This window comes from Mauremys mutica, chromosome 12 (assembly GCF_020497125.1).
Source record: "Mauremys mutica isolate MM-2020 ecotype Southern chromosome 12, ASM2049712v1, whole genome shotgun sequence".
In the NCBI taxonomy this organism is placed as follows: Eukaryota; Metazoa; Chordata; order Testudines; family Geoemydidae; genus Mauremys; species Mauremys mutica.
The window spans coordinates 64389896-64504388 of NC_059083.1; the positions used below are offsets into that span (position 1 = coordinate 64389896).

At 42.2% G+C, this 114493-nt stretch overlaps 3 protein-coding genes across 12 annotated transcripts in view; 2 read left to right on the plus strand and 1 right to left on the minus strand.

The window, feature by feature from the left end:
- LOC123345402 (cytochrome b-245 chaperone 1) overlaps positions 1-8575 on the plus strand; it is a 10151-nt gene extending 1576 nt beyond the window's left edge. For all 4 annotated transcript variants that reach the window (XM_044982233.1, XM_044982235.1, XM_044982232.1 and 1 more), the window contains exons 3-7: positions 1379-1420; positions 2810-2883; positions 4504-4600; positions 5658-5802; positions 7176-8575. In XM_044982233.1, the coding sequence (XP_044838168.1) occupies positions 1379-1420; positions 2810-2883; positions 4504-4600; positions 5658-5802; positions 7176-7305 (488 nt within the window). In that variant the 3' untranslated portion in view covers positions 7306-8575. The remainder of the gene's footprint in view (positions 1-1378; positions 1421-2809; positions 2884-4503; positions 4601-5657; positions 5803-7175) is intronic.
- A 4351-nt stretch (positions 8576-12926) lies between these two features.
- On the minus strand, positions 12927-31788 carry HEXD (hexosaminidase D). 4 transcript variants are annotated; one of them, XM_044981785.1, is made up of 13 exons: positions 31687-31788; positions 28463-28605; positions 27673-27782; positions 25769-25856; positions 24772-24936; positions 22764-22947; positions 21037-21108; positions 19192-19387; positions 17518-17600; positions 16327-16405; positions 16143-16244; positions 15427-15516; positions 12927-14353 (listed from the first exon to the last, which is right to left on the minus strand). In XM_044981785.1, the coding sequence occupies exons 1-13, from the start codon at positions 31733-31735 to the stop codon at positions 14185-14187; spliced, it is 1530 nt and encodes a 509-aa protein (XP_044837720.1). In that variant the 5' UTR covers positions 31736-31788; the 3' UTR covers positions 12927-14184. The 4 variants fall into 4 exon arrangements, with proteins under 4 accessions (XP_044837720.1, XP_044837721.1, XP_044837724.1 ...); XM_044981786.1 differs by lacking the exon at positions 31687-31788 and adding an exon at positions 31433-31626; XM_044981789.1 differs by lacking the exon at positions 31687-31788 and adding an exon at positions 31309-31403.
- Positions 31789-31833: 45 nt separating this feature from the next.
- Positions 31834-113436, plus strand: OGFOD3 (2-oxoglutarate and iron dependent oxygenase domain containing 3). Of its 4 annotated transcripts, XM_044981792.1 has the most exons (10): positions 32431-32648; positions 33593-33617; positions 35218-35435; positions 44936-45011; positions 46450-46492; positions 58854-58918; positions 59540-59596; positions 69052-69205; positions 85579-85702; positions 110890-113436. In XM_044981792.1, exons 1-10 carry the CDS (start codon positions 32600-32602, stop codon positions 111024-111026), a joined length of 948 nt encoding a protein of 315 aa, XP_044837727.1. In that variant the 5' UTR covers positions 32431-32599; the 3' UTR covers positions 111027-113436. The 4 variants fall into 4 exon arrangements, with proteins under 4 accessions (XP_044837728.1, XP_044837725.1, XP_044837727.1 ...); XM_044981793.1 differs by lacking the exons at positions 32431-32648; positions 33593-33617 and adding an exon at positions 31834-31913 and having other exon boundaries at positions 35230-35435; XM_044981790.1 differs by lacking the exons at positions 32431-32648; positions 33593-33617 and adding an exon at positions 31896-32048.
- Positions 113437-114493: the final 1057 nt, after the last annotated feature.

The window sequence follows — 114493 nt, forward strand, 5'->3', positions numbered from 1 at the left end:
AACTTGGACCTGCTTTTCCCAGGCTTGTATTTTTATGCCAGCCACAAATAGTGTATATAGGACTAAATCCATTTAAATGCATGTTTTAAAGGAAGCAGGTTACAAATGTTTCCTGAGAGAAACCTCATTAAGATGACTTGTAAGATTTCTGGGAAGTATCATTTGGGAAGGTGAAATCACTTCAACTTTAGTCTCCACTGACCCTTATGGATAGCATGAAGACACAGCTGACTATCCATAAACCCTTGGGGAGAAATCCTGGGTGCGCTGAAGTCAGTAGCAAAACTCCCATTTACTTAAATGGGCCCAGGATTTCACCTCTGGCATTTAGATAGCATTTCCTGTCTTAAGGGGACTGTGTAGACGTAAAGTATGAAGCCTTACAGCACCTCCTGCAAGTTAGGTATGGTGTTTCTATCCCTCTTTTACATATGGGGAAACAAAATCAAAGAGTGGGTAAGTTTTTTGCCCAAGACTACACTGAGAGTTGGTGGTAGAACTCAGGAGATCCTAGTTCCCAATCCTATTTCCCAGTCTACTAGACCATACTGCCTTTTAATACTGTAAACACATTTTATTAAACGGATAGCCCGGGTCCTCATTATAATTGAAGTAAGGTATTCCAGTGCATGAGCGAGGGGGGAGGGATAGCTCAGTGGTTTGAGCATTGGCCTGCTAAACCCAGGGTTGTGAGTTCAATCCTTGAGGAGGCCACTTAGGGATCTGGGGCAAAAATTGGTCCTGCTAGTGAAGGCAGGGGGCTGGACTCAATGACCTTTCAAGGTCCCTTCCAGTTCTAAGAGATTGGTATATCTCCAATTATTACCTATTACCTAATTTTCTTGGATATGTGACAGCACTTGGCAACCCTTATGACACAGGTGTACCCCAATAGTGCATGCACAGGTTTCTGTTGGTCCCACAGAGCACGGTAGGCTATCTTGCAGCTAAGAATAGCCTTTTTAATATGCATGTCCTCAGTACTCAAAGTAGTGCTGTCCTTGGGTGGAAGCAAGGTTTAGTGGTTAGACTTGCTGGGAGTTGGAGCACCTGATTCTGTTCCTGATTTGGTCACTGTCTTGCTGCCTGACCTTAGGCAAGCCACTTTTTCCTATCTGTGCCTCAGTTTCCCCATTTTAAACATAGGATATAATTATATGAAAGAGAGAGAATTATATTTTATTTAATAAGAAATGCTTTATTTGCTCTCTACATTGAGTGATGGTAACAATCAGAAGGGACAGCAAAACTGCAATCAAAGCTCGCTCTTCTTTCAGTGAGAATTAATGGACATAACTTGGGTGTGTGTATTAAATAAAGGAATTTTTAGATATCTTCAGTTGCATGTTTAAATCATACCTGTCCCCTCTCTTTCCAGGAATATCTTCCATAGGTCTGGCTGCTGCTTACTATAGTGAAGGTAATTGTCAGTTACACTATGGAGAGTTTTATTCTTTCCTGTTTTTTAATTTTCTTTCACCTGATGATTTTCTCCCCTGGCTTCCACCTGATCCTCCTTAATAGCTTGTACTTTTTTTTAACTAATAAAGTGCCTACTGTAAACTCTAGGAGCTGGTACAAATCTTAAAACTTAGCAGCATCCCATTGCCTTCACCAGACTTTACCCCATGCTCTTCTATTTTTCTCCCTCTTTAGTTATTTCCGCAGCTCCTTTCCAGCTTTGCTTTCCCACATCCCCCGAGTATTTATAACAGTGATACTTAGCACTCTGTAATGCTTTATGTTTCAATGCATTTTACAAAGCTTAGCTAGTAGATTCTTTTAACTCCACTGGGAGGGTAGGTATTGTTAAAATTCTGCCAGCAAACTGAAGTGTGTCCCATGCCTCTGATGGAAGTACTCCTCTCTGGATACTACTAAGTCACTCCTGCCAGAGAGAACTAATCCTAGGGGCTCATCAAAAATTGCTCTTTAGAAGTATTTTCATCTGTTCTTTTGGGAATGGATCAGATTGCACCAAATGCCCCCCCTCCCTCATCATAAATAAAAAGCTGCACAGCATCCTGTAAGCATCCCTCTTTGTTTCAAATGATACAATTGGACCAGTGCATTATATTACCAATATAATCAGTATATTTTTCCAGGACAAAATACAGTGAAACCTATATGAGGCACCACCTGTAAAAGACAATATCCTTTCTTAAGAGACTGCCCTGGAGTCTCCCCAAACACACTGAGCCCAGTTCTGCTCCATCTTTAGTAAAATACCTTTGTTAAGCAATTGATTGTTTGTCCCTGGAGCAGTCACTTAAGACAGATTGAACTGTGTAAACACTTCCAGCATATGACATTTTATATATGTGTTTGGCAAGGTGTGCTGACTGCTTCCTTTGTTGGTCTGAAGAAAACATGTTTGTTTCAGTAAATTAATATCCCCAGTCTCTCACCCTTGTTCTCTGGGTTATCACAGGCTAAGGAGGAACGTGTTTATAGGAGCTCCTGGTTAAAGTATTTCAATATCTCAAGTTCTCAGGAAAAAAAATCATATCCACAACAGAACTATGTACAATCCTGCCAGCAACAAATATGTTGTTAATTCTGTATAGCACTGATTCCAGTATTTTTAAAACAACAACAAAAAACTTTCTATAATGGAATAACTTCTGCTTTTCTTGATCCTGGAAAAACACTATTAAAATACTATATATTACTGTTGAAGAAGAAAACATCTGTCATGAAACGCACATTTCTTTCTTAATTTGCTCCCAGAGGGGGTGTGTGAGCTTTTTTACTATCTTTTGCTTGCTATTCAAACAGTATTTAATACTGTGTATCTTGTATTGATCAGACAGCTTGGGATGGAAACTCTTTTATATAGCTGGATGTCTCTTTGTGGCTGCACAGAATCTGGAGGAGTGGGAGGTAAGACGCATGCTGTGAACTCAGAAGACAGGAAGTGGGTTGTGCTAGCTTAAAGTATTTGTTGGCTGTCGATTTCAGCAGCCAGATGATCATTAATATTGTGTAATCTAAGTAAACAAGTTGCACTGTCAGACACTGTTGAGAAATGTAGCTATATTGGTAACTTATAGTAAATGTTAACTGGGAGGATAATTTTTATACTGATAGTACAGGAAAAATTGTTAAAGATGAATTGGTGTTTAAAGACAAGACTTGGCCAAACATATCTGTTGTATTATTAATGTTTTGTGTAGAATATTTTTACAATTATAAGCTGAAATATTTGCAACATGTGATTTTTCAGCTAAGAGAACAGGAGTAGCACATAAAGTTACTATTGTAAGCTTCCCACACATGCTGTCCCTACTAGTGACATGGGGGGCCTACCAACTATAGGACAGATCTACCTCCAGTCCCACTCAACATTTCCCCACTCTCAGGAAAGTGCTATTTGTGATGTTTTTAAATTATGTTGACAAGTGTCCATCAGAAATTGGACTGAGGTTACCAACACATTTCACAAGCAGTTGGAAGACTGTCATTATACTAACCCATGCTGTACTAGAATAAATGACCCAGATGCGAAAGATGCCCTGTTCTGTTACCAGTCCCTGGAGCCATCTAATCCTGGGGATGTTTTCTTTTTAATGTAAATGTCACCATATCGTGTAAGTCAAAAACTTTGCCCAGTTGGTAGCTGTCACTGTTATTAATGAAAGGTGTAGGTAGATTTTATGTTCACTGTAGCCTGGGGGGTTGTGGGACAACCACATACACACACACTTAAAGAGCATGTTTCAGGTTCTGCAAGGTGTGACATCTTGTCTTAAGGCCAGGGATAGCTTACAGTTAAAGGAAAATAAAACCACTTAAATCCTGTCCTGGAAAGAGTGTGTGAGGTTCAGACAAGTCTGGGTTTGAGGGGAAATCAAGAACAAAACTTTGACTTCATAATCCAGTAATGGGACAGGAGTGAGTATAAGGGTACGTCTATACTACCCGCCATATCGGCGGGTAGTGTTCAATGTATTGGGGATCGATTTATCGTGTCTCGTCTGGACGCGATAAATCGATCCGCTAATCGACACCCGTACTCCACCTCGTCAGGAGGAGTAAGTGGAGTCGACGGGGGAGCCGCGGCAGTCGACTTGCCGCCGTGAAGACAGCCAGGTAAGTCTAGACGCGATAGTTCGAACTCCGAACGCGCTCCTGTCGACTCCAGAACTCCACCACCGCGAACGGCGGTGGCGGAGTTGACGGGGGAGCCGCGGACTTCGATCCCGCGGCGTCTGGATGGGTGAGTACTTCGAACTAAGGTAGTTCGAGTTCAGCTATGCTATTCGCGTAGCTGAACTTGCGTACCTTAGTTCGATCCCACCCCCCCTTAGTGTAGATCAGGCCTTAGTTTGAACCTCCCTGCTAGCCCAGGTCTAAGTAAAACTATTAAGTTCATATTACTATGATAACAGAAACTAACTGCTACAGATGAGTGTTGGGCTGTTTATTTTTTTGGAGGTTGTAAATGCCACCTTCCTGCTTAAAAGAAACGGATACAATTGATGCTGTGTTGCAATTTTACAGGAAGCTGTATTTGACAAGGACAAGGGAAAAGTCTTCCTTAAAACATTCAACCTTTACAAAAAAATACTGACCCTCTCAAGAGCAGGCCAGGAACAAGGTAAGAAAGTAGGTGTTTCTGTAGGTACCAAGTGTTACTCCTGGGGGAATTCTGCACCAAAACATTAAAAATTCTGTGCACAATATTTTAAAATTCTGCAAAATTCTGCATATTTTATTTGTCAAAATAACACAATATAATGTGAACTTATCCAGGAAGGCTCAGTTTAAATGCTGCATCTGGTTTCCACTGAGCTTCCTGCATCTGATTCAATTGCATAGCTGCAGTGACAGTAGTCAAACCCAGGTTAAGTATCTTGCTTGAGGTCACAGTGAGCCTTGGCTAAATTGGAACTAGAACCCAGGATGTTCTTGACTTCCAAACATGTGCTCTTCTTGCTTGACTAAATCAAACTGCTTCCTAATATGTTTAAATAGTTGGGAGCTTTTAGTGGCTTGAAAGCATTTAGAACCTCCTTAAATATTATGATGAAATTTCAAACAGATTTTGGGGGAGGGGGAAGGAAGGAGTGAGTGTTAATGTTCATGAACTTCCCCTTTTTTTGTGTCCTGAACAATAGGCAAATGTTTTCTTGAGCGTAGGCATTTGTACCAGAAACAGAGAGCAAATGCTAATTAACATGGGGACGCAGAAGCCAGGAGATGCTCTGAAAGTGACTGATCTGAATGGTGAATTTTTCAACACCTGCTCAGTCTCAATACATTTAACAGCTGTTAACTACCTGATACAGAAAACAGTTCAAACTGTCTTTAAGAGGGAAAAACAGCAGGAAAGCATAAGTAATAAATGGATGATTTTCAATCTTTGGGCAGCTGTACCAGTTCATTAGAGCAAACTATACCAGTTGGTGCATTCTGCTTTGCATCCAGATCCTGGTTTGTTTGCCCTCACCACAGTTGGTGGTGTTTGGGAGCCCAGAACTGATGCATAGAGCACACCCAGCTGAGTGAGAGGAGGACAGCAGTACTGAAGCCTCGCTCAGAGGCTCATATTATTAAAGCAGAGAGAGGGAGCTTAGAGTCCCAGTCATATAAGTCAGAAGTGGCAGTGTTGGGAATGGTTGTAATTGATGTTCTTCCCCTGCTTTTGCTAACAGTGGCGGCTTCACTGAATGAGATTCGAGATGTGAACGTGGAAGAGGAGAAAGTGCGTTACTTTGGGAAGGGTTACCTGGTGGTGCTACGATTTGTCACTGGATTTTCCCACCCTCTGACCCAGAGCGCAGTGCTGGGCTGTAGAAGGTATGAGCTATTCTTTTCGATTAGGAGTGTGTATATAAGAAGAGTAGGTGTTAACTATAGGGCCAGTGGCTGGATTATAGGAGGCTGTTGGGAGAATTGTCCAAGCTCTGTTGGGAGTCTTATTTAATCTATTTTTAGGATTATTCAAGTTATGATTGTCAAACCCTTACTGATTTGAGTCACAGGCATTTGAGAATAAGAGCAACTGTGTAATGAGATCTACAATATTAGACATTCTAGGCCTCTAATAGTTGTTTTTATTACTTATAGTTCAATCAAAAGGAAAAAAGCCCCTTGATTATTACTGTTTATACTGATGACCCATTGTGATGGGCACTGTACAGACACATCATGAAAAGACAGTCCCTGTCCCAAATTGCTCACAGTCTTAGTATAATCAAGATACAACAAAAAGACGAGAACACAAGTTGGCAATGATATTTGTAAGTGTAACAAGCAGCTGTCACAGCCATTGTTGAGTGTTTTGTAGGCCTCGCAGCAGAGGGGTATTTTAAGGAGAGAATAGATGGCTTCCATCTTGCTGTCTCTGTGACATTATTTTTATAGCTGTTTTTTTCTCTCTCTCCAGAAGGAAACATGTGTAGAGGTCACCCTACAGCTTTGCTTGTCAGAAGCATGTGGTGTCTTGAGATAGGTTAAGAGTGATAATGAACGTTACAAAATGTTTAAGGGCTTTAGATAAACCATTTAAGAGTAATTGACTTAATGGGAGATATTAAAATCTTGCATCATATCTCAGTAACAATAGCTTTACCTGTATCAGATATTTCTGTGTGGCAGGAAGCATGCTGAAAGCTAAATAGACCACCCAATTTCAAGTGCATTTATACTCCCTAAAAGTGCTGCTCCCTGTGAGTCTTCAAGTTAGAACTGTATTTTTGCTTACCTCATTCTTTCTCCTTCTGTTAGCACTGCTGAATGAGAGTGAGGCAGATTATTTTCTGCCTTGTGCATAATAAGTACAATTATTAACTAACTGAGGAATCTTTATTACTAGTGATAAGAAGCAGAAAGAATTCTACAGGTTCTTTAGCTTGCAAGGGAATGTAAAGCAGGGGCTGTTAGAAAATATTCTGACCTGTGACTGGAAACCTCCTCTTGTCTGAAAGTCATTGGGAGAATGGCACTCATGAAGTTCCACTTTGGTCACTTTTCTGATTATAATCGCAGCTTGGAAAAGTCGCACACAGTTTATGAATCTGGACAGGCCCTCTGCGAGTTGCTAATCATAGTCTTATTCCACATATTGACTGGGCCTTCAGATAGATATGTATTCAGCATTAAGTGCTTTTGCTCTGGCTCATCAGCCCCACACCTCCATTAATTCGGACATCGTTCGTTCCTTTCCATAGTGATGTGGAAGCAGTTGCCAAGCTCATTACCGGGTTTCTGGAACTGAACAAAGTAGAGAACCATCAAGATCTGTCGCAGAGCAGTGAAACGGAGGCCAGTGATGCAGACGAATCCAAGGACGAGTATTAACAGTAATAATGAAATAAAAAAAGCTGAGCTCTCTGAATGCTTGGAAGCTGTATTGGCTGCATTGCATCTAAGAAGTCCCCTCATGATTTGGTGGCGTGGTGTCTTCCCTACATGTGTGAATTCCTCTGCTGCGACAGCTGCAAAAGTCTGAGTTGGAGTGCCTGCTGATGCCGAATTGCTTTAAATTCCTGCACCCCCATAAACTGTTCTTCAACTGGAAGCTTCAGTATGGATTTGTTCATACGTGGCTTGCATAGAATCCAAAGCAAATGCTATTTTACTTTGCCTTATAGTTTGTAGGTGTTGATAATGCTGGCTTTGGAACTTTGTCAGCACCTCATAATTATCTAGGAAAAATGATGTACTAATGTATTGGTTTGAACTAGTGGATTGCATTCTACAGTTATCAACGTGATAGTCGCACATTTAAACTTCTGGTTGCTGTAAATATCCATTGCAGGTACAGTGTATCTGGACTTAGGAAGACTGAATTAAGTGACTTTATATTATAATGTCAGATTCTGTTACTCTTTTTTAAAGGAAAACTCCAATGTGGTACATATATTTAAATCCTGTCATTCAATTCAAAGAGTTAATCACGGAAAAAAATTAGTTTTAAGCATCTTAAAATAGTAAATAATCAAAAAGCCACTATCTTGGCAGTTTTGATGATGCCAAGTACAGTAGGACTGAAAAAGTTACTTACATTTAGAAACCAATAGAAATAAAAAAAAGTTTGAAAGTGGTGGTCCAGAATTTCAGATATAAAATTGGTCCATTTCATATGTGGATTAATTCTTCCTAGATTAGCCAAAGGGGGGTGATTCTTTTTAAATAAAATATTATAGCACTTGCCTTGCAATAGCTTTGAAATGGTTCAATTTCCTTTGCTGCTTTTTTGGTGGTGGGAATTGTCTTCTCCAAATAAAACAGTAGTAGACGTGGGAGCCTCAAGTCAGGCTGTTCTACATATTTATTTAAAAAAAAATCTGCTATTGCAGGGCAAGTCCACCATGTGTGTAGTTTTTTTTCCCTTCAAGTGCCAACTGCTAAAATGAAGCTTCAGCCTAGCTCTATCAATGTTCCCTATTTTAAAAGTCTTTGGCATATTAGATAAGATCTTTGTAGCATTGGATACTCTTTGTTAAGAAGGACGGGACAGCTAGACGCGTCAGTGCTTCGTGACCAAATCTTACCTCCAAATATGTTGTGATTGTGTCCTCTTTTCTAAGATCTGTTTCCCATGTGGTAAAATATATATTTTTTGATACATGGTTCTTGCTTTTTATTTTTAAGAGTAGATTTTAGACAAGCTACAGCTGCCTTGATCAGAATGTTAAATCTAGAGCTCAAACTCCATGAATTGTGTCTATACCAAGCTGTCATTAGTGAGAAGGAAACAAAGTTGAATATATTGGGCCAAAGTAACTTCAACATGATAAAATTGCTTGTTTCATAATCTGCCCCTTTTTGTTTAGGAGATGCACCAAAGCATCAAGCCCTGAATATCCCAGCACTCAAACTAGGAGGTGCACTAAACAGGGGGGAGGCGGAATAAGATTAAAAATGCTAGCTTTAAACCAAGTTGACATGATATGTTCAGTATAAAGGATAAGCGTTAGTAAGTTAAAATCAAATAGTTAACCCAAGGTAAAAAGGGAATGTATTCAAGTGGTATTACTTGGTATAGATTATTTAGGAAACATGTCTTTAGCAGTTCGATATTATAGTTACTGGAGTTTAACTTTTTAATTAGGATTACAGCCCGTTACATGTTACCTATTAGTATTTTACAGACTGGTATTTGGGTTGATGGTGGTTTGAGTCAGCAGGAGGAGATCTGAAAGGCACACTAGGAATAAAGTCAGACTAGATGCTGACTTTCTTGGTAGTAAGTGTTATGGCAGCAATCTCTGAGGGAGTTGCATATATGTGCCTGCATTTCTGTTTTGAGGTTTCTTCCCAATTTTAGGAAATAGAGGCAGGCGGGGTGGGTGGGCTGGTGGGGCAAGCCAAGGAGAGGTTATTTATCTTACAGGAACTTGAGTTCTTTGAGATATTTTTGTCCCTATGGGTGATCAACTATAGGATCCATGTGCACCTGAGCACTCTTGACCACAGAATGCAAAGCAGTTTCCACAGGCCCATGCCTGTGCTGAGCAGCACCTTGTGGTCCAAACAAGGGCTTATAAAGGGCGCGGACCCGCTGCCTTTCAGTTCCTTCTTAATCTCAAAGCAGAGCCTCCACAACTGAGGGGAGGGAGGGTGGGAGGTGGGGCACCCTTAGGGACAAAACATCTTGAAGAACTCAAGTTACTGTAAGGTAAGTAACCGCTCCTCCTTTTGAGTACACGTTCCTATGAGTGCTCTGCCATAGGAGATTCCCAAATAGTACCTCAATGAGGAGGTGGGTGCTGAGGAAGCAAGTCCAAGATGGTTTGGGGGGACTGCATCACCACAGGTGGTATCATCCCAAGCAGGTAGGATGGCGTAATGCTTGGCAAAGGTGTGAATGGAAGACCAAGGTGCAGTCCTACAGATTTCTGTTACGGGAACGACTTTCAGTGGAACTAGAAATGTGGATCGAGCTCTGGTGGAGAATGCTGTAATTCTGAGGGCAGCAGGTTCATAACTGGTTAAAATGCAACCCGAAACCCACTTCAGCAGTCTTTGAGTGGAAGTAGGTTGTCCTTTCATCCTTTCAGCAAATGATACAATCAATCTGGGAAGAGGCCTGGAAGGTCTTAGTAGGCTGCTTTCCTCTCTGGAGGCATGAGGCTTTGGGTAGAACACTGGTAGATTGACCTTTTAATTAATGTGGTATTCCGAAGAAACTTTAGGGAGGAATGGAGGATGGGGATGCAGTGTAACTGTATAGATAGAAGGTAGTAAATAGTTGGCCTGCCAGAAGACTGAGTTTTCCCATTCATCTAACTGAAGTGATGGCTATCAGGAATGAGGTTTCAAGGGAGAGGTGGAGGAGAGAACAGCTAGCCCTCGGTTCAAAGGGTGGTTTCTTCAGGGCTTTGAGAATCAAAATAAGTCCCATGGTGGGTTAGGGAGGCTGGGTTCCATATGGGGGAAAACAAGTTGTATAAGCCCTTAAGGAATCTGAATGTAGTAGGGTGGGCAAAGACTGAGAACTAAGAATGTCACAAACAGAACGTATCCAGAGCCATGGATTGACTGAAGTTTTGTCATGCTGCTGCAGTAGGATGCGAACTGGAATACTGCCTCTGAGCAAGAATCAGATGGCCATAACGGAAGGAGATAAAGTGATGGGTGAATGGAAGGCTGCTGTGATGGGTTGGACCCCTTGGGAAGTCACCTGATGTGCTGGGATGCCACTGAGGCAGACTGTTCTGCCAGCCTGGGCCCCCTTTTACCTGGTCTTGCTGGGCTAGACTCCCCAGCCTTTTCCAGGCACACAGGCAGGGCCACACCCAGCTGGACAGAGAGACAGATCCGCTCTGAGAAGGTTCAGCTCAAGGGGCTTTCCACAACACCCAGATGTCCACCCCCCCTTGGAGTACAAGGGTGAATTAAACCAGTGGTTCTCAACCAGGGGTATACGTATCCCTGGAGGTACACAGAATTCTTCCAGGGGGTACATCAACTCATCTAGATATTTGCCTAATTTAACAACAGGCTACATAAAAAGCACTAGTGAAGTCAGTACAAACTAAAATTTCATACAGGCAAATGACTTGTTTATACTGCTCTGTGTAATATACACTGATAAATACAATATTTATATTCTAATTGATTTATTTTATAATTATATGGTAAAAAGAGAGATCAATTTTTCAATAATAGTGTGCTGGGACACTTTTGTATTTTTATGTTTGAGTTTGTAAGCAAGTTGTTTAAGAGAGGTGAAACTTGAGAGTATGCAGGACAAATCAGACTCCTGAAAGGGGTACAGTAGTCTGGAAAGGTTGAGAGCCACTGAATGAAACCAAAATGGCATATGCACATGCTGCTGGTCAGATAACAGAGAATGGAGCACCTGTCTGCAGGACAGAAAGAAGAGGCCTACTCTTATTGGTAAACAGGAAGGGACTGTGTGGCTACAAGTTTTGAGAATTAAAGCAGGCATCTGCCAGTCTAGGTGCTAGTGAAGCTCCTTCAGCCAGTAAGGTGACTCCTAGTCCAGGGGTGCTGGAACAATTTTTATAGTGGGGGTGCTAAGGTTGGAAACCACATATTTGGTGTTTGTTATTACTACTTCAAGCCGGGGGGGTGGCAGCACTGTCCCAGACAACTGGGGTTGGGAAGCTGCATGGACCAATGAAGATAAATGAATTTGAAGTGTGTTAAAGTCTAATTTGGGCTTTATTTATAAGGCACATCTGTAAAGGGATGGGGGAACTAGCATTCTATAGTGGGATGGTAACGTTTTAAACAATCAGGCCTTTCTTTAAATCCCTTCCACTTCCCACCATGAATAACGTTGCTTCTGATTAGAGCACTGGATGGGGACTCAGGAGCCCTGATTTCTATTCCCAGCTAGCTACTGGCCTGCTGGGTGACCTTGGACAACCCACTTCACCTTTCTGTGGTTCAGTTTCCCCACCTGTAAAATGGGGATAATGATACTGACCTCCTTTGTAAAGTGCTTTGAGATCTACTGATGAAAAGAACTACAAAAGGGCTTATCTGAACTGAGCCAAATGTGCTGAGGCTAACCCATCTTTGTTTATTCCCCAGAAGTCCAAAGCAAGGCATATCATATACAGTGAACCAAAGACCCACCTCTTTGAGGCAAGGACATTTAGGGCACGTCCAGACTACCCGCCGGATTGGTGGGTAGCAATCGATCTATCGGGGATCGATATATCGTGTCTCGTCTAGATGCGATATATCGATCCCTGAACACGCTCCCGTCGACTCCGGAACTCCACCAGGGCGAGCGGCGGAAGCGGAGTCGACGGGGGAGCCGCGGCCGTTGATCCTGTGCCGTGAGGACGGGAGGTAAGTCGAAATAAGATACGTCGACTTCAGCTACGCTATTCCCGTAGCTGAAGTTGCGTATCTTACATCAAGCCCCCCCCCCCCCCCAGTGTAGACCAGGCCTTAGAGTAGTGTAGGAAGTAGCAGTATTTATCCACAGTGGACAGCTTGCACAGGAGATACTGAAATAGACATCAGAATAGCTCACTGGTTAGAGCACTCACCTCAGGTGGCAGAGGGGACTTGAACCAGGGCTCTCCTGCATCCCAGGTGAGTACCTTAACCACTGGGCTAAAAGCTGAAGGAAGGCCTCTCTCTTGCCCAGCTTCTTGCAAAAATAGCACAGGTGCCTATATAGAGGGTTCACAGCTGAGAATCCCAAGTAGAGGGATGCATGTCCCTGCACCCAGCACTTAAGCACCTATCTCCAAGAGGGATGGGCTTAGCATGCCCCGCTCAGGTTGGTATCTCCCACTGCCTACCTTAGGCAAGGAGCTGCCTAGTGAGATAGCTTTTGTGAATCCCATTCTACCCTGCCTCTCTCCATTTACTGTATCTGTCTGCATTTCTCAGTAGTTCAGATATATGCTAATTTCAAAGTACACATTAGAAGTTGGCTCCATACTCATTCTTTAAACTCTGTATTTAGATGTTTCAAGAAAGCAATGAACGAAGCAAACATTTTAAAAGGTATTTTGAATGTTTATTGTAAATTCACACTTGGAGTATCTGGTTTTCACTGACTTATTTTGTGCCCAGTAGTTACAATATGCTTGTTAACCAGTTTACAAGAGCTATGAAACATAAACTTGTGTATAAACCATTAAGAGCCCTCACCTCAAGCACCAAAAGCCTGTGGGTGTCTTTCTATTGACTTCAGACTAGTTTCTAACTTTGCAAGTAGATGCAACAAAAATCAGATTTATAGTTATGAAGCTAACAACTGAAGGGTGTCTGAAGTGATTTGGGTACTTTTCTGTTATGTTGAGAGGCTTTAAGAAACTTCCTCAAATAACCAGACTGCAGTGTTCAGCATGTTACCAAAAATTCATTTCCCACCTCTCATTCCAAGTCCTGTAAGTCCACTGAAGCCAGCTGACTCCTGCTTTGATGCCCCGTCATACACCATGCTGTGATGTCACAGCCCTCAAGGAATCTTTCTCCTGTTTTCCTAAAAAGCCAGTTAAGACCTGTATTTGAATTATTTTTTTTTTTAAAAGGTCAAATTGTGACCTTCAGTTCCAGATCTGAACCTGCTCAAAGCTGGATGTAGGCTTTTTGTTTTTTAAAATTCCTTTCTATACTTTAGAATGTCACAAGCAGAACGTATCCAGAGCCATGGATTGACTGAAGTTTTGTCATGATGCTGCAGTAGGATGTGTACTGGAACAGTGCCTCTGAGCAAGAATCAGATGGCCATAATGGAAGGAGATAAAGACCTACAACAAGGCAGAAGTATGCAGAATCTTGGGGGGCATTCAGCTCATACTGGTGAGCGACTGGAATTTGCCACATTACTTTTTCAGGTCACTTTTACCTAAAAGAGAGAGATTTTTGAAATTCAAGATCTGTCTTGATGCACTTTCTCCTTTCCTTATACTCTGACTACTAAGGACACAGCCAAGCTTGGCCTCATTCTTGCTTTCATTGTTATACACAGGAGTAAGTCTGGTCAAGTACGCACATTGCTGTAGCTGATTTCAGAGGCTGAGTTTCGGCATTGGTTGGAGGTAAAGATAGAACCCCACATCTTCATACTTCATCATTCTAGCTTCAAATTCCTTGCTGTGGATATGGTCCAACTCAACTTCAGTGAAGTTGCATCCACTTTATTCCATGGGTGGTTTAAGCTCTGGCTATACAGTTACTCATGAATTTGCACCAGCCAGGGTCTCAGATCAGACATTTGGCAGTTTCTGAGGGCAGCTAGGATTGTGCTTGTATTGCTTTATCTAGGTCATCCACTACTTCCTGCAGTTTGTGTAAGCTGGGATGGACATTCTCCTCCATCCACTCTTCTAGGGTACACATGTAGAAAACTCTCTCAAGGGCTGCTTGAAGCTCTTGCATCACAGCATTCCACTTGGCTAGAAGACTAAACAGAAACCAAAGGAAGAAGTGAACAGAGCATGCTACAGTTCATGTTCTTCACCAGAATTATTAGCCAACTGCACCAACTACATTTGCAATTAAGTCATGACAAAAGAGATGAGATGAGATCACCAGGTGACCCTTTGCAGAGAGAAGAAATGGAATTCTAGCATACTGTGCTGGAGCTTTAAAGTTTCACTTCTCCTGCAGGAAAGGACGTATCTTTTACAGGACTGCAATGGATTTAAAGCTGCAGGACTGTACCTTACATTTTGGGGGCAGTTAACTTCTGCATCTCACTCATTCAGTGGTTTTAAAAAATGGTGCAAAGGTGTATAAGTTAATGAGGAACTGTCCTTTTTTTTTTTGTTCTTGAAACCTGACCTTGAATTAGTAGAGATTTAAGTCACTAAAGCAGTTTTTGAAACTTAAACTCCCCCTGCCATAGTAACTCTTAAAAAATCAGCATATCATATGAATTGACAAAATAGGCTTTAACTTTGGAAGGATTAGATTTTTATTGGTAAATGTTGATTTCACCATACATACACACACAAACCACCCAAAAAGAATTTCCATTGATGATAGGAATGCTGGTTGAAAACCTTACTTTGTGTGAGTCCCACCTTAATGAGTATAAAATGTGTTGTAATGAATGCTGCTTAAAAACATGTATTTACAGCTCTGCTAAAACAGCTGGCTTATAAAGCTTTAATTATTTGAATCTCAAAGTCTGTCAAATAATTATTGTCTGACCTCCTCCACCCTCCTGATTTCCCACAACTGTGAAAATTTAAATAGATAAAAATATACACTGATATACTAAACAAGACCATGAATTGCATTGGCAGTGGACTGGGAGTCAGAGGATCGGCTTCTATTCCAGATCCTACCACTGCATAGTCATTTCCTTTCTGAGTAGCTGTCTCCCCAAAACCTATATGCTTCATGTTCGATTGTTTTATAACAACTAGGTTGCTTAATGTTGACTTATTCCAAACAGTGGTGCTCAAGCTTGAAATCACAGAATGATGTTTTAAACACAAGCTTTATTTGCAAAGTGGACTGTTGAGTTACCTTAGTGCATCCGGCTGAAAATGATGCATCATTATAGGATGAACAATCCTCCTCTTTCTGTGGTAGGGGCTGAACCAGCCTGTGACAAACCTGAAAATACATCTCAGCCTGAATATTCCTTGAAACAGCAGTGACTGATGGGGACAGATGGCTGCAGGCCAGACTGAGGTGATTTAAGAAGTGGTTTAAGTTGGAATCTCCCTCACACTGAGGTAGACACCCTTGCACAGTTGTAGAATGGATCTAATGCGGTCTAAATTAGTGTAAGGGAGTCTAATTTATGCCATTTTACACATCACCTTTGAATTTGGTTGAGAATTATAGTTTGTGTCCTAAGGCACAATATTTTGCCTTTATAACTTGAACACTAATCTTTTTCTCACTAGAACTTTCAGAAATTACATTTTGTCTTCAATGGCAGTAAAACTCTGATTCAGCAAAGAATTTAAGCACATGCTGTGATAAAAAGGGATGGACTTAAGCAAGTGTTTGGGCAATTTGCTGAATCCAGGTCTAAATGTGTTATCCTCTGCTAGTATCACTCTATTTCAGAGCAGAGGGTCATGTAACGCCTTAGCCACCAACTAAGCTTCACAACTAAGAACATTAGTCACCACAGAGAAGTCAATTTAAGTTTTCTTGTACCATTTATGTACATTATGGGCCAATCACTTATGAGGAGACAGCAAAAATACCAAGTTGATTTTTTTTCTTACCTGTTTCTTTCAAGAAGTTCATCTACGGAGGGCTTCAAATAGAAGCAGACCTGAGTCACAAGTGTGAAGATGTCACTCCCTGGAAAGGTCCCTGAACTTTCACTGTCCAAAGAGAATATGTCAGTCTCCAGAATTACATCACAACACAACAGGAAGCATCTGAATCCAGCAAGTGGGGCTTTACCTCATGAAAGTGTCAATTTCCAGACCTGAGAGCCCCAGCTGTTTCTCCACATTTTCTTTAACCTTTTCAGAATAGCCACCTGGGCAAAGGACAGTCAAAGTAAGAGGGGAGCAGAGGAAAAGTGAAGCCTCTAATGGTAAAATGGGGATACAAATAGCTATAATACGAGTAAGGAGGGATTTTAACTCTGCTTCCACTGAAGTCAATGGTAAAACTCCCATTCACTTAAACAGAAGCAGGGTTAGGCCAAAACTGAGTACTTATGAAAATCCTCCCTACAGACTTCAGTACAGCGTGTTAATTCTCCATTGAGAAATTACTACTGCCACCCCAGGCCTGTCTGCCTAGTTTTCTTTACATTGCATTTCCCTCTTAATATTTTTAGATGTCTTAGTTTTTTAAAAAAAGTTTCAGGAGGCTTTCCTAGCCCCTAAAAGAAGACATGCAGAAGACAGAACTGACCCTTGCAGAATTCTACAGGTTAAGGCCTAGTCTACCAGTATAACTATTTAGGTTAAGGGTCTTTTTTTTCTGAAATGGTTATACCGATTCAGTTGCTAGTGTGGATGCATTATACAGGTATAAATACCTTCTACTGGTATAGCTTATGCCCCTTCCCATATGGGAATAAGCTATACTGCTACAAGCACCTTTATGCTGGTATAGCTGCATCCATTTTAGGGGGGCTGTCCTCCTTTATCCACATTGGTATAGTTTAAGCAGAACAATTCGTGGGTGTAGACAAGACCTTAGACTGAAATGTGGTCTATGTGTAACTAGTCTCATTTCTGTATGAGCAATGAGTCAAAAATCAGTTTAAGCAGATTTGTTTCAAAAGCAATTCATAGCTTCTAATGCTAAAAAAGATTACACTTGAGAAAGGAAATCAATGTCAATTTATGCACTACTCAAAAACACAAGAGGATTAGTATAATAAGGTTCTTTATTAAATTAATGGACCCACACAATGGGTGGAAACCACAGCAGCTGCTATTACCATAGTCATGCCTGTGTGCCTATAAAGAGTATGAAATTAGATCAGAAACACATTGTTTATAATCTAACAATGTTCATGATCACAGACATGCCTGTTACATTTAAGAGGTGGTTTGATCTTGCAGAATTTTAGTCACAGTTAACTTTCCTTTGGAATAGGTATTAGCTCTGATAGAAGATATAGGCAGTGTGTACCATTCTGTAGTGCCTGTAGACACACAGCTAGTGATGGGATTCCCACTGGAAGAAGCTCACATAAGACAGAGAAATGGTCATACCTGAAATAAATAAATGTCCATTCAGTGAATGCTTTGCTGTAAATGGGTGTTATAACTGTGCTAAATGTTAGCATTTCATCCAACAGTCTTGAAGTGTTTTACAAACATTAGTCCATCTCAGGATAAAGCACATCCTAACTCCCCCTCCGAGATACAAAGGGATAATTATACCTCTGTTACTGATGAGGAAACTGAGAAACAGATTAAGTAATTTGCCCAAGGAAAATCAGGGTCAAAGCCTGAATTAGAACTCAGGATTTCTGGCCTTATCTTAGATCAGGGGTAGGCAACCTTTCAGAAATGGTGTGCTGAGTCTTCATTTATTCACTCTAATTTAAGGTTTCGCGTGCCAGTAATACATTTTAACATTTTTAGAAGGTCTCTTTCTATAAGTCTATAATATATAACTAAACTATTGTTGTATGTAAAGTAAATAAGGTTTTTAAAATGTTTAAGAAGCTTCATTTAAAATTAAATTAAAATGCAGAGCCCCCTGGACCAGTGGCCAGGACCCAGGCAGTGTGAGTGCTACTTAAAATCAGCTTGCGTGCCACCTTCGGCATGTGTGCCATAGGTTGCCTACCCCTGTCTTAGATTATACCTCTGTCCCATGAAACGCTTTTCTCCTTCTAATACTTACAATTATTTCCTCACGCAGCTTTGTGGTATTTGAAACCATCATTACAATAGTTTATTCTTTTAACTACTCCATCTCTGGACTTGGGTATTAACTAGAGCAGCGTTGGAAGGAGAAACTAAGTGTCTGGCCACATTTCTATGGGGTAGCCCCCATTTTCAAGGGTTTAACTGGACTGGGAGATCAAGCTACATTCATATTTTCATCCCATGAAGGATAAAAATAACTTGTGCTATCTGAGTTAGAGTGCAAACAATTTCAAGGGCATCCTGTGGTATGGTTTGTTTAAATAATCATTGTCTTCAGACAAGTTAGTTGGTATATGGATTAGTCCTATCAATGTTAAATATTAGCATAGGATGAGTAAAGTGGTCTCCATGCACCTGCAGAAAATAATCTGTAATAAATGTGTATTCAATACGTCCCCCCCCACCTCTCACCCAAAAGAAGAGTGAAATAAAACCCAATTCAAGGTGGCACAAAGCAGCATTTAAAAAGGCTGAAATTCCAATCTTCATTTTGCCTTAAGACTTAACTATTGGATGTGTCTCCAACAAGAGTCATTTCTACTGATTAACTCAGTGTGCTACAAAACACAAGCTCCCTCATTAAGAATGTAGTTGAGTTAACGGAGTTTTTTATTCCCAGGAAGAGCAAATATTAATCGTTGTCGGATTTAGACCTGAAGAGCCTTCAGTTTTCCCCTCCACGCTGCATGGCCTTAATGCTCCTGGGCCAGAGGACTGGAAGGAACCTTTTGAGACCCATCAACAATACTCAGTTACTTGGGGAGGGGCTATAAGTGAGCAACAGGAGGCACTGCAGTATTCCCGAGTTCCCTGCAGCACTCTCTGGTCCCTGTGGATCCTGGGCCCCTTTATGCCTATCTTGATATTGTTTGGTGGGAATTTGTTTGCATACATTCCATGGAACTGCTTAAAGAACAGCCCTTACCTTTGCCAGCCAGTCAGGGCGATGCCTTGGAGCATATCAGCAGGGGTGCTGTTTGCCACTTTCAGCCACTGGAGATGGTTTTTTAGGTGGTGTCCAATCAGAGTTAGAGACTGATTTGCCCCAGTGGCTCCTTTAAAGGCACTAGCAAACCACAGCTTGGGGAAGCCACACTTGCGGTACTTTTCAATGAGAAGCACTGAAATATAAGACCAAAGGGACATGTACAGCACAAGGCACTCAGTTTTAGCTGCATTACTCCTGTTCAGAGGAATTCTGGATCCTGAACTCTTCTGCAAAAGATACACAGCTCTGGGTTTGAGCTGGAAGGGGCCATAAGCGTGTCACACTTTCACTCATTGAGACACACAGTCCATTTGTTCACCAAAGGCTATTCTGGATGCAGGCTCTGAAGCCAAAGTCCATTTGCAGGCAAATGTCCCCTACCGGCTTTTAGTGAGAGTCTTGCTGTCTACAAGATCAGGCCCATATTCTCAAGGTACTTCATTCAGGATCTGATTCTGAAAACCTCGCTCATGTGAGGACTCCTCGCATGGCCAATTGTTACTCACTTGAGTAAGGACTGCAGAATTGGGCATCTGGAATACCCTGCTGTTACAGCAGAGTCCACACAGGGCCAATTTCTTCTTTCACTCTGGGGTAAATCAGAAGTTACTGCCCCCAAAGATTTACACTGGTGCAGATCAGAAGAAAATCAGACCCAATGAATTCAAACACTTGGGAGATTTAAGTTTCATCTCTAGAGTGCTAAGAAAGCTGGGTGTATACCTGAATCTATGGAACACCAAACAACTGTTAGTTACTGTAGCACCTAAGTCCTGGTCTACACCTAAAACAGAGATCGATCAAGCTACATTTCTCTGGGCTGTAAAAACATAGACGCAGCCAGGTCAATGGAAGAATTCTTCCATCAACCTAGCTCTTGAGGTGGTGGATTTACTACAGCAATGGAAACATTTCTTCCATCACTGTAGAAAGTGTCTACACTACAATGGCAGCTCTTGCAGTATAGACATACCCTAAGCATTTGAATACAAAATCTTTAAGGCTTGATCCAACTCCCATGGGAATCAAATACGAGCCTTTTCTCTGACTTCCAGGGAACTTGTATGAGGCCTTTAGGGTGGGATTTTCAGAAGTGCTCACTATTGGCCTAACTGGACTCACTGAAGAATGCTCATTAACCTTCAACAGAAGCAGAGTTAAGCCAACGCTAAGGACGTTTTCAAATGAAACCCCTTATTGACTATGCTGAGTGCCCAGGCCAATAAAAACAAGATGACAGGTAGGTGTGAAAATCTTGATCTTAACAGATGAAAATCCTTCACAACAGGAGTGGAGAGAGAAAAATAAAGTTAGATGGAACAGGTACAATGCCATGAAGTCAGAGCAAAGGGGTTTGCTTACAACTTCATTTTGACAGTGTAAAATGGTGCGAGATTCTTGATGACAAATATAAGGTGTCTTTTAAAGAAGTGACATGCCTAAAGTCTATATTCAGTTTAACAGAAGGGGAGGGTAGGATCGTCTTTCCATATATTCTGCTAGAAAGAAAGGGGCCATACTCCCCTTGAAAACCTTCCCAGGAGCAATAAATCAGCGTGCACAGATTCTAGCAAGATCTGCATAGTTGTCTCCATCACTTACAGAGATTGTTATAATTAATATAAGTTAATATTAATATTAGTTAGTAGGAGAAGGTTTATTTAATATAGCAAAAGCTTCTGGTGTCTGGGGACCATGTGACGTAAGAATTAGAAACTGGCCATTTTTAAGTTAACTGAGCACTTTGCATGCTCTGAGTAGTTCAGAACCAACAGTACAAACCTTTGTCATCCTCGTCAAGATCCGCTGCATAGTCCCAAATCATTGGCTCCATTAGCTGAGCTACCCCGGACTCTAAAAGGAGCAGAATTTATTTTAAATGATGCAAAACGGTCAGTTAAAGCTGCTTGTGTGTTAATGCTGCAGTAATCAGCCCTGCATCAAACCCCACGGGATGGGTTTGTCAGCCTTGGATGTAGATGTTCTCTACCTACAGAACAGACAAGAACACAGGCAGCTCCAGAGCGCAAGTCTCTCCTGGCCTCTCCCTGCAAACTCTGGTTTAGAGAGGACTCTTCCAAGGTGAGAGGCAGTTCAGGCTCCACTCAGTCCTTAGATTCTTTCCTGAGACTGTCAACAAAGAGACCAATTAGTGACCATCCATAGGATGGACACCTGTCTATTGGCCAGACTAAGGCCATATCAATTGAAGTATTGGTACAGCTGCACCGCTGCAGCACGTCTGGTGAAGACACTCTACTCCGACAGGAGAGAGCCAACTCCACAAGTGGCATAAGCTTTGTCGGCAGGAAAAGCTCTCCCATCGACAAATGCTTCTGTTGGTGTAATTCATGTCGCTCAGGGGGGTGGAATATTCACACCCCAGAGTGACATAAGTTTTGCTGAGATAGGTGGTAGAGTAGACATAGCCTAAGAGTCCTTCATCTCTAGCCAGTCTCATTATCAGTCTCCTGGGCTTACCAGTGCATGTGGTTACAGGAACAAAGGATCCTGCAAAGGGTTGATCCTGTATTCTTTGCACATGTCAAACTTCCTCCAACTTCAGTGCAAATTCTGTATGTACAAAGGTGCAGGTTTGGTCCCAAGTTACTTTGTAATTCACTTGGATTTAAACACTGAAGAATACCTGGCCATGCAGAAGCTGCTGCCAAGCAAAAATTCAGTGTTTAACCCAAACCCCATTTTAAACTGTTCAGAGCAGGTCTTCATGCTAGCGTGGTGACAATGCTGCTGGCTGGCTGGCTGGCTCTCTATTTGTACCAGGGCTGCACCAAGTTTGGCAATAGTTGGAAAAAGGCTAATGTGAACGAGGCCACTGAGCAATCCCACAGTTCAGTTCTGGACATCGCTGTCATATCCACAGCGATAAACCGCAATGTCAAAGACACCCGGTCATGGCTTCTCTCCGTTAGTCTGCACCATGGGCATGCAGGCACTTCTGTGGAGAGCAACTACTAACTGGTGCACAAAACACTGCCCAGGCGTGTGTGGAAGTTGAGGCTAAGGACACTGATTCAAACCTCTGTCTTTACGTAAAGCTCCATGAGATTTTTTTTAAATGGTCAGAGAGAGAAGATAAAGACCCACACATGGCATCTTGATCTATGTTAGGTACTTATATGGCCCTTGTTACCACAGTATCTGAGCACCTCACTATTTGTAATGTATTTATCCTCAGGACTGGCCTGTGAGGTAGGGCAGTGCTATTATCCCCATTTTATAGAGGGGAAACTGAGTCACAGGCTATGTGACTTGCCCAAAGTCACTTAGGAAATCTGCAGCAAAGCAGGGAATTGACACCAGGGCTCCTGAGTCCTAGGCTAGGGCTCTAACTACTGGGCAATCCCTCTCCTCTCCTTAGCTCTTTGTGAAATCACTTCTTACCTCTTCCTAATTGTCACAACTGAATGACGAGTTGCCCAGTAGAGTCTGTTTCAAAAGTGGGTATATAGAGTTGTTATGAGAGGTGTCCTGCCCAGCTCACATACCTGTCAGTGTTTCCTCACTCACTCCCCTGAGCATATCATCCCACACAATGGGCTTCACCTCCGGATGAGACGAGACCATGCAACTTGCAACAGCTTTCATGTGGGACAGACACAGCTTCTCTATGCTGTTCTCTTCTTTCTGCAGCCATTGCTTTGACTCCTCCCCTTCACCGAGATAGTAGACCTGGGGGCACCAACCAAAAGACACTGCTTTATCATAGAGGCTCTTTTAATATGTCTCCTCCTTCATCCCTGTCTCCTCTTATTCTCCCTTTGGCTGATCAAAGAGAAGAGAAAAGGGTAGGGAAGGATGGATTCCCCATCTATTCAAAAGGAAGACACAAGCTCAGAGTTTCCCAAGAAATCTCCCTGTCGAAGCCTCCCTGAGCCTGTAGCAGGCAGCAAGCACAGAGCATCCACACGTTGGTAAGATGTTGACCTATAATTCTGTTTAAATCCCATCCCACAGCTCGTAAGCACTCCAGTCTCAGTAGCTTTCGTGTGGGGCTCCAACAGCCCAGGGAGGCCTCTACAGGCTTCTGAAGACCCGTGTGCTGTGATGGCTGAAAGTCTGCACAGAAACGAAGGGGTTAAATATCCTAATGAATTCAACTACTTAAAGAAAACATTTTCAGTGACTCTGGAAGTTAGAATAACCACCTCCTGGAAAGAGTGGGCAGAACCTTGAGGTATAACTCCTCCAGGAGCCTGAACAATCCTGTCAGCTTCCCTAAGAGCCATCACACCTGTTTTCAAATCACACAGTGACAGGCATGTTGGAATGTGGCTCTGCACCCTAGGGTTAGAGTTCCTGTGGTAAGGGTACTTGGAGCTAGGGTTAGGGTTCTTATGGATAAGACTCCTCTCTCTAGGGTTAGAGTTCCTATGGGTGGGGTACTTGGGGCAAGGGTTAAGGTTCCTATGGGTTGGGCTCCCTGCCTTAGGGTGACTCTGTACATCTGCCATCCATTTGCCTGTAGAATTACCTGGGTGCTCTCCATCAAACTCATCACAGCTAGAAACAAGGTTAAGGCACTGAAAATCATGTGTAGATATCAATGGGCTTGGAGAGGGGTGAGGGAGAGATTATGATCCCGGAAAACTAGGTCGGCGTTTCCAAGATGGTTAATGAACAAAAGTGCCTCAGCCTAATGCTCTTTATATATCCATTCATGTGACTGTGGATGTTCTCATTATGAGAATCCCTAATCCTAACCAATGTACCTGGCACTACTTCTACAAAGTGGTATAGTGAGGGGATATGGCTTTGATTTTTGGGACTTTAATATGACCTTATCATACCAAACCACTTTGCAGACAGAAATCACTTAGCACACCAGTGAAGTGCAGCTACCTCTGGGATAGCTGGTGCCAGTTGCGTAACAGCCCATATCAGCAGGAAGAGAGGACTATGTCACCCAACAGAAACTGCAGGAGCATTTTTGTCAGCAGAACCTATGTTGCATTATTTATTATTTGTATTGCAGAAGCAGATAGGAGTCGTGGCCCAGGACCCCATAGCGCTAGGTGCTGTAAAAACACAGAAAAAAATATGGTCCCTGCCCCAAAGAGCCTAACTAAGAAGAAGGAATTTGGCCAGGACAATGGGGCTAATATATAGTTGAACATAACCAATCAGGACCTCAGGTTTGAAATCTGATCCCAAGTGAAGCCCTTTAAGCCAAGGTTACTCAAGCCAAGTGCTGAGCTAGAAGCACTTTTCTGGAGCTAATACTTTACTTTTGATCAACCTATTAAAGAAAATAAACTGCTTCTGTTGCAATCAGAGATATTAAGAATTAAAAATGACTTTTAGATTTAGCTTCTTAGACCTGGAATCTTGCTGGTTCCCTTGCCTGAAAAGGGAATTCCACTCAGATATGTTCTCAGCATCCATCACTAAATTCACGGGGTCCCTGGTCCACCCAGACACAAAAAGATTTCTGCGTGAACCCTTGCTTTGTCCCTCAGCACTTTAGAGAAACTGTGTCGTTAAGGAGAATCATACCTCATCAGAGCCTATGTGAAACCATCGTAAGCCATCGTGCAGCGCCACCACCTGATCAATCATTGCACTGACCAGCATCAGGGATTCCTCTTTGTGTGGATTGAGGGCGTTTGGAAACATCTCCACCTCCCGGAGGTGAGAAAACTCTTGGTGTTTTAGGACAAACTACAAAAAAAAAAAGAGATGAGATGTACGGATGAACCACAAAATGACTGCAAGATTGACACATCTATGGTACTGTCTCATTGGGGTCCAATGGATGCTACTGTTACAATTTTGGAAACTTTGCTGTGCTCAGGAAAATGACAGAGGCAGAGGACAAGCCAGAGCCAGGCACAGCAGAGGCAGGACACATTCTGCTGCTCCCATCCTTCCATAGAGCATCTTAGCCCAGACACCGCTGAGCAGTGGCTGCTCTCCCAGATCAGAGGGAGCCGCGCACCCCATCACACTCATCTCACTGCTATAACCAACATATGTATACGGGGGTAACATGGATAACTCAGGAGGTTACAACTGCATTGTCTGTGGTGCCTAAAACCTACAGCAGGGAGGGAAGTGCTGACTGGAGTGGCAAGGCAGGTGGTGTGGAAGGCTGATTGGGCTGGGGGGTGGAATTCTACAACAGAAAAATTCTGTCAGTTTATCTACTGGGGAGGAAAAAATCATCTTGTTGTTAAAGCCTGGGAATGGGAGATCTGGGTTCTATTCTTGGCGCTGCCACTTATGTCTGCTGTGAAGTCACATCCCCCCTCTGTGCCTCAGCTTTCCCACATAAAAACTGCGATAAGAGAACTCCCTGTCTCACTGGAGAGGTTGAAAGAATGAATTCACTAGTGTCATTGGGGTGCTCTGGATTGCTGGATGGAAGGTGCTGTTAAAAGTGCAGAGTAATATTATCCCCCAAATGCTAAACACTAGAAACGTCAATGACCCACGGCCTACTCCCTGCTTTCCAGAACTCTCTAACCTACACAACATCCAGACATGCACTTACTTCCATGTGTCCAAAGGTCTGCACCAGAGGGATAACTTCTAACTCATGCAATTTTGCCAAATATAAAATCTCTTTAATCTCTGAGGCACTAGGAAAAGAGAGAGAAAGAAAGCAAGAGAGAGTGAGAGTACACGCACTTGGGTTATTTACACCAGGATCCTGGGACAGGATTTTTAGAGTTAACCAAAGCCAGGACCATGTCAATTTCAGAAGGATGATGTTCTAATATGTATAAGGCACCTTTTATCCCAAAGCTCTTCACAGGCTTTACTGACAGTACAGACTGCAATTCACTGTATAGACAGAAATCACAGGTAAAGGCTTCATAGAGTTAACATTGGACAGTAACACTAACACAACTGGAAGGGAAGCATTTACCTTATGCAACTGGAATGCAGGGGTATTTATGGAGCAGAACAGAAACACCTCCGTTGGCATTTGGTCTGGATACTAGGGCTAATATTACCTATATCTGTGAAAATTATCCTGGGATCCTTAGTGACCATGTGTGGTGTGGTCAGAATCCTGCTTTTATTTCTAGTCTAAAAGCTGGCATCTTTGGCAGCTGCTTCATACCATGCTGTGCTGTCAGTCCAGTACAAGTACTTGGCACTCAGATATAGCTCTGTATGCTTTTCAGAGTGTTGTACAGCCATTACAGTAACTAATCTCACAACACCCCAGAAGGCAGATAGGTAAGTATCATTATTCCCTTGGGGACACTCAACACAGAGGTTAAGTGATTTTCCCAGGGCCACAGAGGGAGGTAATGGTAAAGGTAGGATTGAACCTCAAGAGTTCCCGACTCCCAGCTCCGTGTTCAGTACATTAGACTACACCTCAGCTCAGCTCTGTATTGGACAGAACTGTCTCATCTACTGAATCGCCTGCACTACTTCCTTGAGTTTTCCCGACAGCAGTCCCAGCCAAATCCTGACTTGGCCCAACAGAGAAGATCCCAAGACTGTGGACCAGATTTAAGGTGAAGGGCTGATTTTACATGCAGAAAAATTTAACAAGGAAAATGCCAAAGCTGTGTTCCTGACAGACACAAATGGGAAACAGCAAATACACCTCTACCCCAATATAACGCGACCTGATATAACACGGGTTTGCACATAGCGCGGTAACCTCAGGGCTCCAGCAGCGGGGCTCGGGCGGCACTTTAAAGGGCCCGGGGCTCCGGCTGCTGTGGGGAGCCCTGGGCCCTTTAAATCACCCCTGGAGCCCTGCCGCTGCTATCCCAGGGTTGTGGCAGCAGAGCTTGGCTGGCGATTTAAAGGGCACAGGGCTCCGGCTGCTGCGGGGAGCCCCGGGCCCTTTAAATCACCGCTGGAGCCCTGCTGCCGCTACCCTGGAGCTTTGGCAGCAGGAATCAGCTGGCGATTTAAAGGGCCTTGGCTTCCCGCAGCGGCCGGAGCCTGGGGTTCTTTAAATCACCACTGGAGTCCTGCCACCGCTACCCTGATATAACGGGGTTTCACCTATAACGCGGTAGGGATTTTTGGCTCCCGAGGACCGTGTTAGAGGTGTACACAGTCACCAGCAGCACATGTTCTGCTCCATTCCCCCCTGACCCCAGGACTGAGGGGAGGCTTGCTGTTGCATCTTCAGCCCATTCATAATGCACTTTCACTTTCCTTATGCCCCCTATTGCAGCTACCATCCTTCCATGCATGGACTGTATGACACTCCCTTTGGAAACCATCAGTAGCAGCTTCACCAATGATTCCTCTGGACTCTTAAGAATGGCATGTGATACTCCTCTCCCACCCCAAGGAGCTTCTACAGCTGCTCCAGATGGTCAGTCCAAGAGTCAGAGACCAGGACTCAGCCTGTAGCCTCCTCCCTAGCAGTATGAAGGCCACCTGACGACCCTTGCAAGATTCATTTGACTGCAATACCTGTAAGCATGCTCTGCTCTGAGTGGCTTCAGCTCTCCCTCATAAGGAAACATGTCCTCATACTCAATGAGAAGGCCATTGGCACCAAGGGTACGAAATAAAGGAAAGATCTGCAAGAGAAAGAAACCACTGCAGATCTGTGTCTGGCTTGTAATAACGATATCCATGTTCACAACGAACAAGCTTAACAAGCTCATGTCTTACAGGTCCCGGCCTGCATAATTCCCAAGGTAACAAAGGCATCAGGATGTGAAGAGGAATCTTAACTTTTCTTTGGCAGTCTCTCTGGCACCAATGTGGAGTATTTCATTCACAGTGAAATCAGGATCCAAGATATCAAGAAGCCCAGAGCTGGTTGGCTCAAATGTGAACAGATACAACCACAATCAGATGCTTCACTTGGACAGAGGACTCTGCTTAAGGTTTTCCTTAACTAGAATCTGAATTCCTTATGCAGCTGCAAAGCATTACAGTTATTGTGTGTGGTGGATTGAGTGCTGGTGAAGGAGGCTGGAATGAAAGCTTAATCTGCAACAAGTGGAAATCCTAAATCATTATTTCCTTCTAGGAAAGGACTAAGGTTACTGCAGTTTACAGTAAGCACCCTAAATAAGTTCTAATGAGACATTCTGGCCTCTGGATAAACCAAATTTTTTGCTCTCCCCAATCAAAGCCATATGGGCCACTACATGCTCTCTTGCATTATATTCCCAGTGTGACCTCTAGCTGAGGACTGGAATCATTTCAGAGATGATTCAACAACCCCACTTGCATGCAATAAGTGTGTTACCTCAGCCAGGTAGGAGACCTTTGGTGGAGCACCTTTGAGATCCAAGTGCACTAAGTGCAGCCCAAATGGTGAGGAGTCCGTCATTTTGTTTTCTTCCATCTTCTTAGCATGGCAACAGTCTTCAGCAAAACCCAATATTTGACCTTGAAGAGAGCAGCAAAACTTATTACTCGGAGCATTTCCCCCCACAATTAAATATGGGTCTTAAGTACAGAAGTCTCATGTATGCAAGATTTAGCCCAATTTTCTTAACCGGGGGAAGAGCTGCATTTATAAGAAGGTACTGTACTAAAAACACAAGCTAAACCATTGGTGCTGAAACACAGATCGCAGGCCCAGTTCTATTCCCAGCTACATCATATCCACGAGACTGGCACATGCGAGGGCAGAACCGGACAAGGGATTCCTGGCTTGTAATTCCACAATGGAGAGAGTTGTGAATTTCACACATCTGTGGCACCTTTTACTCAAAGATCCAAATGTGATTTACAGGCAGCCACTTAACCTCTCTACCCCTTTGTGAGGAAGCAGAAAAGGGTTATTATCCCTGTGCTACAGATGGAGAAATTTGGAAAGGGTGACACTGAGAGTTAAAAGTCAGAGAGGATGTCCGTGGGAAGAGGGCTGATTCCATGTTGTAAGTGGACAGAAGATGCAGCTAAAACACTTGGTGTTCCAGGCTACCCATCTATCTCAAGCGAGAGTCTGGACATTGGTATGAGGCCACAGGGTATTAGATTAACAATATCAAACACCACCTTCTTATGCCACACACGGGCTCCCAGGGCCTGTTCATAATCACATCTGCTGATTTAGTGACAGAACAGTTTGACGACTCTTTGCTCCTCAGAGAAAGCCCAATGCTGGGAAAGTGAAAGACTTCCCCCATCTCCTGCAGCACTGACAGATTTGTGATTAGACTCATAGAATATCAGGGTTGGAAGGGACCTCAAGAGGTCATCTAGTCCAACCCCCTGCTCAAAGCAGGACCGATCCCCAGACAGATTTTTGCCCCAGATCCCTAAATGGCCCCCTCAAGGATTGAACTCACAATACTGGGTTTAGCAGGGCAATGCTCAAACCACTGAGCTATCCCTCCCCCCTAAGACCACACCTGTGTCCCTGCCACAGAGAGCAGTGAGCTGACTGAGGGTAATGAAGCGGGGCCCTGAGGCTGTGCGGGCCTTGCTGAGGGCGACTGAGGAAAAACTTGTCCTACAAAGCCACCATCCCTGGCAATGATGCACTGGCCAGGCAGCGCCCGCTGGAATCTCAGACCCAGTACCATCAGCTCTGGTGAGCCAGGGAGTGCGTCTGGCCTGGCTACAAGCTCTAGCCCTCTGGTAAATTTCAGTCCTGCTTATGTGGGGGCAGGGCAATCCCTCTCTGATTGGTAGCCTGTCCCACTCACCCACCTCCTCAAGAACAGCAGCCAATCAGAGTGTCTGTAGGAAGTCCCAGGTGCTGACACTGTTTCTTACAGGAGGAGAGGAACAGGAAAAGCTGAGCAGATCAGGGCTCTGCTCCCCCAACCCTCCTGTGAGCAGCAGGGATAGAACAACACCTTTGCTCCCCCTGGATGCAGCACCCAGCCTTGGAAGGGGAGGGGAAGAACCCTTAGAGATCAGGGGAGAATGGATTGTGCTGTCTCCCACCTTGGCCTGGTGGGGTGGTGGTGGGGGTGAAGATCCCAGGAGCTGCAGGAGGAGCAGAGATGGGGTAGGGGGAGACATGATGGGGAGCTGGGGGGAAAGAACTGGTTGCAGGGCAAGGGATGGGCAGATGTAGGTGGTCCCACCCATGGAGCTGGGCATGGCTGTTGCTGCCTCCCTCCACCACACACTAGGGGGGCCAGGGCAGTTGGAGCCCCCTTCCCCACCCCATACACACACTGGGGGTGGCTGGGACAGTTGCAACTCCTTCCCCACCTCCAGGGCCGCCCAGAGGATTCAGGGGGCCTGAGGCAAAGCAATATTGGGGGCCCCTTCCATAAAAAAAAGTTGCAATACTACAGAATGCTATATTCTCATGGGGGCCCCTGCAGGGCCTGGGGCAAATTGCCCCACTTGCCCACCCCTGTGGGGGGCCCTGCCCACCTCATACACACTGGGGGTGGTCGTGGCAGTTGCAGCCCCTCACCACACACACATACTGGGGGTGGCCAGGGCAGTTGCAGCTCCTCCACCCCCCCACGCACTAAGGTGGCCATGGTAATTGCAGGCTCCCCCCCACACTGGGGTGGCTGGGGCAATTGCAGCCCCCCACCACACACACACACACACACACACACTGGGGGTAGTCGGGGCAGTTGCAGATCCACCCCCCCAATGGGGTTGCCAGAGCGGTTGCAACCCCCAGCACACACACACTGGGGGTGGCCGGGGCAGTTGTAGACCCACACACACACTGGGGGTGGCAGAGGCAGTTGCAGACCCACACACACACTGGGGGTGGCCGGGGCAGTTGCAGACCCCCACCACCACACACACACACTGGGGGTGGTCGGGGCAGTTGCAGCCCCTCACCACAAACACACACTGGGGGTGGTCGGGGCAGTTGCAGCTCCTCCAACCCCCAACGCACTAAGGTGGCCATGGCAATTGCAGGCTCCCCCCCACACTGGGGTGGCTGGGATAGTTGCAGCCCCCCCCCCCCCACTGGGGGTAGTCGGGGCAGTTGCAGACCCCCCCCCAATGGGGTTGCCGGAGCGGTTGCAACCCCCAGCGCACACACACTGGGGGTAGTCGGGGCAGTTGCAGACCTCGCCCCCCCCACACACTGGGGTGGCCGGGGCAGCCCCACTCCCCCGCGCCAGAGCAAGTCTGGCGGGTTTGGATCCAACTCACGATTCGTGGGCGCTGGGGTTGGCCGTGGTTTCGCGCCCGCCCCTAGTCCAGAGCCCGCCCGGCCAGCGGCACCCCCCTGCCCCGGCACCGCGAGGGTTAACGCCCTTCCCGACCCCACTCATACCCAGCAGCAGCCAGACAGTTCCAGGGCTCCGGTCTCTGGCATGGATTGCTCTTGTCTGTCCTGCCACCCATTTCCCTGCCGGCCGTCATTTCTTTGGCCTTTCTCCTGGCTGCTTTCCAAGCGTCTCTGACATGGATTAGTCTGGCCTGCCCCTTCACAGGCTATTATTCTGGGATGGCCTGCTTCTAACCGTGCCTATGCTCTTTCACTCTGATATAGATTGCATTGGCCTGTCTCTTAATCAATTTTCATACCTCCTGCTCTGTCATTCTGGTATAGATCGCTTAGGCCTGTTTCGCTCATCGCTCTGGCATGGACGGCTCCTATCTACTTGCCTTTTCTTGCCTGCCCGATCACTCCGGCGTGGATTGCTCTAGCCTGAACTGCTTCCTGTCTCTGGTATGGATTGCTCTGCCCTGTCCGCCAGCCTCAGCAGTGGCTGCTTGAGCGCATCGCTCCGGTCTCCCCGTGCCGGCCGTTAGTGCGGGGCTCCGGGTAGCGACAGCGTCCGCAGCGCGATGGCTCCGCAGCGGCGGGCGGGGCCCAAGGCTGCCGAGAGCGGCGGGGGCAGCGCGGGGACCTGGGCGGACAGGGGGGAGCGGAGGCGCCTCAGCAGGTATCTGCCGGCGAGGGGGCGTGGGGTCCCGGCTGCTTCCCGGCAGAGGGGGCGGGTCCCGCCGGGCCGGGCCGGGCCGGGCGCCGTCCCCTCAGCCCGGGGATGCGCCCCTGGTGCCCGGTAGCGCCGCTCGCTGGGTGGCTGGGGCTCCGCGCCCTGCCCCCACCTGCCCCGGGCGGGATGCGGGAGCCCGATCGTGGGAAGGGCCCGGGCAGGAGGGAGCCGCGAGGGACGCAGGTTCCTGGGACTCGCCGCCTGGCTGCGCCGCGAGCAGGGCCCAGGCCGCGGCTCTGCAGGGGGCTGCTGTGCGTGGCCGGCTACCGCAGGGCGCCGCGGCCCCGGCGGCAGAGATGGGGCATTAAAACAGCCTCACCCCGCCGCTTGTCCCCGAGGGCCCCCGCAGGGAGCTGGTGCCATTGCGAAGGGAGCTGCCCATCCTGGCACCTTGGGGGCCCCCATCAGCAGAGTGCCCGAGCGCCACGCAGACTCCCAGTGCCTTGCTCCTCAGCACGCTCCGGGGAGCTGGGGGGGCTGCTGTCCCCATTGTAGGGATGGGAACTGACGCACAGAGAGACCAAGTGACTTCCCACGATTACACAGGTAGAGCAGGGATTTGAAGCTGCGTCCCAGGCTTGCATCCTGCAGACCTGATCACTCTGCCTCGTGGGTGAAAGTCCACGAGGCAGATTTTCTTTTAAGAGCCCCAGCTGGGGAAAGATTGAGCAGCTCAGATCTAAGCCCTGCTGTGTACATGAAGGCTGTACAGGTGTTCACAATAGCGATAATACTACCCCTGAGTCTTCATGATAGATGAAATTTATTCCTGTATCCAAAATTCTTAACAAAACCAAAATCTGATTGTATGAAACTTTACCTTTGTGAAGGGTTTGGATGGTTCCTTGAGACTTTACCTAATATTTGTTACCTGTAGCAAGTTTTGCAAGAGAAGCACTGTTCCCCAAATAACAGGTCAGGAAGGAGCTGCACCCAATCTATTGGTTACCTGTACCTGTTCTTATTAGGGTTGGCTTTCAGTGTTATGTATAGACGATGTTAGGCACATGCTTTTCCATTAAAAACACTGTTGCATAGTTAAATGTGCAAATCAGCAAATGCAAAGAAAGGCCCCAGTCCTGCAAAGACTTGTGTCACGATGGAGAGGCTTTGGGCCAGACCTGAGTGGTGCTGTGACCCTGTTCAAGTACGGGTGTAGCAGTGCCACTCACTCACATTTATAGGGGGTGGGTGTAGGGATTCATAGGCCAGGAGGGTCAGGCTGCTGGTGGGGAAGGGGGGATGCCTGAGAGGGAAAGAGAAGGTTCAAATGTGGGGGGATATCAATGCCCCCTACTTTAAATGGCATTCTGCAGTTCCTACTTGGTTAGCAATAAAAACTCAGTTTCTAGGTAAAATGGGGGTGGGGCAGATGCGACAGGAGGGAGCTGCTCCATTTTTTTCTCCTCCATCTTAAATATGTATGTATGGGGAAAAATACATTAAAGGGACTTATTTTCTTCTGGTTTTTTTGTCTTCCTCTTGGCAAGATCCCTGTTGGAAAGCCAAGTTCTGGTAAGAGTAAGGTAAATTAATTGCCATTTTTAGAGCTTCATTGTGATTTAGAGAGGAGCCAAATGTTTCTGAAAACGCACTGTAGAATGATTTGGAATCCTAAACCATTGGAATGCAGAGAGGATTAAAAACCAGTCAGAACGGTACAGGGTCTTACAGCTGAGCTCCATTATTCTGGCTCTGTATTTCATCAGGGCCGCCTGATGCCCTTGACGGCAAAGCCTGGTGCATGCTTGGGCAGTATTGCAGGGGAAAGAGAACAAGTGATGCACCTGTTCTTTGGAAGCCAGAAAAGGAATAAGAAGGAGACTTTTATTCGTTTGTGCTGAGTTTCCTCCTTTAGCAGGGCTGAATCATGCAGCCCTTACGTGTGAGTAACTCCTATCAAAGCAAGTGAGAATTTTGCCTCTGTGAGGACTGCAGAATTGGGCCCTAACTGCTGCTGGAACACTGCTGCTGGAATAAACGACATTTATATTATATTTGCAGGCCACTTTTAAGTCCTTCCCACCTCTAAAGCTAACATACAACAGACTTCAGGGGAGTGTTAGATCCTAAAGTCTTAAGGATCAGGGATGATAAAGCTCCATGTGCAGCTCTGAGCATCTACAATTTACAAGAGTTCTGCTAACTCCTACTGGTTCCTCTGGAAACAGACCCTGATTGATGGAAATGGGGCAGGAGGGAAGCTTTAAACTGAGCATTAAAAAAAAAATCAGGATTGATTTAAAACAAATAGGAAAAATTAATAATTCTTCCAAGTCTGGCATGAGCCTAGATACTCACATGCACTTCTGTTAAGCATCTGCAGCCTTATCACTATGGCCCTACCAAATTCACGGTTCATTTTGGTCAATTTAAGAGTCATAGGGCTTTGAAAAATCATAAATTTCATGATTTCAACTATTTAAATCTGAAATGTCACAGAGCTGCAATTGTAGGGGTCCTGACCCAAAAAGGAGTCGTGGTGGGTGTGTGTTACAGGGTTGCTGTGTGTGTGTGTGTGTGGGGGGGGGGGGGGTTGCAGTACTGCTACCCATACTTTTGTGCTCCTGCAGGCGGTGGCAGTGCTGCCTTCAGATCTGGGCAGCTGGAGAGCTGCAGCTGCTGGCTGGGACACAGAAGTAAGGATGGCATGGTATGATATTGCCACCCTTACTTCTGCGCTGCTGCTGCGGGAGGCGCTGCCTTCAGAGCTGGGTGCCCGGCCAACAGCTGCTGCTCTCTGGCTGCCTAGCTCTGAGGGCAGCAAAGAAGTGAGGGTGGCAATACTGTGACCACCCTAAAATAATTTTGTGACACTCCCTGCAGCTCCCTTTTGGGTCAGGACCCCCAATTTGAGAAACACTGTTCTCCCCTGTGGAATCAGTATAGTATAGGGTAAAAGCACACAAAAGACCAGATTTCACGGTCCATGTTGCGTTTTTCGTTGGTGTGAATTTGGTAGGGACCTACTTATTACAGTTTGTTGATACAGGGCTGGGAATGTTCATCCAGCTGATGAGCTAGCTCCCAAGGTGATTCCTAATCTCTGCAATGCAGTACAGTATATAAGATTGTTACTTGTTTACACAGGGATTTATCTGTGTTCTGTTCTTAGTGTGAGAAAAAGCAGAGCCCACCAAGAGTCACGGAGGAAGTGGCTGAAAGTCGCATTCCTAGTCTCCTCTGCTGTCCTCGTTAGCCTCTTGAGCTGGAGCTACTTGGTCAGCGAAGATGGGGTTGCCGAGGTTCTGGCTCATTACAGCGAAAGTCTGCAGGACAGATTCATTGAGGTGCCCTGCTCCGAGGACTATGACAGCCATAAAAGATTTGAAGGTATTTGTACATGAGTGTCATGGAGTAGGGCAGCCCTCTCGTGCCACAGCAGGCTTGTCTCATTTCCACTAGAGTCCCTAATACTCACCTCTTCTTTCTATAGCATGTACCTCATCATAACTCACACATTCCTTGACTTCCCAAATGCTCAGGTCTCTTATATCACTCCAGGATCTGCTGGTTCCAAAAGCACTTTGCTGTCTTTCTGTGCACCTTCCCCACCCCAAACTGCTTCATTAGGGCAGTGTGAAATTAAACTCCCTGCTAAGTCAATCTCATTCCTTTTCATGCTATGCTGACACCTCTAGTGGGAGTTTGTAAATAAAATTCAGGATGTATAATGGAACTAATTCTGGGTACCATCTGCACTGTGAGCACACAGTAATCACACAGGCGCCAGCTTCTGGTACAGGTTGTTTCCAGAATCATGTGCTTTAAGTACCGTAGTTAAGAGCCAGTTTCCCCTGCAAAGTGGTCACTGATAATGAAAACACAGCTTTGCTATTGTCACTCCCAAATGCAGTAGGCATGTGGATTCTGTCTCTGTTTACACATCCCCTTCCAAGTAACAGATCCAGCTCCGGAGACTGCTTTCTCTCAACTAGCTACCTATCTCCCCATCCACTTATGATTACTTTGGGTTCCTGATGATGGAGCTTCTAGAGATAGTGAGATTTGCCTCTCCTCTGGGGTATATGATATAGCACAATGACTTATGAGTTCTGGGATTCCTTGGGAAATGGGGAAAGTTCATGCTGGAATCTCCCAGAGGGTGGGCTGTCTTCTGCTCAGGTTCTGAGTGACACTCCCAGGGATGTGTGAATAAGCTTTTTATCTCCCCTTGGTGTTAAATACCTTGGTGCCAACCTGGGCACTGTTGGTCTGAAACGTAACCACTGTGGCAAGGTTAGATGATTCCTGTGACTCTCAGACTAAACATGACGCCCACTCGGGGGCCATGTAGTTCCCACATCTGTTGCAGTGGAATTTGGGCATAGTTGGTGTGGCCAATGACACCTGCAGGTGCTGCTCTTTTGGGATTTATTCCATCTCCCCGGGCTCAAAGAAAACGCTATATTGTAGATCCCTGCTGGAGAGCTTGCTGGATTGATAATCTTCTTGGCTCTGGATATGTGAAAATATTTTCCTAATTCATAGATCTCATCACCAAAAGGGACCATTATGATCATTTAGTCTGGCCTCCTGCATAATGCAGGGTAGAGAATTTCATGCAGTCATCTTTGCCTCAAGCCCAATAACTGTGAGTGAGCTGGACTCAAATTATTTTTATTCATCTGATTATTTTTTGCTGGCCAGCAATCCCTCCCCCCCAGGGTTCTGCTTCCCCTCGCAGCACTGACCAGGCTACTCCCTACATACTCCTGCACTATGGACTAGTTCTGTACACCTTTAGCTTTGTATTATGATTGAATTATTTAGCCCAGATGATGTCTTTATAGGTGCAGAGCCAATCACATAAAGGGAGAGTAGCTTTGGAGCTACATTAGAGCCATTCTAAAGCTGGGTAGAGGAAACCTTTCACTTTGTTTCTGAGCTATTAGATGCTATATCTCTCTTCACTTATGATACTTTATTTTTTTTAACCGCAAGTGGTTACTTTTTAAAAACCTGGCCCTATATGCTATGTTTTCAAGAATTCACCTGAGGTATTTGATGCTTTTCCAAACCTGCTTTATTAACAAGATAATTCAATTTATATTGTGATGTGTATTGAATTTTGTGGTTGGTCAGCTCTTGTCTTTCGCTTGGTCTCCACAAGGGGGTGATGTTGAGATGATTAAAGAAATATATTCCATGCTATACTGTGACAAGGCCAGAAAGCTGCTGCTGCTCCAAAGGTAGTTTGCAGGTGGCTTAGTGACTCAGAAAAGGGATGATTACATTTAGCCTGGTGTGCTGCCAAATTGGATTCAGCTCCAGAGCTTTGAGTAGTCTGCAGGAAACTGTACTTTATACCTTAACTGTTTCATTCTGCTTCAGCCTAACATCTGCTCCTTTTGGCCATTTGCCAGAAGTTAGCTCCTCCCTGCATCACTGTTTGATGCCTCAACAGCAGTGTTTACGATGTTCCAATGGCTTTTATCTTTACGCTCCTGTCCCCCAGTCTCAGCAGTCACCATCCTTCCAGATCAGGAAAACTGGATGAGTTCCCTCTTGCAGCTCATCAGCATCATTTGTCTTAAGAGTTTAAGTGATGCGAGGGCATTTCCATCCATGTCCCTCCCCCTCTTCTCTAGGTTGAGATTCTTGTTTCCAAAATGCTCCCAGCCCTTGCTGTTAAAAAGGACACAGACTAGGTCAGGGGTATCTTCTGGGTCCTGATTTTTTAAAATAATTTATTTTTAAGAGGGTAATTAGGTAGCAAAATAGAACTACAAGTACATCCAGAGCCAGCAGTAGCAGCATGCAAAATCTGTTCCCTTTATACAGCTGAGCACAGAGCTGTGAATTGTCATCATTTCTGAAGTGCGGATTCAGGGAAGAGTTAAGAAGATGACGATTATTGCCCTCTGGTGTTGAGTCCAGTTGCAGCCCTCTTGGGATTCTCAGCCTGGCAGCATCCTGTGGAGGTTTGGCACAGTTTCTTGTAGAAGAACCCGAAGGTTCTTTTAATCCAATGTTGAGATATAGCAGAAGAATCATCAATAAAATTCCTCATTTGTTAGTGATCATTTTTTTATACAGTCTGAACTCTGATCATAGCCTAGCAGCAATTGCAAACACTCAGCCTCCACCCAGAAGCCCAGACATGAAGAAAACCACTATCGCTAGCTCTTTATTTACATTAAAACTAGACTTTTCCACCCTTGTTTTGTTTCATTATGGAACAAAATCTGACTGGTTCTGTTGTTCATTACTTGTATCAGTCATTCACTTATTTGCCATTGCTTATCCAAAGCGCTCAGACAAACATCCAATGACCATTAAAAGTATATGGATAGCGACCAGCAAGCCACTAGATGTTTTCTTAGATCTATTTAGAGCTAGCGTTTCTTATGGGCTTAGCCAGTTAGGAGTTCCTTTGCATCAGATCCAAAAAAGAGGCTCATAATGCATAATAGTGAATTTGTCTTTGACATGAGTTAACTTTTCCAGGGTTGTAACCTCCCAAATTGTTTCAAACCAGTCAGTTACAGATAGGGGACAACACTTCCTCTTTCTGGCCATAATGAGTGGAGAACACAAAGATATAATCAGCTATATTTGAGGGAGTAACCTATATAGGTAACTACATCCTGGCTGTTTTTTGAACTCCACTGCCCACAAGGGCTGCTTGACACACAGTCCAGAAGAGTGTATATTTTTCCTGTGGGCTGTATACAGTGCCTCTGCATTGCTCCTTGGCTATTTGAAAGAGAGACAGTAAAGTAAGTGCTGGTCTTGATGGGATTTTGGAGAAAATGGCACAGGGAAAGCTGGAGGTATATGGAACTAAACATGGAGAGTCTGGAGTTGCTGTCCATAAATCAGAAGTGCTGGTTTTGAAAAATGAAGCTACTGTGTTTTTTCACTCGGTCTTAAAATGCAAAAGCAGAGTGGTGGCTATAAGTTCACTCCTTAGCTTTTGCTTTAAATTATGTTTTTATTTATTATTGGGGCCAAAGCTTAAGAAACTGTTGCTATTAAATATTTGAGGCTGTATTTCATGAAGTATATACAAATAATGTAATGGTCTATCATCTGCTGTCGTCAGTAGCTACAAATGTGCTGAATATCCCTGCCTTTAAATGTTTTAGGCCGACTTTCCAAAGTTCACCTAAAATCCATGTAAAGATTCAAATACAGTTGAACATTCAGATGCTGGCCTAGGTTTCTGTTAATGTGGTTTCTGCATCCAGTCTAGTACACCATAGCTTGGAGTTTTCAGCACTTGAAGTGGTAATTCCTGCATCCAATGTGACAACAATAGGAGACTTAAAGAAGGCCTCCGGGACTGGATTTTGAGCCATTATAATTGGTTTTAAAGCACTGTGCTTCCAGCCTGCTTCAATTGATATTGTAATTGGTGTCACACAGCTGAAAGTTTATTCCTGACCATTGCATGGTAGTGAGCATTCCTCATATGGAAATTCAGAGCATTGCTTGTCAGAGGCTGAGCTCCTGGCTTTATGTATTTAGGGAATAAGATGTGGTGCATCATGATCATAGGAATTGTGGTCTGCATTCTAAATCATGTGTGCAAACCTTTCTTATGCTGCCTCCTCAAAGTGTGCTTTTCACTCTAAAGTTATGGTGGTGGTCATGGTTCTACTGATAAACCTTCTATGTGGATTGCTTTCTGTGCTGTAATGGTACTTCTCCCTGTCAGTGATGAAGCAGGTCCAGGTGGTAACTTCAGTGTGACATCATCTAGAGGTTAGAGGAGTGGATACAGAAAGGCAGATGGGAAGTGTGTGACAAGTAGGATCAGAAGATCCAGCAACTAGGCTGCAAGTATTGTTACAAGAATGTCATCCTAGCCATCTTTCCCTCTTGCTATGTTGCTCTGAGATGGGTTGCATCAGTTGAACTTTGTGACGAACGAACTTCTTGCTCCTGGGAGCATTCCCCAGTTACCACTGCCTCTTCATTGTATGGTGCCTAGGCATGTAGCTTTTCAGATAAAAAGTAAGGCCTAGGTCTGGCCAGCTGTATGGTGTTGGGTACATTCTTTCTTCCTCCATCATACCGAATAGGTTGTGTGATTGCCCTGTGTCTCTGACTTGTTGAGTATCTTGATACGTTCTTCTTGATCCTTGTCAGAGAAGACATGCAGCTTTAAAGCTGTGATGCTGATAGTATATCACTGAGTGTCTTTGTATCAACTGGACGCAGTATCCCTACTGACACATGAAACCCTGTGAAACTACCCCCCCATTTCTAATTTCATTGTGAAGGTGAAACCAGCCTAGGTTTCTATGAAAATTTTCTCTAGGAAAACTAACAGAAGTAAAGGAATTTGGTTAGAATAAAGAACAGAGTCTGGAGTTGGGGAGGGCGAAGGTAGAAGCTAAAAATATCAGTATATTTTTAAATCTGTCTTTAAGTGTTACCATTTAAAGTGCATCTTTATCTGAAAGTGGGACCTTTCTAATCGATAATTGATAAAATAATCTTCAAACAAACCAGCTCCACCTTCTGCTTCTGCCTAGACTCACATTTTGTGTTCATCTCTTACTGTCAGGGCCTAGCTGATTTGACTAACTCCTGAAATATCTTTATATTGCTTATATCTAGGCTTGTAAATCTTTGTTACCTTCAGAATACCTTTGTCAAAGCTCTTATTCATGTCATCATCTCCTGTTCTGTGCTTTTGCTTAATCCTGATTCACCAGCTTCAGTCTTTCTGTTTCTTGAATCTCAGCTCCTCTTACCTACAGATTGTTTTCGTTGGTCCTCCAGTATGAGACTAATTCTCTCCACGATAGGTCGAAGGTCTCCCCGCCTCCCCCTGCCCTCAGGCTGTCTTTGCCATCTGGAAAAGCCTCCCAGCTCTTCTGTGCTCAGTTGTCCTTCAGACTCTCTTTAAAATCTCATCTCAAGATCCATCTTTTCCCCTTGGCCTATGGCTTTCAATCCTGTTCTCTAGTGAAACAATCAAATTCTACTCCCTGAATTATCAGGCTTAATGCTCAGTCATTCTTCCTGTGGCTTCTATTTCCTTCACCACTGGTGTATTGGAGTTACAGATACCACTAGGAGCATATATTATACAAGGTATTATTGGTGGTAATTGTTGCAAAAAGATTCAGTGATGGTTGTGTGGTTCAGGCTGTTAAAAATAAAGTGCCTGGTAGTTTACACCAACAGTTCTGGGAACCAGAATTCAGTCCCTCTTTAGCTGCCTCTTAAAAACACAGCAACATAGAATTCTTGTGTCTTTTGGGGCTGGGCAGGCAAAAATCTTGTCAAAAGGGTTTTGGTTTACGGGTTTGTTACAAATTGAGGCTGCGGGGCATCTACTCAGACCTGGTGTGATAAAATCATGAGAGTTGGAAATACAACAAGTCTCACAATATTTGGTGTTCTGACAGTCCTCAGCTCCTGGAGTCAAGTGATTGTGTGAAAATTTCAGCATTCATTTAAGAAAAAAGGTGAGTTCGTAGCCTTCCTAATTGCAGGGAAAATCTTGAAAACTTGCCTCAATGTATTTCTTTTAAAAAACAGGAACAAAACCTTGTGATTATTTGGGGCCTGAGTTATGATTTTTAAATACTTGTGATTGGCATTACTACTGAGTGCTCTCTATGGCCTGGTCGGTCCTAGTAGTTCATATTGAACTTTCTCTTCTGATGCAAAACACTGTAATTTCCGCTTAGTGATGGTCCTGGATCCTGTTTTTCTCCCTATTAACCTAGGGGGGGCAATGGGGGAAAACTGATGCAGACAGTTCCTTTGGTGTAGTAGCTAAGCACAGTCTTTGCTACATTCCTGCTGCAGTGCAAGGTTCTTTGCTGGCATTGCATTATATAGTCTAATTCCCCTGACGCTTCCCAAATAATTGATTGTTGTTTGCTTCTTGGAGTATGAATCTTTCAGCACACTTCGGTGATTTATTGTTGAATACTCATGGAGCACACCATTAATCATTCTGTATGTAATCCGGTTAGATGGTCTTTCCCAGGGATTTGTTACTGGCCCTGTCTACTTAATTTTTACCCTTTTTGATTTAGAGGAAAAAAATCTCTTTTTGGACAATGCAGAGAGAGATGATTGACAGGGGTAAGCAGGAAGTACTGAGCCATGAGGATCATGTTTGTTTGGGAAAAACAGATCTGTGATTGATAATTGGAGAGAGCAGACAAAGTAAGTGTGTGTGTGTGTGTTGGGAGGGGAAAGAAACTGTGTGTATACATGCAATCTACTATTCAGGGCTCTAAGTGCCTCTGACAGATATTTGAAACAAATCATAAAACTATCAGCCTCCTCTTATACCCAAACAAGAAAATAGTAATCAAAAATTAACAATTGAAGGAAAACAGTAGCCCACTCTACCCACCAATTGCATCCCTCCTTGCTTCTTTCCCTTCCCTAAGCCTTGGAGAAATGGCTGGACTTTGGAACAGGTCCAGAAGGCTGACAGATGTAGCTATTTCTCACCAAGGTGGGGAGAGGAGTTTTGTAATGCCTTTCGCCCATGCCAATTGCTTCTCGTTCCCATTGCCCTGTTCTTGCTCTTGTTTACAGTTTGCCTGATGATGTTGGATTGCGTAGATGCATTCACTGATTTTTTAGAAGTGCTTTCCTTCCCCCCGGCACCTTTATGTGCTCTGATAAGCAGATAGTCGTCTGAGAAAACTCAGTTCACAAGCAGTAAGTGTACTGGCAGATGTCAGCAAATATGTGGATCTAGGCTTTTCTATTGCTTTATAATTACCCCCCCCCTTCCTCTGCAAAAAATAAAAATAAAAATCTATAAAATGCCAAGTCTCAAGGACTCTGTGGTTTACAGTACATTTTAGTTGTTATTCCTGCCCTGAAGCTACGCTGGATTGGACATCTGTGATTCCTCAAGGACTACTAGATAAAGAGTGTACGAGATTTGTAGTGCTGGCTTCTCTTTTTAACTTTTATATTATTGCTGTGTTCGCAGAAGTGGATTTTAAAGGTTATTTGCCATGTAATTTGAAGCTGTATCCCCATGGTCTCCTCTCTTCTCTGTCTCACCTTGTAGCCCTTTGCTCTCACATAGCAGCAAAGGGAAATTACTTGAATAATTGGTTTACACACACACACTACAAAATTGCAGAGCTGATGGAGGTGACAGTCTTCAATGTCCCAGTTATACCCTTTCTGGTGCTTTGTCAGGCAACGGAGATGCCCTCTTGGACAGTTACTCTTATAAATGCAATCAGGGCACCTCAGGCCTGGGAATTATGGGTCCTGCCTCTTCTCCATGGTTATATTCTTGAGTCTGTCTTTCTCTCCCTGCCCTTCATTGCTTGCCTGCTGACTTCATGGCACACTTCTATGCAGCTGGGAGGGAAGGGATGATTAGTATCATCTCAGGTCATCATTTCATGAGCTGGCTTCTCAGGCCACAGAAGAGTATTTAGAACTCTTTACCACCAAGATCTTAGCATGGGGCTGATTGCAGAGATGCTTAAGGTCAGTCCTGAAGCTGGATCTCTTAAATGGTGTTGCAAGATTCAGCTGATATGCACTCCTGTGCTCCTAGTATATTTCACTTCCATAGCCCTGTGTGGCAATCCTCATTCTTCCAGTAGAGGTGGACTGGTGGGCCTTCCCTTTACTTGCACGGAGCTCATTTGCTCCCCATGGCAATCCAATCCCTGGCCTTTCTGCTGAGACTGCAAACTACTTAGATTGTAAGCTCCTTGGGGCAGGGACCCTCTTTTTGTTCTGTGTTTGTACAGTGGGGTCCTGGACCATCCTCATAGGCATAGGATAATACAAATAATAATTTCTAGGGCGCTAATTGTGGTGGTACACCTCTACCCCATTATAACGCCACCCGATATAACACGAATTCGGATATAATGCGGTAAAGCAGCGCTCCGGGGGGGGGGGGCTGCACGCTCCGGCAGATCAAATCAAGTTCGATATAACGTGTTTTCACCTATAATGTGTTAAGATTTTTTTGGCTCCCGAGGACAGCGTTATATTGAGGTAGAGATGTGTGTCGTGATTTGGGATGGTCATCCACTAGAAAATGCACAGAAATGACAAACCCATTGCACCTAGGTCATTGGATAGTAAATCGTTTCAGACCAAGGCTGGATTTGAACTGTTGACATGAGCTGAAAAGCTTTGTGTAGAACTGCCAGACCCTGAACCATCTCGTATTCTTTGCCCCTGCTTGCCTGTGGGCTGAAATGCTGCATGTGGGGCCAGGCCAGCCAATATCTTTCTGCATTCCAAGGACCATTATACAAGCAGGAATCTTTGCCTTCTTTAATTCTGCCCTTGGGAAGAAGTGAGAGGTCATTATGTTTCCCACTTCCTATTTCATACGTACAGGAATGAAGTACAGTGTCTCTGATATAGTCATACCTGACACATGATACCATTCTAAACAAAGGCTAACTTCTCTGGCATTAATCTCAGGCTGCACTGAGTCTCTTTATTTTGATAGATTATCAAAGGGACATAGGTTAGCATGTAAGCCTTTATTTTTATTTTTAACAAGCTTATTTTTACAGAAACCTAGGAGCAAAATAAATGTTTCCAGGAATTGTTTTCATGTTAATTGTAATAGTTTATTTTTAAAAGCATGGCATTCCATTGCATTGTGTTTAACCCAAATATCTTGCTCATGTATGAGAACTGGGACTCAAAATGAAATGTAAATTTGGATTCGTTTTAGTTTTAACGATCTAAGGTGGTAGTAATCAGGTCAAGAAATCCAAAATATCATTTTTAACCTGTCAATTTTCCTTTCAAGGAGAACAAAACTTGGGAAACTGGGAGGTGGGATATTGAGATTCAGTGTGTGCTTCTTTGTAATGTAGTCTTTGCTTTTTATCGTCCATCTCCAGGGTGCACTCCTAGAAAGTGTGGAAGAGGCATAACAGACGCAGTAATCACCAGGGAGGAAGCTGAAAGAATCCGTAGGTAATTTTTCTTTTAGCCTTAAAAAAATCACCTTAGTAGCATTGGACTAGAGGCAAGTGGGATTACATTGAAAGTGTTTACACCATGTCATTGGTGCAAAGGTCATTAGCTGAGGACTAAGGCTAACAGTTCAGAGTGTTAAAATCTTTCCCAAAGTCTTTTTCTATTTTGCAACTGACTGCTCTAGTCATCTGGGACACTCTGTCTTATTCACTGGCGGTTGGGGAGGAAGACTCATGCCCCAATAGAAGGAAATATGGTATTGTCCTGGATTGAATTAGGGATTTTCATTTGCTCCATTGTTCCCGGTCAGACTTTCCCCCATTTTTTGTAACCCTATCTCCTTTCTGTGCATAGTACAGTAGTAGCTATGAGCTGCTGTGAGCTATGAGCTAGAGCTAACAAAATGCAGTAAGGCAGATGGCTTCCTCTGTGACTCCAGTGTGTGGTGCTGTGGTCAAGTGCTAAGAGATGCTTGAACTTGACACAGCTGGGCAGATGAACAGTCTAATTGAATACCAGTTGTTTTCAGTAACCAAACACTAGGGGCTGCCTGAGTGATGTGGTCTGTATTGTAAACTGTGGGTTGACTGAGAACACTGCTTCTGAGGCTATGTCTACACTAGCACTTTTGTCAGTAAAACTTTTGTTGCTCGGGGTGTGAAAAAAACACCCCCGCATCTGACGTAAGTTTCACCGACAGAAGTGCCAATGCGGACAGCGCTATGTTGGCGGGAGATGCTTTCCTGCTGACATAGCTACTGCTGCTTGTTGCGGGTGGTTTAACTATGCCGGCAATGAGATCTCTCTCCCGCAAGCATAGAGTGGCTACATGCGAGACTTTACAGCGGCACAGCTGTAGCAGTACAGCTGTACCACTCTCAGGTCTGTAGTGTAGACATAGCCTTAAGTCTCCTAGCCCCCTGCTGATGCACGACTGGTATAGATCCCAGTCCTCACAGATGTTGTAATGGCTTGTTCACCAGCTAACTCAAGAGTCCATCCCTTTCAAATTCTGGTCTTTTTTTTGATACTCCAGTATAATGTAGAGATTTTCTATTATTGCCCTTAGAATCGAAAAGTAGGCCTCTTCACATTAGTCCTGTTTGGCAGGATATCTTTGGAAGCCAGGGATTTTTTTTTTTTTTAAAGCGCCTTTGGGATTCCCACAAGAGGACTGAGAATGCCCCACATTGCAGCCGCTTTCTTGCAAGCAAATGCTCTACCCTTCTTGGTATCATGGGTTTATTTGCCTGCTTGTGACTCGTAACGGCAAGATCATAAGGATTTCAAGCCAATGACAACTCTCTTCACTAATGCTCATTACGTGTGTTGTGTTGGCTAATATTTACCCGACAGCTGTACATTGTAAATTGTGTTGTTAAGGACAAAGAGGTCTGGCTGTAGTTCTGATGTGAGACTGTTATTTCACCTGCAGAATAGCGGAGAGGGGACTGTCCTTGGGAGGATCTGATGGAGGGGTGAGCAGCGTCCTGTTACCTTTTACATTCTTCTGTTGTCAAGGCAAGATTTTCAGGTTTTAAATGCATTTTTGGGAGGGGGCAAGGGGAGGAAGTAGGATGGATAATTCCTCTGGCAACCCTGATTTGGCAAGATCTCCTTATGGAGATGTTGATCTTCCTCAGTAGTAGAGATCATGGCATTTGCATTAGAACTTACTCATTCCCTGTTGTTCAGTTTGTACATATAACACCCGTGCTGTACTCTGCAGTCTGGTGCATGATATTGTGCTATGGACATGGATGCTATTAACTACAGCAATGGTGCATTGACCTCTGACTCCTGGTTCTTCAAAACTGTGCCTCTAAAATAAACTGTGGAAACCCCTTAGAGATCAGTTTTGGGGTAACATGAAACATATTTGGTGCCTCAAGAAGACCTTTGAAAAACATTCTGTTTAAAAACAATTATCTTCCTTTGATGTACCTTCCCTCACTCTTTATTCCCAGCATATTTGTGTGAGGAATAGAGTCTTTAGTTCTGAAGAGTTGGCTGCTTATTCCCCACCTATATTGGTAATCTGTGACATCCCAGTTTGTGGTAGAAGATGACGTGATTGTTAAAGCCTGGTATGACTACTTGCATACTTAAAGTTAAGCACCTGCTTTAATCTTCTGCTGAATTAGGACTAGAAAGGAAATGAACAAGGAGTTGATAGAAATTTGAGAATTTTTTTTCTCATTTTCATGCACATATCCTTGTCAGTAAGGAATGAGGGAAATGAGACACAGAAACAAAAGATGTTTATAAATCAAGGGTTCAAGTCTCTTCCAAGGAGGCCTCAGTATAGTAGCTCTTTAATGAGCACTGCCCCAAAACCCCATGGAGAACAACCACTCATCTGGGAAGAGTTCTCTGTCCCCCAGGTTTGGAGAAAGTAGATTGTGACTTGCCTCTGCAGAAATGGACGAAGGCTGATGTTTTTTGGCAATACACATTGGAAGGGTAGAAGAGAAGTTAGGAGGGGAAGGAGTTAAATGTTAAATTTTAAATAAAGCCTTCATTTACTCAGACTAATAATACCATTTGCTTTTTCCTGCAGTTGATGCTACTTTTTGATGTTGTAGCCTTTATTTTTCCTGACTTTTTTTCAGCTGTTTGTAATCCCAGTTTACGTTCCCGTTATTTTCTCTCACTAACCAAGTGCCACAACTCTCCAGCTGCAATCCTTGCACAGGTGGAGTGACATATAAAACCTGTGGAAATGCAAGACATGTTTACCATAGCTATATTCCTTTATTTTCAGGCAGACTTTAAGTGTAATGCCGACAGACTCTGATCGTCGGCGGGCAGGATCAAACTGGGGACCTCTGGAGCTTAGTGCATGAGCCTCTACTGCATGAGCTAAAAACCAACTGACTCTTAGTTAAAGCTGTAGAACAGACTTGTTTAACTCTCTCTCTAAGTGGTCTCGGTGCCACTAGATGGGGCAAAACACCACACCCAAGGAGGTGTGTGTGTATGTGGGTGAGTTACATAAGCACTCAGATCACCATGTCGGTCTCAAATCTATGGATTTGTCCATTGCAGTGTAGAAATATAGCTGCAGCTACAAAATTAATAGTTTGATTAACTACTGAATAAGTGACTTCATTTTGTCTTGTTTTAGTCAAAGCAAGGAAAAGTTTGGTGTAATATTTGTTTTCCTCCTGAATCCCATTTCTGTCCGCCCGCTTTATGAGTAGGTGCACTGTTGGATGTCTGTTTCTATGTAATGTGATTCAATCATACAGTTCCAATCTACTAACCTTTGCCACACAAATTTTATTTTTCTCTAATGGCAAAAACCCCAGTAGTCCTTACTTTAGCAAAGTCCCCATTGAAATTATTGGGAGTTTTGCTTGAGTAAAGATGGAATGATTTGGTCACGAGAGACCAGGTTCTTGCTTTAAAGCCAATTTCCCCAAGTGTCAGTGTAACCCTGTGGGTGGAGTGCAAAGAACTGTCTAAGGGAATGTGAACAGGCCTCTCACTTGTCCTCTAAAGTCTCAGCTTTCATTTTTAACCCTCCTCCATAAGTCTCCAGTTTATGGTTGCGAAGAAAACCTTGAAAACACAAGCTGAGTGTAACCAATTCAGAGATGCCTTCCCAACTTTTCAGAGACCTGAAAAAAAACTCTCAGGTGTGAACTGCTCCATTTCAATGGGTTCTAACTCCGATAGCAGCAATGCTAATTTAAAAGACAACATCCTTAATTATTTCACTGCTTACCAAAGCATGTAACAAAGGATAGGAAACATCTTATTCAGGGTCCTGTGTATCCCACAATTTAGCAGTTGTGGAATTCACCCCATTGCTGCAGAATTGTGCTCTAGAATCTCAGCTTTCATTAAAATATGAAATCATTTCTAGACCTTGTGGTTGCAGAAAGAACCTCAAATATGAACCAAAACATATGCTATAGCTGTCTCCCTGCCCTGCTGGGAACTGAATGTAGCTGTCTCTTGTTCTGCAGATTTAATTGGATTTACAGTCCATGTGTCTGATGCTGTTTTGTGAAGCCAGGTAGCAAAGTATTGGGGGTGTGGGAGAGAGATGGAATCCAGCTTGTTGCTAGGGAATGGGGTAGACAGAAATGTGGGCTGATGAGCTAGGCAGCCTGGAAAAGAGTGCAGTAGCTGAGGCTTGGGGAAATAAGATGGCCACAAACTTCCTTATTCCATGGTGCACTTGGGAGGGAAGGAGGTTCTGCGCTGGGAGCCAAAGCCTGGGGAGTGGAGCTGGGCCATTTGGAGAGCATAATGAAAAACCTGTTGTCCAAATCAAGATAAAAAATAATGATCAACAAATGTTTCCCAATGAGTATTTTCAAATTTGATCCATAGCTGGCTGTTTTGGGGATGGAGGGCATGGAAAGGAAGATGGGTTTTGTGGCAGTAGAATAAATTAATGCAACTGTGGAATTGAATGTAATGTCCTGGGGGGGTTTCTCAGTTCCAATCTATTCCAACCTCTCCATCACATCTTGGAACATACACTAACCTTGTTCTGTATTTAAATACAGTATGTACACTAGTTTATGGCAGAGGATGTAAAAGTATCTGGCATCACCTACAGTAACACATTGATGTCTCATAGAATGTGTCTGAACGTTAAATAAAGATGCTAAAACAAGGAAGTCAGGGACTCCTTGTAGGTATGAGCTATCATCCTAAATTTTTCTAGATTATATTTGAACCAGATTGAGATATATTGTGGAGTCAGTAGCTGCTTTGTTTTGTCATCATCCCACAAAATATGTTGCTTTCTTTGGTACTAAGTTTAGGTAGAAATAGAAATGGTATTTGGATTGTCTTTCGGAAGAAGGCAGCCTTCACGTCAGCTGTAGATCTAGCTTTATATTGTGCCCAGGATCCCACACGTGGAATTATTTCCTAGTTCCTCCTTTGTCCCTTTTTGTAAAAAAAAAAAAAATAATAATTAGGTGAAAGGAAGGATCTGAGGGCTTTGAAAATAATTCACAGAACAGTAGATGATGGGGCATCCCACTGAACCTCTTGCATTTTACATAAATATTCCCACTTATGCTATAGTAACAACACTTAGCATTTATATAGCATATTACATGTTCCAAGCACTGTACAATCATCCTCACAGCACCGCATTTTGAGGAAGTATTTTATTATTGACTCTGCAGGGAACAGAACATTGAGTTCATTATCAATGAATGCCAACTCTGCTCGTTTAAAGCTAGTCATTCTTTCATTACTGTATCAGCTATCATTGTGTTGTGGATCTGTATTTTATGTTGATGTAACAATTGAATTGGGCACAGTTTTAAATAGCGTTAGGTACATATATTCCCTTTGAATTGGCTAAGGGAGCATTAATTGGATTACTGATTTATCTGAGGACAAGGGACTCTTCTCAGCATAAAGGATAATTGCAGTATGTGAAATCATGTCTTGATTGGCAGCCATTAGAGAAACTGTTTGGCTGTGGGCTGCTTCAGACGTTGAATGCTGGGGCGGCTCTTGCTTTCCAGCAAATTGGTAACAGATTGCTTCACTTGAAAGAAGCAAGGGTAAATGTCCCTTATCCAAGTGCTGCTAGCTTTAGTGAATGGTTTGCAAAGAATTGCATTAAGTTGGTGCCCTCATTGTCCTGCCATAGAGTGATTTTATTCCTAACCTCTGGGGTTCTCAGAGTCCTCAGCCCCCATCTTCCTTTGGGTTTGGGTTTTCTGGTCTCCTGACTGCAGGCCTGATCCTAGGACACATGATCCTCACACTGGTCCCTTAACCCAGAGAGCTCCACTGAAATGCAGTCTTATTTATTTTCACCACAGACTTATTTTTTTCCCCAGTGGACTGAGATTTTGGGTCATCTGCCTTCATGATGCTTGCTGAAGCTTTACTCCATCCTCTTTCATGTCAGTAGAGGGGAGGCCTTTGGACACAAGTTCTTTAACTCTCACTTTCTCTTATGCATTTTTTCCTCTACTGTTGCCTTGTCTTTTTTTGCTCCATCTCATTTAATGCTTGTGCTTGCATTTCCCACACCATTAGTCAAAAAGCTCTCAGCTGTTAGGCCAGATTATGATGTGTTGTGTCTGATGTTGGTGATGTCGAGACAAAAGTGTCTTATCTCATTAGAGCCTTTCATCCTCCGCTCTTTTCCTGATGGTTTAGAGACTTCTTTACATTTTATTTCATCTAGCTGTTCTTTCCGCCTACCAAAAAAACTGCACACATGTTGAACTGGATTTGAATTAGCCTGCTTCTTAAATTTTCTTAGGGCTTATAAAGTGTGTTGGATGACTCTCTGTCCAGTTGCACATATTTTTCTTTGGATAGTTGTTAACTTTTAAATCTTTCAAATCTTTCATATAAATCCTTTTCCTCCCTTTTAATTTTGTAGACCTCTTTTTAGCCAAACTGATCTCTCCACAGTTTGCAATTGTCCTCCTGATTTGAGTTGCTTCCTATTAAGATGTAGACTCTATTCCAGCTCTCTTAACTTTCTATACCCTTTCATTGTTTTTTCACAGCTAGACACACCGGATCTTGCCTGCCATGTCTTTTAGTTTAGGAGTCACTGAGGTTCAGGGTATTTTTTTGGCTGGACACGATATCATGACTTAATGTACTAAACTCAAAGAACTGGTGTTCTCTGGCCTGTCAGTTTCTCCTCCCTTTATGTCTGTTATTCTTTTCCCCTCTGTTGACAAATTTTAAGCGTAAGACACTATTTTCTCCTTGACTTTTCCACTCTCACACGTTAGGAAATTCCCAGCAAACTTCTGAATTGCTGAAGTCACCAAGTTAAGGTGCTAAGCTTTTTCTCCTGTCTCCTTCAGTAATGATTCATGGATAAATATTCATAGATTTTAAGGCTGGCAGGGACAATTACGATAATTTTGCCTGACCTCCTGCACGACACAGACCAGAGAACCTCACCCACTTATGTGCTGCTTCTGAACCATGATTAATCTCTCTACAGACTGATGCTCAAATAGCTATACTCATCATTCTTTTATTTTATTGTCATTCTCGTTGGTATGATTGCCACTTGCCTTCATTTAGTTTTTAGTTGCTTCTCTACAAAGACAGTGACCTTTGCTTTTCTATGCTTCCCTTACACTGTGTTCCTACTTGTGTTTAATGTTCCAGTTGTGATTCATTCCTTCATGGCCCTGTAATTACTGTTCTCATGACTTCTCTCCAATGTAAATTGAACTCATCCCGTTGATTACTGGTGCTATTGGCATTTGTGTAGAAACGCCAGAGAGCAGTCTCTTTTCCTCCTCCCATAGTCGCCTCTCTGTTACTCCTTGTTTAGCACAAAACCCACAGGGTCAGCTGTTCAGATCCCCTTTTTGCAGGGAAAACTGTACCTCTTGGTCACAGAAAGAGGTAACAAGCGCCCACACATTCCTCAGCTCAGGGTTTCTTGCCTGGGCGAATAACAGCTTTCTCCCATGCAGTATCTCCCATCCTGTTCCTGGTTCATGGCCCTGGAGTATCTGTATAACCCCTGAATTGCTGTTACCTCTTTATTTCCCAGGGATGGGGCAGGTCCTCTGCACCCTATAACACTACTTTTCCCCATTTCTTGTCCCTTACGTTGCCTGCAGGTCACAAATTGGTTCTTCCCGTATATTAAGCATCTTACTACCCCTTTGTAAGTAGCTGCCACATCTCTTTTGGCAATGTGCATCTTCCACGTCGCTTGATGTCCCGCCCAGCTATTTCCTGCTGTTGCCTGGACTATTCCTTCCCCTTGTTGATCAGAGAGAATTGGATTCTTTCACTGCTGGCTCACTGTTGTTTCCCTGGCTTGTCTGCTCAAGCAGACTCTACCAGCCCTTTTTCTAGCTCTGAAAGCTGAACTGATCACCTGTGAGGTGCTTCTTAATTCTCTGCCTTGCATGGTGACAGATTTCAGAGTGGTAGCCGTGCTAGTCTGTATCAGCAAAAACAACGAGGAGTCCTTGTGGCACCTTAGAGACTAACAAATTTGTTCGGGCATAAGCTTTCGTGGGCTAAAACCCAAGTGCTTTTCACTTAATGCATCTGATGAAGTGAGTTTTAACCCACAAAAGCTTATGCCCAGATAAATTTGTTAGTCTCTAAGGTGCCACAAGGACTCCTCATTTTTCCTTAATTCTCTGTAAGCGCTAAAATCGGCTCTTCTTGATACCTGTCTGCCTACACCTTTCACAACCCATCTTGGCCTTTCTGCTACCTTGCGTCCCTGACCAAAGGTGTCTCACAACAAAGTGCTGTTAGTACAGTTTCTAAGATTCCTCCAAGGAACCATTTGAACCTTATTTCTTTCCTTTGGCAGGAATTAAAGCCCAGCCATAGCAGTTAGGGTATGAGTCATCTTATAAAGCTTGCAGAATTGTAGCAGGATTAAAGGAACAAAGCAAGATTTTCATGACATGAAGATTTGACCCTGTCTAATCAGCAAGAAGCATTAAATCTGTATCCGATGCAAAGGTGCATCGATACCATGGCAAAATATTAGTTTAACTATGGTAACCTGTGTTCTCTGGAATCTGACTGGGAACTTCCACATGAGTTAGACTTCGTGTGCATTGTACCTGATTAACCTAATCTGCAAAAGGCCTAGGCAGCACAGTGGATGAACACTTCATCTCTTGCACCTCTTCTTTCAAGATTCAAATTGAGGTGGAGGTTGAAATGTGGAATTTGTTTTGAGAACTGAGCACGACTACATACAGTTGGGCCTGGTAATGTCTGGTTCTGCTGAGAAAGAGTTGGCGGTTGTAGAACTGATATTACTTTTCACACACAAGCACAGGAGTGTTGATGTGGAAGAGATATGGAAAATCAGGCAGGTTCTGAGCAATACCAACCTTTCCACCTAAAATCAGGAGTCTGTTTTGTTTTATTTTTCCTCTTGGGCAGCTTGTGTCCATGCAGCTTCCCTTCAGATAACCACTTTTAAATAACCATTTGTCAAAGGGGGATAAAAGGTTTGTGTGTGTGGGGAGAAAGCTGAGTTGCTGAGGCAGAGGACAGATATTTATTTGTTGACATCTGTTTAGCAGACAGTGTTCAAAGCAAGGGTCAGATGTCCCTTTTGTCACTGCTTTAAAGTGAGGAGTGAGTTTCTTTTGTCATCAGTGTTGCTGAGCACCTGCAAATCCCAGTTCAGTGTTGTCTCCCCAATATGAGGATGATAGACAAAGAAACCACTAACAAGGCTTGGGGATGTGACGATGTTTATATTTGTGCTTCATTCTTTTAAGGGAAGTCCAGAATCTTCCTAGCAGGAATTCTGTGCAATGGCATGAGGGAAATTGTTCTATTATAATCACTCTTAAAAGGTGGATGGAAAGTGTTAGCAGTCGTCCTGCCATCTCTGTACAAGCTTTATCAAGGCATTCATGCTGGGTGTGTTGAGCTGAAGTGAGGTGTGACGTATCTGGATCAGAGCGCTGAGATTTGTTTGGGTGTAGTGTTGCCACAGTCTTCCTCCAAGCTAACTTCCCAAGTGTAGAAAATGGTACTGAAAGGCCAATAAGCGCCTAATGTTCTCAGATGGCTTTATGCGAAAATAGCTGTGATTCAGCTTCTTTTCAGGACAACAACTGAACAAATAGAAGCCCTGTGTATATGTATAATTGAGCCCTTATATACCTCTGGCATTCAGTCTCCTTTCCCTCTCTAAGGCAGTGCTGAGGGCTATTCATTCCCTTCCCTGCTTCTTTTCAGTCTCCTCCATCTGCCTTTCCAGGCTTCATATTGCAGCCATTATCTTCCCAGCTATGGATATCTTTCATTTTTTGGGAACCCATCCGCTGCCTTTTCATTAGTGGGACTGATCGTTTTGGATCCCCTGCATTGCTGCAAGCCCATGCTGCTTCAGGAAGCAAGAAGAAAATTGATATTTTGAATGAATGCTTAAGGTAAATTGAAGTTGAGAAGCAAAGGAGATTTTAAAATTAAACCTACTTATTCAGCTGTGTGTCCTGCCATTCCTGGTTATAAAATTTCCTGGTTTTGTCTATAAAAATGCTTACAACCATTACAGAGCTTCTGTAGCAACTCCACAATTATGGCTGTACCTTAGATTGTTGCACAGAAGTTGAGGTCTTAAATAAGACTTTTACACTGAAGTTTGAATAAAGCTTATTGCAGGAGCTTTCCTTGGCTGACTTTTGATGTAAGATGCAGGGCCGGCTCCAGACCCCAGCGCGACAAGCACGTGCGTGGGGCGGCAGTTGTCGTCAGGGGCGGCAGATTGGGCCGGTGGACCTGCCGCAGTCATGCCTGCGGGAGGTCCACCGGAGCCCCGGGACGACCGGACCTGCCGCAGGCATGACTGCGGACGGTTCGCTGGTCGCGCGGCTCGGCTGGACCTCCCGCAGGCATGACTGCGGCAGCTCAACCGGCGCCGCCGGCCCAGCCAACTGTCCGCAGCTGCGGGAGGTCCAGCCGAGCCGCGCGACTAGCGGACCTGCACCAGTCAAGCCAGCGGGAGGTCTGCTGCTCCCGGGGCTCCGGGGCGTCTCCCGCGCATGACTGCTTGGGGCGGCCGAATATGTAGAGCCGGCCCTGGTAGGATGACTTGTCTACATTAGTCTTCTAAATGCTTTTGGGGGGGCTACAAGGTTGGAGGGATCTGCGCACTCCAGGCCGTGTCCATTTTAATAACTTGATAATGTATGCACTTTAAAAGACTGATTAAAACACATGGATGGATGGGGGAAGAGGGATATTTCCTCATTGTGGGGGCTGAAGCAGAATCCATTGAGATTCCCCTATTTCAACCCCGAGCATTCAAAGCCTCCTGGTTGCAGCAACACTTTCTGGCTAAGAGGCTGCATGTGGCTACTTGCGATGTCCTTGCCAAGCATGGTCTTAGAGGAATGGTGAGTGAAAAACCTTGCCATGAGGCTGGAGGTGAGCCTGCAGCTGCATTGTTAGCTTAGACTGGTCAGCAGTCTTGTGTATCCATATCCTGTGCTGCCACTAGATAGCCCAGTCATCTATGTATGGCATCTTTGTACTTCAAATAACATGTAAAGATAAAAATGTGGACTCTTGCCTAATGAAGATGGGCCATGAGAGCACTAGAACACATCCTGCTGGAAAGATGGAGTTTGCATTGTGTATGGACAGATCACCTAGTGGTATGATCATAGAATATTAGGGTTGGAAGGGACCTTAGGAGGTCATCTAGTCCAATCCCCTGCTCAAAGCAGGACCAATCCCCAAACAGATTTTTACCCCAGTTCCCTATAGGGCCCCCTCAAGGATTGAACTCACAACCCTGGGTTTAGCAGGCCGGTGCTCAAACCACTGAGCTATCCCTCTCCCAAAAACTATCATTGCCTGTGACCTATCCAAACAACTTGAGTGATCACAGGTCCTGTCAAACAGGTAGCAAAGAGGCTATGTATGTATCACTTTGAGAAGGGCAGGATTCCATGGTGAGAATATTTAAGAATGTACACCTCAAAGGATGTCATCTCATTTAACTGTCTCTTGCCAGTTGGACCCCTGCCTACACTGAAAATTACATTAGTTGAGTCAGTTTTTAAATCAGGTTCAGCTAAATGTATTCTGATTTAGACGTAAATCTTGATTTTAAAATTGCCAGTGGAGAATCCACAATGATCCTTGATAAGTTGTTCCAATGGTTAATTATCCTCACTGTTAAAAATTTAAATCTTATTTCAGGTTCGATTTTTGTCTAGCTTTAGCTCCCAGCCATTGGATAGTATAATATCTTTCTCTGCTAGACTGAAGAGTCCATTATCAGATATTTTATTCCTCATATACCTATAGACTGTTCAAGTCATCCTTTACATTTCTCTTTAAGCTTAAATAGATCAAGCTCTTTGAGCCTAGCATTATGAGGCATCTTTTTTAATCCTTTAATCATTCTCATGGCTCTTTGCTGAACTCTCTCCAATTTATTAACATCCTTCTTGAATTGTGGGCACCAGAACTGGACACACTATTCCAGCACTGGTTACACCAGTATCAAATATAGAGGTAAAATAACCTCTCTACTGCTACTCGAGATTTCTTGGTTTATGAATCCTAGGATTACATTAGTCCTCTTGGCCACAGCATCACACTGGTAACTTGTGTTCAGCTGATTATCCACCATGACTTGCAAATCTTTTTTCAGTCACTGCTTCCCAGGATAGAGTCCCCCATCTAGTAAGTGTGTCCTACATTCTTCGTTCTTAGACGTGTACATTTATATTTAGCCATATTAAAACGCACATTGTTTACTTGTGCCTGTTTTAACAAGTGACCTAGATCAAGCTGCATCAGTGACCTGTCCTCTTCAGTATTTACCACTCCCCCAATTTTTATGTCATCTGCAACTGTTATCAGTGATGAATTTTTCTTCCAGGTCATTGATAAAAATACTAAATAGTGTAAGGCCAAGAACCGATCCCTGCCAGGACCCTACTAGAAATATAGCCATTAAATGGTGATTCCTTGTTTATAATTACATTTTGCGACTTACCAGTTAGTCATCTTTTAATCCATTTAATGTGTGCCATGTTAATTTTATATCATTCTGTTTTTTAATCAAAATGTCATGTGGTTCCAAGTCAGGTACCTTTCAGAAGTCTGAATAAATGACATCACCATTAATATTTATCAACCAAACTTGTAGTCTCAAACAAAAAAATAGATCCTGTCAAACTAACTTGATACTATTTTCTATAAACCCATGTTGAATGGCATTAATTATGTTACTCTTTTTTAATTCTTTATTAATCGAGAACCATGTCAGCTGCCCCATTACTTTGTCTGGGATTGATGTCAGACTGACAGGCTTGTAATTATCTGGGTCATCCCATTTACCCTTTTTAAATATTGGCACAACATTGGCTTCTTTCAGTCTTCTAGAACTTCCCCGGTTCTCCAAGACTTCTTGAAAATCAACATTAATGGTCTGTGAGTGCCTCAGCTACCTCTTTTAAAACTCTTGGGTGCAAATTATCTGGACCTGCTGATTTAAAAATGTCTAACTTTAGAAGCTGCTGTTTAAAATTTTCCTGAGATACTAGTGGAATGGCAACAGTTGATGAGACTGCATCATCTGTTTTGAGTTTCTGATGGCTTAACTCAGACTGAGGAAATAGATTGAATTTTCAGGATTGGGGAGAAAAATTGTAGTTACCTTCTAGATCTTCATTTTTAATAACTAAAATGTTAGAAATGCAATAGTTACCATTGGCTCTAGGAGGATTTAGCTTTTTGGTGTCACATCAATAACTGCTGTCTTAAACATACTTTCTTTGTTTAATTTTACAATATTATCAATGTGAGTAAGGCACAGGATAGGCTCCTGGGAAATAAAATTTGCTGCTGTTTTGGGGGGAGGGAAAAGAAAAGGTTTAACTGAAGAAAAGGTATGGAGAGGATAGGTACCAATGCTTCTCTATCTAGGTACTTATGGCCCATATCACTGATATCTGAGTGCCTCACAAACATTAATGAATTCATATTCTCAATGCCACTGTGAGTAAGAGGAGGGTTTGAGGCACAGAGAGACTTGGGCAAATCGCCCAAGATCATGCAAGACGTCTGTGGCAAGACCAGGTTTGAACTCAAATCTCTAGAGTCCCAATCCAGTGCCTTCTTTTTCATTTAGATACCAAAGTGATAGGAGCCTTAGAAAGACCTACAAGAGAATAGCTGTTAACATTGTGTATCAATCTGACTGTTGAGGAACAAATAATTCTGTTTGAAGAGTGAGGGAAACAGCATTCAATTAGAGTAGTTTGTTAGAAAGAAGATTTAAAATAATGACAAGCTTTTCCATGCTTATCAGTTTGTTTTTTTCCACCCTTTTACTTCTGTCTCCTTTCCCAGGCTTCAATATTGGATTTGCATTCTGGAGCGCTTTCAGTGGGGAAACATTTTGTTAATCTGTACAGGTAAAGTGGGACAATGATTTACTCTCTCTCCTTTAGCCTCCTACAGCTTGAGTGTTCTACCTTCTCACAGTGCATAAGGACTCATGTATTAGGGATTTGATAGATTGTCAGTAGTTTCTTGAACCCCGTGAAAGCTTGTGTGGCACCAAATCTGACATAATTGTTATTGAACTGGGCTCTTAGGAAGCTATTAGTAATTTCAGTTGTAAGATTTACCTTTGTGTAATACTGGATAACAAATGACTTTTGTGCAGTTCAAAGTCCATAGCTATATCAATAGTAGAAGAAACACAGGGTTTTGCACCAACCTTTTAAAAGGGGGAAATCCATATTCTTATTTTAAAGGATATTTTCTTTGCCTGGTAAATCCTATCAATATTTATTGAGTTTGGGTCTCTTATTATTTTAGTAACATCTTAGAACAACACTTTGGGAGCTGTGCATCTCTTTAATCATTACATTCAAACAGTGGGAAGGTTTGGGGGGTTTTGTATCAAGTTTAAGTTATTGATTATTTGTGGAAAAGATGAAGCATGGAAGGGAGGTGAGAAAATGCAGACTGGTAATGTCAAACAATCGGGTTTCTAATCCCTCTTCTTAGACTCTCTCTTGTTTTTGTAGATACTTTGGGGATAAAATCCAAGAAGTCTTTACAGAAGAGGATTTCCAGTTATACCGGTAAAGTCATTCAGTAATTGGAGAATGAACCAAAAACATAACTTCATTTTTTTTTCTGAGTTGCCCCTTTGAGATGCCATGTTAACAGAATGTTCTCAATTCCACAAGATTTCCTACCTCTCCCACACTAACACTGAAAAACTCCTGTCCCAGATAGGCCCATCCAGCTGATCCACTAATGCAACCAGAAAGGAAGGTGCTTTACCTGAATCCAGAGGCTGGAGAGACAGCACTAAGGCACATTGATGGAGGTCTAAGGCATTTTAGCTCTAGGCCCTGTTTCATGAGTGTTTTAGGATATATATTGTAATAAAAATTGAAGGGAGTCCTGTCGTGTTGCATTGTTTGGGACAGAGCTTCAAATAATGATGAGGGGGTAGGTCAAGACACTGAAATAGTTAAGGGGCAAAAGGCTCTTCTGGAGTGTTCTGGTTGTCTGGCTAGAAAAGTAATACTCTTTTTTACAGGGCCAGAATATGGAATATTGCTGTAAAGGAACATGCCTTGTGGTGGTGATGTTTAATCTTTTATACAGATTGACTCACTGACATGACGTGCACAGCATGTTTTAATAAGTTTCCTATCTCTGAAGATATGTATAGCCAACGTTTAAGAACAAGCCTTATTACTTCTTTGCTGAATGGACATAGTAAATAAATTCTGATTTTCATGGAATTTTGTGTAACTGTAGATCTTGACATGAACTGCAGAGCAGACTTGGTTTGAAAATTTTGTATTCCAAGTTTATTTAATTTTATCTTGTAACTCTCAGTATATTTCTGTTGCCGTTATGGAGGAATATGAGCTCCCTCTAGTGGCTAAAGTATTATTGTTAAGTAGAGCTGGATTAATATTTTTTTTTTCAGGTGAAACTTTTTTGCAGAAAAATGCAGATTTGGGTCGACTGTAGCACTTTGCAAATTTGTTGTGGATTCACCAAATTGTTACATCAAATAAATGAAAAATTGCCCCAAAAATTTAAACATTTAGTTTTGACATTTTTGAAATGAAACATTTTCAGTTTTTGAATTTGCAATGACTTTGTTTAAAAATTTCATTGTTTTATTTAAAAAAAAATCACCTAAAAAAATACTTGAAATGGAAACTAAATGTTTTATTTCGGGTTGAACAAAACATTGTGTTTGACTCAAGACAAACTTTAAAAAAAATATATATTTCACTGTCTGTATGGGAAAAAAAATCAATTCTTTGTACAGCTCTGTCATTAAGTTCCTACGGATGCTGATCAAAGTTTGTTTTGCCTTGTGAATGAACTGTCTGTTGGAGTTGGATTGGAGTTGTATTACTCTGGTAGTTTTGCCTGATTTAACTTGACCACTTTAAATGGCTAATCTTTGTCTAACTTGGCCTTTCTAGATACCATCATCTTATAGATGAGCTATGATGCTTTTATATATGAAAACTATTTTAGATTTTCTCTAATCCTATCTATGTATATACCTCCCAACCCCTGTCACCATATTAGTAGAATTTAGAAATAACCATAATTCTCTCTTTTTCCTTCCCAGCCTGTAGAAATAATCTGATTAATTTATGGGGTTTCTTTTTATGTATTTCCCTATTCGAATCAAACCGGAATTTATAAGAATTGTATAAGTACTTCACATTTCTGCCCCTCCCACTTGGGGATTAAAGCAGCAGCTAGTGATTATGGACTCCTTAGTCAGTATAGAGAATGTTTCAACCTCCCAGAGACAAGTCACAAACAAAATTTAGTATTAAATGCTTTTGTTCCTCTTTAACCATGACTCCAGTAGCAAATATCTTTAATGGATTGTTGTATGCTATCTTGAGGAGCATTTAACTTTATTACTTCCATTTACCTGTCCAGGCCTGTTTAAAAATACACTCTGGAGAGCACTAACTAAATAAAATGCACATCTGAGTGTTCCTGATGACAACAATAACAAACAAGAGCAGACATTCTGAGCCAGAAGGCTGGTTTCTAAACTGTCTGTGTCAAAATAGCTGCTGCTTCAGAATGAATTATAATTTCTGTGCCTTCATGCTTTATCCTCTAGCTCCCAAGATAGTAATTCTTCTTGTTTGACCCTTTCTGTCTGTATCTTTATCCAGAATGGAGACCTTGGAATATGCATCCTTGGTTTAAAAGCTGCTCCCCGTCCATGGCATTAGAAGAAAATTACACCATCAGGGCTTGTGTGTTTGAAAAACTTGTCAGAGTGTAGATGTGCAAAGAATTGAGTGAAAGCCAAAGAGTATTTATTACCTTGCCCATTGTCATGCTGTCGGGAGTGGCTAACGACGGAGAGTGCCAACCTCAGGGCAGACTGTCAAAAGCAGGGCAGACACCCCCAGCTGGTGGTATGTTCTATAATTGGATTTCACCAACCCATAACAAATGTGAACTTCTAGATCATTGTAACAGTCTTACCATGAAGTCACAGACCGTGACCTTGGGCTCTCCAGTCTATCTTGCCACCCAGGCAAGCTGGACTTAGTGATAAATGGTCACATATACCATAAATCACAGAATATTCAGGTGCCTTCCAGTCCCAAGAGACCAGCCACTTATCCCAGATCAATTTGTACCTTAGATCTTACACCAAAGACTACGCTTGTAGCCAATCCTGTAATAAATTAACTAAAGTTTTTTTAACTAGGATATAGAAATGAGTTATTTTACAGATTCAAGGAAGCAAGCATACATGCACACATGAATTTCAGTCTGTGATTCAGAATGTGACAGAGATGTGGTAATCTGTCCGCATTGAATGTCTTTTTAGGGCATAACCCAGGTCGACCCTGGGGAATCTCTGCTTTTTATTTCTTAGCTCCAGCCCTTGTGAGAGTCCAAACAACAAAGAGATGAAAAATCTTCATGTCAACTATTTTTATTTCCCTCTTCCAGCATTCAGTTCGATGGGAAGAGGCCTTCTGCACATACTTCTCCATGATGCCAGTGCTGTAGGCTCCAAACTTACAAAAGGGGTTAATTTGAAATCTTTTTATTCTTAGACTCTAGCCTCACTATTGGTTTTTCCCATCTCTTCTGACAAAGTATTATGCCCCATTGTTCCTCTAATTTAGTACAGAGTAAATTTCACTACCGCCTTTCCTGTAACTGTGCCACAACGCTTTTCTTCCCTAAGTTTGTCCTGTTCTTCCCTAAATTTGTCATATGTATTTCCGCATCATCCATGACTTGTTATGTGAAAATACACAGGGTTGCTGTCAACAGAAATTATGGGGAGCTTTCTACTTTTCTTTCTGCTCTTCACTTGGTTTCACGCTCATCAGATGTCATCTGTGCTAGCAAAGCTATTTCCATTGTGTCCGATCAAAGTGGGAATACATCCTGAGCAATTGCAATGATGAAGTAGAGGCAAGATACAATGATTTTCATTTTGGACAATTCAAGGATTTGTTTGCACGGACAAGAGTTTTTTAAATAGAGCTGCAATATAGTATGGTTGTAGATAGAAAAGGCTCTTTAGTGTCTTAATATATATCTAGAGAAGTGGCATTTGTATGACTCTAGAGAACATCTGCACCTGTAAAAGGGGATATCTCAGATTCATGGCACTTGGGTAGACAATTGATTCCAGCACACACAAAGTTAATTTACTATCACAAAGTGAGAGAGTGAATAGAAGATTGTTTTTGTGGGAAGAAGATCAGAATGTTGCTGTCTTGTAACTGTATATTTACCAATCTGCTGTGGATAGATGATGGAGGCTTCCTGAGTGTAGTGTATATGTAGGGGAGGAGGGGAGACATGGGGGTGTTTAAAGCACTCAGCAAAACATGCTGCCTGCTCTGCATAAATGTCCTGTCCTAGAATATCAGCCCCATAGATGAATTCTTTTGTCCACCAGTATTACATACAAAGTGAGATCTCCATCATATTTACTTGTCTTTAATATAGTAATGCAGGGCATTCAAATCATATAAAATAAACATGCAGCCTGTTGCCTTTTTTTTTCTGGGAGCACAAAGTAGGCTTCTTATGTTTCCCAATATGTATCATAACTTATTCTGGATTGCAACAGTTTGACAAGCTTAGAAATCCTGACCTATTAATTAAATGTTATGAGGATTCACATCTTTGCAGATTTTTGGACTGGTCCCATGTTTATGGGAAGTACATATTAAACACAAACTAAGTTTCAAATTAACTTTTGTAGTCTGACTTAACTCTGAATTTCCTGTTTGTAGGTTTAGGGATACTTTTGTCCTCATCTAGCACATATCATAACTTGCAAAGTACCTTCTCAGACCCCCGCAAAGTACACATGGGTAGAAGGAGACATAAGGACTTGCTCTTTGAAATATGTTTCCAGAATCTCTCTGCCTTATCAGCTCTCCATCTCATTTTACTTACCACAAGGAAACATATTTTATTCCCCTTGGCCTACCTTTTAATTTTCTCCTGGTGCTGCTTTGTAACTTGGTTACTTGTTGCTTTGTATTATATAATTGTTTCTCTGGATGTATGTACTGTATATATAATTTCTTTTATTCAGTAGCTCTCGGTAATCTAAAATATATTGGACTACGTTATTGAGAAAGAAACTATATCGGATGAAGATTGTTATTGCAATTTTATCGCTCTGGCAACACACACTGTTTAAAAACAACACTAGGGAGTGCAAAGTTACAGAGTTGGCCTGTCACTCTGTGTGTCGCCATACAATATCCAGGTATTGGGGTGCTCGAACAATTTTTATTATGGGCTTGCTGATGGAGATCATGTATTTGGTGTATGTTATTACTATTTCAAGCCAGGGGGTGTGGCACCACCCCTAACTCCAGCACCATTGCCAGGTATTTTAGGATTCTTGAAACAGTGCATAATCCACTGTTATATGTAATCTGTGTGCTGCTGCTGCAGCATAGGCATAACCAAAGGCCCTCTCTGTGAAGAGCTTCTACTGAAGTCCAGGTGAGTGAGGCTTAGTCCCTAATATGTGACCTTAGCTCTGAACTTTGGGGATAGTGCTTTAAAATTTTTTCCTGGTGTGTGTATGAGTGTGTGTATTTAGAAGTTTCTTCAGTCTCTAATATTTCCTTTCCATTTAGGGCCCATCCCTACCACCCTTGCTCAGGGGGGTCATCCCTGTATCAGTTAGAAGGATTCTCACATGAGCAAGGACTGCTGGATGGGGCCCTGTGTTCGCACTGAACTGTTTGAGAAATACTTGTTCATTGTCATGTTTGCTTGTGGTTTTAAAGGCTTGATCCAAAGCTCACCAAAGTCAATGGAAAGATCCTTGTTAATTTCAATGGGTGTTGGATCAGACCCTAAAAATAACTTGTACTTCACACTGTCCATACAGCGGAATCTGAGAGGGAGGCTAGAACAGACTGGGAGATGGTATCCTGTTCCCACTGTGAGACTTATTTACTACACCTCTACCCCGTTATAACGCCACCCGATATAACACGAATTTGGATATAATGCGGTAAAGCAGCGCTCCGGCGGATCAAATCAAGTTCGATGTAACGCGGTTTCACCTATAACGCTCCCGAGGACAGCGTTATATCGAAGTAGAGGTGTATTTTGTTCATGACTTTGCAGCCCGCCCATGTTTTTCAACTTTTATTATAATAAATGTAACCCTTCTGTTCATTCTGCTATGCCTGTAACTTAAATGATGAGTGTCCTTTACCTGTAATACTGGTCTTGTGTATGTGTGTGGTGGTGGGGAAATGAGGTGGCGTTATAGACCCATTCTCTGACGCACCACTATATCTCTTTGAAGTCAGATGTGTGAAGCAATAATATAAACAAAATAAATGGCAATTTAAGCAGCAACATGTGGTTCATCTTGATGCAAAGCATGAGTGAGACTTCCTTTAGGTAGAAATACATTGATTTCCTGTACTAGGAGCTTTAATAGGCTTGTTTATTAACTGATAGTTCTATGTAACTCTCGGTGTTAATAAGCAACCGAACAACTGTGAAATCAGTTAATATAATTCTGGTAATTTAGTTCATTTTCTTTGTTAAATTTCATTTTTCTATCCGTATCATGGGAAATCAGCTGCTAGATGCTGTTTATAACCCTCTGCAGATTTAAAAAAAAAAGTGTCTTTTTTTCTGACCACATTTACTTTTCTTCATATAAAGCTTTTTATTATAACACTCCTTCTGAGATCTGTTTAGCAGATTTATATCCCTTAAGCATTTTAAATTAAATTTTCCAGATTTGAGGATAATTGCTAGACAATTATTAAAACACAGATCATCTTCTGTTGGACCAGTTTTTTGTCTTTCTCGGAGAAATCTAAGCCTATGTATCCTTGGACCTGATGTCCACTCAACGGGGGAGTTAGTGTTTCATGCACATTTAATAAATCTGTATAAAGACTGTCTTCACATATTCAATGAAAATAGTCACTGCAGATGGTCCTGATTCTTTTTTTAAAAAGAATGAGTTGATTGCTTTAATTTCTTTTCAGAATAACACAAACTACTATAGCCAGATGATGGCTCACAAAGATATGAAACTAGTGATGCAAATTCTGCATTAACTTGAACTCCAGAATTGGGCCCTATTTGTTATCTTTGGGAGGGAAGGGGAAGAAGACTTGTTCAAGATGAGCTAGAAAATTTGGGATGGTTTTGATAAACAGGAAGCAGATTTCTGTTTCTTGAAGGATGTGCTATTTTTTACTCAGCAGCAAATTAAGCGTAGGAAGAGGAAATAAACTTTTATAGTAACCTTTGACAGACCTGAGCCGGTTACTTTTTCTTGCCATTCTTGTATATGAAGAAGATCTGAGCAGAACTTTATTTCCCCCTTCCCATTTTACAAATCATGCAGTCTTGTCTTGTCCTAAGTCATTATATTGGGGAGTGAAGCTTTAAAGCAGCTTATAAGGACTAGAGAATGCACTTCAATAGTAAGGTTTTAAAAAGGAAAAGGCATCAGACTAAGAGGGAAATCAGTGTTGCTTTTAAGGTTCTCTGAGGGCATAAATGTTATATACTTTATAAATATTTGGCATTTAAAACAAGATGCCTGGGGACACTAAGAGGAAGGATGGTTCAGTGGTTAGGGCACTGGGTGAGGATGTTGGAGATGTGGGTTCAGTTTTCTGCTCTGCAATGGACTTCCTGTGTGACCTTGGGCAAGTCACTTAGCCTCATTGTGCCTCAGTTTCCCATCTGTACAGTGAGGCTAATAATGCTTCCTTGGCTCACAGAGCAATTGTGAGGATAAATATCTTTAAAAGATTGTGAAACTCTTTAAGATCTATAGATGAAAAGTGCTCTCTGTGAAATAGGCATTATTCTTCATTATCATAGAATATCAGGGTTGGAAGGGACCTCAGGAGGTCATCTAGTCCAACCCCCTGCTCAAAGCAGGACCAATCCCTAGACAGATTTTTGCCCCAGATCCCTAAATGGCCCCCCTCAAGGATTGAACTCACAACCCTGCAGGCCAGTGCTCAAACCACTGAACTATTATGATAATAAATATTTGAGATTTAAATCAGCGTAAAGAAGGATGGCCTGAAAATGAAGTGATGACGTGTTCTTGGCCTTTAGGGACAAGCACTTCAGCATAGATATATTGTAGCTGTCAGCTGGGTCGGGCCCACCAGCATCAAACCCAGGGGATAGATTGTTTTTTCTTTGCCTTTGTGGCTGCTACCCCTCTCCTTGTTAATCATTCTAGTGATGATTTCTACAAAGCATTAGTGCCCTCAATTCATGGTGAAGCAAAATGCACGTTGACAGTGTTCAATGCCTTGTAGGATTGGCCTCCCACTGAATCTCTGCTTGGTCACGAGAACAGAGGGACAACATGGCCTGTTGGGCCTCAATTCAACAAAGTACTTACACATCCCTATTCAGCTTATTCATGCTTCATGGTGAGCATGTGTTTAAGTGCATTGCTGAATTGGGACCATAAAGTGTGATGTGTGAGCAATATGCAGTGGTGTTAGAAACATTCCTCCAGGACAGGAAGATGGATTCAAAGACCCAATACTGTATATCTTTTTGATTCTCCATTTCTCTGACCTCAGTCTTGTCAGCTCTCACGGTACTTAATGTTTTTCTTGAAGCCCTAGCTCCTGGAGTCGTGTGAGATTACATGAGAATCTCATCTTTCATTTAAAAAAAAAAAATCTGACCCTTATGGTTGTGGAGAGAATCTGGAAAGTGTGACTCCTAAAGGCTCCAAAATCAGACAGCAAATTAAAATGTATTATTTTGTAAAATCTCATGATTTGGCAGGATAAGAGGGCTGATTCAGGAGTTTTGAATGCATGGGGTTGGCAGTCCTGTGATAAGCAGTTGCCCCACAAACCTGACTGAAAGCTGGTAGCTCTGACTTTCAGCCTTGCTACTATTGTGACGATCTCTATTTAAAACCGCTAGAAAAGTATTTGAGAGCATTTCTTGAAATCTCTCTGAAGTCTAGTACTTCATATTGGAGAAACTTTTAATAATGAGTATAAGCTACAAAAATTGTGATGCAGTTCCACTGGGAAGCTTTACAAATGTGTTTACTTCAAATGAAACCCTTTTCAATGTGCCTTTTTTTTTTTAATCTGCACTTGAAAAGCAAGAACAAGGAGAATGATTGAAGAATTTAAAATATTTTTTTAAAACTGAAAGAAAACAAAACAATGTTAAGATTAAAACTTGGTCTTCCCATCTGAACACTTAGTTTCTTTTGTTATGCTTGTCTTAGAAATATCTCTCTCAAGATGCAAGTTTTTGAAGATACATATTTCTTACCTGGTTGCCTGCTGCAGATTAAAGGGATATCTGTCAAATATTTTCTGTTTTAATTTTGTATTATTTATTAAGCCTATAGGTGTATGTGGCATTTTACAAAAAGATTGGGGCCACAGAATTTGCCCCAAGGAACTTAAAATCTAGAGCCTTGTTTCTGTCTGTGTGTCTGTCTCTCTTCCTCTCTTGCAATTTTATTAACTTTTTGGTTTTATTGGGTTGACTTGGGAGTATGGTTCATTGTTGGAGAGACGAGAAAGAAATGGGTTGGGAGGAGGGATGTGGAGAAGAAAAGAGCAGCTGCATGATATAACTAGCTTATATATGTTTTTTCATTCTTCTATTTGTTATGCCCTCTTAGAAGCCTGTAAGCAAAATGCCAAACTTTATATATAAAAAGAAAGAAAAGAAAAATATTGCTTTTTAGCTTCTGAGAATAAAAAGAAAGGAAAGCGATTAGAGATGGTGGATTCTTATAGCTCTGATCCAGGTTTGTTAAGACAAAGGGAGAAAAAAAATCCAATCTCCCTGAAATATTTACAGAGTTAAATCTGATGAAGAAATTTAGGCTAGGAAGAGCAGTGACAGTGGACAATCAGTAAACCATAGTGAAAGAAGCAGCAGAACAATAATGTCACTCTGGTTTAGATAGGAACCTGTGCCACGGTGCTGTGTCATACCCTATGTCTAAGGTGCTGTGTCGTGTTCTTCTTTGCAGTGATGTAAGGCGGAGAATTCAGCAAACAATAGCTCAGGCATTTGGTATCAGCTCCTCTTCCATGTATCTGACCAAGCCAACCTTCTTCTCAAGAATAAACAGCACAGAGGCCAAGACAACGCATGATGAGTACTGGCACCCGCACATTGACAAGGTAAGTGGCAGGTTCAGAGAGGCAGAATATATTTCCTTGGGATTAAATCACTTTGGAGACTCAGTACCCAAGTACCCAAGTGTACCAGACCATAATAACAATTGCAGTTGGAAGATGTTTATAGGCTGGTGATATAAAAGTTGGTTCAGTTAAATGAACATGGATGAAGAATATGCCAGCTTGCCTTTGTCATGCTGGGAGGACAGGACAGGATCACTCATTTTTTTTCAAAAGTGTAGTTTTCCTTTGAAATCTTTGGTATTTTCTGCTAGAATTTTTCAACCATGAGATACTCTGTAAATACAGTAAAAGCTTTGTTATCTGACATGTTGCAGAAATGAAGGGTGCCGGTTAACTAAGAGTTATCTTACCAATGGAATACCAATTTTCAAAGAATTAGAATACAATAAAATGAATAAAGTATAAAATAGTATACAGGTACTCACCAATCCAGTAATAGTATTGCACTGCAGAGTGGTTCGTTCTTGAAGCACTTAGGTGTATACAGGTAAAGCTTCTATACAGTAACTTTTCTATACAGTAGGTTCTTATGACACTACATATCACTATGGGCAGCACATGGCGTACACCCAGATCACTAAAAATACACTTAACACTAAAACTATACTGAACATAATTTAATTGTTCTTTGATGATTCAGAAGGCACTTCAGGATCTTTCAGTGCCTCAGGCTCATCATTATCAACATCAGTTGTTATTGTAGATGTCGAAGGTGTAGGAGATTGGGCTGAATCTATAATGACCCTATAACACACCCCGGAAGCTGCTTTTTGAATAAATCCCTGATATCAGCTTGCTTACTTGTATTCTGCCTCTTTTGCATAAAAGTAGAGTGCAGAATGTGCAATTGCATAATGTCCTGTGCAGTATACTAGTCCCGGTTATTAGATTTGAAGATTTGTATTGGGAGATATCAGAAGTGCCAGTTAATAGAGCTTACTGGCTGACAAAGTGCCAGATAACACAGCTTTTACTGTATCAACACCAGTTGAAAGGAGGGATATCTGTCGTGTGTGTGTGTGTGTGTGTGTGTGTGTACACACATTTTAAAATAACATAAATACAAAGGCAGTGTTTTGTCTCAAAAAATACCTTGCCATATAATACTGATTCTAATGTGAGCTTTGTTCCTCCGATCCTAGCAGATCAAAAGGTTTGGGGGTCTTGGTGTCCGATAAAAGATGATGCAACTCTTAAATGTGACACATACTTAATAGCATCTGCCATGATGTTCCCATATCCCAATCCTGTGCCTATAAATAGGTAATAATTGGAGATATACCAATCTCCTAGAACTGGAAGGGACCTTGAAAGGTCATTGAGTCCAGCCCCCTGCCTTCACTAGCAGGACCAATTTTTGCCCCAGATCCCTAAGTGGCCTCCTCAAGGATTGAACTCACACAACCCTGGGTTTAGTAGGCCAATGCTCAAACCACTGAGCTATCCCTCCCCCCTACATTAGTGTATATTCAGGATACCCTTGTGGTGGGACACTTCACCCATACTTAGTAGCAGTAATCTCATTATATGTGATATATCTGTTAGAGTTTAATATCCTTTGCTGTTGGCTAATTATGGTGGGTATACTGAGGTTGCTTTAGTTAGTAGATCTCTGTGTATATTACACTTTTCCTTCTCTTTTGGTGATTTATAACTTTGTGATATGCAGGTGAATAAAAACATTCTGTAATGTACAATGCTTGTCAGTCTAAAATTTTGTAAGGAGAAAGGCATATCTGTATAAATACATATGGTACTCCCGCCTCCCTTTGTATTTCTGATCGTGTTTATTACTATTCAGGCATCAAGAGAAAACAGTCATATGTTCTTTGAGAAAAAATGCAGTCAGGGATTCTGATGACTGAGCAGTCCTATCAAACATGTTTCTGGTTTTCACAATATGAAAAAGAAAAATGTCTGATTGTTTTGTTCTGCAGAGGGGCTACCCCATCTAAGATACTCAATAACACTCCTGAATGTTAAACAAAGCAGAAAAGTTTGTCATCTGCTCATCGCTGAGATCTGTTTTTTAAAATTAGGGGTGGATTTTGACAAGTGCTTTAATAAATGGACTGATTAATCACTCACCCACCTCCCAAGTAGTGTTTTAACTACAACCTTGTAGCACTCATGCACATAAACTGGAAAAGAAAAAACTTATTTGAGCCAAAAACAGCTTTATTTTGAGCGTGTGAGAAGAGCAGAGAGATGGTGTTTCATCTATCCATGGTCTGTCTTGGAAAGCCCAATATGAGGGTGTTGAGTGGCAAACAGAATTCTTTCTGCTTCTGACATCCACAAAGCTCCAGGTAAGAGTTTTGTTGCAAGCAGTTTTTTCTGTGTCAGTTAGTGTACTTGTGCCATGGGATATGTTGTATGATGGTAAACTAGAATTTTCATCCCACCAAACGTTTTTCATTTCTGAAAAATTTTCATTCTGGATCCTAATGAAAAGTCAGATATGTAACATTTTCTGTGGGATGGAAATTTTTAAAACAATCAGTTTCAGAAGAACTGAAAAGGGATTTTTTGAAAATTTCTGGTCCAGCCTCTCCAGCTAAGTGTCAGCTTGCCAAGCAAACTGCTGGGGAGTCCTAGCTCTGGGAGAGCTCACTAGATAGGCTGCTGAAGACCTGGAGCCCAGGGACTCCTGACACCCTGGCAGCTTGTGAAGGAGCCCTGGGCAGTCTGGGCTGGCAGGAAACCAGGCAGGGTTGGTTGGCTGGCCTGCCTGCCTGGTCTCTTTTGAAAGTTTAATAGAATCAACACATTCCAGTGGAACATTTCAGTTTTGTCAAAGTAGCATTTTCCTGATGGAAAACTCTTTTTCGGAAAACTTTCAGACATCTCTCATAATCACTGTTTCAGGTCCTAGGATGGAAAATGATTTTGGCACCCCTTGTGCAGACTGGCTGAGCAAAAGCTTCTCCTTGTCCTCGGCTGTTGATTTGACACCCCAAGAAGTTGGTTGAAGGCCAGCCCTGGTTTCAGAGGTGTGATGAACACTCAGTCTCTTAAAGCACTTATCAATATGCACAGATAATTTAAATACTTAGGCATCAGTGCAGTGGCACTGGAATAGTTTTTGGAGTTAGGGTGCTGAGCTGCACCTCTTACCCCTGCCTGCATGGTGGAGGATGCGGACACGGTTAAGGCAGTGGAGGCTGGGGCCGTAGCTAGGAGTGGGTGCAGAGCCTGGGGTGTGGGGCCGGTGGCCGGGCGGGACCCTGGGCTGGCAGCCAGGACCCTGGGGCCAGCAGCAGAGCCCCCGGGCACAGGTCCGGTGGCTGAGCGGGACCTGGGGCTGGGGGCTGAGTGGGACCCGGGGCCGGCAGCGGAGCCCCCAGGCCGCAGCAGGGCTGGTGGCTGGGACCCAGGACAGCAGGGTGCGGGGCTGGTGGCCAGGATGCTGGGTGCAAAACGTGGGGGTGCTGCAGCAATCTCTGCACTCCTACTTCCCACGCCTATGCATCAGTGATGTGCAAGGTTTATTTTATTGCATGTTCTTTGGAGGAGATGTGACTTTTTCATGATCTGTTTTTGGTAATTATGGAAGGTTTATTGAGTGATTTTGTAAACATAGCAGGGGTCTTTCATCTCTGAGATCATAGCTTATGACCTTTTGTGAAGTTCTCAGTGGACTGAACTGAGTGAGTCTTGGTTTTGAGTTTAGCTACATACATTGCATCCAAGGGGATCTATGTAAATAAGCAGAACTCAAAGTACTGGTGAGAGAGCCAGATAGCTAAATAAATTGGGAGTTCAGCAGAGATTTAAAAACTGGAATTGCTCCAGAATCATGGCCCACCCAAGCCGAACCAGATCTAAGATATACAGCCACCCAAAAGCTTATCAGTGCCTCACTGTCAGTAGGTAAAAGTTATTAGTAGGCCGGCTTCTAAGGGCATGACTTGAACATCCTTTATTAGAAGTCACACAAAGAAATATTTCTTACCGGGAAAAATACTTGATATTAAAAGGACCAAGTTGCATGGAATAATAATTAATAAATACTTAGCTCTTATGTTTTGTCCATGTTTCTGACAGCATCAGTCAAAGCTGTGGTAGTCATCTTTGATTTGCTGAACTTCTACTATTTCCCCATGTTTATTCCCCCCACTGTTCCTCACAGCTTCTTGTCAACTGCTGCAAATGGACCATTTTGATCACCACTACAAAAAGTTTTTCTCTCTCCTGCTGGTAATAGCTCACCTTAACTGATCACTCTTGTTAGAGTGTGTATGGTAACACCCATTGTTTCATGTTCTCTGTGTGTATATATATCTCCCTATTGTATTTTCCACTGCATGCATCCGATGAAGTGGGCTGTAGCCCACGAAAGCTTATGCTCAAATAAATTTGTTAGTCTCTAAGGTGCCACAAGTACTCCTGTTCTTTCTATGAACTGATGCTCTCTCATTAACAAAGTGCTCATTCTGCAGTGCTGAACTTCAGAAGATGTTGTGACAGGCTGACAATGCTTGAGGCAGCCTCAGTTTAAATTAGGACAGTAATGCAAGATCAAGTGTAGAGCCATTGATAAAGCAATGATAATCCACACCAGCTTTTTGAATATTGTTGGTTAAAGGGGTACTGTAAATACAGAGTAACATAGATGGGGAGGATTTATGCAGTGCAGGTTACCCAAACTGATCCTAATAAGGACTGTATCTAGAATGAAAATAATGCTGAAGTGGCTTCTGGCAGTTCCATCACATGCTCCAGTCTGTTACAGGGGACACCATCATAGCAAAGATTCCAGTTCCATGAAATGCAATGACATCATATGTTTTCACTCTGACTCTCCTTGTTAGTCTATTCTCAAAAGAACTGTTGCATCTTCACCATTCCACAGCAGCTTTAGGTTACTACAAATCTATAATAAACAGAAGAAAAAAGTGTCTGTGTAATGCCAGAAAGAAGGAGAATTACTCAAAAATGGTAACTGGTTTGAGGATTGCACCATGCATTTTGTCAGTTTTTGAAGATGTAACTGGAGGTAGTTTGAATGAGAAAATACATCCCGTATTTATGCTGCTGCTCTGCACAGTGAAACTTTGTCAGCAAAGAATTTGACAAGCTGTGTAATAAGTGAACATGTAATAGGAATACACTACCACAGATCAATGTTTTATTTGGAGATACTGTATCTATTTAACAATGACTTTTGCTTAAAACTAATGGAGGTAATTTGGGCTGCTACAGTCTATTAATGTCTCAGCCAATTCACTAATTTTTGGAGACTATTTTTTAGGCTGTTTTTCAGAACAGAGGTCAGCTAGAGTTCACATCCTCTGCAGCTCATCTTTCCCTCTGCCTCCGGGATTATGGCCCTGTTTACAATCTAAATGACCCAAAAAAGCCTCTGCTTTTTTTCTGAACCTGGATTATGTCAAGTGAAACTGATCATGTTCACACTTGTTCTTAACTAAGGTGTGGCGGAGAAATACTGTTGAGTTTTCCCCACCTTGTAAAATAAACGCCATTCTTTTTATGGTCATCTTCTCTTAGGCAGTTTTTTTCAGTCCACCCAAGGGCTGGAGAACCCCAGCAACTCCCAACTCAAGTGTTGCATTAGAAGGCAAACCTCTGTCATGACTACTATGACTGACTAATACTTTTAAAATACAAATCTAATTCCACAGCCAATGAACTTGCAAAGTACCAATAGGAAGGGTTTCATAGAACTTGGTAAGAGTACTCGGAACGGGAAAATAGTAATATGAACAATTACTTTGTTCAAATGATTATGAGTGAAGTTTACATTTCCTATTGGAGCTGGTGATTTTCCATTTGTTTCCTGGCTGTATGCTCGTCACCAGCAAGAACACATTACCTGGGTGTATCTCACTTAAATAATCACCATGTCATTGGGGCGGGGGGCGCTCAGGCACTGGTGTGCCTCCGTCCCTCCTGTTCTCTCCTTGTGTCACATAATAGTCTGGTCTCTTGTGGACTGTAATACTTTGGTCTAATTTTGGTTGTTGGGTTTAATGTGTGGGTTCTAGGTGGTGGCGGCGGCCTATAATGTATAGGCTAGATCGGGGTGGGCAAATTTTTGGCCCGAGGGCCACATTTGGATGGAGAGATTGCATGCAGGGCCATGAATGTAGGGCTGGGGTAGGGGGTTGGGTTGCGGGAGGGAGTGTGAGGTGTGGGAGGGGGTGCGGTGTGCAGGAAGGGGCTAAGGGCAAGGGGTTGGGGCAGAGTAGGGGTGCGGGGTATATGAGGGGGCTCAGGGAAGGGGGTTGGGGTGCAAGCAGGAAGTTGGGGTGCGGGGTGTGGGATCCGGCCCAGCACCGCTTACCTGGAGTGGCTCCGGGGTGGCAGCGGCATGCACTGGGGTCAGGGCAGGCTCCCTTCCTGCCTGCCCCTCCCCCAGCCCCATCCTGAGCCGCTCCGGGAAGAGGCCGGCACTATGTGCCTGCGGCCCTTGGAAGAGGAGGAGCAGAGGGATCCACGTGCTGCCCTTGCTTGTGGGTACCTCCCCCGAAGCTCCCATTGGCTGTGGTTCCCTGTTCCTGGCCAATGGGAGCTGTGGGGGAGGTACCCACAGGCAAAGGCAGCATGCGGAGTCCTCTGCCCTCCCTTCCCCCAGGGGCCACAGAGACGTGGTGCCGGCTGCTTCTGGGAGCAGCGCGGGGCCCACTGCGCCACAGAGTTGGCAATCCTGCGGGTCAGATCCAAAGCCCTGAGGGGCTGGATCCGGCCCACGGGCTGTATTTTGCCCACCCCTGGGCTAGATGGTCAGACTAGATGATCTGGTGGTCCCTTCTGGCCTTGAACTCTATGATTGTGTCACAGACATCATCCTAGGAGCCAGAGTGGGCTGAATAAGATTGAAGAGTATAGCTGCAATTCCAAGAGTATTTTAATCAAAGTGATAACAGGCTGGGAGAGAATATTTAAAAACTAAAGGAAATTAAACTGATATCCATAACACGGAGCCCCCTGCCACCAAGGCTTGGGAGCAAAGATTGTGAGGCCTTTGGTTGATAGCACTGTGTGGTCCTCAGAGTGTATCTAGAATTGTTCATCCCTGTGCTGAGGCCAGTACCGTATCTTCTGAATTCTAAAATAAGGCTTAAGTGGGACATCAGTGATGCACAGTCTTTGTGCTGGGATTTCACTTTAATGAGGTTCCTCCCTGGGAAGGAATTCCATGGCTTTGGTAGGCACGATTTGCATTAAGACTCTTCTTCTGTTCCATAGGCTGGGCCAGAAAGGAGTGTCTTGCGTGAATAGCATGTTGGAATACCATCTGTGAATTCTATCATGAAATGATCCAAAATTCAGTGAAAACTAACTTTAAAAATATACACAACAGACAATGCTGGCAATGCTTATCCCTGTCCTCACTAGTAATCGCACGAGAACCCTCTCTGAGTGCTGTCATTACAATCTGGGGAACTTTCAAGGTAGAAATGGGGAATGGAGATTTGTGTGTGTGTGTGTGTGTGGAAGGAAAACAAGATGAGCTCGTTATTTTAACTCATTTGAATGAGCGACACGGAGGAAAGAGCTGTAACTGTAGTAGTTATTGTTTGTCCATTTTTTGTCTCTTTTTCATACATTAGGGTGTATTTTTGAATTCTGTAGCTACTAACTGTTATTGTCATGTGTTTGCATTATTTGAGCACTATATTTGTTCCTTCTCTCCTGCATTCTTTACTATTTTCCACATTTGTTTTGCATCAGCAAATTAATAATGTGGTCATTTAATCTGGGCAGCAGATGTCTCTGTTGAGGCCACACCTAAAATTTTCAAGTTATCCTGTCATATGGAAACGAATTTATTTTCAGCAGGAGAATTTTTCTTTATGAAAGTTGTCAAAGTTCTCTGTATTAGTATCCTGACAATGCACATGCAGAGCAGCCAGCAGGTTGCATTTTTACTGTTCCCATCCAGGTGTCCTTGTGCACACCTCATTTATCATCTTGCAGGTGAACTATGGGCTGTCAAGGGAGCAGATCTGCTATGCAACTGGTTGAATGGCTTTTGTTTTTCTATTATTAACAGCAACAAAAGTGTAACATAGTTTTTAAATGCATCATGTAAAATTTATACACTGATTCTTGTTATGGTAAATAATTTGGTAACATGATTGTGATACTAATGAAGATGTGACTGTGTCCATCTGGGATGACTGAGACAATATGTCAGTCAATATGTTCATGATTATTCATTTTATTGAAGCATTGAAGCTCAGAAAGTCACCCAGAGTCCATAAGATATGAAAATGTGACCTATATTGAAGTAAAAGTTGCTTTCTAAAAGATATATTGGTTCTATGCTTAGACCACACTATAGGAATTATGAGGGGAGCTGGTAGAAACCGCTATATTTAGGTTGTCAAACATTTCAATTATAAAAGATAGTTGCAACTGTTTCTTTGGACTTGTCTCCACTTACTGGGGGATTGACGTGCGGTGATCGATCCACCAGGGGTTGATTTAGCGGGCTCTAAGGAAGACCCGCTAAATCGGCTGCCGATTGCTCTCCCATCGACACCCCTACACACCCACCCTCACTATACTGGGAACTGCTGGAGCAGCAGTGTGGGTGAGTATATAGGGGACTTGGAGGGGTTCTCCTCACCCATTCAGGACCCAGTACATAGCTCTAGTGGATCATGCCCCCTTCATGTATTGCTCTCAGAAGACTGGGCCAGAGCTCTCCCAGGGTGGGAAGAAATGGGATAGCGGGAGAGAGACAAACTCGACTCCATACAACCACTCTATTGATTCAGCATATGACCACAGTAGCCAAGCCCTTCCATTCTAGGGCAGCACATGGAGCAGGAGCTCTCTCAACTCCTGAGTGTGGGAAGGTAACAGACAGATATCTTCCAGATGCAGCATCTAGACACAGCGGTCTATCCTCCTTCTGGGACAACAGCCTTGTCCTGCCATCAGCCTGCACCTTAAAGTAGCTGTCTGTACTGCAGTGCTGAAGGTTCAGGGTTCAAACACTGCTGCTGATGCATGATGTAGGGATTGTTTCAGTTGCACACAAAGAATTGTGGCAAAATTTTCAAAAACACTTAAGCCCCATCCTCAGAATTGACTTAGGTATATAGAAACCTAAGACCAATTGAACTTTCAATGAGATTTAGACTCTGAAGTGTCTAAGTTACTTTTGAAAAGGTTTAGTTGCTTTGGAAAATTTTTACCATTGATTTAAAAAATAGCCCCCAAAACCTAGAAAATTCCATGCAAAAAACCTGTATGTTAAATGAATGTTTAGGTTGCAAAGTTAAGCACTTTAAGGCTGGGATATGTGATTTTTACGATTGTCCGTGAAGTTCTGTCCCCTTGTGTGTATGCATCTCAATACAGCCTTTTATTACGTAATCACATTATTTTTTTCCCAAAGAACCCTACCTCTCTTATTTCACAGGACTGATGCAAAAGGGACAGAAACTAGTTATCATCTGAATCTGAAATACTTCCCATGCCATCAAAAGTCACTTAAGTCACAAACAAGGCTTCGCCATCCCTGCCTATCCTGGGCCACTCTTTCATGCCCTTACTGATGTTAAGTCTCATAAGTTTTCTATCTCTGAGTAATGTTTGATGGAGGGATTCTTTTGTTTAGCGCCTTTTACATGATCCTCCAGCTGCTCAATGACACCCCTAGCATGGCAGATGCTCTGGCTTCTTTCTTAACATGTGACCCAGATATTTTCATTACCTTTTCCAGATAACTCTGGAGATGAGGAGTTGAACACTGATGTATTTCACCGTTTGTTATAAATTCATTCAATTTAATATCTCTCTTATTTTCCTCAGGCATTTGTTTTTAGAATCATAGAATAGTAGGACTGGAAGGGACCTTGAGAGGTCAGTAGTCCAGTCCCCTGTACTCATGGCACTTAGTCATCTGTCTGTACTTTTGGTGGATTTCCAGCTTTCAAATCCAGTTGTTTAAATGGAAACAGCATGTGAGATGAAGTTTTGTAGTTTGATCTTTAATGTGTAGATTTTTGATGACCAAATCTTGTTTACGCTGGTGAATGCTGCTGCTGCCTTGCTAATTCATGACATTATTTCCTTCTGGAAACCCCCCATTTGATTGCAGGTTGCTGCCAACATATGTGGATTGACTCTCACCTCTTGTATTCCTTTGCCTTCTAATGTAAGACTTGAATAGTGAGTTGCTGGGGATCTCACAGATTTGTTATTTCATAACTAATTATTAAGAGTCTTTTTTGCATAGTTGGACAGTCTCTTGGTCTTTGCTTGCATGTTGGTTGAACTGTCACCTAGAGTTATGTTGTCAGCAAAATCTAAATCTTCTTAAGTCGTGCAATGCCTGTGTTGTATGTCTACGCTTTTTCTCATAAGGGCATGTCTACATTACACCGACATAGCTATGCTGACATAACTCTGTACTGTGGACACAGCCTACGCAGACAGGTGTTTTTCCATCAGTGTGGGAACCTCACCTCCCTGAGCAACCTCACCTTACCTATGCAAAAGAAGCATTCTTCCATCAGCACAGCTACATCTCCACTGGGGGTTGGGTTGGCATAGGTTAGTCAGGGGTTTGTTTTTTTCACTCTCCTGACTGATGCAGTTTTGTCAGCCTAACTTTTGAGTGTAGACCAAGCCATAATGAAGTCAATGGCAATGCCAAACAGTAGAGGTGAAAAAATGCATCCTTGTTTGATGCCAGTGTCTGTTAAACCATTCACTCAAGTCTGTGTTACTTTAATTGTACAAGCTGCACCTTGATATAAAGCCTTGATGATGTTAGCTAGTTTTGTTGGCATACTATAACACTTCAAGGTATGTCAGAATAAATTGGGCTGGAGACTGTCAAATGTTTTTTTCAAATCTGTGAAGTTTCTGGGAAGTGGGTTTTGTTACTCCATACCCAACCTGACTATTCTTAGGGTGAAAATCTGGTCAACTTGTGATCTACTGGATCAAAATCCAGCCTGCTTTTCAGGTAGCTCAACTGCTTCCTTTATTCTGCTTAAGATGATACTGCAGAAGGCTTTGCCTATTGCTGAAAGAAGTGTAACACCTTACTGGTTGTTAGAGTTGTTTTGATTATCTTTCTTTGGCATTTTGACAATAATGCCATTTTTCCATTGTCTTGAAGGCTTTTCCTGGTCCCATGTGTTATTGAAAAGTTTGGTGATTTTACTGATGATCTCATCAGCACAAACTTCCAGAATTTCCCTGTTCTTCGCCTGCAGCTTTCCCAGGTTTTCACTTTTTTAGTGCATCTTTTACAATATGAAATATTGTGCTATCTATTTCTGGGTGTTTAATTTCTTTGTCAAAGTCAACAATTTATTTTGGCTTTGGTCATTTTAACAGCTCTTGAAAGTGTTCTGCCCATCACTCATTTTTTTTCTTTTTTTTTCTTCTGTTGGTAAGGTCATTCCTTAGTTACCCTTAACAGGCCCTCTGGCTGGCGTAAACTTGCCACTTAGAACGCTGTTGAATTGATGAAGTGTCTTACAATCACCTCTTTCAGCAGCTGCCTCAGCTTCTTCGGCAGTGTTATCCATATATTTCCTCTTGTCTCTTCTCATGCTGCTTTTCACTGCTGTGTCTTTTGGGTTAAACAGATTTTTTGCTGCCGCTTTTTCTGGAGGTGTTTTTGAAGAGTGAATGTTTGCTTTGGCTTATCCCTTTCTTTTACACAGTTCCACATATCCTCACTTATCCAGACCTTAGGTTTGCATGTCTGGAAACCAACTACAGTTATTGCAGCATCTGTGATACCGTCATGCAGAAAGGATCATGACATGTCAATGTTGACTTCTTGTAGTGGATCTCAGTCCTACAGCATCTATACTCTGTTCTTTAGTTCAGTTTGAAATTGCTGCTGTAATGTCTTCTCTGTTTGCCTTTTGCTAACTTTCTTGCCTCTTTTGGGGGTTTTATTTTCTTTCAACATTGTCATCTCTGTATGGTCTGATGCCTTGGAGAGTTGCTCTAAATTTCCTTCCATTACATAGACAATCTGTCTGGTTCCTGGTGACTCCATCTGCAACATTCCAAGTTACTTGTGCGTATCTATGTGCAAATACAGTAACTCCTCACTTAACGTTGTCCCGGTTAACTCTGTTTTGTCGTTAGGTTGCTGATCAATTAGAGAACATGTTCATTTAAAGTTGCGCAAAGCTCCCTTATAATGTTGTTTGGCAGCCGCCTGCTTTGTCCACTGCTTGCAGAAAGAGCAGCCCCTTGGAGCTAACTGGTGGGGGCTTGGAACCAGGGTGGCCAGGCAGCCCCCCTATCAGCTCCCCTAAGTTCCTGTGTGGCTATCAATTGCCAGGCAGTTCCGCTGTCCCGCCCCCCACTGCTTTGTACCACTCCTGCCCTCTACCTTGGAGCTGCTCCCAGGAGTCTCCTGCTTGCTGTGTGGGAGGGGATGGGGGAGGGATGCTGATGTCAGGGTGTCCCCCGCTCCTGTACGCAGCTGCCTCCCGCCCCGCTCTTGTACCTCATCTCCACAGAGTGGGGTTGGGGGGGCATGACAGGGCTCAGGACGAAGGGAACTTGCTGGCAGTAGCTACGTCTCAGTGTGCTGATATACTTAAAAAGGCAGTGTACTTAGAGTGGAGTCAGCGTACTTAAAAGGGGCAGTGCATCTCTCTCACACTCTCACTCACACACACAATGTGTGTGTCTCTCTCTCTGCCATGCTGTGTCTCCTCTCTCCATTCGTGCTGCCTTGTAGAGTGTGAGGCTACATTAACAATAATGTGTTAACCCTTGAGGGCTCAGCCGAGTGCTAGTTCATCATTTGGCAGTAAGGCATTCCCTGGGAAATATCCCACCCGCCTCCACCCTCTGACTCCACCACCTCAACCAAGCTTCACAATCATCATTGCTGTGTACAGTATTAAATTGTTTGTTTAAAACGTATACTGTGTATACGCGCGCGCGTGTGTGTGTGTGTATTTATGTGTGTGTATAGTCTTTTGTCTGGCGAAAAAAATTTCCCTGGAACCTAACCTCTCTATTTACATTAATTCTTATGGGGAAATTGGATTCACTTAACATCGTTTTGCTTAAAGGAGCATTTTTCAGGAACATAATTACAATGTTAAGCAAGGAGTTACTGTAGTGTTCCACCCATTATGAGCGCTGACACCAGCCACAGTCCTAGAAGTCATTGGCTGTTCTGATTTTGGGAACCATGGTATGCTTGCCCATTGCTTTCACCACTCCGTTGTTGTCATTCCCAATCTTATAATCAAAGTCTCCCATTATTAAGCAGGTGTTAAGCTTGGGAATATTGTCAATCAGTTTGTAGGCAACTGCAGAATTGATCTTATTATAGCTATCTGTTGTTGTATAACATTGTATAAATATCAGTTTCATGTATTGTGTTTTGAAACCTAGCTCGAAGCAATCAGTGATTAATTGGCTCCCAATCTATTATCGATTTTTATGCTTTGGAAGTATTAATCAGTGCTGTTCCCTCTGAGTGGTAATCATTTTTCCTCCCTGACTATATTACTATTTAATTTTTGAGTTGTTTTTTTATCAGCTCCTGGCCATTGACATTTCTTCTTCCAAGGTTTTTGAGATTTGTCAACAAGATGAAAGCACTTTATTTCCTACGGTTTTGTACAGTGTGTTCCAGAGAGTTCAGTGCGGCTCTGAATGGGCTCCAGGGACTGCCTGAACAGATCTGAATGCCAATAGGGGCACAGTTGTTCATCTCTATAAGAAGGCAGTTTTTCTGCATCATAGCTGGTTTGCATTTGAATGGGGTTCTTATTTTGGGCTCAGAACCAGTTTACTGATCTATCAGTTTCCTCATATGCCATGCACCGTGTGATTGGAAAATGGATAGGGTACAAATTCAGGCCTGTTCACATTAGTCTCTGTATCTTGAAGCACAACACAAATAAAAAGTATATCCTTGCTAATGATAACAGGGAAACCTATTTCACATTACTGAAATGATCAAATTGGTGAGTAAGCAAATAAACAAAACTTAAAAAAAAATCAAGGAGGATCCATTACAAAATATCTTAATTTTGACAGTTGTAATTTAGTTTAACATATAACACTTCATAATGTGCTAATCGTATTGTCATTGAAAAAATAAAGCAGTTTTAGTAACATGAGGCCTAAATTAGCATCTGCTATTAAATCTGTCATTTTGGTATGCAAATTATAAAGGGTGTACAGATTAACATAGTGCACTTTGGCTCATGCTGAATGACTGTGCAAACTAGCTAGCAGAAATGTCTAAATGATTTTTGCTTTGCCAGATCCATATGTTTTAAGTTAAATTATTCATAAAGAACTTTTGAAAATTGATCAGTCTGTAGTTGTCAGTATGACTTTTATTAGTTGGTTTCAATTATAATAGAGTTTTTTTCATGTAATTTATTAAGCCTTTTGATATTTAATGTGAGTGGGATAATAAATGCATTTGATATTCATGGGATGTTGTGTTATTCCAGAGAGGCTGTTATAATTTAGTGTCATTCAGTGACCACTTATAAAGAGTCACCACTTCTTAATACTTATCTACCTTTGAGTGCTAGCAATCGTGAAGAACAGTAATAGAAAAAGCTATTTGCTGCTAAAGGTTATATAGACATGCTGACTTAAAAAACCCAAAAACCTCAGATTAGTATCAATGGTTAGTATCACTGGTGCAAATGCACTATTGCTGAAAAATTGGTTTTGGAGAGGACTAGCCAGGGCCTTGCTGAAAACATAGACAAATAAGGTTTTGCAATTTCTTTTTCAAGTTTATAAATTAGGAGGAGGAACTGGATATACTAACTTTGTTTGCAGTCAGAGGAATGTCTCCTTTTCAGTGTCTGAAAAAGTATAGGTAGCCACATAGCCATTTTTTTTGTAGGTTATAGGGTCAGAGTTGGTGGGGTGGGTTGAGAGAGAATGGAGGACATCACTGAGGGAGAGAGGAGCACTGCACAGTTGATTGTATACCATAATGAAAGCCCCTAAAGCCTCAGACTTGCAAGCACGGAAGAGAAAGAGTAAGTTGCACTGAACGCTGTGAAATGAGAGAGGCAGCCTTCCCATTCCTGAAGCAACCTGTGGTCTCATCTCCAGTGCAAGCAAACATGTCCTTTTAGCTGAAAGTGTCTCTGCAGTATTGGCTGCAAGGAAGACAGAATTATGGAGTGGGGATTTATTACTAGCCTGAAAAAGTTGATGAACCTTCAGGGTGTTGGGACTAAAATGTCATTAATAACATCACTTTCTTTAATGCCCTTCCACATTTCCTTGCATTTGTAATGTGGTTTAGACAAAGAGGATAAAGGGGAAAGGCTGAAATTTAAAATTTCCCTTACTCCAGATTTAGATTTTAATACAGCTTGTTTTTTCTGATGTAACTTTTCTTTTAAATCCTTAGGCTCAAAATAGCAAAATGAAGTAAATGTAAAGAAGAGCCTCATCCTCCATCTGGTATCTTAATTTTCTCCAAATCTCATTTTATTCTCTCTGTCATAGTCATTGCTCATGTATGCAACTGCTACTCGGTCAAAATTTTGGCTTTATCTGACACTGGTGCACCTATACTTTAAAAAAAAAATTGAAGTGGAAATGTCAAGACAGTTTATGGGTTTGCAAGGCATTTATTGATCTGAATAGTTCTATTTTGTTCCTCTTGAACCCAGGTATCAAGCAAAATTAGTAATGTAAAAAAAAAGAAATTGTTAAGGACAAAGTCTGAAGGGCATTTTATGACATTTAAAAGGAACAGCGTGTGATGAACTTAAAACATGTGGTCCTCAGTGCTTTGTAGAAAAACATTTTATTTCCAAAGCCATCTGTGAACTTTTTTAACAAAACAAAGTAAAAAAGAGGATCTGTTCCTCTAACAGATGTCAGTCTACTTGGAAGATCTGAATCATCAGCACATCTGAGTCCTTGTATGCTAGCAGATGAAAGGGAGGACGGGTGAGGGAGTGAAAGGTGAGTTGCCCAGATAACCCTCTTATCTGTGATTAGATAAGAGAGGAAACTAATCAGTCAGAGTTTGCGAGAATCCTTTTCATCCCCAGCCCTGCAGAGTTTTCACCTTGATACAATATCTATCTCTGTGTTTCTATACTTTTTTAACATCAGGCCAAAATGTCAGGTCAGGAGCTGGTATCCATTTTGCTAGGAGAAAAAATAGCTAGAGGAGTTAGGCTGACAGAGGTTGATAGTCTTTCTAAAGCTACTAGGAAATGAACAGTTTGTTCCCAGCTTTAGAGAGCTTTTTAGTGAATGTCTAAAATAAGATGTGAAAAACTGGAAAAGTCCCTCAGACCTATTGGATCTGGAGTTTGCGTTCTGGAGAGGCCAGACTGGAGTCAGGTAATTTAATGTGCTCTCTTTGTTCCTAGGTAACCTACGGCTCCTTTGACTATACATCTCTGCTTTATCTGTCTGACTACACTGAAGATTTTGGTGGTGGTCGATTTGTGTTCATGGATGTCGGTGCTAACAGGACTGTAGAACCCCGAGCAGGTAGGGTTCTCAGTTTACCTTCACTACATAACTCTCCATAGACCAATTCCTGTTCTCAGTTAAACCAGTGCTACCGAATTCCACAGTATGACAGGATAGAATTAAGCCTAATGTGTTCCAAGTGGGTAGTCAGTAACGTGACCTGGGACAGTGGATAGGCCACAATAATGATTAATGGATTGAAGGCAGTAAAATTCATCCTGTTTCTGGCAAAAGTTCAGTTACTTAGGAAGAAATGGTGAAATAGACTAGAAATGGCCAAGGTTTGAGTTCACCTGAGACTGGCCAGGCACATGGAATAACTGCCTGAAAAGTCACAGCCTTCCTTAAATAGGATTCACAAGATTGTCTTTCTAAAGCCTTCTCCTTTATGGCTAAGAAGTACTTTTCCCTAAGGTTGATTTCCAGTCTTCCACTCCCTAAGCCAGCTGGGGCTGGAACTGCTGTGGAGGCAATTGTTCCTGGGAAGAGGGAGCTGTGTGAATGTTCATCTCTTGCTGATCTCTGTCCAGTTAAGCAGGGGCTTGCCTGGGCTCTGAGGGTATCTGTATCCTGGCTTTGGCCACAAGAATGAGGAGAGTTGCCATGTTGTGTCTTGAGGGTGGAGTGAAGATAGGCTAAACTTGGAAATGTCAGCTGGTGCAAAATGCTGCCCACCTGTATTTTGAGAAGTATTTGCTCCAGGGACCTTGGCTGTCAGTTCATTTCTGGGTGTAATTCAAAAGTGTCAGTTTTAACAAATAAAGATTTAAATGTGTTGGATTCTGGTTAGTGTGGAGAGCAGCTCTCTCTTAACCAAATCCTGAGGTGTTGAGATCAGCTGAGATGCTCTAGTTAACATTCCTGTGATTTAATTGCAAGAGGTCCTCAACTTGGAAGCCACTTCTGTTCACCCCAAGCCTTTTAACTTCCAGGTCACACTCTAAGACCCATTTGTTCTCCCAGGCTTTTACTGGAGAGATCGGAGGAGCAGAAGGATGTGGGGGTAGTGGAAAGAGCCTTTTTTCTTAGGAGGACCAGTTTTTTGCACATTTCTCATAATAGTTTTTATACTGAATGTATGTGGCCTAGGCACTGAATGAACACATTAGTACAAACTGAATAAAGCAGGGAAAAAATAGTCTGTGAGCTTTATAAAGAATATGCATTATGTTATGGGAATGGAGGAGGTTTTTTTCCTGTAATCTGTTATTCTGTTCAGATTTGCAACAACTCAATGGATATCTTTGACACATGGAAAGCGTTCTTCAAATGTTTTTAAAACTGGCACGTAAAAGAAATGAATATATCACATAAACTGTAAGTGCTTTGGGGTGAGGACTGTCTTTTTGTTCTGCATTCATACAGCACCTAGCACAGCAGGGCCCTGGTACATGCATGGGGCTTCTAGGTGTTACCTCAATACAAATAACCAAGAATAGTGATAACAGGAATTAGGCCATTACCGTGTCTTGAGTTCCACTTAATTTTGTTTTGTGGGGATATATGGGCCTCTTTGGTGTTACTCCAATGAACTCCTAATCATTGGCAAATTAAGTATTTTGGCAAATTAATAATTTTCAGAAGTAACTGCTGATTATGGACACTTCAGCTGTAGGGTGTCTAACTTGAGGCACTTTAAAGGAGCTTGATGTTCAGAAAGTGCTGAGCGTCCACCATCTGAAAATCAGGTCCTTTGAAGTGCCTCAAACGGGGCACCTGAAAATACAGGCACCCAAAATCATCATTAACTACTTGAGAATTTAGGCCATGATGCCTAATTTGCAGATAAGTGCGCATTCAGTGGGGTGACGCCAAACATCTGTTTAGTAGGTACAGAAAAGCAAAGCTCTAAAGAATATTCTGAGCTCACAACATGCAGTCTAAGTGCATGGCCTTTTCTGATTCAGGTGAGTCTGATGCTTTGCTTCTCGCCTGAGAAAGAAATCCAATAGAAAGGCCATGAAACTGGAAGAGGGACTGTTGAAAATAATTGTGTAATTTCCAGACACGTCCCAAAGAATAGTCGGCACTGTCACTACAGCCAGTTGCCATTGGAAGTTAGTTGTTGGGCATTAGGTGGGTTAGCTAGATTGTGTTGGATGTAAAGTCATTTGTCATAGGGTCTGTCTTTTCTGTGTTAAGTACAGCAATATTAACATTTATGGTGCTACATAAATTATCATTACCAATAAGTGATTTGGAGAATCCTGAGTGAAAAGGAGAAGGGGTTGGGAAATTTGAGGTGAAGCACAATGTAAAAGCACAATGTAAAATGCTGTCTTGCTGTGGAGCGCTAAGATTCCTCCAAGGACCCAGAGCTGTGCAGGGAAGACCTCCCTCTCAAACTCTGGCAGGTCTAGGACCCAGATAGTGCCTTTCTCTCTCTCTCTTCCCCAACCCCTCCCCATTGTGTGGCCTTAGGTAAATCTGCAGAGAGGAGCCATCCAGAGGCTTCAGACTGTAGGATCAGAAGCAGCCAAAGCAGAGACCTTTGGTCCTCTGGACATTCAGAGAACTTTCTACCATTTTGACTGGACTTTCTCTGCCCTGTGTTGATTGGCTGTTTGCTCCAACCCTCCCCTTTCCTTAGAAGTCTCTTCACTTTAGCTTCACTCACGCCACACCTGTCTTTCTTATCTGCTTCTCTCTGCCCTGTCCCCCTCACCCCTTCCTCTTTCATTGTCCCCTCTCCCTTCCCTTTTCTTTCCATGTAGCTTATCCCCTTCTAACTACCTCCCCCCAACTTGTGCAAGTAACATGATGTTTGCTGCCACATCACATTGTTCACCCCTGTATGCCCTTTCCCCCACCCTGTGTCTGTCTTGTATATTTAGATTGTAAACTCTTTGGGACGGGGACCAGCTATTACCGGTGCTTGTACAGTGCCTAGCACAATGGAGTTGGCTCTTAGGCACTACTGTAATTAATAATGTTGGTAAAATATAACTTGCATGAGAAGGTCCTTTTGATTAACCAAGAAGAAATAACTCTAGAGGACTTTTCTATCATGGAAGCAAGCTGTGTTATAGTTTTCACTTTCAGAATGCTTCTCTGCTCTTCACACTTGTTCTCTGACCCCTGCTGTTTAGGGAGAAAAAAATAACTGTTATATGAAATTTCTGTCAATAAGTTTTGCTTAATTCTCATTTTTATCAGAAACTGTTTTCCAGTGGTCCCTGACTCCTTGCCAGCTAACTTAGCTGTGTCATAGCTTGAATATCATTCTGAGTGTAGAAAACATTTATCTTTCTTATTGTTGCAGTTTTCGTATGCAGCGCAGGAAAACCAATACCATGTGCTGAAATAAGTGCTTAAGTTTCTTCTCAGACAATAATTTGTCTGAGTGTCAAAGATTACAGTACAAAATTGATGAAATAGAACAAAAAACTACTCATTTGAAGGGAGATAGTAAATGAACAATAAACCATTGTAGGATTTCTGTTGGGTAGAAATGCTGCAAGGACACACTTCACTATTGCCTCTTGAATGTTTTTCATAGGACTGAAAGTGGAGTATAATTCCTGGGTGAGTGAATGCACTAGTTTCTCAGTGACATGGCAAACTACAGTTGGAGACTAATTTTTAAACCACTTTCTATCATCTCCCAACATGTTACTTGTATTCAAGTATATGCAAATATATAAAAGTTTCCTTTTCTCACAAATTAAATAGGATGGATGGGAGAGAGAGCGCAATACGGACCATCTTAAAGATATTAGCATCACTACAATGCTGACTAGTTTAACTCTTAAAAAACATCTCTCATGTTATTTAATATTACCTTTATGCCCCATACTCATATTTTATATAGCTGATCACCTAATTAAAGGAGTTAAAATCCCTTCTTAATATAGAGGCCCTTGAGCTGAATGTATTATATATGCAAAACAAGTCATTATATTATTTCACCAATTCACATGTACAGACTTTTGGCAAATTGCCAGCAGACTCTGCTGTATGGAAGGAACCCATTTTTCCTAGCTAGCTTGGATGCAATCAAAATAATGTGTGCGTGTACTCATGTCTTTCGGTTTAATTTGAGACCCTGCTGTAAGTACCTTACCAGTGAGAGAACTCCCCGATAGAATGACATTGCATTTGGGGCTGAAATGAAGAGCATTAGAACAGCTGAAAGGTAATGACTATTGCTCCCAAATAATGTGCTTTTCATCCTTCTCATCTCCAAAATCAATACCTTGGAGTTTTTCTCAAATATTCTGTCTGTTTGCTCCATCTTCTCCCCCTCCAACACCAGCCCAGTCAACTTTAGTCTTCCTGAATGCAGTTCCCATTTCACAGCAGTTCAGCCTGTTCTGCTTTCATTAAAGAGTTTTTGTTGCATAGGACCTGTCTGTTCCGGGCAGCAATGTGCGCTATAGGGGTGTGAATTCTAAAGCACCCCCACCTCTTGTGCACTGACTGGCCTATGTAGATTCAGTCTGTCTGGCTTCCTTTTCTACTCTTCCTGGAAGCTGCCAGCTTTTGCTTTCTGGGATTTGTTTATAAGTCAAAATTCTCATCAGTGGCTAGTTACGTTTAAAAGAAGATATTGACTGGCACCAACAAGGTTGACTGCAGTTGTAACTGGAAACTCTTAGGGTTCTGTCTGGATTATATTGTTCATAATGCGCTTTAAAAATAAATGTTTTTCACCAAATTAAAATAATTTTAATAATAATAAATAAAATCAGTTCCAATACATCTTTGCATTTCTCAGTAGATTACTCTTTCATGGGAAAGAAAAAGCAGAACCCCGTTTCAAGCAGTAATGATCAGAACGCTATAAAATCAGCATATCCCAGATGCATTCTTTTTTGCCTGTTGTTAGTACCAATTACAGCTACAACTATTAAATACTTGAGTTATTTTTTATGCCAGTAAAAGTTAGTGGGGTTTGTATAAACTGGTAATCTTTTTCTTAAAATAAGGTAGTCAAAATTGGAGCGAAATGCAGAATTCCAAGAAGAATATTAGTAGAAGCTGCATAGTTCTTGAAAGAAATTCCTGAGTTGAAAAATATGAAACAAGAAGACTTTGATTATCCTTTTCCCAAAGTTGAAACTGTACCTCTGTTGTTAGAACACTTAATCTAAACTATCATAGACTTGAGATGAGGATAGTTTTACTCAAGAGAAGGACCTAAATGCAGCAGCAATTAAAATCTGATTCTCCAAAGCAGTATTCCTCTGTAGTTGAGGCTCCATGAACACTGTGACAAGCCCACCTGGCTTCTGTGGCTCTCTGTTGCAGGAGACTGGAAATGCCAGAGTAGATTTAGAGACATTAAAAATGAATAATTAAGACAATACAGAATTTCTTGTGGTCGGGGGGGTTGATATTAAATTCAGTGTAGTTTACACTGGTACTAAGTTTTCAGTGTGCTGATAGCACACAACTGCAATGTAGACATGTCAAAGGAAAAATTATAGATTTCTTGTGGGAGCTTGAACTCCTGCTCCACTATATTCTGCCCTCCTGCCTGCCCCTGTGGATAATCACACTAGCTGGATGTATTTGCTAAAATGGTCATCAGTGAAATAGTTAAGTGTTGGCATTGGAAGTGTCATTAGTTTTCAGAGTTAACTGCCCACTAAAGAAGTTTGGGACAATTTGCACTCGCTTTGATTTATTCTCAGTTCACATTTGGAAGGTTTTGTTCGCAACAGTAAGGGAAGAGCTTACATTATGCTGCACAGTTCTCTTTAAGATTTGCTTCTGTGTCAAATATTATGGTCATAGAATGGTGGAATATAGCAGGGCCACTGCATTAGTCTGGGATACTTCTGGGAGATCATCAAACTTTGATTAATATAAAAGTAACTGGAATAGATGTGGTGAAGTCAAGTTCCTTCTAAGTTCAAGTTCTATATATTTGATACTTTACAAGTTTAAAAGAAAAGCTTTATTTTCTTCAAACATTAAGGGGGAAAAAATCAGTGTATCAGAGGCAGGGACCTTGAAGATCCTGAAGCAAATGAAAACTAATAGCACAGACAGGCAGTGCTGATTATTGGCAAAAAGATGTCCTTGTTACTTCTCGGAGTTGCCAGAACTCTCGCCCCCCTCTCTCCTCATGAGTTTGCTTCTATTAATTCGAGGGGTCTGGGTATTAAAACCAAGAGAACTTTAAAGTATGAAAACTAATTAGCCAAGGGCAATAGCAAGAGCAACTAAGATTAGGTTCAAGCTACATTGGCCAAATCGAAAAAGCGTGCAATGATTTTTGTTTGTGTGTTTTAAAAATGATAAATTTGCGAAGACTGAAGGGGTAGAAGGCTAAATCCCAGTTAACTAGCAGTGAGAGAAAAATAATTTAAAAGAATCAGATGCAGTCCATACTTCTAAACAGGGTTCTTTTACTACGCCCTTACTGCATTGCCTGAATGTCTTTTTTCCATGATAGCCTGATCCAGACTTCTTCCTCCTTGTAACTTACTTATTTTATATTCTGCAGAGGGTTCTCAGCATGCCCTGCTCTTAAAGGGATAGCATCCTACCACATATTGTTTTTTGAGGGGGCGTATAGTATATGTCTAGAAAATGCCAGAGGCATTAATTCAATCAGCAAGACTTCAGTTCTCTCTTTATGTTGCCACTGTGGAGTCCAGGCAAACGAAAAACCTGCAACTTTTGAGGAATGGGTTTGGGGTGGGAGAGATCTTTATCATGACAAAGTTGGAACAATTTCCATTCCGTGATTCCGTGCAGGGAAATGCAAAAATAACTTCAGTGGAGCTGTTATGGTGATTAAACACAAAATTCAGGAAGACCATAATGTGCCTATTGAACACCGGGACAGACAGTGATTCTGATTTCTTGCAATATTTGATGTTTTTTCTTGAACTCGCAGCTCCTAGAGTCATGTAGATGACATGAGTGTATCAGAGTTTAACTTTTATTTTTTAAAGTAAGTGTCTAGCCTTCGTGGCTGTGAAGAAAAGCTTGAAAACATGAACCCTAAATGCTCAAAAGCCAGAAAGCAAATGAAAAAGATCCCCAAATGAATATTTTTGAAAAATCTCATGATTTTTGAATCTTGGAGTTGGCAGTACTGCAGACAGGGACAAGGACTGACATTTTGAGACATGATTGCTGTTCAAGTCCTGTGATCGTGTCATGCTATAGTAACGACTGAAATAGACCCTCCATTCTAAACTTTTGTTTTTATCTGCTTAGAAACAACATTTCCTTTAACCTGAACTGTGCCGTGCTTGTTCTCAACTCACAGTTGATTTTGTTTTTTAAATGGGTGGAAGAATGTGAGGAAGAAAACTTTTGTGTTTAGATTGTGGAACAAATATTTCATGCTTTAAAAATGTGTCCAGATGCATTTTTTGTGACTGGATAACTCAGAAACCAGATTCATTTTGGACTGTCAAATTTTACCTGTGCAATATGGAGCCCTCTTTGGAAAAAGTAGGGTTTTATAAGTCTGAGAAAGTTTGAGTTATTTAGAAATCCTGTATAGCTTAAGAGCACAACATTCATTATTCATATTGAAATAACTGTGCTTCAAGGCCCTGATTTGTCAGTCTTTCCTGCTCAGGAAAGCACTTAAGCACATGCATGAGTTTAGGCAAGTGCTGAAGTGCTTTTCTGAATTGGGGCCCAAGAATGGCCTTCTGGATCTCTCTGTGATTTTGAATATGTAAGTACACATCTTGAAATAAATGTGGCTGTCTTTATTGCAGTGGTTAGACATCACTTGACTGTCCAGTGACACATTCACAGAAGTGTATTATAGTTTTTCAAAGTGAGATCTTAGCTGTGCATTATTGGGTGTATTTTTTGTTAACTTATTAAAAAAACAAATCAAGGAAATTCACTACTAAAGACTACAAGAATGGAACGCTACGATGGAAAATCTAAACACACACAAGCCAAGAATTTTCAGATTTAAAGTTCCCACAGCAACAGTAAGGCAGCCACGATGATGATACTTAAAGCATAAATTTCGTAATTCCGAGTATTATATTACATACGCACAGCATGGTGAAGTTAATGATGCCATAGGAACTCATTTTTTAATTTAACATTTAATCTCAAGTTTGTAGTTGCTTTGATGTTTCTTTACATTGTATATATGAAGTTGGAAGATGCCTTGTAGTTTGGTATGCAAGGGAATTAATTTTAATCAGCTTCTTGCAGTAGGCCTAGGTCATCTCAGTCTGGTGGTAGATCACCAACCGTGAAAGCTACGAAAGCCATGAGATACATGGCAGCTATCGAAGTCCAATATCATAGTAAATGCATGGGGACATTAGCTGCTACAGTAATTCCCAGCTGACCAGCACTGCAATGCATAGACCTGGCATATAGCTGAGGTCGGCACTGCTCACAAAACTGTAAGTCACTGCAAAGATGACTGGTGAGATGATTGCATAAAAATTGTAGAAAAAAGGTATGAAGAAGTAACATGTAGCAACATCATGAAAAAAATACATTGAAGCAAATTTGTACAGCAGCTGGGTTTTTTTCTTTTTCCCATTGTAGAGCTCTGAGGATTTTCTTTTTCCTTTCTCTTTTTTGTGTTTTCTCGAGAAGGAGAACATTCTTCTAGACCTTAGTTTCTTACTGTAGTAATCCTTAATGCTGGGTTAGTGGTGTCATTAAATGAGCTAGTCTTTTAATTAGACCCATAATGTGATGGATACCTGGAAGCTGCAGCTGAGAGCTGCAAACTGGCATGCTGCTTTTTTGAACCATGTTGCAAAGTCATTATTCAGGCCTTTAACAGTGATCCTACCAGTGGACCTGCTGAAGGGAGAGTGGAAGAATAAACATTTCTCTTAGAGATTAAATGGTTAATATTTTTATAATCCATTACAATCAGGCATATAAATTAGTTTCCTAGAGTTACACATATTAATTAATAGAGGTGTCTGCTGATAATGGATGTCCGGTTAAACTTCCATGATGACCCCTATGGTGTCTGCCTGGAGATTAGCATTTCATCATTGTCTGAAGAAGAAAATGCATAACAGAAATGAGGAAAGCATCTGGGGGTAATTAAGGTATCACAAAAAGAACAGGAGTACTTGTGGCACAAGAACTCCTGTTCTTTTTGCGGATACAGACTAACACGGCTGCTACTCTGAAACCTAAGGTATCACAGATTCTCTTAAATGAAGCCAGCTTGATTGCAGGGATGACACCTAGATGAAATTCTATCCTGAGAAGGAGGAGGAATGTATACACATACATCCCTAGCTTCAGTAAAGTAACTGAGCAGATTCTTTTGGTATTTAAAGTGCTTTCTGACCTTCGACACTCTTGCACTCTTCCTGACATCACCTCTGCTGTCAGTAATTAGGGTTTAATCATAAACCTTATTCTTTTTAATCAGGTTCTTGTTTCAGAGCATTATTCTTAGTAATCACTTATTTCTTTTCAGCATCAGGAGAGTTTACACTGCTTGATCAGGAGCAGAATGCAAGCTTGATGGTTCATTAAAATAAGAGCTCCCACTAAAGACCTTCAATGTTAGTCATTTTATCTGTTCACATCGAAGACTTAGGGTTCGTCTACACAGGGATTTTGAACTGGTTCAGGTTGAGTTAATCTGCGTCATGTGTATGCTAGCATTTGAGAAGCAAGGCATCATAATGCATTAACGCAGCTCTTATTGCAAACTCTGGTGTTCTCTTGCAAAATGAACCAAGTATGCTGAGAATTGAATTTGTTTTGTTGTTCGTGTGCATGCAACAGTTGCATATCACTTTTGCATGCCTCCAATGGCATGTCCAATTCAATAAAACTTTATTTTTGATTTGCTATATTACTGTTTGTTGTCCAGTAATAAAAACAGTTTGAAATTCATCCATTTGAACTCAACATTGCATTGAAGCCAGAACTCTCTCCCATAAAGATGAAACAATTGATGGAGTTTAAAAAAAGTACATAGGCAAGGTCCCATTTCCTACACCTATAGTCTGTACTACACAGCTCACCATGATCCCAAACACCCCTTTCTTTATAAATTCTGCAACCTGGTGTGGAGAGCAAATGATAGGCACATGAAGGATTGCTGCAAGGAGCCAGCTGTAAGTGCATCTTTCCACAAAAACTCAGGGCACCCCCCAAGGCATCTCCAAAAAGAGGGAGAGAGGAAGTGGCCCGCATAAGGGGTTGGTGATGCACAGCAGCAGGGATATGGTAAGAAGTATGGCAACGGGGTAGATTGGGAGAGACACAGTGGGGGGGGACAGCCCTGGGGTTGGGGCACCAGGATCTGGATGAGAAGAAGGGATCAGGGGAGAGGTAGTAGAGTAGGGTGACCAGATTGCAAGTGTGAAAAATCGGGACCGAGGGTGGGGGGTAATAGGAGCCTATATACGAAAAAGATCCAAAAATCATGACTGTCCCTATAAAATCGGGACATCTGGTCACCCTATAGTAGAGTGAAGAGGTCTTGATGAGATGCAAAGAGGGCAGTTTTCATTTGTAGGTGACCCATTAAACTGTCAGCCTTCCTTTGGGAATTAAAATGTGAAGTATGAACTGCTGATATTTTGAGCAGCCAACTGCGGTGATAGAAAAAGACAGACAGGGAGGGGGTCTGCTGAATCTAAAAAAGCATGTATATGCTTAGTGATAAATGGACAGCTTAATTACTTCTGTACTTAAAAACTGTAATTTAAAAAAGTTTGAAAAGCTTGTGCATTTAAAGTTAAAACGTTTGCATGAAAGTAATAATAATAATTTAGAGAATTACAGGCCAGCTGTGAAAGAGGTCAGCAGGTCAATCACCAATTTTACTAATAAAGATCTAGTAATTTCTGGGTCTAGAAAATGAATTCAGAGCAATAATTTTAACTAATAATTATTCAGTATCTATGGTAATTTTAGTCGTCTCTGGGCATTAATTTCTCCAGTGCGTGACAGATTTTTCAGCTATCTCTGAGGGGGAAAAGAGTAAGAGATGTCCCTGCCACAATAGCTCTGATGATGAGGCATTAACATTGGGCATCTGGCCAGGAGGAATTGCCTGCTTCTGTTTTTTGTTACTAAGCTGTAGTCAGTCCCTTTAGTGTGTGCAACTCTGATGTTTGCAAGACCAAGATTAGGCAACATTTTCCAAAACACCTCAACCTCAAAGTGACTGTGATGAATTCAGATCCTATTCTTGCATCAGTCTTTCTGTGAGAAATCAGACTTGCATTGGTGAGCAGCATAGCATTTTCTTACACTGGTGAAGCAACTTGTTGCTTTGTTGTATTATGTCAGTCTAATCAGGATTTAGGGTACCATGAGAGTTAACCTAGTGATGCAGATGTTTATTGGTTTGTGTCCTGTTTCTTTTTTCATGTTTGCCATTATATTAAGTTATAAAAGGCAGAGCCAGCTATGATTCTACAAAAGGAATTCATGTTTCCTATTTCTATAATATGGAGGGTGTGTGTTTTAATTGTGTGGCTTTCATATTAATAAAAATGAAGAGTCAGTGGCCTGGGATGTTGCTAGATGCAAAGTGCTGCTCAAGTTTCCCTTCTATGCAAACTTAACCAAAGAACCTCAGTTTTGTCCTGTAGTATGCCTGCTAGCCTGAGCCTTTCTTAGGCACACTGCCAGTGGTACCAAATTGTCACAAAAGCCACCACGTAATTTGACCCAAAGAGAAATATTCACTATGCACCATCAAACTCCTTTTCATTCATTGTATAAACTAGCATTTGACCCTAGGGACCAAATTGTGCTTTGGCCTGATCACTGTGTAACACCACTGACTTCACTAAGTCTTTGCTGTAAGTAAGGATAGAGGTTACCCCCAGCTCTCTGCCAGTGCCCTTGCTCCCTCCTCTCCTGCACCTTAGCCTGCAAATTAGCAGAACACCTACCAGTCTGTTCTAGCATCCAGAGACAGTTGTTAAACTTAGCTCATGCCTGAGCTGAATTCAGATTAGTAGTATAAAATAAGAATTGAGAGCTGGGAAGTCCATAGGGAGTGCACACCACCAACTCTGCAGCTGGTTGTAGAATGCTACATTGCTATGAGAAGACACCTCAGGAGCGCTTGCTTTCAAGTCAAAGTGTCAAAGAAATTCCAGAAAAGCAGTTGCAAGGAGTCTGACTGGCACATCTGTAGGGTCCAGTACTGCATCTACAGAGCTTGGGCTCTGTGCCATATTGCCTGTACATAGAACCACACATGTTCTATGGTTCTGCAGCCCTGGAATTCATCCATTGCCAGAGAATCTCAGCAGTCATTTCAAAAAATAAGTTTCCAGTCCTTATGACTGCGAAAGCAACCTTGAAAATATAAAGAAAGCATAGTCTGGTACAGCAATAGAGGTTGTCTGAGTTTGCAGACAGCCTGAAAGTATGGACTTGAGAAGTATGGCTTCCACCATTCATCACAGTCAAGGCCCTTGTGGATACTGCATTTCCAAGGGACTCTCATAAAACAATCCCTATTTCATGTTATATTTACGTATTTAATAAAAGTCGTCTTGTGTTACAGCAAATATTTTGATCCAATTGTTTCCCTTGGGATACAATGTTTCTTGACATTTTATATGAGAATGAATTTGCAATTAATCTTAAACTGATGACAAGGACAATAACCAAATAATTTTGTTCCATTTCTCAGGCTTCTCGCTTAGTATTACTCAGCATCTGAGACATAATTTGTCTTCCTTTCCTGAGTAACAGCTTTAGACTGGTAAATATGAGACAGTCAAACCTGTCAGTGCACAGGGGGGGGAAATGCCTGATTTGGTCTGGAACCCTTAAGAAACAGTTCCTGCTTCCCCTTGCTTTGGAAGAGAAGTTAGTTACTTCATCCTCCTGTGGAGCAGCTTAAGTCTCCCCTGTGTGCCCACTCAGCTACTCTAGCCAGTGAGTAGAGGGGACAGAACAGAGCTCCTACCAACTCCCCCGTTCCTCTCTTACCCCCTTTCCCACCCATTTGGCAGGGTGGAGTGCTGAGTGAGTAGCCCCTGTTATTCCTCACGGCTAGTCACAATCTGAAAAAAGCCAGGTAGCAAAGGGGGAGCATTTATTCCCTTTACTTTCCTGTGTGGTTCAGAAAAGGCTGTGACAGCTTAACCCAAAGTCTGCAGTCCATCCTGGTGCTGTCACTGCCGCCAGGAGCTTACGGTTAAAGTGGAGAGTGTTTACAAAATGCAGTGGGCGACCTAGAGGACAATGCTAGTTCAGATAGGTTTTTACAGGCAAAATATAGAAGCTTGTTATTGCCTGCAGTTTAGGGTGTAATGACCTTTAGCTACTGAGTTAAAGGACCCATGCTGCCCTTCCACATGCTAATGTTAGAGACATTACCCAGTCAGCGTAGTTCCGTTTCATGATGGACCATTCCATTGTTTCAATACTATATTTATGATGTTCCCAGAGCCTTTTGTTTTTGTATTTTCTACTATTTATACTATAACTTTGTTGCTTTATTTATTTTTCCAGTCCCAATAAGAGGAAGAGAAGGATGTTATAATACTAAACATGTATATTGCTGATTTACATCTTCAAAGTACTGTACTGATATTTATGAATTAATCCTCTCAGCTGCCCTGTTAGGAGGTGTCAGTAAGTATTATCCTCATTTTACAGATGGGGAAATATACACAGATTAAGTGCTTTGTTCAGGGTTATGCGGCAGATCAGTAGCATAGCTGGGACTGGCATTTGAATGTTCCCTTTTCTCAATCTACTAGATTACACTGCCTCTCAAATTGAGGTTAAGGTAATAATGTTAATACTGAAAATGGTTCATCTTCTGAGGATGAACCAGATAGGAATGAAGATGATTCTTATGTGATTTGTATTTGCAGATGCGATACTTACCTATCCATCAGCGTCTTCTAGTGGTGGTTACCTCCTCTGAATATGGCCAAAGAGATTAAAACTAATTCTCTTTCAGTTTCATCTTCAGCAAGGGGCAACTGTTGCCAGCACAGTAAAAACTGGGAAAACAAATGTGATGTTTTGCAAAAGCTTGCAGCGTGTACCAGTATTTGTCTATTGTTTCCACTCCCAATGCAGTTTGAGTGATTGTTCTAACATAGCAACTACTACTGTATATACTGGAGTCTTGTTCACTTTTGTAGTCTGTTCAGTGTCACTGGCTGGAATTTCAGTGGTTTCTTGATCAGAATTAAGATCAAATGGAATTCACAGCACTGAATCTTGTGTCTAATGCTCAGGCTTATAAACAGGAGACTCCTGTGAATCTGAGAAAGACTCGGCTCCTTAAGAACAGGAAAGAAAGCGGGGGAAGGAAAGTTTTCTAAATGATAAAGCTCTTATCTCCTCCCCTCTACCCCCCCATTATTTTTCTGTTTTTATTAACAACACAAGCTTCCCTCAGCCTGATAGCATTTAATGAGCTCGGTGCCTGTCATGACAAAGCACAGCTTTTATAGATATTTGGGATTGATCTTGTTGGCAGTTTCTCACCATAGACAAGTGGCTTATGTGGAGAGGATGGGGTTTTATTGTGACAGTTTTTCCCCCACACAGTTTCAGTTTTCTGTTTACAGCAGTTTTGTAACAGCAGAGCAGGTGTCACTGGGGTACACAGAGACAGAAATAGAGTGAGAAGCACCCACAAGGCTCCTTCATACTGTCAAGGAGATTGGGGTGTTGACTCTGTCCGTCCTACACCCCCTGGAGCAGAGCTTGTGGTTTATTTTTTGAACCCCAAGGGAGGGGGTTTCAGCTTTATTTTAAATATATTTTTGGGAAGGAAAATATATACTGCTTAGCTGAGGTCTTGTCGTGCCAAGTTCCAGACCTGTGCACATCTGTCAAAGCTGATTCCCCACCTGATACTTCGAGTGCAGAAGGTGGGGGCCGCAAAGACTCTAAAAATTACTCGCCACTCCAGGCTTGTATTAAACTCCCAAGGTTGCAGCTTTTCTCTGACCTTGGAGTGGTAGATGCTGCCACTACCCAAGTGCAGAACCCCTTTGAGAGCGCAGGAAGGCGCACTTGGGAATTCCTTCCTGTGGGGTACCTCAAGCCCTTTCACCCCCCCTTCCGGGGAAGAGCTGAGAAAGAAAGAAGGGGAGGAAAAAAAAAGGAAATCAGCTGTTGCACCAGCTAATTAAACATGTGCACAAACCTCTTAAGACACACAAATCCAATTCTATTCTTAAAAAAGGTAAATTTTATTAATAAAAAAAAAAGAAGAAGAAAATACATCTGGAAACGTAGGCTTTTGCTAGATTTAAAAAAAAAACCCAAGGATTAAACATCAAGAATAGCTCTCTTGAGGTCCAGCTTAATGGTAACAGGCAAAACAAAAGCACCTGGGGTTAGCACAGAGGAATCCACGCGCTATAAAGAAATAAAAGGGATAAACCTAATTGCGTCTTCCTAGACATTTCCTGATCTACTTACATATCTGGGGTTTTAGATGAGTAGTTCCTAGGTATGATACTAATGATTTTTCATACCTGGCCCAAGCTTCTCACAGCATAACTGACCCCTGTATGCCTCTCCATGAGAACCGACAGACAAACAAATGGGGAGTCTTGTTTCAATTTTTAAAAGTTCTAGCCTTCCCACTGGCTCTTTTGGCCAGGTGCCCACTCCTGTCATCTATACATGGCAGTGAGACTTTTTAACCCTTTACAGGTAGAGCAATTAGAGAAGAGCTACTAAGAGGGATTTTATAGCTACTGCCTAGCTGGGTGTCCATAAAAGGGAATCCCCCCCCCCCCCCACACACACTTCATTTATCGCAAGATTTCAGTGGTTCTAGAAACCCATGGAAAGACTGATTATTGCTAAGGCCATCACAGTCATTGTAGGGCTCTCAGGAAGGACTGCAGATGAGGCTTGTTTAGAACATCGATTCTCAACCTGTTGGCTGGATGGTCATTCAGAAGGTTCTTGTTGGGTCACAAGACTACACCCCACACACCCTCCTAATCAGTGCTTCATATGGTCCATGGGGAGGAAAGGAGAAGAACAAGGGGAGAAGGATCTTTTGATCCCCTCACAGAGTATCCAGAGGGGACGGTTAAATTCTCTCTGTGTATGTACACTGACTGGTAGCAGGGGAAGTGGGTGGGGTGCCATGCCTTCCAGGAAACATTGGAGCTCAGTGGGAACTGGCGCAAAGGATTTTGAAGTGGGAGTTGTGGGTGAAAAATAGGCAGCATTTGGGATGATGGGAGGGAAGGTTTAGGGCCCTGGAGTCCCTATGAGGAAATTGTTGTTTTAAGTGCATTTAAAATGGGCAAGTGCCTTTTGCTTGTAGCAAGGAACCCTGTCTGTCCAAGTACTAGGAGTGCCATGCTGCCATGCTGATCTCTGCAATTTGTGCACTACAGGGAAGGACAGAGCTGTACAAAGGAGAGGAGAAGTTGAAGATGGAGAGAGTGGCCCATGGTTTTCTATTACACCTTGAGTCTAGAAATTCTCTTGCAGGGTCAGGCCACTGGGTATGAAGACTCCTAAAACTAAGCAAGTACTGAGTTGTCCAGGTGTCCCTGTCCAGGCAGTGACAGGGAAAATACTAATGACTGAATTGTGGATGTTCTGGATGAAGTGTTATTCTTCAGACAGCAGGTTAGCTCTTCTGATAAGAAAAAGGATGATTCATGCTACCTTTGTATTTTTGCTGCTGACCTGGTGGGCAGTTCAGCTTGCTGGGGAATCCATGGGAAACAGTCTCCTTTTTGCAGATGCAAGACCTCTGCTGGCCATTTTTTTGGGGTGGGTGGGGTGGGAGAGGAGAGGGGTGTTGTCAGGTCTGGTGGGTACTTTGCAGCATCCTTACACTGCAACTCCTTATTCTGCAACATCAGAACTGACCATTCTTGTAGGACTATATGCCTGGGTGTCAAATTCCAGATTCAGGGAAGCGTGTATCCCAGGCTGCAGCCTCCCTTGGCCTCACGTAGAGACCAATTTCTCCCTGAAAACTCAGAAAAAGTGGTTGGACGAAAAAAGTCTCCTCGTTCTTTAAGGCTCACTGGGATAACATAATTTTCCTTCTTTATTTTAAGATAATACATCTTATTTTATTTTTAAACCTCCTGGTCATGGATTGTATTGAGCACCCTGTGTTGCCATTTTAACAGGAAGTGTTCATAAATCAAATTGACATTTATGTGCTGAGAAATAACAACAATCAAGTCTTCTTTAATGAAGCAGAAAAGTGTGCTTGAAAAAAAATCCTGTTAAGATGGAGGGAGGGGAAACAGTCATCAAAGGCAGTTCACAACTCAGAGAATGAAAGAAAAGTACAAAGGAAATAATAACAGAAACTCAGGAGGTCAGTGTAAAGTTGTAAGACAAAAGTCACTCTTGGCAGGGAAATGCAAGGGTATATAATAAGCAAGTTTCATATGGAATGAATGGCTATTCTTAGCTCACCTACTCTTTTCCATGTGTAACACATCACTAGTTTGTGTTTCTGCATGGAAGCTCAAAATAGAGTCTAGCAGCCCAAGGGGTTTTCACAGTCTGCACGACTTCTAAATAGAGAGGTTATATTGTGAACGTATCCCCTCCCAATCACAGCATCCATGTGGCAACTATAGCAGTTGGCTATGTGAGAAAGTAATGTTAACTATATAATATATATATATTATCTTCTGTTATATATTTTTAACTGCTTTTAACAAAATCTAACAGCTGGAAACAGAGCCAAGAGCATGGGACTAGCTAGCTCTCTGTGGATTGTGGTTCACAGCTTGAGAATTGCTGGTGTAACATCTTGGACCAAAAGTTGATTCGTATCTAGGACAAATGAAAACCTGACAATGTAGGAAGAGCCTAAGTCTGGCCTCACTCCCTTTTTTTTTTTTTTGTTTGGAAGCTGTTTTCTAAGTCATCTTTTGTTTTCTTGTAATAGTGAAACTTGTAACAGCTCCTGAATGTTGTGGATTAAAGCTAGAATATGGCTTACAGAAGGTTCTTGTTTCAATAAGGAAGTCTAAAGCCTGTACTGCATGTGTGCACAGAGAAGTAAATTGTAGTTCTACCTGAAAATCTCTCTGGTTAGGCAATTTCTGCAGCAGTTCTGGGTGAGCTCTCATACTGCAAGCACATGGTGCTGCAAAGAAAATTCAAACTCTAAGTGGGTCTTCCAGCTGTTCCCAAAGAAGCAGGATGTTTTCACACAATACATAATTTTTGCCTTCGGTCGCTATTCTAAGCAGGACCATAGGTGCTCTGCCTTCATGCATGTCTCATTATGCCCTTGTTCTGTCTAATAGATGAAGTAACTGAACCGTTTGACTTCTCAAAGTCTCTCTGTTACTGTAGCGCTTCATTTTCATTGATGTCTTTCCCCAGGATTCTCTGGATAATGATGATACAGTTGCTTCCTCAAATGTTTTATCTGCTGGGAGTAGAATTAAGCATTCTCTGGAAATTGCTCTCCCTTTGTGCATTTTTAGCCTGTTAAGAATAAAGAACTACTGCATTGTGGTGGGGGGGTGTAGGCCACTGGACGCTACTTCCAAATTTTCCGATTCTGGGTGCATGGTGTTAGGGTGACCAGACAGCAAGTGTGAAAAATCAGGACAGAGGGTGGTGGGTAATAGGAGCCTATTTAAAAAAAGATCCAAAAATCAGGACTGTCCCTATAAAATGAGGACATCTGGTCACCCTACATGGTGTGCATGTGAAACCCTCAGTGGAATCCAATAGGGACCATCACTTGAAGAAGAAGAATGAGTTTGAAGTACTAGAAAGCAGTTAGTACAGCTCTACCCTGATATAACATGACCCGATATAACACGAATTTGGATATAACATGGTAAAGCAGCGCTCCGGGCGGGGGGGGGGGGGGGGCTGCGCACACCAATGGATCAAAGCAAGTGGGATATAACGCGGTTTCACCTATAATGCGGTAAGATTTTTTGGCACCCGAGGACAGCGTTGTATTGGGGTAGAGGTGAATTTTTTTCTCAATAAACCTCTAGTGCTAATGAGAGCTGGACACATAAATTCCCCTGCATCAAGATGAAAATATTCCCATTAATAGTATAATTCCTGTCCTGACATTCATCACACACAACTTTTAGGGAGGTTGCAAATTGTCTTATGAACTCCTGGAATGGTACGGATTTTAGTCTGTTACGTGCTTTGCTATAGTGTAGTATTAGCTAGAAAGTTCCCAGGTACATTTCTCACTTTAGATTAATTCTGTGAGTCACAGAAGAATCCTTTAAATGGCAGATAAGGCTATATACAGTATCAAACTACAGTGGCTGTGATTCAAGCATCAAGCTGAGGTGCTTAATGCCTGTTTTGCTTCAGTCGTCACTAAAAGGGTTAATGATGACCAGATACTCAACACAATTAATATTGACAACCAGGGAAGGAATACAAGCCAAAATAGTGAAAGAACAGGTTAAAGAATATTTAGATAAGTTAAATGTATTCAAGTCCTCATGGTCTGATGAAATTCATCCTAGGGTAGTTGAGGAACGAGCTGAAGCAATTTCAGAGCCATTAGCAACTAACTCTGAGAACTCCTGGAGGATGGGAGAAGTCCCAGAAAACTGGAGAAGGGCAAATGTAGTACTTATCTTTAACAAGGAGTACCTGAGGACTTATAGACTGGTCAGCTTAAGTTCAGTACCTGAAAGATACTGGAGCAAATTCTTAAACAGTTTGTAAGCACCTGGAGGATAATAGGGTTGTAAGGAATAGTCAGCATGGATTTGTCAAAAACAAATCATGCTAAACCAACTTAATTTCCTTCATTGATAGGATTACTGACCTAGTGGGTGGGGGGAATCAGTTTACATAATATACCTTGATTTTGGTAAGGTTTGACAGTTCTACATGACATTCTCATAAGCAAAGTAGGGAAATCTGGTCTAGACGAAATTTCTATAAGGTGGGTGCACAACTCATTTAAAGACCATACTCAAAATGTAGTTATCAGTGGTTTGCTGTCCAATAGGGAGGGCGACTCTAGAAGGGTCCCATAGGGGTCAGTGCTGGGTCCAGTACTATTCAATATTTTCTTTAATGACTTGCATAATGGAGTAGAAAGTATGCTTATGACATTTTGCAAATGACACCAAGCTGTGAGGGGTTGCAAGCACTTTGGAGGACAAATTTTAAAATTCAAAATGACCTTGACCAATTGGAGAATTGTTCTGAATTCAGCAAAATGAAATTCAATACAAACAAGTTCCAAGTACTTCACTTAGGAAAGAAAAATCAAATGCACAGCTACAAAATGGACATAACTGGCTAAGTGGCAGTACTGCTGAAAAGGATCTGAGGGTTATAGTGGACCACAGGCTGAATATGAGTCATCTGTGTGATGCAACTGCAAAAAAGGCTAATATGATTTTAGGGTGTATTAACAGGAGTGTTATATGTAAGACACGAGGTAATTGTCCTGCTCTTCTCGGCCCAGGTGAGGCCCCAACTGGACACACCACAGTTTAGGAAGGATATAGACAAATTGGAAAGAGTCCAGAGGAGAGCAACAAAAATGATAAAAGGTTTAGATAACCTGATCTCTGAGGAAAGGCTGAAAGAACGGGGCATGTTTAGTCTTGGAAAAGAAGATTAAGGGATGACCTGATAAGTCTTCCAATATGTTAAGGGCTGTTATACAGAGGACCGTGATCAATTATTTTTCATGTCCACTGAAGGTAGGACAAGAAGTAATGGGCCTAATCTGTAGCAAGGGAGATTTAGGTTAGATATTAAAAAAAAAAAAAAACTTTCTAACTCTAAGGCTCTGGAACAGGTTTCCAAGGGAGGTTGTGGAATCTCCATCATCAGAGGCGTTTGAGAACAGATTGGACAAAAATCTGTTAGGGCTGGTCTAGGTATACTTGGCCCTGCAATAGTGCTGCGGGCTGGACTTGATGACTTCTCATGGTCCCTTCCAGCCCTACATTTCTATGATTACTTTTGTGTTTCACCAGGCCTGGGGCCAGCTTAGCTGTTGGCAAAATTTAGAGCAACACCCTGGGCCTTCTAAGAAGAATTAGGGCAACTGAGGATGGATGGAGCATAGATGCTCCAGTTGTGCCCCTTACTGCCAAGAGCAGAAGGAAGGAGGCTGTGCCAGCTGTCCATAACCCAAAGATTCTCAGCTGGCAGAGAACCAACCTTATGGCTCTCTTGTTGCCAGAACAGCACCAAGAGTCAGTTCTCTTGCCTGCACCTTTTGCTACTCTGCTTCTTGGGGATTCCACACGCCCTGCAGCTTCCATCCCTGCCCTTCAGTTGCTTACACTCTACACTTTCTACAACCTGCCTTTCCTTCACACCCCTTACTCTCCACTGTCCTTCCCATCTCTTTGCTGCCTTCCCCCTCCACAGCCCGGTTTCTGTTTCTGCCATTTCCTGCTATCTGCAGCCTTTCTGCCCTCAAATGTCCCCACTCACTCTTCCACACCCTTAAAAACCCCTTAATGCACCTGATAAATTACACTGGTACCTATTTAGTGTTACTGTAAAAGCCATTTGTTCTAGATGTGTCTGAAATTTATTTGCACCAAAATTGCTTCCCAGGCGAGGAAAAAGGACAGACTCCGTTTCCCCAGTGCAGGAATTGTGAATTCTTCAGCCACTCAGTACCTACAAGTATCTTCTTCCTTCTGTGTTTAATTGGGATTTGATGCACAGTAGCAATAAAAGTCATCTTACACAAAAGCTGGACTTAGAGTTACAGTTGTAAAAGAAGAAAATTAAAATCACATGCTGGATAGTTCAAAGAATCAACTTTAGTTAACTGGCTTAAACAATGAATTGAAACATCACTACCTTGATTTGCTCATTATCTTTTTAATAAAAGTTTGAACAAAAATGCTTGAAAGTCAGTTTAAATGAACAATGACAAAGCTAGTGAGCACAAATGGGTTATTTAGAGAACTAGGTACATGGACGGAGCATAAAGAGAAAACTAGATAAATAAATAAATAGACTCAGGGCAAACAAGCTTTGAATTAAGTCCTTGAGAAGATGCCAGCATGTTCATGTTGATGCTCAAAGGATAGTAATACATTGCTATTATGTGTAGTGCCTTTAATTCAAAAGAACAGGACACCAAGGATCATTACAAACTGTGCATGTAAATTAATATACTATATATAGCTTTACCCACCATTGACGTGCAGCCACAGGCAGGGCAGAATGCAGCATATGATTTTGCGATGCTATTCAGTGGTTTGGAACAGAGGTAACCAAATAAGTGATTTCAGTTCGGTGGCCAAAACCGCAAATCTAGAAACAAATTCTGTTTGTTTCAAGCCTAAACTGATTTTTTTTTTGGGGGGTGGGGGGAGTGTTTCTTGCTGAAACAAAAAAATGTTGATGAGGTCAAATGAAACATTTCAGAAATGTCAGTTTGAAATAGTGTTGAAATTGTTCATTTTGACAGTTCCAATATTTTTGTTTTCATGTTTTTTTTTGTTAACACTATTCACATTTGACCCAAATTCACAAATAGGTTTGGTTCTCCAAGAAATGCATTTTTCAGCAAAATTACTATTTGCTGAAATGTTTTTGTTTAGCTCTTAGAACAGGTTCCCTATGTACATTTGAACAGCAACTGAATCTACAGGGGCAAGATTTGCTGTCAGCCTCAACAAAGCAAACAGCAGGGATTGGTTTGCCAACCGAGGCTGCAGGACTTGTCATTTTATTGAGTTCTGACTAATGAATGCCACTTAGAGCATCTAAATGCACTTCCTACATCAGCAGTGACAAAGCTTTTGGACCTTTTTAGTTAGCATTTCTTCTCTCTCCCCCCATAATTAGCTGTTTGTGCCCAGTTCTGGAGTACAGATTGCATAATTGGAACAATTTACCTCAGTGTGGTGCAAACTGCAGTAGTGAAATAGTAAGGCAGCCAAATGACTCCAGTGGCTTAGAGGTGAGCATCTCATAGATAAATATATTGCATGCAGGAGTCAGATGCTCAGTATGGGAGTTCCCCAAGATGAACTTCTAACAAATCGCAGACTACTGTGATCAGTGGAAAAATTGCCTGAGTAGGAGAACATGGGATTCGGATAGGACAGCTGTGCAAAGAAAAATACTATAGTCCAACATGCCGTTTCAGCCTGAGTTAGGGCTGGTCTACAGTACCGTGGTAAATCGATCTAACTTACGCAACTTCAGTTACGTTAATCACGTAACTGAAGTCGATGTAGTTAGATCTACTTACCGCGGTGGCTACATCTCCCTTCGACTTCCCTTGATTGCAGCAGTGTCGATCTATTGGTAAGTGTAGACATGCCTTTAGTTACTTAACTCCTGTTAAATAAATAAATTCCTACGTTGTTCATTGGCAATTTGGAGCAGTGAAAGATTGTGCAAGTGTTAGTGTTCCCTTCTTCTTGATGCTTCACTTTGAGCATTTTGCCTTAAATGTTATCTGGTTATTTTGATAGCACTCTAAGTCTGTGTAAGCAGGTCATTCGTCTGATTTTAAACTGGATAGTCCTCTTTTTGGGTGGTTTGTCCCCTAACCAGTACTGAGACAAAAACAGACATGCCACTTTGAAAAGTGTGCCTCTCTGCCCCTCAGCGTGTGAGGTCATGTGGGCAGACCAGCACACTCTTCAAAATGGTGAGCTCTATGTGCCATGACCTCATACGCATCCTACGTGCGAGGTCGCAGCAGTGGGGGTTAGCCCATGCCATTCCTGGAAGTACCAGAATGTCTGGTATTCTGGGAATGCATGAATGGCCATACTAAGTCTGTGGTACTTTAAAAAACATGCTGAAACCTTCTGGAACACTCCTACTGGAAAAGTCATAGGTGGTAAAGCACTTATTTACAGGACTAGAGCCATTTGCTCATCATGAAGCAACCACCAAACCCATTCATTTATGGAATTGCTTTCTTTCTAAGGAAAGAGCAATTGGAACTGCGTTGTGATATAGAACTTTCTGATCTAGCTGAAAAATGAATGTTCTGACAGTGCACAAAGCGATTGCAAATACCTGAACAATGGCCTGTGCCCTTTCACAGCTGCCTATAAAGTCTACTCTGGCTTTTTCCAGGTTGGGAAATTACCTTATGAGATGGATTTGTGATGTTTGATAATGAGAAATTTTGCTAAGTTACTGGCTTTTTAAGAGCCTCTGTTGCAAGCCAGTGATAGTATTTGAGAACTTGGATATTCAGCAGTGAGAAAAAGAATCAAGCTAAAAACTTCTGCTTTTCACTGTCTTTTATAGTTATATGACTTTAGTCCTTGTAAAAACACCCAACAGATGAGAGCTAGGTTCTTGCAATTAGGTGCAGCCCATAGTGGGAAATATGGAGCCACTTGCCCTAGTGGAGCAATGAGAGATAAGCTGCCTCAGGGAGGCAGTTACTTACCCCATTTTGTGGAGTGCAACTTACTTATCCTCACCATGTGTGGCAGGTGAAGTCTGCTGGCCTGTGCTTGAGGGATGGAGCCATGACACACACACACTGTCCCCTTAGGGTACCATGTGGAACAATCCCAATTTGCCCTAAAGATGCAGACACTGTAATACTGTCTGGCCCTGATCACCCAAGCACTTTTCCAAAGAAGGTTGCTCATGCTCTTCCCCTTTCCTCCCCATGCACCCTGGTGTAAGGGCCATACTGAATCAGGTTCATAGTGATGTATGAAACTCTGGATCTGTTTTTATGGGGAGAAAAGGGTGAAGTCGTCTGCAACCTGTACATAGTCCTGAGGCTACCCCACCCATGAGACATGTCAGTGGATGGGACTCCGGGGCAAGTCAGTCCATGCTGTTCTTAAGTTATCTAGAGTGTTTTCAGTGGAGTGGGTACATAATTTTTCTTTCTTCTTTGGAGGACTTTTTGCTACCGTTGCAGCACTCCCTGCTCCTTTGGTCCATAGAATTAGAGACCAGTGTGAAAAATCAAACCTGAGTCTCGTTCTTGGCAGTTCAGTACACAAATGCTATATCTTTATCAGGGCAAATTAGAAGTGGCTTCATACTTTCCCTGGCCCCTACCCACTCTTTATCAAGCTCTAAGGCTCAGTTGAACCCCGTGTTGTCTTCATTTTAGCAAAAAGGATTGATGCATCTTTTAATCAGCTTAGTAAACTGTCTCAGAGTAGCCCACAGTTGTAATACCATTTGTCTTCCTGGTGATAAAGTCCTGAGTTTTCAGATAACTAGAGGAGCAGTTAAGCCTAAAGAAATAGCAGATGGGCCAAGACATAGCAACATCACACAGAGAGCCACTAGTCAATGGTGTGGCATAGGCCCTGTCACCAATCTCCTACTTTTGTCTCTTACAGGTCGGGTTTCCTTTTTCACCTCTGGGTCGGAGAACCTTCATCGAGTGGAAAAGGTTCGCTGGGGCACTCGGTATGCCATTACCATCTCCTTCACTTGCAATCCCGACCATGGCATTGAGGATCCAGTCTTAACATAATCCATCCTGGGAGAGAATGTGAGGTCGAATGGAATGATAGGAGAAGCCCTGCGAGGGGAGAAAATGGAGATAATTTCCTGTGTAAATTCCCAATCAATTAAAATTTCCCTACCCTGTATTTAATATAATGTAACATCATTTTCACACATCTTCCTCCATAAGTGTTGCAAACAGTGCCTTAAGGACCATATTTAATTCAACATTCTGTTTAAAAATAGGGTGGGGTTTTTTTTATTCGTCCAATTGAGGAAACAAGTCCTTTTTTATTTTAGGGTACTTCACTTTGAGGAATGCAGAGAAAACATATTGAACCAAGTTCTGCTGGGCCCTATCCCATTGTTAGCTGGTGTAACAGACCAGAATTTGGCCCTTTAAATCTTGTCATCTCCATCTGGTCACAACACCTATGATAGAACAAGAAGGACATTATCCTCATGTTGGCCAGCCGTTGTTCTTCTTGCAACGGATTCTCTTAGTCATGGGCATTATTTGCAAACACACATGTGGTTTTGTCTACTGGAACTTACTTGAACTGTTCTTTAAATTACTACAGATATTTAAAGCTAAACACGGGGGCGGGAAAGGGGGAAGACATGGTCTTACCTCACCTAATGCAGGTGAGGAGTGTTTAGTATCAAATAAAATTAGGAAACTAAATTGTCTGTTTGGTGAGTCAATAGCCTAGGGCTTCAAAAGAGCAATCTCAGTAGGGCAACAGGGATGGCTAAAGTCATAACAGGATGTGTCGTATTGGTCTTGGCTCTGATCAGGAAGAAGCATTTGATGTACTTGGCCCTGGGGTGGTTCTTTTTTTTTCAGCTGCATCTCCCTAGTGAACATGAAAGTAGTTGCACTCAGCTGTTCGTGTGAATTGTTTTGTTTGAGCATTTTAAATGTTTAATTCTTTAAATATAATTAAAGGAAATTTCAAAATGAAAAATAGTTTCAAATTTAAAAAAATCTAAACATTTTGGAAGTCTAAACAAAACATTTTGATTTTTTTCTTCAGATTTTTTTTTTTAGGCTATTCCACCCAAGACAATTCTGTGACATTAATAAATTCACAAAATGTTTTGAGACCCCAAAGCTGCATTTTTCAATGAAAATGTTTGTCTAAAAGTTTTGTTCAGCTCTATTTTTATTGGCTTTAATTGGCAATAAAGCACTTCAGGCATTTGATATTTGATTGAAGGGCGCTCTGATTTCGTTGTCATGCTTCACAGCACTCAACTGCAGTTGTGGAATAGCTCCTAACTTTCTAGCTCAGATAATGAATCAAGTTGTTCAGACGTTTCTGAACAATTTGCTTTCGCCTAGTGTGAAGATTTGCCCTTAACCATGGATGCTCATCTATGGTATGTTTACTGGAATAATGTATTTCAAGGACTTCAGAAAACCCTGCTTTGTGCCATAAATATAGAACTAGTAGCAAAACAAATGACTAATCTTGTCAATTACTTTGCTTTATTGTGGTAATTAAGGGATTTGCAGATTAGCATTTTGATAATTTAATTGTAGGAGAAACAAGAAGTTTCCTTAGATACTGAGATCTGATGCAAGTCTTCTATTGACAGTATAGTGTGAATTTGCGTCACTTCTGTAGAAGTCTGTTGTAATTTGCTTACAGGAAACTGCTTTGTGACTGCCTGCATTTCACATGCTTTTGTCTCCTTTTTTTCTTTTTTAATCCACTTATGACATTAGATATATTTAAATATTGGAGGATTCATCTGCAGCTCAGTAATAAAAGGTGGCTCTTCTCATTGGTTCCATTGGTAGAGTTATCAGCTGACATGCCTGCAAGGCGAGTCTGCAATGAGTTTCTCATTTATCAGCACACCCAGACAGACTCTTTCCATGTGAAAGAGGAAAACTTGTCATAGTAGCTGGATCTAAAGAAATAAAAATATTAAAGTTAGTTGGATAGCATGTCTAAAGGCCTGATCGAAAACCAGTTGATGTCCATGGAAAGGCTCCTAGTGACTTCAGGGACCTTTAGATCAGGCCTTAATTGTACACATATGCAAGAACAGGATGAACAGCAGCAGATTCCTTGGGTTAGTTTTGTTATTAAAGCTATCCTGTCATTTAAACTCAATTCTTCAGGTTTTTTAGTGAGTTACAAAAGAATCTTCACTTTAATTTGCCACTTTAAAGTGTTTATTGGTTATTTCTGTGTTTCACACAGACTGAATTGTCTTGAAAATAGCACATCTTTCAGAACCATCTTCTAAAAAGTACTTGTTTTAATGCACCAGAGATTAACATAAATTTGTTATACAGTTGCGAGGGAGGAATCTTAAGCAGTTCCTCGTTCAGGTTTTTCATACTTCAAAGACTGCCTACAGGACACTTTGCATCTTCTTCATACTGTGAATTATGACTGACATTAAAACATATCTAAGAACAAGTTGTGTATGTGTTTACATTTATAGTGAGATTTCAACCTTAATATTGATGTTCTCAGCAAGATGATCATCAGGTCTGTCAAATACCAGTCTACTTACATGCTGTAGTTTGAAAGAGAATCAGTATATTTTAAAACAAAGAAAGAGGCATAGTAACTCAAACTTCTCTTTTAGAGTCCCAGTACCAATCAAGATTTTTATACTGAAGCTCTTGCATTTTGTCAAGTAAAAGTAATATTCATAGAGAAGAAATTAGAACTGGAAATGGAGTCTAAGCTAGAAGATTCTGATTTCTGCCTCTAGCTACAAAAAATAAAAGAATAACCAGAGAAAGGTTTCAGTTTATAGACCCATAGACTGTAAGGCCAGGAGGGACCATCATGATCATCTAGTCTGACCTCCTGCACATGACAGAACCTCACCTCTCACCCCACTTCTGTAATAGATCCCTAACCTCTGGCTGAGTTACCAACATCCTCAAATCATGAGTTAAAGATTCCAAAATTTGCTCTTGTTCAAACTAGCAAGTAACTTGTGCCCCGTGCTGCAGAGGAAGGCCAAAAAACTCCAGGGTCTCTGCCAATCTGACCTGGGGAAAAATTCTTTCCTGACCCCAAATAAGGCAATCAGTTAGACCCTGAGCATCTCAGCGAGACCTACCAGCCAAACATCAGGGAAATAATTCACTGTAGTAACACAGAGCCCTGCCCGATCTAGTGTTCCATCTCCAGTCGTCGGTGATATTTGCTACTAGGAGTCGCAGAACTAACTACATGTGGAGCTCAGATTTCTCAGGCAGTATTAGCATTAGTACTTAAACATACTGTCAAGGAAACTAACATACTGTAGCTTACTGTCTCCCCACTCCTTCTTTGTTTATAGTTTTCAGTATCTTAGTTTCTTTCCTCAATAACTTTGCTTTTTCCAGGAGATAAAAATGACTTTGTTTTCATTGGAACTGAAGTTATCGTGCCATATTTGCAGTCACCCACAAACACAGTTATTCTTAAATACCTAATTATGTGATCTTTTTAAAAGCGTGGGTGGGAAGACTTCTCT

Excerpts from the sequence above, each read along its gene's own strand:
- HEXD (XM_044981785.1), bottom strand. The coding sequence starts at position 31,735 with ATGAGCGAAACAGGCCTAAGCGATCTATACCAGAATGACAGAGCAGGA. Across the intron at positions 17,601-19,191 it reads GCCCTGACTGGCTGGCAAAG|GTATGACCATTTCTCTGTCT; the intron begins GTAAGGGCTGTT and ends TATTTATTTCAG. Across the intron at positions 14,354-15,426 it reads TTTCAGCCGGATGCACTAAG|TCTTCTAGCCAAGTGGAATG; the intron begins GTAACTCAACAG and ends GTTTCTGTTTAG.
- OGFOD3 (XM_044981790.1), top strand. The coding sequence starts at position 31,951 with ATGGCTCCGCAGCGGCGGGCGGGGCCCAAGGCTGCCGAGAGCGGCGGG. Across the intron at positions 59,597-69,051 it reads GAGGATTTCCAGTTATACCG|TGATGTAAGGCGGAGAATTC; the intron begins GTAAAGTCATTC and ends TCTTCTTTGCAG. Across the intron at positions 69,206-85,578 it reads GGCACCCGCACATTGACAAG|GTAACCTACGGCTCCTTTGA; the intron begins GTAAGTGGCAGG and ends CTTTGTTCCTAG.